Source organism: Mus musculus, chromosome 18 (genome assembly GCF_000001635.26).
Source record: "Mus musculus strain C57BL/6J chromosome 18, GRCm38.p6 C57BL/6J".
NCBI lineage: Eukaryota > Metazoa > Chordata > Mammalia > Rodentia > Muridae > Mus > Mus musculus.
In genome coordinates this window covers 80,008,365-80,125,314 of record NC_000084.6, presented here as the reverse complement: position 1 = coordinate 80,125,314, position 116,950 = coordinate 80,008,365, and the positions used below count along the sequence as shown (strand labels likewise).

The 116,950-nt window shown below is 47.8% G+C and overlaps 2 protein-coding genes and 3 pseudogenes across 3 annotated transcripts, besides 1 other annotated feature; all 5 read right to left on the bottom strand.

Annotated features, from left to right (window-relative positions):
- Positions 1-5,674: 5,674 nt before the first annotated feature.
- Positions 5,675-78,485, bottom strand: Pard6g (par-6 family cell polarity regulator gamma). 2 transcript variants are annotated; one of them, XR_386378.4, is made up of 4 exons: positions 78,173-78,485; positions 45,268-45,490; positions 6,788-8,346; positions 5,734-6,338 (listed from the first exon to the last, which is right to left on the bottom strand). XR_386378.4 is itself a non-coding variant. In NM_053117.3 (3 exons), the coding sequence occupies exons 1-3, from the start codon at positions 78,242-78,244 to the stop codon at positions 7,493-7,495; spliced, it is 1,149 nt and encodes a 382-aa protein (NP_444347.3). In that variant the 5' UTR covers positions 78,245-78,420; the 3' UTR covers positions 5,675-7,492. The 2 variants fall into 2 exon arrangements, 1 of the variants encoding a protein (NP_444347.3); NM_053117.3 differs by having other exon boundaries at positions 5,675-8,346; positions 78,173-78,420.
- Positions 22,728-25,383: an enhancer, noted in NCBI's record as "VISTA enhancer mm1711". NCBI's record gives its function as "enhancer in: neural tube[7/8] | hindbrain (rhombencephalon)[6/8] | forebrain[6/8]" and the evidence as "EXISTENCE:transgenic organism evidence [ECO:0001131][PMID:17130149]".
- On the bottom strand, positions 95,093-105,114 carry Gm6172 (predicted gene 6172; annotated as a pseudogene).
- Positions 105,131-106,021, bottom strand: Gm36718 (predicted gene, 36718). The gene has a single exon (NM_001370903.1). The coding sequence runs from the start codon at positions 105,759-105,761 to the stop codon at positions 105,516-105,518; it is 246 nt and encodes an 81-aa protein (NP_001357832.1). The 5' UTR covers positions 105,762-106,021; the 3' UTR covers positions 105,131-105,515.
- A 2,763-nt stretch (positions 106,022-108,784) lies between these two features.
- Positions 108,785-109,030, bottom strand: Gm36627 (annotated as a pseudogene).
- Positions 109,031-112,363: 3,333 nt separating this feature from the next.
- On the bottom strand, positions 112,364-112,752 carry AA684185 (annotated as a pseudogene).
- Positions 112,753-116,950: the final 4,198 nt, after the last annotated feature.

Here is a 116,950-nt window from a genome sequence, read left to right as displayed (position 1 = left end):
TGGGCGTGTGCCATCCGACCTATGTTTGTTTGTCTCTTTTTCTTCCTGAAGGTCTTCCTGAGTAGCCAGGCTATCCTTATTAAACTCAGAGATCCTGGCCCTGAAACCTGACTGCTGGAATTGTGGACTTGTGCCATTACAGAGTTTATTATAAGGTCATTTTTTTAAAAAGCATTTTGCCCTGAAGATAATTTTTTTTAATTAGGTATTTTCCTCGTTTACATTTTCAATGCTATCCCAAAGGTCCCCCATACCCACTCCCCCAATCCCCTACCCACCCACTCCCCCTTTTTGGCCCTGGCGTTCCCCCAAGTTTGTCGACATGTGCTGGAGGAAGTGCACTCATCATATGATGCCATACATGACGGGGGCAGATGGCAGGGCTTTGACACGTATGTAGCGTCAGGTTAGCCACTGCTGATGTCTCTATCCTAGGTACAAGGAAGAAAAGCCAGGGTGGGTAGCAAGGCAGTTGAGGCTTCACAGAAAAGCATTACATTAACGCTAAGGCTGATGTTTTGGCTAGCCTGGTTTACCTGCTAGAGTGTTGACACCGTGTCCTGAACTCTGTGCTGCAGGCCATGACTTTCTCATATGGGACGTCACAGCTGATGCCCTGACTTTCCTTTTAGGGATGCCTCGCTGTGCTGGTCATCTTGGTTTGCAGGCATCACAGCTGGGTGACGCTGTTGAGTGGTTTTTTTTTTTTTTTTTTTTTTTGCTTTTTGTTTTTTTGTTTTTTTTCCTGCTTCCCTTGGCAACTTGCATAAAACTTTCTGGTGCTGTGGAAGCTAGACCACAGGAAAGAGGCTTCTGGTTAGCCTTGAAGCATCTGAGTCGTGTCCTAATTCCTAGTGTCTTCAGCAATAGGGATTTAATCTTCAGTCTCTGAGAGGCAGCTAAGGACAACAGCAGGAACCTGTTTTGGGAGTCACGTGGGACTACCCTGACCAACAAGGTGGACGGAGTTTTATTAGATAGTTTAAGGCTCTAGTGGGGAGCATTGTCATCTCAAGTTGCGGATCTTCATTCAAGGCATGCATATACATTTGTGTATGTGTAAAGTTACTGTATATATGTTGTTTATAATTTTAGGTAAATGTAAAATGACCCCTTGAAGTCTTATCAAACAGCCTTGATGTTGTCCCTTCTCTCTCTTAGATTGACCTCTCTCCCCAGTTAGAGCTCCCTTGCCATCTATTTCCATTCTCTTATTTTTAATCATTGGTATCCTGCGATTTCCCTCTCAGCTGCCCCCTTCCCCCCGAGTCCCCTTATACTTTCCTGGTTTCTGCAGCTTCATCTGAAGATTTGGAACTAGGAATTGCATGAGAGAAGACATGGTGTTTGCCTTTATGGTTCTGGTTACATTAATCAATGTAATCTTTCCTAGATCTATCCATTTGCCTCCCATAGCTGAGTAGTTTTCTGTTGTGTGTATATACCACACTTTCATTTTGCAGTAATCTGTTGCAGGATATTTAGCATGTGTCCACTTCCTGGCTCTTTTCATCAGGGCAGCAGTGAACATAGGGCCGCTGTGCAAGCATCCATAGCGTAGGATGTTGAGTCTTCTGGACTGGGCCATATGGAAGGTTTGGTTTTAGATTCCTAAGGATTCTTCATGCTGATTTCCAGAGAGGATGTACCAGTGTGCTTCCTCACCACTAGTAAATGTGGCTCCTCTCCCTCCACATCCTCTTCAGCATTTGTTAGTTGTTTTAGCCACTGACTAGGGTGAAATGAGATTGTAGAGTTGGTTTAGTTTGCATTTCCCCAGTTGCAAAGAATGGTGAGCACATTTTGAGGCACTTCCTACCCATTTTATTCTATTCTATTGAGAACATGGTTTGAACACGAGCCCATTTTTAAGTTGGGTCATTTGTTCTATGGACTTTGTTTTGAATTCTTTGTATATAATCATCTGGCAGAGACATAGCTGGTAAAGATTCTTTTCTACATTTGGGTTTCTTCAACAGATTATTTCCTTAGCTGTACAGAAACCCACTCATCAACTGCTGGCCTTAATTCCTGGATATAATGGAATAAAAAATCCTTTCTATACACCTGTAACTTACAGGGTGCTACCTATGTTCTCTTCCAGTAGTCTTAGCATTTCAGGTTTAAAATTGAACTCTTTGATCTACTTGGAGTCAATTTTTGTGCAGGATAACTGATATTTTTCCCAGTTACATGTATATATACATATGCATATTTTCCCAGTTACAGATTTCCAGCTACATGTGTATATATAAACCTGGAATGGCAGTCCCTCCAACATTACAGTTTTTTGCTCAGGATTGCTTTGGTCTTCCCTGGTTTTAATGAATTTTAGGATTCTTTTCATACTGCTGAGAAGAATGTTGGCAGGTATTTTGACTGGGATTGCATTAGACCTGTAAATATAAGGTAGGACGCAAAACAAACCATTTCAAATTTAGAAAAAGGATTCCTTCCATTTTACCAGATTGTCAGGTAATAAAACTTAAAATTGACAGCAAAAGTTCTCTGTAGAAATTGCTCGCCTCTTCTCTGTGCACATACCCCCGTTCTCTCTCCCTGCTCTATTTCCCTTTCCCCAGTGTGACTTCCCTGGACTTGGTTCTTGGGGCCAGTAAACTTGCCCACCCAAGAGCAGCATCCTTGAATGTAAGAGCTGGTTCTTTGAGAAGTAAAATAGACTCTTAGCCCAACTTAACAAAACAAAGAGAGACATAGTCCAAATTAACCGACTTAGGAAGAAACAAACATTACAACAGACACCAGAGAAATTCAGAATATTGTAAGATAAGTTTAAAAAAAAACCCACCTACTCCAATCCATTGGAAAGATCTAAAAGAAATGGATGAATTTCTAGGTTCAGACTACCAAAGTCAAGCCAAGAAGAGATCAAAACACTGAAAAGATCCACACAAATGAAACTGAAAGAGTACTAGAAAGTTTTCCAACTAAAAAAGCCCAGGGCTAGATGAAATCACAGCACAATCCTACCAGACTTGCAAAGAAACTCTAGATTTAATTCTTAGTAATTAAAAAGGAAAGGAAGAGAACACTCCCAAGCCCATTCCACAAAGCCAGTATTACTCAAATATCAAGAACAGATAAAGACACAAAATTACAGACTGATATCCCGGATGACTCCAGATGCAAAAATCCTTAGTAAAATACAGTTAAGTGGGAAACTGGCATATATCAAAAAGATGATCCACTGTGTGTTGGCTTTATTCCAGAAATGCATATTTAAGTCAATAAATCATATAAGTAGACTTATTCCCACTGCCTTTCAATATAGTGCTCAAAAAGATAGCTGGGGCAGTAAGGCAATTAAAAGGATACAAATAGGAAGTCATTACTCCTCTGCAGATGCTGTACATAAGAGATCTCAAAATTATTCCAGAAAAATTGTAGGAACAGTTTCAGCAAAGTAGGATACAAAATCAACTTAGAAAAAGTATTTAGGAGTAGCCTTTCCATGCACTAACAAATGTTGAGAAAGATCCTGAACACACTTAAGACACACATGGGCACATCTCACTTTCCAGTACCTTCAAACACACATGGAAACACTTAATTTCCAGTACCTTCAAGCACAGTAAAATATTTTGGAAGAAACCTAACCAAGAAGGTGGAAAGACCTCTACAATGAACATTTAAAAATTTTGAAGAAAGATCAAGAAAGACATCTCATTCACAGAACAGCATAACTAATATTGTGAAAATGAACATTCTATCAAATTTTAAAAAGCAAACACTCTACTAGTGATATTCTTGAATATAGTGGGAAAATTTGTAAGCAAGTTGTCAGGACTGTATACTAATCTTCACAAGAAAATGGGTGGGTATCAGTGATAAACAGTTCCTATCTATTTGATAACTGAAGTTCTAGAAACTGTCAATATCAGTCAGATTTGTATTGTCAGCAGCCCTTCATTTCTTAGTTGTATAGATGACCCAAGGATTGTTTCATGTAAAACCAGAAATGCTAAACAATCCACCTAACTTTGATTGGCCTGAAGGTCAGCACCCCCCAGCCACCCCGCAGCATCTATAATTTGGGTTCGTGACATGATGCTGTGATGGTTTGAATGCGTTTGTTGGCTTATGTGTTTGAATGTGTGGTCCCCAGTTAGTGGAACAGTTTGAGAAGGACCAGAAGGTGTAGACTTGTAGTAGTGTCACTGGGAGTGGGTTTTGACGTTTCAACCCCTCCATGCCAGCCCCAGTCTCTGTATGCTGCCTGTAGATCAGGATTTAATACTCTCAGCTACTGGCAGAGTGTCATGCCTGTCTGCTCCCAGCCATGACCAGGGATTAACCCTCTGAAACAGTCAGCAAGCCCCAATTAAATGCTTTCTTTTGACCGCATCATGGTCTCTCTTCATGGCAATAGACCAGTAAGACAGATGCTTAGATCAGGTAATGTGCCTTTGGTTCCCACCCAAGCGCCCATACCTCATACTACAGGATGTGAATGGCTGTGAAACTCAACTTGAGAAAGTGTGATCAAGTGCTGGCATGTACCTGACAACTCCATTGCAACTGCTAGGCACCAACTGTGCAGAGCTTGAGTATTCCCGGCTCTGAATTCGGAAGGTTGTATGTAGTTCATGGTCACCATAAAGATAAATACTGTGAAAAGAGAAAAAAACAAAACAAACAAACAAACAAAAAAAAGCAACCAGACAAACAAACCTGGTGCTATTCCTTTTCCGGCATGTGTGTGCTTCCTCTAGGATAACCAGTGCTTGGAGGCAGCAGGATACTTGAGATTTGAGTGAACCCCGAGGACAGCGTTATAGTTTTAGTAATGTCAGAATGACAATGCTAGGGAAACCTGCAAACAAGAGTAAATGTAGGGGAAGTTGTGTAAGGACTCAGGAACACTTCCTGCAAAGACTTCAAAGGAATATCCTGAATTATCCATCAATGTGAGTGTAGGCCTATTTTTTCTTATCTGTAAAGTAGTCATAAAAACACATAGGGAGTGTGCAAGGGTTAAGTGAAACAATTATGGCATGTGAGTCCTTTCTGGGTGCTCACGTCATCTTGCCACTGGCACAAGAACTCTCTTCCCTCATTCTAAACACAACTGAAGTGCAAGTGGAGGTTTGAATGGGAATGGACCCTGTAGGCTCATATATTTGAATGCTTGGTCTTGGTTTTGGTTGGTGGAAAGGTTTGGGAAGGACTGGGAGGTGTTTGGCCTATTGGTACTGTGTCACTGGAGATAGGCTTTAAGGTTTCAGAAGTCCACACCATTCCCAGGTAGCTCTCTTCACCCACACAGAAGCCTCACACTTGTGAATCACGTCTTACACTCAGCTATGTCTCCAGCACCATGTCTGCCTGCCTGCTGCCATGCTTCCTGCCACGATGGTCATGGACTATCTCTGAAACTGAAGTTAAATGCTTTCTTTTGCCAGGTGTGGTGGCGCACGCCTTTAATCTCAGCACTCGGGAGGCAGAGGCAGGTGGATTTCTGAGTTCGAGGCCAGCCTGGTCTACAAAGTGAGTTCCAGGACAGCCAGGGCTATACAGAGAAACCCTGTCTTAAGACAAACAAACAAACAAACAAACAAACAAACAAACAGCTTTCTTTTATGAGTTACTTAGCTCTTCACAGCAATAGAACAGTAACAGAGAAGTAGTGCTATATCAATAACACACGGTAACTCAAAAGAAAAAGGTTTTATTCTGATATATAAAACAAAAAATTTAATATATAATGACAGATTTTTTTTTGAAAGAAGAAATAAAATGGTAGGAGTTCTGTTTAGAAAAATACTCTCAGGCATCTGCTAAACACATGTAATTCCTCACAGGCAATAGCTCACAAAGGTCTGACCTCTTCACTTAAATTTTTTTTCTTTTGAATAAACTGATACACCAAGTGACAGTATAGCCGAGAACAAGTCTTATAGGAACTTAGCATCCTTTTTTTTTTTTTTTTGGTTCTGTAATATTTGTCTTAGTAAAGCACATTCCAGATCACTGCAGCAACATGGAAACAAAACAGTTGCTTTTAGCAGTTTAGAAGCCATGAGTCTGGGTGCCTGGATCCTCACCGAGGCCCGGGGAGTATCTTGCTCTCCTTGTGTGGACACTCCGCACATAACGGAGAAACAGGCACAGGGCAAGGAAACGATCCTTAACCAAGGCCACCTCTGCCCAGGAAACAGTTCCCCAAAGGAAGGAACAACACTATTTGACAGTATGAGTTCTGGACAAAGGCCAATGCTGAGATGCATTCTCCATCTGGCATTCATGAAGTCAGGACAGTTCTGCGTCTTACCAGCAGGTGGCACTAGACCATAAGGGCAGCAGCTGGGGCACTCGACCTGGAAGACGAAGATGCTTTAAAACCTTTATTTACATGAAGGAGTCACTTGGTCAGTTTGTCCTCAGTTAATCAATTGGATATTCTCTCCCAACACTGTATCCAAACAGAAGGCGCAATTCATATAAAATTTAACTGGGTCAGACATTGATACACCACCTCTAAGGAGAAAGAAAAGTGATCTGTCAAAACTATTTAAGTTCCACGGTGACTTGTAGTTAAGATGATTCCTGCCACGGATCGCTATTCTAGGAACAGGCACTGACATGCTCGAATCTCCTCTTATAAAAATAACTAGCTAACATGCACATTCACCCACGGCTGCGGGCCTTCAGAGGTACGAGACTCATTTCTACTGAAGATGCCTTAAAACCGCCCTAGTCAGCCAACCCAGAGGAAACACGGATGGAACAGTTGGCTTTTAATCCCACGTGCTACCACTGGCCTCACCTTCTAGCCAGCAGAGTTGCTGGGCTCCTAAATCCACTGGAGCCGCCGACAGCAGTGACCGCCTGACTGTCACGGCTGGGGCAGCTCCGCAGATGCAGGGCGTTGTAATCCCAGCGGGTCTTGAGTATAGTTCAGAGGGCTTTCTGAGCTGGTTGTAAACAGTGTGGAAACAGACTCTCTGTGATGGAGCCCAGCCATTGCTCTGTCACAGCCACACGGGGTCAGTGGAACACTCGGGCATCACAAGATAGTTTTACATGAACTGGTTAAAAACATGAATTTTACTGTTTTTAAAAAGTTATCTATAAAGCTTCATTTTAAAAACAAGTATTTAAAAAAATGTTAAAAATACTCTCTGCACTTTTGTGTTGTGTTTCACTCCACAAAGGTTCTGGACAGGCACTGAGGCCTGGCCCAGATAATTTGCAGTTGTGCATATTTTAAGTTTGTGGAAAAACCCTATAAAAATAGTATTCTTGTTTAAAAGTTTAAATAAAGAATAAGGTTGTAGGAATGATGATGAAAAAGAAAAGATGAAGTACACAATTATTTTTCTTATTTTAAAATTGACATAAAAATGGAAAGCGCTTCTCTTTGGAGTCACTATATATCTAACAGTACTACATGCTATTAATATTTGCCACTCATGGGTCTTGGTAACACACAGTCTGTCTGGGACTCTAGCCTGCCCAAGTGGCTCGAGCCCTAGAGTGTAATGGCTGGCCCATGTTCCTCCACCCCTCCTTGGGGGAGGACCAGGCTGTGTCGGGGGTCTGGCTTCAGAGAGCTGAGAAATCTGTGGATGCTGCCGTTGCTCTCCCTCCCAGAGCTATGCAGGCTCATGTCCCTTCTGTGCAGCCCGTGAGCAAGGCTGGTGCCATTGGCCCTGGAGAGGCTGCCTGGAGGTACAGCCTGCGTCTTGGGAATGTGTTGAGGTTCTAGAGCCCCTTCAATGACAATGTCGGCTTCCTCGTCACTCTCCACGTCCTCAGAATTCTGCAGGACATGGGCACCTGGCAGGCTGTGGTGACTGGTGGTGCTGTCTGTGGAATGCACAGAGCTGCCGGACGTGCGGCTGCTGCGGACCACATTGTTCCTTTGGTTGGCCGGCTTGACAGTGACAATGAGGTTGTGGCTGTTGGCTATCATCATGTCTGTGACTTGATCCAAGGTCTTTCCAGCTACCTCAATCCCATTCACCTCCAGGACTTCATCATTCACAGCCAGTAGCCCAGTGCTCTCCGCAAGGCCCCCGGGTACCATTCGAGAAATGAAGATACCTGGTACCTTTTCTAGCCCATGGGGCGTCACCCGCACGCTGGTGCCATCTCGAATGTAGAAGCCCAGTGGCTTCTCATAACCGTGTCTGTAGAGCCTCACTCGGCGGTGCGTCTCCGGGAGGATGTCCACGTCAATGATGGATGACACTGGGCGGAAGTCATGCGGCATGCTGATGTTGAGGTGGGGACGCCGACGCAGACCGTCATCCCTCAGGGTCACCAGCACCTTTTTCTTCCGTGACAGAGTGCCTGCTCCGAAGCTGTAATGGTCTGCTTCTTCTGAAACAGTCCAGAGAGAGGAAAGTGAGAGGTGTACGCCATACATGGGCAGAAAAGAACACTGGGGTCCCTGTGATGCCAAGAAGCCTGTGCCTGCGGTCCCCAGAAAGGCCGGCTTTCTGTTACCTGCCTTGCATCTGCCACCGCAAGTCTGAATCCTGGAAGAACTACTATATCTGACACTTGACATACAGAGAACACTGGGGTGACTCGGGGTTACCCACTTCCCAGAGGTATCACCAAACTGGCCCACAGGTAAGGAAACAAAAGGACTCAGAGGGTAGGAGGCGGAACGTAGAGCCTGCACTGAAGAGAAACAGAAAGGCACAAAGGGTTAAACATCTGAAGGCCGGCCAAACAGAAACCATGGGTTCAGGCACAGCAGGGCCTGACTGCAGGACACTTCTGCAAGACAGACAGCTGGACTAGGGCTTCTTAAGCACATCCAACCACGTCCCTAGAGGACCGCTGTGACCCTGTCTCATCTTCTGTCTCTGTCTCAGGCTAATTCCTAAGACACTCTCCACTCTTTTCTGTGTAAGCACCACTCAGGCCTGGGTTTCTTAGGGAATCAGGTTTTTGTTTTGTTTTTTTGTTTTTTTTTTTTTTTTGCTAATTTCTGGTTAGTGGCTGATGAGATGTGACTCAGCACCTTGTACCAGTAGGATGACAGGCCACTGCAAGATAAGACAGGTTTAGATGAATTAACTGGATGAGGGCATGCTGAATAGGCTGCTCAAGTCAAAAGTGCAGCTTTAAGAAAGCGAAAGGGAGCAGACTGGTGTTTAGAAATGCCGAAGAGAGCGTCTCAGGTTAGAGAAACATAACTACAGTTTTTTTTAATATGAAGCCTTTTATTTTTGACATGTGAGGCTATATAAAAAAGCACATCTGGACTCTGATCAAAGGCCTCCATCCCCACAGCTCACCTTCCAGGGTTACACAAGTGTCTATGTTCTGCATACTGGTCCTGTGGCATCTGCGCCTCATGGTGGCCTCCTCTGCATGGACTTGAGTGGTATGATGCCCTCCTTTGCCAACAAAAACCCCACTGGAAAACTGTTTGTCTTTCCAACGCCCCTGTGTTCAAAGGCTGACCATTTCTTAGACCCATGCCATTATAAGCAGGACCTTGAGCGGTGGCCCCCAATGGTCTTTCAACAGCCCTGATGTTTATATTGGCCTCCTTCACTTGCCTGACTGTAAAGACAAAAGACTGATGGAATACAAAGAACTAGGCCACGGGCAGGGATGGCTGGACAGGAGAAATGAATGAAGCCAAACTGGAAACAGCCAGAGAGCTGGCAAGACAGTGCTCGCAACACCTAGGGAAACTTCATCTTTCATCTTGGAAGAAGGCTAGTGGGAAAGTCCAAAAGCTTGACCAGAGAAGAAACTCGAAACCAAGAGGGTTAGTGCAAGGGGCAGGGCCAAAGAGGTCGCAAAGCCCAGCAAAGAGAAGTTCCGCTGCGGCTAAGACCTTTCTCAGGCAGGTATCCCCATCAGGTAGTGTCCTGACGGCCTCATGCACGAAGCAGCACTTGCCTAAATTCAGGGCCGGGAAGAAAAGGGTCCTGCTAAGGTCACATACTAGTTGGCAACAAGAATGGTGGCACCTTTATGCTTAAGCCTCAGAAGGACTTCCACCGCTCTCTGCAGATTCATGTCTGAAGCTAGACACACGGCCGGCCCTGCGGTTAGCACATGGATCACTGTGCTCAGCCTCCTCCCGGGAGACCCTGGTACGTGCACTGCGCCAGAACCCGGGGTGGGTTTCTGGAAGCAGCCAAGCAATGGTTTGCAGTGTGTGACTCAACCCTGTGCCTCAGCTTAGTCCCTCTGCAGAGAACACACCAGAAGCCCATCACGAGTCCCACAGACACCAGATCACCCGACACCACACTGAGGCAACATCTGCCAAGCAGCAGCCGCAGCCGTGGAAGCCAAGAGGATGAGACCCGAGGTGTGGGTGCGAGGTGGGAAAATGCAGGGTGAGCGGAAGGCTGGAGACTTAGGTAAAGCTGGTGCTCAGCCCCACAGCTCCACGCGGTCAGGCTTTGCTGTTAACACATGGGAAGTGATCATGAGCCTGTGTTCTAAATTCTTACCAAGAAATCAGATGGATAGGTTTTATCTGTCTTTTGAAAAAATATATGTTAAAGGTGGGATTTTTGGCTCTCCTGAGAAGTGGGGCCTGGGGCACAATGCATTCCTTCTTGTGTTAGAGAGCCTGTAATTGTAAGCAATAAGACTCAACAAGCCAGGTTGCCTAACTTGCCTTTTATGGTGTTGGCCAGCCCCTAGTGCCTAGCCCTTGTTCCTCTGGCCCTGACCCATGTTTATTTAACTATGAATCAGGAGGTGTTGCAGTGGAGCTGAAGGGTCTGGCAAGGCAGCTTTTCCCATCAGTGTCCTTCGTGTTGACTGACAGAACCCTCTCACTTTCTAGCATAAGACACTGGTCCACAGAAACAGAAAGGGGGAACAAGTGGGACCTTGGAAACTTAAGGGGCCATGCTCCACTGCAGGTCCTCTGTTGCAATTCCCAAGATACCATGTGTGTGATGTGTGCCCCAAATACATGCGAGGCCAGGGCACAGCTCTGATCACAGCATCTGATGAGGTCAGGTACCTCCAGGGTGGTATGGCGGCTCTAGATCACACATCTCGAGGCAGAAGCTTAGAGCTGGGGCTGCCCCAGGAGCCCTGGGAAGAGGCTTTTCCAAGGATGGAGCAGGAGCCCCTGTGCCTCCCAGGTTTATCCACACTGACCTCCCTGAGGCCAGCTCTGTGGATGGTGGCCTGTCTCACATGCTCTCATGATGCCGCTTGTGGGGAATGTGACTACACTACGGAGGACATGTGCCCCAGCAGAATGACCAGGGGTTCATGGAGCAGCGCTTGCGCTCTCCCTATGTAGTCCTTTTTACTGGGTGACCAGGTTGACAGACCAGCTAACAAGGTCCAGTGCTCTAGTTCAGGTCTAGGACCAATGAGTGAGGAGGGGCTATGCTCTGGCTTAGAGCTTCATTCTGAGACCTATGGAGTCAGAAATCCAGAGACTATGTCTATCTCTGACAAGTGGCTGTCTTAGGAAAGTGCATGCTGGATTCTAGTCAGGAAATAAGAGTGAAGTGTTGGGGGGTGGAGGAAACAGGCAGATGCAACATGAGATGAAAGCGTACTTTCTGAACTCTCGGGAAATGGGTCCACTGTAGACTGCCTTTCCCCACAGCAAGGTGAACTGCAGCCCATAGACTTGCACGCAGGATTTTCAGACAGTAATGTGTTTTTATGTCTTGTTAAATGTAAGCCATCACACATGGATTTTGTTTATAAAAACCCCCAAACTCTCCTAAAAGCAAAAATTGTTCTAAAAATGCCCCATTCCTAAAATTCCAACCTTGGCTTTTGAAATAAATACCTTTTAAAAGAGCAAAACGGTCACAGCTTCTTCCCCAAGCAATATGCTAAACTCTATTTTCTAAGAGTAAACAATGAAAAGAATTTCATCTTTTGAGCTGAATATATCTCGTCTTGTTTTCCCTCATATTTTCTTCCTTCCTTCCTTCCTTCCTTCCTTCCTTCCTTCCTTCCTTCCTTCCTTCCCTCCCTCCCTCCCTCCCTCCCTCCCTCCCTTCTAACTTTTGTTTCAAAATGTTCAATAAGGCGACGGGGAAGAAAATGGAAGTTTAACCCTGTACACCTCTGGTGAATACACATCTTTTAAAAAGATTTTACAAGAGATACTTTGTTGCAGACAATCTTTTACAGCATGTATGTATTTGGCATGGTGAAACTGTCCCTAACCTTGAGCCAAGCCTAACCCTGAGCCAAGCCTTTTCTTGGTGAGGAGGACTCTGCCTTCTTCAGAGGTCTGTGGGGCTGTGCTCCCAGACCAAGCCTGTTTCCTGAACTTTCGCAAAGGACAAGAACACAGATGTGCCATCCTTGTGTGCTGGTTTCTTCTCGGAATGCAGGTGTTTGCTCTTGAGCCTGGGCAAACCTACAGGTTGTTATGAAGCTGAGTCTGCTGTGCATAAAGGACCCTTTTAATTTCCCACTAGGTATTTTGGATGGAGATCGGAACAGGCATCAAAGTCTACTTTAAATTATTGCTGTGTATCATGGCTACAGACAGAAACCTCAAGAGAAGGTGACTCACCCATGCCATGTCCAACATCAGATGGTAGTGAGGTCTCAGCTGTGGCAATGAGCCACCCACAGCCTGCACTCTGAAACCCGGTTAGCCAGCCCGTGGCAGCGTGGCCGCCCCAGGCAGCCTTCTTCTCCCGGAGCAGCTGCTGAGGATTACACTACCTTTTGGCTCACAAGGAGACTCACCTGACCACCTCAGCCTCCACTGCCCTGGGACTCTTGGCTTCATCAGACAGAAAAATGTCTGGAATCACCAATCATCCCGTCCTAGGCCTGGAGCACCTGCATGTTGGAACAGGATGTTTCTAAGCCATGAGGAGCTTCAGGCCAGGACCCAGGCTCTGGAGCTGCTGTCTTGGCCTCACCATGTTGAGCAGGACCATCTGCTCCATGACCTCTGCCCTCAGCAGAGGTCCATGCTCACAGGGTCACGTACTTCTGGGAGGCTTTCCAACGCTTCTTTGCTGTGGACATTCGCATTGCTGGCATTCCCATTCCCAGAGAGAACAGAAACAGAAGAACACAGTTTCTCATCATCCATCAGGTAGTGTCCAGGCAGGTACACTGTGATCTCTACACATCCTGGGGACCTTCCCTCTGAACAGTGCATGACATCAGTTCTGCCCTTTGTTTATTCTGCTAAAACTCCCAGAGAGCGGCAGCCTGAACATGTGTCTGCATGTCCACGGGACTGGGAATACCAGCAATCCACGCTGAAGAACAAGCAAAGGAAGGGGCTTCGTGTTCTTTTATAGGAGCTCTGAGCACAGATACTCAATCGAGATGACCTTGCAGGTGGGGCAGAGTGACAGCTATGTCAAGGCCTGCACACAATGAGTGTGTGTGAGCATGCTGGTGGACGCCCAGCACAGAACAGACTGATGGGGGCTTTTGCCATATGATGGCACTATAGACAGAACTGTCTGACTGTCACTTTAACCAGAGGCTAAAGAAGCAGGTGTGGGGACATCCTGGGGAAGAGGGTGAGGAAGCCTGTCTCACCTGTCCTGCCTACTGCTCTTGGCTCATAAGAATCTTGCTTCCTGGGCCCATAAGGCATTTGGGATAGCCCTTGCTTGTCCAAGTGGCAGCTGTTTTAGATGGCATAGTGAATTGTAATGAAGTTAAAGACCTTCGAGGCAGGGTCTTGCTCTGTAGCCATGGCTGGCCTTGAATTCACAGAGTTCGCCTATCTCTGCCTCTGAGTGCTAAGATTAAAGGTCTGTGCAACCAATATGCTCACCACTGTATTTTCTAAGTGATGCACACACAGGGCCACATTACAACACTTGCTTCATCACAATATGGGATAAAAGCACTGATCTATGTTGGTGTTTCTGTGTGTGTGTCACATAGTAGGTACTTTTTCATTAAATGCTTAGATTGGGAGTATTTGTTCAGTAAACATTCCATTCTGAATTACTTTCAACGGCCAGATAATAGTCCACTGTATAGGATTCCCTGAAATTTTTTAACCCACCCTGTTGTCAGACATTTAGTTAAATTTCAGTTTGATCTAACAGAGATGATGCAACTCAGTCTGTGCATATCACTGAGTTCGTCCTGAAGGCGAGTCCCTGCCAAAATCCCTTTGTGGATGGTATAAAATAACCTCAACTATTGGAAGGTATGCTGGGTCCTACATGTCCTGATTCAACCACAGAACAAGTTCAAGGAAACACCATCAATGGTAGTGTTGGTCTGTAATTACTGTCAACCTGGTGTGTGCTTGTAGCACAGCAAGTGGCCTCAACACAGCGGTGGCAGCCTTCCATCGCTGCTCATGAGAAGAGGGCTGCTAGCTCAACAGGGAGCGATTTTTGAAAAACGTAAAGAAAGGAAAGCAGAAAGATAGGACATGCCTTTTGTTCTCCCAAGGACACCAGAATGGTGATGGGCTACTTGCAAGACTTGAGTTGCTTGGCCGGCATGCCTACACACGCACACCCCCCAGCCTCAACCTGTCTGTGGGCAGCCTGAGACCAGCCAGCTTCTCTACCCACATAACTCAAAGGCAGACATGGGAAACACCTAGAGAAGCCACACCACTGCACACAGGACAAGCTGGTGCAGGATCTGATTTCTAACAACAGAAAGAGACATCAATATTTTTAATGCCTGTCACAAAAGTTGAAAAGCTAAATGTGCTGTGCATTAAGAAGGAAGCCCTGGACTCCCCAGCAGTTTTATTTCCCTACGATTTTGTCTTGAAGCCTTAAGACTTCCTTCCTTCCTCTACTTTCAACCTCTAACCTCCAGGGCACCCCAAATGATATGAATGCAGACAAGTGCACTATGGAATTCCCTTGTATGGGGAGCCTCGAACACCAGTGATGGGGCAGGGCTTGTGAGCACCAGCGTACAGACTCTGCAATTTCAGGGCTGTATGCAGTATCCCACTCAAGCCAAGGGCTGCGTTCACCTATGCTCTCCAGGATGAGGAAGAATCAGTGACATAGGTTGTGGGTTAGGGTTAGGGTGTCCACTGTCCTTAATGTGGTAGATAGACATCCACCTACGGCTCTGCCGGACTCTGCCATGAAGCTCAGGGCTTCTGGGAAGACACGAGGGCTACATGTCTAACAGTGTATCTTATGAACTATCACTGTGGCTCCTTCCCCAGGGCTGTTTCTAGTCAAACAGGAAGGGTTTCAAGGAGCAGCCTGCTATGTACTGTGGTTCACACCTGTAACCCTAGCCACTGAGGGGCTGAGAGAGAAGATCAAGAATCGGAGGCTGGCTTGAGCTGCACAGAGGAACCCTGTCTTAAAAAAACAAAACAAAACAAAACAAAACAAAAGAAAGCAACACAGACACAAAAGTCACTCAATGCCAGGAGGGAATGCAGACTAGGAGGGAATGGCGGCTTCATGAGCACCTTCCAGTTGAGTGCTGGTGGCTCACAGGCTGCAAACGCTGGGACTGGCTGACCCGGCGGCACCTCGGGTGCCCGCTCATCCTGATAACTGCTCATTCGAAGATCCTCTCTCTACCTGGGTCCATCTGTTCTGCTCTGATTAGGTACCTGGGCTTCTCCTGAAGCTGGGCGGTTTTGCTCAGCCCTCCTCCACAGGATCGTGAGAACAGGAGGCCATACTCAGGGCACCTGTGTCTCAATCCTCCGGTCTCCTTAGAAAGGAGGCTCAACCATGCTGTGCACTGTGTGATGCTAAGTACCAGAAGGGAGGCTGTAGCAAGGAAGGTCTCCCCTGCCTCAGTGTCACAGCAGTATGTGCTGACAGGTTCCTTAGGGTCCGGATGACACCACAGCAGAGGACATTAACCCATTTAGAGTCAGGATTGGAACCTCCTAGTTAACAGGGAATTAACTGGTGCATTCTGACAAGGCAGGCATGATTTCACCAGATTGGAGGCTGTATGCACGGGTGTGTGAAGTCAGGTGCCCCTGTGGGGTCTCTTGTAGTGGCCCTTCTTTGAGTTCTTGGGGCAACCACTGTCTCCCCGTGAGGGAGGTGTGGCCCTCCTAAGCTGTGCTGTCCCAGGGTAGGAAGGCTTTCCCTCCTAGCATTCGGTCAGCCTGTTTCTCAGATGACAAAATCTGTTTATCACAGAGGTAACTTCTGTGTCACTGTTTGTGGTCACCTCTTCCTTTTTTGTTCCCTATAAGCACATGGGCAGGTGGGAAGAGAACACAAGGGTCTAAGACACACCCAGCTGCTCCCGGCTAAGCAGTACATGGAATCCAGAAAGAAAAATGTGCAGAGGGAAGGTCAGCCGAGCAGGAAGAGGCAAGCACACGGCACCAGGATCCATCCTGGGAGAAAGACCCACAAAGTCACCAAGACTCCACTTTTAACTTGACTCAGGTCGTCCCAAAGTAAAAAGGCTTGAGATTTCAGGAGGTTGAGAGCAGGGCACGCATGCAAAAGGCGCAAAAGGCGCTTTCTTTCAGCAACAGCCCTGAAGGACTTAGTTTCCACCTAAGTCGCCTTTTCTAGAGCTGTAAAGGAGTTTCTTTCCTCTGACATTTTCTTTCTATGCAAAGAAAGGAACTCCAGGTTTCTTTAGTGCTCTCTCTTCTGCACAGCAGGTCTGTTTGTGTTCTTGCTTGGAAATGGTCCACCAACTGCTGCCTCCCCAGGATGAAGCAAGAGTGGTCAGTCCTGTCTGGACACAGAAGGAACAATGGGAGAGGGACCTTCTAACAGCACAAGCGTTTCCTATCAAATATTGGACACAAGAGGAACGACAGGAGAGGGACCTTCTAACAGCACAAGCATTTCCTATCAAATATTGGCCTGGCTTTTTGTTATTTCCCTCCATTAGAAATAATTCTCGTCTCAGGAATGGGAATGTGGTGAGGGAGGCACTTGCTGAGGTATACGGGGCTGTGCGCCCCAGCCCATGCAGGCGGCAGATCATCTGTAGTCACTATCAAAAAAAAAAGTGCGTGCAGAAATAATGACCAAAGCTCTCCAGCACCGTCTCTGCACTCCTCGGCCAACCCTGGTGCTTCCTTCCCTTCTGACAACTAGAGAATCCTCCATGAAGAACTCATACCTTCTATCTCTCACACACACACTCTTTGTCTCTAGAGAGGCTGGCATGGTAAACATCTCTGTTCTTTTCTTTCTTTCTTTCTTTTTTTTTTTAAATCTCTGTTCTTTATATAGAAGGTTTTCATGATCAAAGTTGGGAGGAGACAGAAGGGCATCCACATGTGCTGGCAAGGCAATGAGAAGACCCTTTATCTACTGTCTGGTCATTAGCTCCCATTTTCGACCTCTCTCCCTCCCTCCCTCCCTCCCTCCCTCCCTCCCTCCCTCCCTCCCTCCCTCTCCCCCTCCCTCCTTCCCTCCCTCCCTCTCCCCCTCTCTCTCTTTTGAGTTACAACCATTTTTAGAGTATATAATTTAGTGATTTTAGTATGCTGTGGAACCATGACCACTACCTATGACAGGATTTTTTTTTTAATCACCCCACAAGACACCTGTACAACTAATGTCCCCATCTTCTTGCCCCTGACAACCTCATTGGTTCTTTCAGGCATTTGCCTGCTCAGGACACTTCACGTGAACATGATCAGGTCACAGAGCTCTGTGCCCCTGGCTTCTTAGTGCCTCAGAATGTTTTCAGGTCCCAGTGTTTCCTCAAGGTTCGTCCACCCCGTACAAGCTAACTTCCTTACATGGCTGAATTCTGTTCCCTCCTGCAGATTCACAGCATTAATCTATTCACTCGGCCGTGGATATTCACTTGGCTATTTCTACTGCTGCCTATTGTGAACAGTGCTGCAGCAAACATATGCCTACAAGCTTTATGGTCACTGGTAATCTCTCTGTGTGTGCATGTGTGTGTGTGGAATTGATGACGGGGACCAGACCTAGGGTCATCCTTGGCCTTACGCATGTACTCTGCCACTGAGCTGCGTGCAGGTTAATGTTTTAAGGAATTTGGTAGACACAATGGCCGCAACATTTATATGCTGCAAGGGGAGGGAGGGTTTAAGGGTTGCTTCTTTGTCTCCTTGATAGCCCTGGTTTGTGTCTGCCCGCTGATATCACAGTGGGTGTGGAGTGGTTCTCATTTGCATTTCCTTCATGACCACTGAAGCTGATCTTAAGGACCCAAGTGGAAATCTTTGGACAGATGCCAGTTCAGATCTTTTGTTCCCTTTCGTTTGTTCTTTTTTATCATGATAAGGGTATTTACATATCCTGGACACAGGTCCCTTAGAAGGTGGAGGATTTGCAAATATTTTCTTCCCTTTTCTAAGATGTCTTTTTGTTTCCTCACTAGTGTCCTTTGGTATAAACCATAGGTAAAACCATAGTTTTACATTTTGATGTTCAATGTACATTTCTTTTGGCAGTGTGTGTATGTGTGTGTGTTTGTGTGTGTATGTGTGTATGTGTGTGTATGAGTGAAATCATTTGCAGTGAACCAGCATTCACCATCCTGCTTCCTATCTGTGGGTAAAGCATAGCCGAGCAGCTCACATAACCCTGCTGCCGCAGTTAAAGCAGCTGCTACCAGCATGCCGTTCCCAACACAATAAAAGGTCCTTTCAAATCATGAGCCAAAATCAATCCTTCCTCCTTTAAAAATATAAGGGATTTCCCAGATCCAAAGCTATGTCCTCATACATCTCTGAGTACCAAACACAGTGATTGTTGCCCTGGGTTATGGCAACAGAAGAGCAAGCATCACTGTGTGCTTCTCCATCGGCCTTAGAGAACTGGTTCCACTCCACCAAGTGCTAAGAGAAGGGGCATGGGGAGAAAATGAAAGGATCAATGTAAGAGTTCAAGGGCCACCGTGTACAGCCACCAGTGCCTCCAACTTCGCACAAATGTATTGCACATCAGGAATTGGGCTTAAAAACATCTACTCGGCAGGTAGGAAGATGGAAAGATACAGAACTACTAAGGTAGGGACCATGGTTATGACTGGCACTAAAACAACCTGTTTGGAATGAGCCACAGCCATAGGGAAGAGCAGCTGTACCCCAGAGATGCCCATGGAAGAAGGCAGAAACAAGTGATTTCTCTCCCCACTAAATAAATAAGTTTCTTCAAACAACTCGTTCTTGAAAGTCGCAAAGCAAAAAGAATACCAAATGCTGACAATGCTTTCTCTGCAAAAGGAGGTAATCCCTGAGTTTTGGGGTGAGGGCTTTGGTGGGCTCCTGAAGCTCATGCCATGTGCACACGGAAGCCAGCGTGCTGTCTTGGATCTAGCACTCAGAGTTCTCTGTGGATTCTAGAGTCCCAGGTAGCGAACATGCACACTGCTGCATGTTCCCAGTCCCCAGGCCTCAGTGCACAGAGCCTTCCTCCTTGGTCAAGAGCCACTTTCTAGTGCACTGGAGTTTGCTGGCCTGAGGAACTGTTTGCGATGTCTAAGCTGAGTTAACCATGCCTTGAGACTGTTCTGTCTATGCTGCCTATAGGGCTTCTCCTAAACCCTAGGTCTGTACCTGGCACTTTATACATTGTACTTAAGCAAGGTCACAGCCAAGCCCTTTTCCAGCCAAGCTCCTAGAGGCTTGTGAGACTTGCCCATCCAGGTGGCTCACTGTACTTGCAGAATTTGTGGCTGGCATCGTCTGACAGCAGGGAAACTGAGGCTGGAGGCTGCAGTGTGACCTCAGGACCCAGCGTCTCTGCCTCTGACATAGGGTGACACAATGGTGAACAGGCTAGGCAGAATATCAAAACAGGAAAGATCCAGTAATCATATCCGTTATTGATAGTCTGGCGCTAACATTTTCCATTGTGATGGAAACTCTGGATCAGGGCTCTACCCTTGCAACTCCATTGAGCCTTCGTTTTTTTCCTGATGATCCCGTAGTTGGTTGGGGCTTCAGCCTATGGATTTGAGGGGCACAATTCAGTTGAGAGCACCATAACTCTTATAACTGTTCTTACACGGATTGTCTTCATGGCTCTTTGTCAGGACAGTGCCTGCTCTGCGGTGCTACAGGGATGTAGTACTACCAGTTTCTTCAGGCTCTCTGGGTGGGCCCTGGGTGGCTAACAAACATCCCTGCCATCCTGGCCATAGAGAACACGCATGATCACCCAGCCCATGCCTTTGGGTGACTTGTTCACAGAAGCAGGATTGCCGCACGCTAACTGATCTGTGCTGTAGGCCCCCCACTGTATCCAGCGGGAGAGCATACAGGCAGCATCTCTAAAACCAATATTCCCAAACACGCATCAGCCCCAGCGCCGTGGGCACGAATACCTGCTGTCACCTGCTCAGTGGTTAGTGGGTCTAAGAGGCAGCTGGGGGAGGAGCTTTCAAAGGGGAAGAAGCTGCATGCCGAGGGTCTGCGATTAGGAATAACCACAGGGTGGGAGAGGAAAGAACTCCAGCCAGGATGTGGGCGGGGCAGAGGATGAGACGGACAGGTGGGCTGCACAGCCAGGGTGTGGGCGGGGCAGAGGATGAGACGGACAGGTGGGCTGCACAGCCAGGGTGTGGGCGGGGCAGAGGATGAGACAGACAGGTGGGCTGCACAGCCAGGGTGTGGGCGGGGCAGAGGATGGATGGACTTGCCCAGACTCTTGTTCCCACACTGACATGCAAAGAATGAAGGCTGAAGAAGGTGGAGCCTCACCTGGGGCCAGCAGCTGGGCTGAGTGGAGACTCAGGATGAATTAATTGAACCCTGTGGGCCATGAGTGCAGAGCCTGGGTCACAGGCAGAACATCAGTCATTTATATAAGCGCTTCCTCACTAGCCCTAAAGATCAGGGCACACCCATACAAACATGTATGCGCACACACGGGTGAACAGCTGTCGAGAGGGCAAAGTGATTTTCTTTTTTTGTTTGTTCAGTTTGACCAGATAGTTATGATTTGCCCCTTAAAACAAACAAACACTCAAACCAAACCAAAACAACAACAACAACAACAACCAACCAACCAATGGCAAGTGAGTGAGTCCGGTCATTTTTGGAGACATGGACTATATCCGTGTGAATCCTGGTGGTGACACCTTTTGGGAAAGGGAACTATTCCTTATAGCTGTATTGGTTTCAGTAAAATTTTCCCCAGCCAGCAGAGTCAACTCCAAGTCGCTGGGTAGACAGGGCCCATTTGCTCAATGATCCTTTGGTTTGGCTTCGCAAACTTGGTGCCTTTTACGCAAATTTAAGGGGCCTGTGTTCATGGCCATCTGGCCTGATGTGTCACGTGTCACTGCTACTGCGCTCCCAACCCCCAGCTGCTCTCACCAGTGCTTGTTCCTTTTGCTGTGTGAGAATGGCTGAAGGGCAACAACATGGGCTCCTCTGCGAAAGCAAAAGCTCCCCACACTACCCTGTCCCTTGGGGGACTGACATTCCACAAGGAAGTGGGGGGAGGTATATCTGGGAGAGCCCCAGGGAACTGCAGCTGCAGCCCCCCCCCCAAAACACACACAACTGCCCAGCCCAACCTTTACCAAGGCGATTTGTTAAGACACCTTCTGTAGCCCCAGGCTTCCCCAGAGATTGCCAGATGATGAGTCAGCACATGGCCTGTGGATCACACAAGGACGGGGAGGGTGGAACCTCCCAGAGATCGCAGATGCTCAGGGCAGTGCTGGGAAACCTAAGGGTGGCTTCCCTTGTGACACACAGTGGTCAGCATAGCTTCATGGTGGAGACAGATGGAGCCACCTCAGAGGTGAGGAGAGGGTAAAGACAGAGTTAGGACAAGAGAAGGAAGTAGCTTCGGGTCTGCTTCAGTCTCTTCAAGTGTCTCTGCACCTTTCCTTGTCACCTGTCCCCTTCGGGGTTGAGCCAGAGGGCCACTGATCACTCTTCCCAGAAAGGAGTGCAGCAGTCCTAAGAGCTACTCGGGAAGCAGTGTCCTAAGAAGCAAAGATAATGTGCTGGGGCCAGGGACTGAGAATTAGCTGAGAGGAGGAGGGAGAACCGGGCACAAAGCACCACGGGGAACTTGCTCTTCCTTCTGAGTCCTCCAGGAAGGCCAAGTACAGAGTACAGCCAGGCCCAGGTGGCCTGGTCCACAACACCCTTAAAGGAAGGGCGTAAGGCAGCCCTGGCCAGTACGAGCAGTACTGGGACCCACCTGGGAGAGGCCAGGAGTGCAGATTAGCTAACAATGTGCACCAACAAAAACCTTTGCTAGTTACTGCCTGACCGAAAAGAGTTACCTAGCCAAAATACCACTGAGAGGAAGGGAGACCCCTGCTTCACACGCGCACCTCCAGCAAAGAGGGTTCTTCAAATGCCTGGAATCCTTTAGGTTTAGTCTGCGTGACAGGAAATAGCTGAGAGCTGGCTTTTACAGGTAGGAGGGGAAGGCAGACAGCCCAGAGGCTCCACCCTCAGCAGAATTCACACAGGGCCCCATGAGAGCTGATGCTCCCGAACTCGTGTTGTCCAGTGAGCAAACTCCTCTCCCGTCCCCTCCCGCTGGAGGCCTGAAGGCAGTGGGAGGGTCAGCTTGAGCGTCCGTCTTCACAGCCGAGGCAGGTCCAGGGAAACACACCTCCACACGAGGTGCATCTGTGTGTGAACTAGAAGAGCGGCCCCACAGACCCACATCTCTCCTGGCTCTACACACCACGCTGCTCCTACAGCCCCCTCTGCAGATCTGCCACCTTCCCAAAACTAAGGCTGCAATAACCTAGCTCCAAAGCTGAGGAGGCTAAACACGGCTCCCCTGGGTGTCGGCCGTTCCCGAGTTTCTCATTGCCCAGAACCACCTGCCTTTGCCCCGTGTTCTCCTCCACTGTCTCTGAGCTGGTTCTCAGTGCCTCCTCTCGTGTTCACTGACGATACAGTCTCAACCCACAAATACAGGGAGGGGTGGGCACCGAAATCGTGGAATCATTTTTTGGAAGTGGATGGACTCTCATGTGCGAAAGAAAACAAACAAAAGAGTTTATAAAAAAGTTATTGCGCGTTAATGCCTAAGGAGTCAATCTTCCCACGTTCTGACACCACCTGAACTCTGAAATTCCTTCTGATGATAGCTGAAAATGTACAGTGAAATCACTTTGTATGTTAGGGGGGCGGTTGTGGCTAATGTGTTTTGAAAATGAATACAAAATAGCTTTTGTTGGTATAAAGAAAGCTCACTCAACACTTTTGTGTCTGTAGATAATGACCTCGAGGTCATCCAGGGAGTGAGGCGAGCCGCTTAGCTCGGTTCTCATGAGGAACACTGGCAGCATGCATCAGACTTCTGAACGATTGAAAAATCATGACCAATGTTTCCGGAGGCATTTTAGATTGATATTTCCGTTTTACTTTTCAGGTCTGAGCACAGGGCTGTTCATCTGACTGAAGCTGCATCCGCTTTTTAAAAAAGCTGTAAGCTACAGCCCAGCTGGTCAGAAATCATCTGCCTGCCTTCCTCCTGGCCTCCTCAGCTCGCAGGAGGCAGATGGCTTGGGCCTCACGTAGGTCCTGTTGGCAGGCAGTCTGCTCTCCACCGTGAGATACCTATGAGGCCTGGTAGAAGCATAATGAAAAGGGGGGCTGTGAATGGGAAACCTTCGTCCCTTGCATTAGGCTCCTAAGGGGAAACTGAAGATGAAGTGGGGGTGGGGGTAGAGCCTAGCGCAGTGAGAGACAGTGAGGAACAAGAGTCAGGCTCTTTCCAATAAGGAGCAAGTGAGCACAGGTCAGGAAATGGCACACGGGCAAGGCAGGAACATATGTCTATTTTCCCAGCTGCTCTAAAACTGCCCATCCGTCCCTTGGTGCCAGACAGTTCCCAGGGCTGGAGAGATTTCCTGAGGGTTCAGGCCAGTGAGGGAGGGAAGCCTGCGGGATAGAGTGCACACAAACCCAAGCCCAGTGCAACCCACAGCCAGCTGCTTTCTCCCCAGACGCTTGGGTCTCCTGTCATCTTCTGTGCACGGGAGAGCCGCCATGTATGCCTGCAGAACATTCCTCTGGCCGCAGCACTTGCTGCCTTCCAGACCGCAATCAGCTAAATCCAGCAAAGCCAGTCACAATGACCCCTCTGTTCCAAAGCTGCCGGAACAGTTTCTATAAAATTGTAATTAGTAAAGAAGGGAAAATAAAATAAGCGAAACCTGCGAGCGAAGCCTTCTAGCTGGAGAGTTGACATGGACACCCACTCTGGGCCAAGAGCCTTTCTGTTCCCAGACAAAATGAAGTCAGTGTACCTGAGCCTCCGATGGACGAGGCGTGCCAGGCCTCTAGCCTGAGGGGGGCGCTCACGAGGACCCACCAGGTCAGAAGCAGGATGGAAGTGCCTCTCTTTACTCTTCTAGCCTTAGCACCTAAGCAAGGAAAGGAAACATGCTGGCTTCCAGTGAGCAGTAGTTCCCTCTTCAGGAGTGAGGCTGCTGAGTTCTTCTATGGCTGATTATCACCACACTTACCTAAGTGCACCAGGCCACATGAATGCTCATGATTAAGACAGCTGAAGGGTGCACACAGACCCAATGCCTGCCAACCGCAAAGAGCAAACAGAGCAAGCAGTGCTCCGCCCACGGGGATCTTACCCCATCCCAAGGAGCAGTGAGGCAGCGGTACATGCCGTAACACGGACAGACCTTGGGAATGGCGTGCCGAGTGAAGGCAGGCCATGGATAGTAGGGCTTCGGTTATACAAAATGTCCAGAACCGTAAACCGTAAAACTCAGCCTGGAGGTAGCTGAGTGGTTTCCAGGGGCAGGCAAAGTGTTAGGGTGACTGCTGATGGAGGCAGTCCTTTTGGGTGGGTGGAGAAAGTGCTATAGAGTCTACTGTGGTAGTGCTGCGTGGTTCTAAGAAGGCACTGACTGACGACCAGCCAGTGGGACACTCTGGGGAGGCTGGGGACACAGAGCACGAACCGTGCCATCACAAAGCTTTCACATGGTGTATTCTGATGTATTGCAGCGATGTCAGGTGCCCTTGAGAGTCCAACCTCTCACTCTTTCAGTCTATGCTTCTTCCTTTAAACATCAACAAACTGAGACCTAAAAGCACCCTCTGGACTCTTCTACCTGTGAGCGAGCGTGAGTTGCACATAAGACCCTTGTCCTAGGAGAGTCTGTCCTCCATCTTTAAGCAGGTCCAGGTCTGTTAGATAAGGGAGTTATACCAGTGGCTTATGTGCTGGTCTGAGGCCCAAAGGGCACCACTGCTCAGGGTCTGGCAACCCTCATTGTGAATCCTAGTCAAACTGAACGTGGCTGTGCATCCCTGCTGAGGGCTCTTTATTCTGTCGATTCTTGATTGCTTCTATTTTGGTTACAATGGCCTTTTGGCAATTTGAGACTGCTGGGCCCAGCTGTACACAGTGAGACACAGTCATAAGGGTGAACCCAGGGCCCTTGCCTGCCTGTTTAATCAGAGCACATGATTAAGAGAAACAAAAGGAGCGGCTGGCAACTGTGTTTTATATGGTGTGCACATAGGAGCTTGCTTCTCTGCTGCCCTCCGGATTCTGCTAATGCTGGCTCATTGACAGGGCCAATCACACCCTTGTCAGATACCGATAAATAAAACCATATCTTTTTTGTTTGCTTGTTTGTTTGTTTTACAAAGCAAAAATAAGCTACAAGCTACTAAGGCAACGTGGAAGGAGTTGGTATTCAAGATATACACTCAAGATGGAAGATCAGTTTTTCACTCACTCTGGACCCAGCATTTTAGTGAAGTCCTGCCATCTTAGAGATCTCTAGAGTGGGGAGGTGAGCCACTCTAAGAGTGGTGTCCTCTCTTCCTGCGACCTATAAGACTTTGCCCCACCACGGAGTCCTACACATGGCCCCCTCCCTCCCATACATGACATGAGACCATGACGGTGTCTCAAAGACTCTTGGCCCCCAATCAGCACTATGCTTAGATCTAATCAGGTAACACAGCATGGAAGGGCTCAATGGGGGGTGAATAGGGGCAGCTAGAAAGCCAAAGCAGATGGTTGCGAGGTATGTTTTCCGAGCCATTCTCTCAGATTGTCTCTCTGGAATTGGTAGCAAGGGCTCCAAGTCGAAGCTAGATACACACCAAGGAGACAGGTCAGCCCAGCCCTGTGCACAGACATATGTGTACAAAGTTCACATCTTCATTCAGCTTCCTGCTCCGAGAGCGATGTTCACGCACACATTCTTTCTAGCACATTATTAGAAGGTTTTGAGTTTGCAGCTCACACCATGAGTGTGTGGTACTGTGCAGTGTCCAGGGTCATAACCTGGGCATATTGCACTCAAACACGGAATGTCCCACCCTGACTAATGAGAACGGGGTGGGGACTGCGTGGGCACAAAGGTGTGGCTTTGCTCTTTCATAAAGATTCACCCTCGACAGCCAGCTGGATCCTCAGACGGTAACCACATTTAATGTATTGTAAAGTGATTAAAATCCATTTTAATGAAAGCACACTAGCTTCTATTGGCTTTCTTATCCAAACTTGGAGTCAAAAGAACCTGAATGCCATAGCACCCTGAGGTGAAGTTGTTCTAGGTACGTAACCAAACACCCAGGGTACATACAATGAGACAAGTGTGTGCACACACCCTCACACGTACTCACAATCTCTGTGCACACACACACCTTTACATATGTGGATAAATAAGTGCATATACGCTCTTTCAGGATACACGTGTGAACCACATCTGTGCATACTTGATCAGTGTGCATGCATGCAGACTAACTCCTGCCGAGCTCTCAGTCCTATCCGCAGTCACGTGCTGACAGGAGTCTGGCTGTCTGTAGCTTCTACTCCGCCTGCCAGATAAGAAGTAGCATACAAGAACCAGGGGTGGTGGTTCATGGCTATAAGGTCAGCACTTGGAAGATGGAGGCAGGGGGACTGCTTAATTGGAAAGCAGCCTGCACCAAAAGTAACATAAAAACTAACTTTCTTTTTTTTTTCAGGATTCCTCAATTTTGAAAAAATATATATACACATACATATATAATTTTGAAATACATATATATATATATAGTTTCGAGATATATACATATATTTCTTTTTTTCTTTTTTTATTAGATATTTCTCCATTTACATTTGAAATGCTATCCCCAAAGTCCCCTATACCCTCCCCCTGCCCTGCTCTCCAACCCATCCACTCCTGTTTCCTGGCCCTGGCATTCCCCTGTATTGGGGCATATGATCTTCGAAAGACCAAGGGCCTCTCTTCCCAATGATGGCCGACTAGGCCATCCTCTGCAACATATGCAACTAGAGACACAGCTCTGGGGGTGGGGGGAGGTACTGATTAGTTCATATTGTTGTTCCTCCTAAAGGGTTGCAGGCCCCTTCAGCTCCTTGGGTACTTTCTCTAGCTCCTCCATTGGGGGTCCTGTGTTCCATCCAATAGATGACTGTGTGCATCCATTTCTGTATTTGCCAGGCACTGGCATAGCCTCACTTAAGACAGCTATATCAGGGTCCTGTCAGCAAAATCTTGCTGGTATATGCAATAGTGTCTGGGTTTGGTGGTTGTATATGGGATGGATCCCTGGGTAGGGCAGTCTCTGGATGGTCCTTCCTTCCGTCTCAGCTCTGAACTTTGTCTCTGTAACTCCCTCCATGGGTATTTTGTTCCCCATTCTAAGAAGGAACGAAGTATCCACACTGTGGTCTTCCTTCTTGACTTCCTTCTTCTCTTTATCTTTCCTAGCTGTGTTCATTAGGGGTTTATTGTTGTTGTTGTTTGTTTGTTTTTGTTTGTTTGTTTTCCGACTTGACAGGATCTATAGTCATCTGGGAAGACGGACGTTCAACTGGGAAAATGTCTCTACCAGGACTACAGGCAAGTCTCTGGGACCCTTTCTTGATGAATGGCTGGTCTGGGAGGCCCAGCCCACTCTAGGTCTGGCCACCGCTGGGCAATCGGTCCTGGCTTGAATAAATAAGCAAGCTAAGTGAGCCAGTCAGCAGTGTTCCTCTCCAGCCTCAGCTTCGTCCCTGCTGCCTGGCTCATGCTTGAGCTCCTGCCATGACTTGCCTTCATGAAGGGCTGTGCCTGGGATGGCTAAGCCATTAAAAAAAAAACCCTTTTACCACCAAGTTGCTTTCGGTCATGGTCTTTATCACAGCAGTAGAAATAAAGCTTAGGCATTGGTGTTAGGTGCAATTTAAGACATCAAAGTGGCTTCTATGTAGAATTCCTCTACCGTGTTGGAGGTCAGTGGACTTCTCCCTAAACACACCACACGGGCCACTCCAAGATGTGTGGCCCCTCAGGGCCTACGTCCCGTTTCTACTCCAGTAAGGGGAGCAGCACACACCGTCAGGCTCTTTCTCGTGAGGACCAGTCTGGGAGACAAGAGGTTTCAATGGCTTTTAGACTTTTTGTTTGTTTCTTTTTTTAAAAAGATTTATTTATTATTGTACATAGGTACACTGTAACTGACTTCAGATGCACCAGATCTCATTACAGTTGGTTGTGAGCTACCATGTGGTTGCTGGGATTTGAACTCAGGACCTTCAGAAGAGCAGTCAGTGCTCTTACCCGCTGAGCCATCTCTCCAGCCCCTAGACTTTTTGTTTCAAAATGATTAGAACATATGCTTTTCATGACAGAAAGTGTGTGGATGCTACTACATGCTATAGGCTGAAATCCACAGGCAGCAAGTGTGAGCAATACAGATTACCAGAGAGCAGCCTCAAGACAGCCCTCCACTTGAGCATGTTGGTGGGTCTGTTACCTGCCAGTTCTGGTGTTCCAGTCAGAAGTGGAGAGCAGCAGAGGTTATCTCAGCCCCTCGCAGCGCGGTGTATAAAGCCCTGTCCACACCCAGCTTCTCAGTGCCTGGAACATGGCTTCCTGTTCCCATACACCTACTGTGTGAGCACACACCTCTGTGTGAGCACACACCTACTGTGTGAGCACAGCCTTCTCCCTGAATACAGCCAAGCCCAGGGAGACAGTAGCTGACATTCACAAGACCCTAGAGAGACTCCAGTCAATCGAGACCTGTAACTAACAAAGGGGGGAAACTGAGGCACAAGGGTGCTCATATGTCCTGTTCCAGACCTTGAGGCTACCGAGTTATGAGTAGGACTTTCAGTCAGTCGTCAGGCTTTGTGTCTGCTGGGACCTCGGTGGCCCTGAGGGTGTAAGTCTGGAAAACTGGAGTTTGGGTGCTGTTCTCAGATAATGAACTTAACCAAAAGCATGCAGCAAAGAGGTCCCTCCCCGTCCCTCCCCCGTCTCCGGTGCAGTGTAATTAGATACAGGACTCTGTGACACTGTGGAGGGTGAGGGAAACACCCTTGTGTCCCAGCCCTGCTGCGTGCCACCTAAGGGCCCATGCTATTCTGGTTTGCATACTGCACCCCGTGGATGTCTGGGGCACGGGGATCTGGGTTCCAGATTCTGCGCTCCTTCCAACCACGACTCTCCCCATTCCTCTCATAACTGAGAGATTAACTGGAAGCAGATTTCTGAGAGCTGGGTACCTTCCTCATGCCAATCTGCCCCCCCCCCATTCCTGTCCTAGGCTTTGAACTACCTCAGCCCATTCTCCAACATGAACAGGAAGCACCAGAGACCCCAAGCTTCTTCTGACTCTGACTTGGCCAAAGAATGGTTGCCTCCCCCCTTTCCTCAAATGCTCACCATGGAGGAGAAAGAAAGGAAACACGGGTCTCACACTTCTTACAGAGATCCAAGTCAGAGGCAGGCAGGGCTTTGGCTAACAGCCCTCCTAAGTTTGCTAGACGCCACTCTGAAGATAGCAGGTCCAGGAGAGTCAGGATATTATGCATCCCTGCAACCTGGGATGCGAGGCCCACCACACTTCTCCTGCAACTTCAGGTGTGAGCAGGAAGTGCATGAGAAATAACTTCCTGGCCAGTCTACGGCTTCTGGGGACTACCTGGCCCTGGCCTGCTCAGTGCGCTGCTTGACCTGACACTCCCAGGCTGTGGGCAGAAGACAGACTCCAGGAATCCACATGTTGTCTCCACCCCAGGGTTGGCTCGACAGCTCGGCTGTGATTCAGTCTGTATTTATAAGATACTGCAGTGGTTACCAGAGAGCACAACCATAATCGAAAAAAACTGAAAATAACTGTTGGCAGAAAAGCCCATATTTAGGGCAGACCTCTTTCAGTAATTCCCAGGGCTTTGTGAAGTCACCCGTCCAGACAGATTGCAGAAGTCCCACAAAGGGATGAGGAATGCCAAGGGCTTTTGCAGGGAGGTGGGGTGGGGGGAGAGGATAGACTACCAGGCCCCGCCCATCCTCAGCTGTGAGCCAGCATCAACTCTGATAAGGTGAGATCAAGAAAAACAGGACAGCAAACCCTGCTTGAGGTGACACCAGCTGACTGTCCATGTTTCTTTATGGACAGCAGGACATACTGGTGACAAGAATGTCCCTTCTTTTCCTCTCCTTCAGGAAAATTGCTAACTTCTAAGGCCTTCAATTATGCCCCCAGTGCGACACTAGGAACTCACTGCGGGGTCATTTGGGCCACTCTTGGCTGTTCAGCACTGAGGCGGTACTTCTGCAACCACTCCCTGTCATCTCACAAATACCACCCCCACCCCCAATCCCATGAGAGACTCAAGTGTGTCCTCTCGAAGGCCCTTCACTCTCAGGCTCTCCTCTCACCCGTCATCAGACCAGACCAGACCTCTCAAGGAAACCTCAGTGGCCAGAAACTCAGGAATACTGCTGACGGAAGCATGTGGGAATCGCTAGATTGCGATACCATATAGTTAGAGTCCACGACTTGCCTACCAACTTCACTTGTTTAAGTCGTACAGTTCTGTGGCTCTCAGCAAAATTCAGAGTTGCACGGTTACCACCACAGTCTAATTCCAGAGTGTTTTCATCACCCCTAAAAGAAACCCAGAACTAAGGGTACCCCTCCCTATCGTCAACTAACCACCCCAGGCGGGGATTTTTTTCCTGGCTGATGGGCTGTTACAGAGTTTATTTATACAAGTGAGAGCTGGTGTGGATGTAGACCCAGGTCTCTCCTTCTGTTGTTAGGATAGCGTACCTTGTGCTTCCCACTTAATATTGTAAAGACCCTGGGTTTTAATTCCTGAGGGAGCCTTCTTCCTGATGTTCCAGGAGGGCTTCAGTGCAGGATGACACTTCAGACCCAGGGTTAGGAATCCATGAGGATAAGGGTCCTGAGTGGCAGCCTCCAGTGAGGGGCAAGCTGCAGCAGGGCTGGGCATAACCGTATGCCTGTCTCTTGTGTAGACTGTCACCAAAGGACACTGTACAACCCACAGACATTTGGCCCAGTGAAATTCTAGCTAGCAGGCCTCATTTGGACACGTCTATAGTCCATAATTTGTAAGTCCAGCATCGAGGGCATGTGGGGGACAATGAAGACTTTGAAGGCAGGCTCAGGAACAATGCTGGCTCATCAGCGGATGCCGTGTGGCTCTAGGAAGTCTCCTGTCTTGTCTGGAACTCAGCTTTGTCCTTTGTAAAAGGAGCAGTCCCACTTCTTAGAAAGACCGTAAGTGGGGAAGCCTTACACTCAAGGAGAAGGTACGGGGAGGCTGGCATTGCTGGTAGTGTGTGTGAAGCCTGAGGGGCGGGGTCCTGGAACCACAGAGGCAAGCCCTTGGTACTCCCCTAGATCCTGGCTGTACCATGAGCGGCAGAGCTCATTACCATGCCCTTCTCACTCGTGCCTACAACACAGTCAGTAACTGCATGCCCATTGCCATGAGATAGGACTTCTACAGTACCTCCACCTATGGGTCTCCCATGTGTCCTGAGGTTTTTACTCCTCTTGTCTTATACAGCAAAACAGCCACACAGTATGGGGGCGAGAAACAGGTCTGAGGGAGGCATTGTCTGGGTAGGCATGGGACTACTAAGCACCTTACAGTGTGAGCCATGCCTTGAAGCAGGAAACATGGTCTTTTTCTAAGATTCCTTCGGCAAGCCCAGAGGATGGAGAGGAGTGACAAATCTCTGACGTCCCTGCGCTGCACCGGCCTGTGTGGCAGAATGGCTCTCTTGCCCAGTGCTGGTGCTGCACACATCCCTGCAAGTGGGCTGTGGACTAAGACCCCGTCCATGCTGTCTCTTCCCTTGCCTTAGCCATGGTCCAAGAGGCAGCTCTGTTGAGCACGTGAACCTGCTGTCCACGATGGCGCTTCCTGTGTTTTCCCTCCCTTGAACATGGTTCTTTGAGCTTTGCTGACACAAGAAAACCCTGTCCAGCTGGGAAGAGATGAGAACAAACCGTTGCTCAAAAGACCCAGTCCCTTACTATGTATGGCTCATGGACAGCAGCCCCCATGTGAGTTCCCGAGGCGACACAAACACGGAATCCTGCCACAGGATGAGGGTGTGGGGAGCTCTGGCACAAGAGTCCTACGGCTCTGTGCTCGAGTAATAGGCTCTAAAGATATTAAAGCATTTAGACTCTGCTCTGTGAGAAAGCCAAATCTACAAATGCCAGTGTACAGTATGAACACATTTGCATGGGGACAGGCTATTCAAGAAGCCTCTTTCGGTCTCAGCTTATTCCTAGAAACAAGGATGCTGGCTTAGATAACCTTTAACCTGGAAATCTCCCTATGTTATGATTCTGACTAGCAGGAGTCCAGTGCTTATATGCGGTCTTAAGGACGGGTGTGCCAGGTACAGACAGTAGACATCAAGAACTGTTTGCAGTGGCAGCTACCATCAGGGAGACTTGCTTCAAGTTCCGATTTGTTTTCCAGCCTGTACATCCCGGCCGTCTAAGCCTTGAGCCTAGACATTGTCATCTGTGTCTACATCTGTGCCAGGAGTTACCCTGAACACCAAAAGCATGTTGTGCCTTCACATCTTTTTATGCAAAGTCAGTGTGACCACACAATGTTTCCATCTGATCTTTAAGGAATCATTAGCAATCCCGACAGCTGGGGATTTGGCTCAGTGGAGGAGCAACCCCTTGCACGCACAACTTGAGTTCTATCCCTAGTACTGGGGGGGGGGGGGCGGGGGATCCTGGCAGATGTAGAGTTTATGACAGTTGATGCAGTGCGTCTTACAGAGGGACCATGAGACACAGGGGATCCTCTAACTATCCCCACAACTAAGGGTATTTTCCTGGGTGGTCTCTGAGTCTGCCCTCCCCATTGAAGTCATCTGGCAGGGTCCCAGTCCCAGCTACAAGAACCCACAAACCTGTATACAGGACATATCTGATCCCTTGACCTGGGATCTGGCTGAGGGAGGAGAATAATGCAGAGGGATGGATGGAGTCTACAGATCTTTCTGGAGCAGGAATGTTAGAGCTGTGAGTTCTGGACCCTGCTCCCAGCAAGCTTAGTGTGGGACACTGGAACCTCCAGAACTCATTTCCTACCAGAAAGGATGTTTTTCCGGTTCAGAAAGGCCCAGAGAGATGATGATCAGAGCGCCTAGCGCTCTGCATGAGCTGGGAAACACCTTCCTGGCCCCAGTGTGCACACTGTGAACCCTAGTCACATCACAGAGGTGCTTAGAGCCATATTTCTTATGTCTTTGCCAAGGGGTGTCTGTGCATAGGAGGCAGGGATGAGACAGTGGGCAAGTGGCCACAGCCAGCGGGCAAGGGCCTGAGGTCTCGAGGAACGTATTTTAGCATGAGACAGCTAGTTCTCAAGTGATTTGCTTTTTGAAACAAAAAAAAAAAAAAATGTAATTCCTTGCCTTTGATCTGGAATATCCAACAAGGCCACAGACAGATATCAATTAGAAAAAGCTCTTCTTTGCTTTTTTATAGTAATCTGTACCTTGAGGTACCAAAGGCTGGAAAGTTCTGAGGTGGATGGTGGTGATACTCACCTAACAGTGTGGACACGTGGATTGCCACTGAACCACGTATCTACAAATGGCTAAGATGATACATCCACACCACAAGTTTTATAAAAAGCGGATCAGTATGTTAGTGTCACTACTATCCTTCATAATTTCATAAAGTCTACCCAGGGTGAGCCCACCCCCGACATAAAAACAACCCCAAAGTAAGCAGCTCTGAGCTCCATGGGCGTCCTCACCCTAGCCTTCTGCCTGTGTGGAACTGCAGTAGCGCGGCTGGAGGAGGAGCCCTCGCACACAGGTGGTGACCCCTGTGCTGACCCACTTTCCCACAGGGGAGGCAGCAGCTACAGAGATAAAGGCAAAACAGGAAGGGAAAAGTGCTGTGTAAGAGGAAAGCAACTTTCCCCAGAGTTTTTGGAAAAAGAGAGGTCATGGTGGAAATTTCTGTATCTCTGGACTCCGAACGGGGAGAAGCAATGACCTCCTTGCCATAATGCACAGAAATAAGGGCTCTGTGTGCTCTCAGGTGACAGCTCAGACTCCCCTATGTGCTGAGTCATGGAGAAGTTGGGCCACGGACTACATCCCAAGACTCCTGGGGCTGAGAGCTGAGGCAAACCCAGGTTATATAAGGCCACATACAGGGAACGAGGTCTGAGGCATCCTGAGGTTAAAATTCTTATAGAGGGGAATTCTGGGAGGTGGCAGCGTTTTGGGAGAGTGGGTTGGGAATAACATGGATGGGACAGAGAAACCGAGGTGGGGTATCCTGAGGGCCCTAAGGAGGCTCAGAGTGACAGTGTAACTAGGATGTGCTCAGTGAGTCGTGGGAGACCGCTGAGCGGTGCTACTGCTGATACGTATAAGCCGTGGGTACGCAGGAGAAAGAAGAGACATGAGATGGACCAATCGGCTTAGCTGGGGAGCACAGCCAGGCAGGAGTGTGGGAAAGCCGTCCACGATGCTAGAAGACAGGCTGGAGTCTGGGATGGACACAGAGGAATCGGGAAAAGGCAACACCTTAGCACCAGAAGCTGTAAAGGTACCGCTTGGGTGGTTTCAAGCAGGGAACAGGAAACCCTGACCTGAGGCAGTTCCCTGCTCCAGATGGCTTCCTCAGCTCTCTCTCCTTCTCTCCGGTGAGTTCCAAGTCGGCCAGACTGAGGGATGAACTGTATGTACATGGGGCCGGGCAGCGCCTCCACTGACCGACACACTTTACGACTGCTATCTGAACAAGGTATCTTCTGACACTGTAAGCCTTTTGAATAGACTGGGATACAACATAGAACCAGGGTCCATGTCTTCCCCTGGGGACTGACTAGAGCCAGCACCCATGTGTCTCAGCCCAGCAACTTTTGGCTTTGGATTCAGAGTTACCAGCAACTTGGTGTGTAAACCGTTCCTGAGCTCAGTAGCCCAGCAGCTGCACATGGGCGCATAATAAAAGGAGCTCAGGTGGAGAGGGAGAATGGTGTTCCCCAACTTCAGGTAGTCACTGGGAACGTGCCACAGATGTCCCAATTCAAGGCAACTCGAATGCCAAGTCTCCCTGGAGAACTGGTCGGAGCTCCCGCTGACCTGTTGTGGGGGCCTCACATTCTGCCTTCTCTGAAGCCTCCTGGGACAGATGAGCTTCTCTTCAGAGCTCCCTAACCCATGGTCGGCTCCTCAGTGAGCACCTACTGTCTGCAGGTCTCAGTGAGCACCTACTGTCTGCAGGTCTCAGTGAGCACCTACTGTCTGCAGGCCTCAGTGAGCACCTACTGTCTGCAGGCCTCAGTGAGCACCTACTGTCTGCAGGCCTCAGTGAGTACCTACTGTCTGCAGGCCTCAGTGAGCACCTACTAACTGCAGGCCTCAGTGAGCACCTACTGTCTGCAGGCCCTAGTGAGCACCTACTGTCTCCAGGCCTTTATGAGCACCTACTGTCTTCAGGCCTTGATGAGCACCTACTGTCTACAGGTCTCAGTGAGCACCTACTGTCTACAGGTCTCAGTGAGCACCTACTATTTACAGGCCTCAGTGAGCACCTGCTGTCTGCAGGCCCTAGTGAGCACCTACTGTCTGCAGGCCTCTATGAGCACCTACTGTCTACAGGCCTCAGTGAGCACCTACTATTTACAGGCCCTAGTGAGCACCTACTGTCTGCAGGCCCTAGTGAGCACCTACTGTCTGCAGGTCTTGATGAGCACCTACTGTCTACAGGTCTCAGTGAGCACCTACTGTCTACAGGTCTCAGTGAGCACCTACTGTCTACAGGCCCTAGTGAGCACCTACTGTCTGCAGGCCCTAGTGAGCACCTACTGTCTGCAGGCCTCAGGGAGCACCTCTTGTCTGTAGGCCTCACAGAGACTGCAGCTCCTAACACTCCTACCATGTCTTCCCAGTGCAAACTTCTGCTGGCACCTCTAAGTCGACCTTTTCCCCTTTCTCTCGCTGACATCCTACATGACTTTGTGCCTGTCCCAGATGCTCCTGTTCTCACGCCACAGTCCTTTTCCAATGATGTGGGCTCTGGCTCCTCACAAAGCCTCCTGGGCTGGTCTGATGCTGTAGCCCTTTTTGCCCAGCATTCCTTCCCAGCATGCCCTGCCCATTCTGAGCACAGCACCAGTCATCTGGAGAAAGCACAGAGGGCCACTCAAGGTCAGGAGCCCTGACCTAACCTTGCACCCCAAGGAGGCAGTGGGATTCTGAGCACAAAGCAAGGGTCTGATGTCCAGTAACTGAGGAGCTAACTGAACCAACCCTCAGAGTGCTGGGTGTTAATCGGGAGTGCATGACAAGTCTCCCAGAGTGCTGCTGCTGGCGGGAAATAACCCCCTGAGCAGGGAGTGGCAGCCCTATTGTGGTGCTGAGGGTGGACTGCACACCAGAACTTTTTTTTTTGTGGAGGGTTCTAGATTTTATGGCTAAAGTTTGAGCTGGAAACTTAGGAGCCAACATCTGGGTCGAAGGGGACAAAACAAGATCACATTTCCAAAATCTCTGTGCTGAAGCAAATGACCCCAACCAACACCTGCAGTCACTGTCACAGCAAGGACCTAGAAATCTCTGTCACCCTGGCTGAGCAAAGGCCTGCTGAGAGAGGAGGGAGACAGCTGGATTTCCACTTACTCTGGGCGGCCAAAGCTCACCAGCTGGAGTGTATGGTCTTTCAGATCACAGGGAGGCAGGGTCACTTGCCTTTCAGAGTGGGGTCCATGGCAGGTCTACTTGGGGATCCCCTGTACTGTCAGACTACATGGTTAGCTGTGGAGCCCCCGCTGGATACCATTGGATAACAAAGCCTGCATGTCCTTAGGGGAGGTCCACTGTCAGCATGTAGGCCTGCTTCTTCCTACTAACCGCCTCTGCTAGACACCTCTGTGTAAGCAGCCTCTGCTGGCCTCTCAGGAGGCCTCTCTCAACCATCCGTTCTGCAGGCAGCCCCCAGAGATGCGTGACAACATGCTTGATTTTCTCCATGATGCCCACAAGTGACTGGGCTCACACTGCCCATTGTAATTTAGCATGTGGGCCCCATCAGCAGACACCTAGGCTGAGAGAGCGGATGTGCTCACCACAGAACCTAGGAGAGACTAGCAAGCCTTTGGAGAAGGGGTTAAACACTCTGGTTTGCACATGTGAGATAAGTTACCATGAGATAAGATCCCATTGGCAGTATTATAGTCACCAAGCAGCCTCTTAGTGGTGTGGACAGGGTGCAGGTTTACCCAGCAGCCAACTGCAGCTGTCAGAAGAATTCCTTACATCTAAAATAGCTAGTAGGTCCCATGCCAGGACCCTAACTTACTCTGGAAGTAAAAGGGACAGCCCTCTTAGATTATCTATTACATGATTATTTTTGTGCTGAAAATCACATCCCCTTGGCTCCAGGGTATCATCAGCCTAAATTTATATATAAATTTATTAACTGCCACCCAGTAAGCAATTCTGATGCCAAAGAAACGAAACAAGATGACATTTACAGCTTTCCAATACACTAGTCAAGTGACAGCAAACTAATTACGCCATCGTGTGAGCTGCTCACGTGAGCGGCATCCACACTGCCAGATGACATGTGACAGGAGGTCAGACTCTACAGATGGACAAAGGTGAGGCGGCCAAGAGGAGCATCCGTGGAAACCAACACAGGGTGCCAGGGGAGGCAGGATCCCAGGGCGTGTAGCAGCCAGGGACGGCCACCATCTGCGTAGCCCCCGTCATTCTGGCCTTCCTGCCAGAATCATGAGAAGAGAAATTTAATGACCACGTTTCCATAGGGCATAACTATGTTCAAAGATGCTTCAGATATAATGTTGAAATCCTACTGAGGACAGGAACATGGAATTATACACCTTTGCTAATCTAATTGAACCCAGCAAGACTTTGTTTATCCCAAGAGAGAAACTGACAGCTCTATGAAATTGCTCCACATAGCTCAAAATGAAGAGAGACTGGGGAAATCAGCCACAAAGGTGTGGGTGGCATTTATGTTCATCATGGTGGGGTGATGCGCATCTACCCACAGCTGCAAAAAGACAAAAGTACAGAGGCAGGCCAAGGCCATCGCCATGACATGTGTACAATGGTCTGTTTATTGACAGCACATCTGAGGTCTCAACAGTTTTGCCAAATGCTAAATGTTGTCTTGGGTCAGGGTTCTATGTCGTTCTAAATGTTCTATGTTGCCCAAGCTTCTCTACACAAATACGTCAGAAACAGAAAAGTCTTAAAACAACATTTTATAAAGCATTTCACAGTCGGGTGTATTTTTGACATAACTACACTTAGAAAGCCAAATTATAAACACACCAGGGCTGACTGTGAGAGAGAAGCTAAGACCAGGAAGAAAGAAAAGCATTAGTCCCCAGGTGTGAAAACCTCACCATTTGCACTTCAGGCCCCTGCTGGGGCTGCTGTTGAGTACAGAGACAAGCTGGCCTGGATGGACACAAGGATACAAGGCAGACCAGACAGCCACGTTCCTCTGGGTGGTGGGTGCCTCTGGTGTGTGGCTTTTCACAAGCTGCCTCAGCACATTCTCCCCACGCCCACTCTGAGCCAGGGCTGCAGGCCTGTTGTTTTCTCCCTGTTCCCACGGTAGTGTAGTGAGGCCTTCTTGGCCTTTTAAAAAAAAGCAAAACAGAACAAAACAAAACCAAAAAAAAAAAAAAAAAAAAAAAAAAAACCAGAAAAAGGTTCCCAAACAAGCAGGTTTCTGGGAACCACGGCAGTCCGATGTCCAGCAGAGAGTTGAAAGCAAGCCCCACGCCTATCTCTGTACACACCAGGGCAGGGCAGGACGACACATGGGGTCAGAGCAGCAGAGTGTACCTCAGAAGCAGCACTAGGCAGCCTCTGAGGAGAGAGTAAGCCAGGGAGCTCTGGCTGCTCTCCGAGGGTTCCTTGGAAACTCCTACCAAGAATCAACCCTAAGTATCCGGGAGAAACACTGTGAACACTTCGGCTTTATACTTAGAAACAAAATACAACTCAGTTAAATGAAATACAAACAAATGTAACCTCACACAATGTCTGATACTTCTAAGCATCTGCAATTAATTGTGCTTGCTTTGTTCATTCTCAGAACCCAAAATGCCCAGAACAGCTAAGAACCACATGCTTAGGTGCAACATACAAGTTTAGGTTAGGAACCCCTGCCCCACCCCTGCAGAAGCCCACCTTGCCCTGGGCAGGGGCTGGAGATGGATAAGATCATGGGTGTCACTGATGTTTGAAGGACTTGATGAAGGGGTGGTAATAGTGTTAGTGTTTGTACTTCCTGTTTATTCTGCTAAAAATAGGAGGAGACACAGAGATTTTATCCCTCCTGGTCTCCTCTCTGTTCTCTCACTACCAGCGGCTCCCAAGTGTTCCTGCACCCACTAGGGAGGGTAGGAGGGAAAGACAGGGGAAAAGCAAAATCAGCTGGAACTCACGTGGGGTTCCAACCTCGCCATGCAAGCCACACATTCTGACTGCTGGCCTGTTCTGGGCCTGCTGCGTTCTTCGTTCTTCGCTCACACAGACAGAACATTAATGTGAAGAACAGAATGAAAGCTGTTATTTACCAAAGGGAAAGACCCAGGGTTTCTAAGAGTTGCCCTGGAAAGATGGTGGCCGAAGCCAACAAGCTTCAAAGAAAGAAGTCTGAAAGAAATTGGTGAGACTGAAGCCAAAGTCCTGCCTTACGCCCTTCCCAAGCTTCCATGGACAGAAAGTCTTCAAGACAACATCCCCTGACCAGGACCCAGTCAGACAAAAGGCAGGGGGTTTCTGGCTGATTGTCTGAGCCCCAGATGTAGCCTTTTCTATAAGTGGGGACCCTGAATCCGTATGAACCATAAGCTCTACCGTAGGAATACTTGAGAGTACTTTCTCAGAAGAATGTCAAATATTCTTCCAGGTCAGGCTAACACTTAGGACCCACTCCTACCTGGGCCCTGATCACACCAGGATATAGCTGACAGTAGACATGGCTTAAACCTGAAGCATGGCTCACATACAGGCACAGCTCATATCTGGGGCGTGGATCACAGCTGGGCCCAGCACACACCCGAAGAAACACCCAGGAAGTTTCTGACCATCGGGGAAAGAGGTAATTAAAAAAACCAAACTTCCAAACAAATATGTTAATTAAAAAGTCATATTCTGGGCAGGATGACCCACGTTTAAAGATGAGAATTTCTGATATCTCCATGATGCCACCCCTTGGGGAAAAAAAGTCAAAGTACTCACACACAGTCAGGATGATGAATTCTGGAAATAAAGGCTGGGGAAATCCTGGGAGCCTTGCTGAAGGCTGTATCTTCGAGCAGAAGGGCGCTTTGTGACTATTTGTGACTACTGTCAGCAGGTAACCCTGGTGCCCAGCTTTGCTGTGCTCCAGTGCATAAGATTGACTTGTAAAGTGCACACTTTCATATTCATAGAGATATCCAATTCTGTGATGTGCACACATGGCTTGTGAGCTGGTTAGTGTGTGTGTGTGCCGGTGCACACGCACATTTATTACACTCAGGCCAGAGGCTGACACTGTATGTCTGTCCTTGATCACTCTACCTTTATGTTTCAATACCAGGCCTCTCGCGGAACCCAAAGCGCACTGACTGAGCTAGGTTGGCGGCCCTGGCTGCCCTTCAGGAATCCACCTCGTGTTGGCTAGATGTTTGGTTTGTTTGGTTAAACTGGCAAACTGGAGTGGTTTGGGATAGGGAGACCTCAGCGAGGAAATGTCCGCACCGGACTGGCCTGTAGGCAGGCCTGTGGTGCATTTTCCTAAGTAGTGATTGATGTGGAGGGGCCAGCCCACCGTGAAAGGTGTCATTGCTGGCCAGATGTTCGTGGGGTGTATAATAAAGCAAACTGGGCAAGCCATGAGGAGCAAGCCAGGAAGCAGCATTCTCCTGTAATCTCTGCATCAGCTCCTCCCAGGCCCTGCCTCGCTTGGGCTCCTGTCCTGAATTCCCTCAGTGATGGACTGTGCTGTGGAGCCCTGTGCTGAAAGGCCTCCCCACGCTGCTCTTGGTCAGATTGTTTCATCACAGCAGCAGAAACCTAGGGCACACCTGTCTCTGCCCAACCCCAGCCGTGGGGTATCGCTGGCACGTTGCCAGACCTGATCTTTTTCACAGGTGCCAGAAGTCAGAACTCAAGAGCTTCCACTTGCATGGCCAGCACTTCGCTGCCTGCGGCGTCTTTCTAGCCTGACTGGCCGTACTGTCTCTATGGATTTGCCCCTGCTGCACTTTTCACTTACACCCAACTCTCATTCCTCAGGGCTTTCTTTCTAGAAGGTCTCTAAGAGCAATAGGAGTTAGTAAAGCCAGAAGCCAGAGCCATGATCCCTGGAGAAAGCTAGACTGGAGTTACCACAAGGCTCCAGTCATGATGCTTTCAACAGCCAATTGGCAAATCGCCTCGCTTCTGTGACCGACCTGGTGGCCGGTGGGCCTGATCGACACTTCTGTGACACAGCATCTCCACGAGGCATGCCAGCATAGCCTGAGCTGAGAACATTCGATGGCACTCAGGCTCCAGGCCACTGCACAGAGTGAAATCACTGACAGAAATAAAGCAAGACTAAAATGACAATGGTGCACTGGACAGAGGGTGTGAGAGATAGATGCTGGCAGGAACAAGGACGGCGCGAGGGACTCTGCTGTGCGTCCTCAGCCAGGAATGTATACATCAAGTGCGTGTTCTCTGGGGACTAGAAAACTGCTCTAAGCATTGACTTAGGGTCAAAAGTAAATATTAGCAGACAATGTTCTCAACTACAGATCCCTTCAATATCCAGATCATGACATCTGGCCCTGGGTCCCAGCTTAGTTCCCTCAGCACACCGTTTGTGATAGATAGCCACGGCCACCCACGAGGTAGCGCTCAGCAGGGTAGCATTCCCTCGAGTGGCCACGCCCACTTGGTCTTCTGGTCACCGGCAGGTGGATTCTTGAACTTTGTTCATGCTTGGGCTGTTGTGAGCGGCACTGTGTGCAACTGTGGATATCTACTCCCCACTCTCACCCCCGGCTCTGCTGGCAGTTTTAGTCAAAAAGGGACACCCATTTTTCATTTTATCATTCTGTCCTTGTGTATCTTGAGGGGAGAAACTATTGTAAGAGGCAGGCTGAGTGTTTTGAGCACAGCTGGGAGCTTCATACATGTATGAGTGTGGTAATATAGTTTCTTGTGTCAGTCAGGGCTGGAATGGCGGTTCCCATTTTAGAGCGTCTACTGCCCTTGTGGAGGATTTGAGTTTGACTCCCAGAAGCCACACGGTGCTGCTCACAAATGGCTGCAATGCAGCATCAGGGGATCTCACACCCTCTTATAGCCTCCATGGGCACTCCCATGCGTCAACCAGAAGTGCAGAGGAATGTGTGCGCGCACACACATTCACACACACACACACACACACACACACACACACACACACACTATGGGAAGTGACCTGGGCCTCACTGGCCGGGGCTGCGGTGGCACCATGAGGAGGCTACGATAAGAACTGTCATCTCCAGACCAATGGACACTTGATCTTCACGGCTATGGGCCCACAAGTCTGTCCTGTAGACAGAGGTGTCCAGCTGTCTACAGATGTACAGATACCTAGACCACCCCCCACCCCCGCCAGTTACTCCAGTAGGAACTCCATCAGGAGGGAGAAAGGAGAGCTCTGAGTGATCAATGGACACTTGATCTTCACGGCTATGGGCCCACAGGTCTGTCCTGTAGACAGAGGTGTCCAGCTGTCTACAGATGTACAGATACCTAGACCCCTCCCTCCGCCCCCCAGTTACTCCAGTAGGAACTCCATCAGGAGGGTGAAAGGAGAGCTCTGAGTGATCAAGAGTTGTGATGAGGACCCAGGACTGTACACACGGGCCCGGCCAAGAGTTTGTAGATATGGGAATCCGACAGCAATGCGGGAAGCAGATGTCCCTTTCCCACCTCAGAAAGGATGGTGGAGCGCATGAGAAGGACCCGAGGTCTTCTGACAGACGGGCTCACTCTGAAAAGGCCAGCCCTGTGAGTGCCATGCTGTTCCTCACAGCAGAGGAGGAACAATGAGGAGGAAAAAAGACATAATCCTGACTGACAGGCTGCTGGGCCTCCCCACGCTGAAGGAGGAAGCCTCCTGAACTGTGGGCGAGGCCGATGCTGCCCCACCTGGAACACCTAGCCCCGAGTTCCCACCCACTCCAGGTTCAGCAGCTCCATGCTGAGGGGCATACCTCATCCAAGATAGCCTCTACTGGGACCTCAGAGTCCCTACTCCACAGCCAGGAAGGACAAGAACATCATCAGCTTCCTTCATGATGAGTAACAAGGCCCATGTGCTTGTGAGGCCCATGTGAGCCAGCTCTCCAGAGCCTTCACCCTCTGCCTGCTCCCGTGAGTGAGGCTCTGAGCTGGGCTCCCTGTGGCATAGCCAAGAACCAGCCCTGGGGGCCTTGTAGTCTGGGGGAGATGAAGCACAAGCCAGTCAACAGATGGAGTTTCCCAGTGGTGTGATGGGCAGAGTTCCAGGAAGGAGTAGTAGGATGCAAGAGTTTACACCAGGACCAGCTGTGGCTACCACAAAGGACAGAGAAGAGATAAGAGGGGCACTGGAGGCTGCAGGGAGCATGAGAGTCCTGATTCCAGATGTCGCCTCACCACTACGAGGGAGGGCCAGCTCTATTCGTCTCTCAACATCCTCAGTAATATGCGGGTTCTGCTGTAATATAAGCGCCAGAGTGTTCTGGCTTTGTACCAGAGAACTGGACTAAAGCGAGGTCAGGGTCTCCTCCCATCCCCCCAAACCACAAATAGGAATAACACACATCAACAGGCCACAGACTGTCCACTGGCATGCTAGGTGTTATTCACTGTAACTTAAGCAGTGCCATGTCACCCTCACTCTGCAAACAGTGACACTAAGGTGCAGGAAACAGATGGCCTAACCAACAGTTCTGAGCCCCACGGCCGGCCAGCTCCACACCTTGGCTCTCCATTTCCTCACTCAGCACATTACAGCGGCTTGCTCTGGGTCTTTTGATGAAGAGCCAAGAGAAAGATCTGAAGTCACATGACAGATGCGCCCACACTGAGAAGGCCAGACTTCTAAGTGCCATGCTGGTATCCAGGGCAGAGCAAGAAAGAAAACTAGGTAATACTGGAGGATGCTGGGAACACACACCTGTGCCACAGCCCTTGATGGCAGGCATGGTCTTCTGCAGCGTGGCTTTATGGGGGTCTCTACTGGTTCCTCAGTCTGAGCACACTGCACACACACACACACACAGTGGTCCACCACTCAGAAAGGAAAGACTCCCTTCTCCCGTGCTCACAATATTCAAAGTAGCTCCGCCCCAGGCAAAGGGTAATGATTAATAAACTGCCTATAAAAATGTTCCTTTTTCTATTTCTAGGCTTCCCTTGCAGCTAGCTCTTTCCTTTAGCATCCTATTTTAAAATGACAAGCCTAGCTTAGATGTGAGTAGAAAAAAAACCCCAAAAACCTGAAGTGCATTTCTGAGAGGAAGGCAGACTGAGTTCATAGGAGACAAGGCTACCCTTCCTGCCCCATCCCACCCGCCTTCAATCACCAACCCACCCACCTCAGTCATTTGTTTCAAGAGAAAACAGCGTTTGCTTATAATGCTAGGATGTTAGAGGTTAAAGTTAGCCAAAGTTATAATTTAAAGTTAATATTTTCCCTAGCCTTACCAAGTTGTGAAAAGCACATTCTTGCTAGGGCCCTCAAGTTTAGTTCTTAGGATGACAAATGCCTCTTTGTTACTGATTTCACTTGTCTCTAGTTAAAATACCCAAAATATCAGCATTATTTATTCTTCACAAGAGACTGAAAGTATTTGTGTTATTCTTCTTACATCTTTAAAGGGCAGAGGTCAATGCTATTTAAGGTGAAAAAGGCAGTGTAGCTACTTTTAAGACCTTTAAACAAATTAGTATTGTCCTGAAAATTAATTTTAAAGTCTACTACTATGATAGGCCAGAAAACTGAATCTCAGAGCCCCATACCAACAGACAGCTAAAAGCTCTATTTTTTTTTTTTTTCCTTAAGTGATTGATGGCGCAGAGCGCACAGCTTCCCCATACCTCGTTTCTGGATGAAGACTCGAAGCAAGGGGTTTGCACTTGAGACTGCCTTGCAGAAGTTGTCGTCATTGTTGATGGGCAGCAGGTCCCCGTGCACATCAGCATAGCCGATGGTCACCTCGGTGTTAGAGATGTGGTGGGTGTGCACCACCAGCTGGTAGAAATCTTCAAACTTCCCAGGCTTGTGGCGGTCCAAGGAGAACCTTCGGAACTCGGCGCCAAACTACAAGGCAAGAGATGAGGGGAGTGAATTCGGGGAAGAGACGGTGAGAAGAAGGCACAGTGTGCTCACGGAGCAACGTAGTAACCAAGTCCCTATGAGGCCATGGGCAGCCCCGTGCTGCAGTCTTGTGACTGAGCAAGTCGAATCCTATTTAAAATATATAAAGTGTGTTTTTAATTTTTTGTTTTAAAGTTTTAGGTTTTCAGATGGCTTTAAAAAATATCCCCTTCATTTTGATTCAACCCCCCCCCCATGTTTCCTCCTGCTTAGACCTTTGCACTCACAGATCGACTATCAAATTACCCATGTACTACTTACTATCTTGTTTTAAACACCCCCACCATGGCCTCTTATTAGTTTTCTGGCTTCTACAGTAACTCCAAGTAAACAGAAGCGAGGAGTCACACACAAGAGACAAGAGAACGATGCAGTGAAGGTTGCTGGGAACCTTACAAACTGTGACAGCAGCCTGCCACACAAGTGTGCAATCGTGACACTACTGTTAGGGGGTGACCAACTGCTTTTGATTTAATGCTCACACCGTAGGTGGGAATCCACGCTGGGTACTGAAGCCTGGTCCAAAACTCGTGGCAAGGGAAACGAAAGGCCACAGGAGGAATTGAGCATTGCTATTTAGCCAAACTGACAACACAGTGAGCTCCTTTCTAAACATTTATGTTTAGAATCACAAATGCTACTCTAAGCCTCAATCAGAGAAGGCTCCCTTTCCAGTGAATCGTGGTGAATGAAGAAGCTCGTGGCGTTGATCACGGTTGCACACGGTGTTGAGAATAAGTCACTTATGAGCGCTTAGCCCTAAACTAGGCATTTGTACTAAAGACTGGAGAGAGCACTGTGGAAAGAGGACAGAAGGAAAGGAATTGCTGGAAGACAGGGAAAGGACTGTGAAGTGTTACCTATGGCCAATACACGACCATTGCGGTCATGAATTCACAGTGGTGGTGATGTGTGCCCTGGGTCTGCACTGGAGTGGGTCCTTCGGCAGTCAGACAAAGATGAAGGGGGAAGCTTGGGGGCCTCACCCTTCACTGCTGAACTATTTGCTATAGACAGATCCAGGGAGAGGGGGAGTCATTGCCTTCAGCTGTGGACCCAATGGTGACCCCAGCAGGCTTCAGTGGACAGTTCCAATCAAACGCTAACACAGATGGCCCTGATTTGAACTAAATGGGTCACAAAACAAACCCGAAAGTCACCAACCTTGGAAGTGGACTGGCAGGGAGGAGGGAGAAGCCTGACACGGGTGTGGGAGAGGTAAGAGACGTGTTGGGGAGGAGCAGTCAGAATCAGAATGCATTATATACAGGCACGAAACTGTAAAATCAACAAAAATATCTTTGGAAAGTTAGAAAGAAAGGCATAACTGGGGGGGGGGGGGAGGGCGGGAATAACAAAAGAGCCAGTTTCCTTTCAAAGGAGCAGTAAACGTCCACCTCTGCACAGTAACTGGGGGCTCAACACACTCAAAGGCTCCGGACTGACTCATTTTCTGCAGTCCCTGGCCCTGACCTGGCTCCTCATGGAGCTGCTCACAGGGCTTATGTGTGCCTCCAGAGGACCAGCCCACAGCCTCTTGAAGTCTGCAAGGAAATGGCCACAGTCAGACTGACCTGAGAGTCTTAGCTCAGATGAGTCTTTGGTATAATTAAGAGGTAAACAACGGGGCTTGAAAGCACATAGGGTTAAATGTTAGATGTTACACAAGCATTGCCAGTGTAGCACCTGGACATTATACTGGACATGTCATCTCAAGTCACTGGGGTTTGTGTCAGAAACCACCTACAACGCCCTCAAGTTTGGGGCTGTATCCCAGAAATTTGTGTTTTTAAAAAAACTTCCCAGAAGTAACCAATGTTAGTGTCTGGGGCCACATACGGAGGTCCAGTGGCTTAAGGAAAACAACTCCCAGAGATCCGTGTGAAGACTGACTTTCCTGAGAGAGAAACAACTGTTGTTCCCACTTCTTGCAGGTCACACAAAGCAAAGCCAATCTCTTACCTACCTCCCCTGCCCAGGACATACAAAGGAACAATTGAAAATGTTGTTGGCAAAACGTTATATTCAGTGACTAGTCAGAAGTCTACTGTCCCCACCCACACACACAGTAGGAGAAGAAGTATGGCCCAAGAATTAGTGTCCGGCTAGTCACGTTTATGCATGGCTAATGCCCTGGAAAGGCTCTGGTCCGCCTTTGCTGCTGTCAGAGGTAAAGATCTTTCACCCTGGCTCTCATTACCCAGACAAGTATGGCATTTCTTCTCCGTAAGTAAGGAAGACATGATGCCCATCTGCGGGCAGCTGGGCAAAGAGAGCACACCGGTCTTCATTCAGAGGGATTGGAAACCTCTAAGATACAAAAGATGAAGCCTACAGTCCAAGTTCTATATGGTTCCTTCCCACTGTTGTCATCCAATCAAATCATAACGCATTTACTGCATAAGCAGGCAGTTTTGTGGTTCCCATCTGTCGCTGACTTCTGCTGAGTCTATGAGCACACACCCCTTTCTTCTCACGGAGGACATGAAAGACCGTAATGGTGAGTAATGAAACCCCAGGAGACTTTCTCTCCTGTCTTTGCTTGGGTCTCCTCAGCAGGATGTGTCACTGTACACTCACCTGAGGAACTCCCTTCCCTCGGTGCTCACAGCACCCCGCACTGCGGACTCAGCACCCACAGGCTCCCACATTCAACACCCAAGTTCCCCAGTGAGGTTCCCACCTCTGCTTCACCTGGCAACTAGCTGGCACGCAGCTCAACCTAGTTTTCACTATTTGAACAATTCTCCCCAAACATGTGCCTTCCTGTAACAATTTGGGAAGACAAAAGAATTCAGACTTTTCTTTTCTTTTCCCCCAATGTTAATTTCATTTTTATTGATTTTTAAAATTATTATTAGATATTTCCTTTATTTACATTTCAAATGTTGTCCACTTTCCTGGTTTCCCCTCCGAAAACCCCCTATCCCCTCCTCTCTCTCCCTGCTCACCAACCCACCCACTCCTGTTTCCTCGCCCTGGTTCCCTGCCCTACACTGGGCAACCAACAGATTGGGAAAAGATCTTTACCAATCCTACAGCTGATAGAGGGCTAATATCCAATATATACAAAGAACTCAAGAAGTTAGACTCCAGAGAACCAAATAACCCTAAAAATGGGGTACGGAGCTAAACAAAGAATTCTCAACTGAGGAATACCAAATGGCTGAGAAGCACCTAGAGAAATGTTCACCATCCTTAGTCATCAGGGAAATGCAAATCAAAACAACCCCGAGATTCTACCTCACACCAGTCAGAATGGCTAAGATCAAAAACTCAGGTGATAGCAGATGCTGGCGAGGATGTGGAGAAAGAGGAACACTTCTCCATTGATGGTAAAATTGCAAGCTGGTACAACCACTCTGGAAGTCAGTTTGGCAGTTCCTCAGAAAACTGGACATAGTACTACCTGAGAACCCAGCAATACCACTCCCGGGTATATACCCAGAAGATGCTCCAACATGTAATAAGGACACATGTTCCACTATGTTCATGGCAGCCTTATTTATAATAGCCAGAAGCTAGAAAGAATCCAGATGTCCCTCAAAAGAGGAATGGATACAGAAAATGTGGTACATTTACATAATGGAGTACTACTCAACTATTAAAAACAATGAATTTATGAAATTCTTAGGCAAATGGATGGATCTGGAGGATATCATCCTGAGTGAGGTAACCCAATCACAAAAGAACACACAAGATATGCACTCACTGATAAGTGGATATTAGCCCCTAAACTTAGAATACCCAAGATACAACTCATACACCACATGAAATTCAAGAAGAAGGAAGACCAAAGGGTGGATACTTCGATGCTTCTTAGAAGGGGGAGCAAAATACCCAATAGAAGGAATTACAGAACACAAATTGTGGAGCAGGGACTGAAGGAATGACCAATCAGAGACTGCCCTACCTGGGGATCCATCCCATATACAGTCATCAAACCCAGACACTATTGTGAATGCCAACAAAAATTTGCTGACAGAAGCCTGATGTAGCTTTTTCCTGAGAAACTCTGCCAGTGCCTGGCAAATACAGAAGTGGATGCTCACAGCCATCCAACGGACTGAGCACAAGGTCCTCAATGAAGGAGCTAGAGAAAGTATCCAAGGAGCTGAAGGGGTTTGCAACCCATAGGAGGAACAACAATATGAACTAACCAGTATCCCCAGAGCTCCCAGGGACTAAACCGCCAACCAAAGAAAACACATGGTGGGACTCATGGCTCCAGCTGCATATGTCGCAGAGGATGGCCTAGTTGGTCATTAATGGGAGGACAGACTTTGCTTGATATGAGAAAAGTCCGGTTTGTGTTTGACCGTGTGACTGGCCTGCCACTCAGAGATCCGGTTGTGAGTGTTTAATGTTGGATGCTGTTCACATCTCCAACAGAGATGTGAGAAATGCATTTTATCTAGAAATTAATTACTTTCCACTTAACATCAGAGTAAACATGGGGCCCCTGAATGGAGGATTTCATAGGTGCCACTCATTCACCCCATAGGATTTGTGGTAAGGCCACAGATTTTTCTACTTACCAAAAATTTAGAAGCAACGTGGCTCTAATGACCAGATAATTAATACATCTTGCCTGTCAAGTATTTACTTTCAACGGAATCTGAAACTGTTCATATTGAACTTGCAGCAAACAGACTTCCTGAATGGTTCTCAGGGTTACGCTACTCTTGACAGGTGATGCAGGGAGAGGTCAAAGAGCCCTCTCCTCACCTGCTTGCCCAGGAGCCCTTACTACACCTGGCCCTGCTTTCCTCCTCATCTGCTCGCCCAGAGGCCCTCACTACACCTGGCTCGGCTTTCACTGACAGAGCATTTGATTTGTGCGTCAGGAAAGCTCATGCTGGTGTTGAAATCTATTGCAGTAAAGAGCAGAGAAAGAAGACATTTTTCTGGTCACTGAGCAATTAGTACCTTTCATTAAGTGAAGGACGGTAAGATGCTTATTCCAGTCACCTACCAACATCTGCACCTGGATTTCAACTATAATTTGGTAAACGTCATAACTTGATGTAGAATTTTTAGAAGGTCAATTCTATAATCCACATCAGCCATTTTTGGTTTTATTTAAAAATTTTAATTCTTTAATAACTCCATGTGTACATATAATTTTTATTTGTACGTGTATATGATGTATATGGATCACATCAGGTCTAGACCTTCCCTCCCACTCTTCTAGCCTCACTCCTAATCCCCCACTTTGTGTCCCCTCTTTCTGAAGTGGTTGCTGTGTGCACATGTGTGCGTCCAGTGAACACAGACAGCCACTCCCTTGATATTTACCACTTTTTGTTTGGTTTTGATTTGTTTGCTTGCTCTGGGGGCAGGGTCTTGCTATATAGATTAGTTTGAACTCAGTTCTTGATTTTCCTGCCTCAGCCTGGTGAGAGGCAATTACAGAAGTCCGACACCATAGCTGGCTCATTTTAGTCATTCATACAATGCAGGGGTGATCATTACAATACATCTAAAACATGTCTGTGTCCCTCTCTCTCACATTGATGTGTGTGTGTGTGTGTCTGTCTGTCTGTCTGTCTATGTTGCCTTAAGCTGGTCTTGAACTCTCAGACTTAAGAAATTTTCCTACCACAGCCTCCTGAGGGATGGGATTACAAGTGCGTCCCAGTGTTCTAGTTTGTCAAGTTTCACACTTGACAACTGAAAATACCACCAGCAACAATTTAGGAGTGATTAAAAAAAAAAAAAACAAACAGATTTTATAGCTATATGAAAAATATTTCAATTTATTCTTATCTAAACTTTTTATTACATAGAAGAATGGGAGGTAATCAAGCATAAATTAGTAGGATGGAAGAATAGATGAAAAATCTCTTGGGATAATAATAGACAAAAGAAATCAAAGAAAAAAGGAATTATGTAGCTTTTTCTGATCGTAAAGATTGTGTTTATTCTATTTTAAAATGTCTAATGGAAATACCACCCCATTCAGAATTCACCGTCTACATTGAAAAGTTCAGCTGGGTGTGGTGATATGCACACAGGCAGGATCGCCAGTGAGCGTGCGCATGCGCATGTGCGCTCTCTCTCTCTCTCTCTCTCTCTCTCTCTCTCTCTCTCTCTCTCTCTCTCTCACACACACACACACACACACACACACACACACACACCCTCACACACCCTCACAAAGCTGCCTTGCTGGGTCTAGCTAGGACAGCAAGCAAGATACTATATAACCTATTTATATAGGAAAGAGGGAAAGCCCCTCTTTCCCGCCAGCACTCAACTCAGACAGCTGACTCCTTTCTCCGGGAGGATTAATTCTAGGCACGCGGAAAGACCTTAGCCTGGGGAAGGTCACTTTACCGGAAGTGCACTTATCAAAGAAAGGAGCAACCAGCCTGAGTCATCTTCCAGCAGCCACAGATCACTGGAGTCTTGAACCATCAACACATGATATATAGGACCTCTTCTAACATGTGTAAACCCAAGTGCTTATAATGACACAAACTGTTTTTGAAGAGTGCTAGGGAATCTATTATTATAAAACTGTCAAATGAGAGACATAATCAATAATTTTTTTTTAAAGGAAGAATAGTGGGAAATTCACAGGTGTGGAACTCCCTAGTTTCTACAACTTTCAGCAAAATAAGTTGTCATTCCATTATTTTGATAATCCTGCCACACTCCATCCGTGACCTCAGATTTTATGTCTGCCAGAGGAAACATGGAGGGGGGGGCCATCAGCTTCACTTTTTAAAGCTTAAAGAGAAACTCATCGAAATACAAACCTCTTAGACCAGTCAGCAAAAGTACATTATCCTCAGCTGGGGATGGTGGCTCACGCCTGGGATCCTATCACTCAGGAGATTGGGGCAGGAGGATTACCACAAGTTCCAGGATAGCTTGGGCTACACAGTAGGACCCTGTCTCAAAAAAAAAAAAAAAAAAAGAAAGGGTAGCCACCTAAAAGTGAACTTTATTGTGATTCTCTTTAACATATATTCAACAACAATTAGATGATTATATAGGTAGAAAAAAGATATATGTATTTAATAATATAGATCATCAGCTAATCTACTTTCTGTCATCTCTCTCTCCCCTTCTACCTCTCCTCCCCTCTCCTCCCCCATCTCTTGAAATGAAGAGCCTCCAGCTCAATGGGACGTCCTGTCTCAAGGCAATAAGTCAGACAGTGATAAAGAGAGACATTCTCCTGCCTCAGCCTCCAGATGTATGCTCCCCCTCAACCAGGCATACTTACAAACATACCACACATATACAAAAAGAGTAACAAGAAAACATATAAGCACATGGAGATTAATTAAAATATATCCTACCAAAGCGTACAGAATGCAGTGGCAGCACACACGGGGAAACTTAAAGGAGAGGCATTAACCTCAAAAGGCGTCACTAGAAACTTAAAAAAAAAAAAGTGCAAAAGTAACTCAAGCAAGCAGAAAAGAATGGACTGGAGACTAGGGAAAGAGAGGGAAGAGGCGGGTGGGGGGGGAGGAGGAAGAAAACAGAAAGTGGGGTCTTTGAAAAGATCAACAAAATAGGCACATCTTTAAGTAGGGGGAAAAATCCAATTATTCCAATTGTGAAGGAAAGGAGGGGGATGTTTACTGTAGATCTCTAGGAAGGAGGGATTCCGAGTCTCCCAGTAGCAATGGCCACTGTGATAAGGAACCTGGATCCCTTAGAGAGATATCTGCTTCTAGGGCTGGGCTCCGGAAACATGTGAGATGAGCCTGGCCATTGCTCAACAGCAGAAAGCCAGGAAGCCAAACAAGCCCCACAAACATGGAGCATGCTGAAGGGGACAGGAACCAACCGGGAAACGTGCCAGTGGCCAAGCTGGGACAATCTGAGCAAGAAAACAAAATAGCACAAAATAAACATCCACGGGCCCACACTGATGTATACAGATGCCAGAGTAAACACTTGGTAGACTGAGCTTCCATGCAGGAGAACTCTAAAGAAGCTCTCGGACTCCGTCACCCTCCAGGAGGGTAGCAGGATTCTCCACCTTTTACGCATGCGCTACGCATGAGGACTCGGCTCCCAAGAGTACAGTATGGTGAGGGAGGAGAGTGATTTCACGGTGGGGGTCTCGGGACTCACTTCTCTCCTTGGGGGTCAGGATTAGCATCGACAATGGCAAGTCACGGTGGCCAGCGGGGATGCTTGGCATGATGGATAGAAATGGCACACGGCCATTGTGGTTTTTCCATTTTGGAGTGAGATCCCGAATCTAATGATGGAAAACTCAACAAACAGCAAAATCCCCAGCAAGGGACACTCTGTAAAACACTGACCCGTGGTCCTCAAAAGCAAAAGGTCATCCAAACCAAGGACAGTCTGAGGAGCTACCACAACCAGAAGGAGGCATCAGAAACGAGTGGAAGGCCCTCTCCTGCACGAGATCTTGAAACGTTAGGTTAGAAAGAACAGCAGGGAATCTGCAAAACACATGAAAATCAAGAAGGAGGAAGACCAAAGTGTGGATGCTTCATTCCTCCTTAGAATAGGGAACAAAATACCCATGGAAGGAGTTACAGAGACAAAGTTTGGAGCTGAGACAGAAGGATGGACCATCCAGAGACTGCCCCACCCAGGGATCCATCCCATAATCAGCCACCAAATGCAGACACATATGCATGCCAGCAAGATTTTGCTGACAGGACCCTGATATAGCTGTGCCTTGTGAGGCTATGCCAGTGCCTGGCAAATACAGAAGTGGATGTTCACAGTCATCTATTGGATGGAACACAGGGCCCCCAGTGGAGGAGCTAGAGAAAGTACCCAAGGAGCTAAAGGGATCTGCAACCCTATAGGTGGAACAACAATATGAACTAACCAGTACCCCGGAGCTCATATCTCTAGCTGCATATGTAGCAGAAGATGGTCTAGTCGGCCATCATTGGGAAGAGAGGCCCCTTGGTCTTGCAAACTTTATATGCCCCAGTACAGGGGAATGCCAGGGCCAAGAAGCAGGAGTGGGTGGGTTGGGGAGCAGGGCGGGGGTTGGGGAGGGAATAGGGGACTTTGGGGATAGCATTTGAAATGTAAATGAAGAAAATATCTAATAAAAATTGTTAAAAAAGAAAAAGAAAAAAAGATAAAAAGAAAAGTCAGATGCACACTCACACACTCACACAGACACAGACACACACACACACACACACACACACACACACACAAAGGACATCACGGGAAAACTAAATCAGAATAAAGTATGGGCACACTCAATTACGAGGTATCAGCATTGGCTGTATTTTGTATCCATTACAAAAATATCCCATGGTAACATTACATGTCCCAGATAGAGGAGAAGAGTGTGGCTGGTATGAGACTCCCCTGGATCCTCACTGCAATTTTTCTGTACATTTAAAACTGTTCTAACATGACTTAAAACATTTTTATATTAGCCTACCAAGTTAACAGGTCTCCTTATGGCCTTTTCCTCTCTCCTTTGTTTTTGTTGACCCTCTCTTTTTCCCCACAGCCATGTCCATCCCCTTGCTTGTCCCCCTCTGCCCCGAGAGCCCACCTTTTCAGTTCCATGCTACATGTGACGTTACCTTCTCGACACCACACCCCCATCCCATTTCACGATTCCTTTTTCTAAGGGCTCACAGGTGCAACTGAAAATATTATATAAGGTAACCCTGGCTCAGAAGGAAAAATCCTACATGTTTTCTCTCATATGTAGACCTTAGCTTCTAAGTTTTATATGTGTGTAATTATGGGAGCTTGAATGTGGGCATAGTTCATCAACCTCAAATAAATTTTTAAGAAAAGGTGATACACGAATACTATGAGCAGCCATATCCTGAATACTGGATACTTTAGATGGTATAGACAGATTCCAAGGAAGAAACAAACTGTAAGAACTTATTTAAAAGGAAAGAGAAACCCTGAATAACTTATAACAAGGGTATTGAATTAATTTCTAAGATACCCACCAAGATGATTCTAGGCCTAATGCCTTCTTCACTCATGAATTCTAACAAATGTCCATAGAATTTATAGCAATGTTTCATACTCTTCAAAAAAGCATGAGGGAACACATCTCACTGTATTCTAACAGGCCAATTTTGCCCCGACACCAACACCAAAAAAAGGGCATGAGAGTAAATTTACAGCTCAAAATCCATCATGAAGAGGACAAAAATCCATCAAAAATACTAGCGGTCTGTAATCATTAACATACAAAAAGAACTATACAACCAGACCCACCATGGTGAACTCCAGGCATGCAAAGTTGTGGTCACATCTGAAAACAAGCTGTTGTAGTACACAATATTAAAGGCCAAAAGCAACACAATCCTCACCACACACACACACACACACACACACACACACACACACACACACACACTAAAATAAGACTCAGCAAACTAGGACTAGCCTAGCTAACACTGTACTTGACGGCTTAAGGCAGACTAATCTGCCCCCGAATGAAGAAGAAATCAAGAATGTTCACTTTCACATTTGAGCACAGGCAAGAAGGCGAGGAGGATGTTCTAAGATTTCTATTCATAGACAGAAATTATCCAGAATTCCCTAGAGTTGATGAATGAGTTCAGCAGAGTTTAAAGACACAGTATCAGTACCCAAGACAAATTCTATTTTTAAGGCATAGCAGTGAACAATTTTAATCTGAAAATAAAGTAAAAAAAAAAAAACAAAAACAAAAAAAAAAACCCAAAAAACAATTTTACTAAGAACATAGCGAAGGAGTACAATATTTAGGAATAAAGTAAACAAAAGACATGAAAACTCCGAATACTGTTGAAAAAATTAAAGAAGATACAAATGGGTGAAGGCATTCTATGCTCATGGATTTCAGAACTTGTCCTTAGAATGGAAATGCTCCCCGAGTTGCTCTACGGATTCAAAGGAACCCCCATAAAAATCAGCTGCCTTTGGGAGGGTAACTGCCAAGCTGGCCCTAAAAGTACCTGGACATGTGGAGGACACAAAATGTCCAGCAGAATCAGGCCTGAAAAGAAGAACTGTAGGACTCACACTTCCTAATGCCAAACTTCCTAGCCTGGTGGTGATGCACTGTGATGACAACCATGTCGACTGGAGTGGATTGAGAAGTATCTGAGACAGTGGGTTCTCCACCTTCCTAATGCTGTGGCCCTTTAATGAAGTTCCTCATGTTGTGGTAACCCCCACAAACCATAAAATTATTTTCATTGCTATTTCATAACTGTAATGTTGCTACTGTTATGAATCATAATGTAAATATCTATATGCAGGGATATCTGATCTCTGACCCCAGTGAAAGGGTCATTTGACCCCCAAATGGGTTGCCACCTACAGGTTTCACGGTTGCGAACCATTGACCTTGGAAATTGCTAAAGCACATTTCCGGGCGTGTCCAGACACATGTAACCAAGAGGGGAAGGCCTGCCTTGGTGTGAATGGTACCGTCCCAAGAGCTGGGGATCAGACACAAGAGGAATAAAGAGTCCACCAGAACAGGCACGAACTCTCTCTTGCTTTTGGCACTCTAGTGTGAACCGCTCTGCCCTGCCATGGGCTCTGTACCCACGATGGACTGAAGTGCTGCACTAAAGTGAACCTTCCCTCCTTCGGCTCCTCATGCAGGCCTTTTATCACTATGACCCATAGTCTGACTAACACATATATGATCAATGGAATAGAATCAACACAAATACATGGAATAAAACATGATTTGTGACCAGCTGATCTCCGTTAAGAATACCGAGACAATCCTCTGAGAGAAGAAACAAACTTTTCAACAACTAGTGTTGGGAATAACCGAATACCTATATGAGAACAACAGACTCCTAGTTTACACCTCACTGGAAGACTGATTCAGGGCTGCCGGTGATTGCTCATGCCTTTAATTCCAGGACTCAGGAGGCAGGTGGATCTTTGTGAGTTTAAGCTATTTCTAGGAAAGCCAGGGCTACACACACACACACACACACACACACACACACACACACACAAAAGGTTCTGACTGGATCATAGAGTAAACCTGAGAGCTGGTATTTCAAAAACTCTTAATATACACAGGATTAAATTTTTTAATTATTTGAGCTAGGCAATTATTACTTAGATATGATACCCACGGCATAGACATCAAAAGAAAGCATTAAGCAAACTGGATTTCATTAAAATTTAAAAGTTTTGTGCATTGAAAGATACTATCAAGAAAGCAGAAAGGTTATTTACAGAATGGGGAAATACCTGCAAATTAAACACCTGGTGGGGAAATTGCATCAGGATTATATAAGGAACTTTAAAAGCTCAGCAATAGGCTGTCAGATAGTCAGGCTCATGCACTTGGCAGGGTAGTGCGTGGCACATAGAGCCCTAGGAGTTCAAAGCCAGCCTGGTCTACCTAGAAAGCTCCAGGCCAGTGCCACATAGAAAACGCCTGTCTCAAACAAAACAAAACGATGTAACTCAACAACAGAAAGACATTCACCACCACCACCACCACCACCACCATCACCACCACCACCACCACCATCACCACCACCACCACCACCATCACCACCACTACCACCACCATCACCACCACCACCACCATCACCACCACCACCACTACCACCACCATCACCACCACCACCATCACCACCACCACCACCACCACCACCATCACCACCACCACCACCACCATCACCACCACCATCACCACCATCACCACCATCAGCACCACCATCACCACCACCACCACCACCACCACCACCACCACCACCACCACCATCAGCACCACCATCAGCACCACCACCACCACCACCACCACCACCATCACCACCACCACCACCACCACAACAAAGATGAACAAACGAGTAGACATTTCTCCAAAGAAGATGCACAGATGGCCAATTAACACCTAAGCAGACGGCGCTCAGCCTGGCTAGTCCCTGAGATGTGGATCAGAAGCACCAGGCAGCTTTCTCAAGCCCAAGAGCCCTCTGGAATGCACACGACCACCCTTTCCTCAATATCTCTCCTTAACTGCCTGCACTGTCTCTTTATTAACCAACTCCAACCTTAGAAAAGTCTTTACCAAGTCACGCCTATGGCTCTGAAGGGCACCTTCCAAAGGTTCACGTGAGCTTGCAGAGAGGTGGAGTCTGCTGAGAGGTGGCTCTTGAAGTCAGTGGTTTACTCTGCCACGTGCTCCTGCCTTTATCCGCTGCCTCACGACAGGCTCAGAACATGACTCTGGACCAGAACTTCCAGAATCACAAGCTGAAATACACCTTCTTTCTCATTCTAAGTGATGTGCCTCAGATAGTAAGGGAACACCAAATAACAAGTTACCATTTCAAATCCCTTTGGAAGGCCATGATAAAAACGCTAAAGGCACACCAGTGTGACTGTAGAGGAGTATAGAGCCTCATACATTTTTGATAACATTTAATCGGTTGGCAGTTTGGCAGATCCTTAAAGTGTTGAACAGAGTTGCTATACGAAGGACCCTGTCACCACTAAGCATTCAATCAAAGAGATGGATACATACGCCCATGCAAAGAGCAACAAAGCAAATACAATGCTTATAACAACATTGTTTTCAAAATGAAACAATGCAAGTATCCAGTTGTCCGACAGGGCAAAGGAAGTAGGGTATGGGCTTATACCCAGACTTGTTCAGTACTCAATGAATGGAGCATCGATCCATGCTAAAAACAGTGAAGGACCTTGAAAATATTAACCTAAAAGGGAAAGCAAAAGACCTGAAAGGGAGATTATTACACATTCTACTTATACGTTATGTCTAGAATAGGCAAATCAGAACGGATAAAAACTGTAATATAGAAATGATGTTGTGAGCTGAAGGGAAGAAAAAAAATTAAGAGAGTGGTTAGTGGGTATGGTCATAGGGGTTTTGTCTGGCCGAAGAAAATGTTCTAAAATGAGATCATCGTAATGACTGTACAACTCTGAGACTATATTAAAAACCACCGAATTTTACAATTTATAGGTGTGAATTTCATTTCCTATTAATTATAGTGTCTACAGCTGTTATTTAAAAAGAGCGCACCTTCAAGATTATGTTTGTGAAACAGCTAGTCGGAAGGGCTCATTGGAAGCCGTGATTAAAAACAGGGAAGTCTGTAGGGAGGCGCTGGACAGGTGCTGTACATGGAGGCTTGGGCTCTGCTTCAGCAAACAGGAAGGCCCGGGACACTGGGGTCTCGCATTTGCCAGCACACAATCCAGAGAACATGAACAGTTAAAGGATCAGGGGAGGTCAGGCCCTAGGACTTCTGGGCCTTTGGAAGGAGGTATGGGCTGTGAGGCTCGGGCCAGCTGAGCTGGCAGGGCCAGCTTTTCCAGTTTGAATGGGAAGGAGGTCGGAGGACAGGTGCTCTCTCTGAGCAGGGTGGAACCTGCCTTTCCCTCTCACTCCTGTCTCCACCCTGACCCCGAACTGCACAAATTCCTCTGCTCTCTAATTCAGAAACTGAATTTATACAACTGGCGTTTCTGGAGTCAGAGGGCTCTGGGCATCACTTTCATTATTCAACACGTATCACCATGGCTACTGTGAATCCTAACTTTCCAAGTTAAAAGACAGTATCGTGACTTTATTTTTTCTTAATACTTCAAGGGATATGTGAACCTACCATATGTGTTTCCATGCAGATGCACATTTAATTCAGAGCTTGGATGGCTCTAGAGTCTTCTTCATATGGGGGTCTTACAGTCAGCAGAGTTGAACCCAGTGTGCTGTGAGACTGGCAGAACTCAAGTCTGCTCAGCTACCATTATGGCATTGATTAAACTGCAAGCCTCTCACCTCCCAGGAGACCCCCTTACAACCCCAGTACACTGATGGTTCAGAGAGAGTGAGAGACTCGCCCGAGGCCACAGAGTAACTTCCTTCTAGGCTGGCTGGAAGTGGGACCTTTAATTCTTGACTCTTTGTTGTTCTTTCTGAAGCATTTCACTGTGGCCACTGGTAGCCAACAGTCCATGCATTTCTCTTACTACAGAACACAGAGCAGTTTAGAAACCAATCTTAAAATGGCCCCTTAAGGTTCTTAAATTCTAGAGCTGGGTGTCAGTTGATGGGGCTTTTAAAGATGGCTGGCTCACAAGGTCTGATAGAACCAAGCATGGGCCTCCTGGGAGAAACCAATCATTGAGAGCGTTCCTTCGTAGGGTTTATTCTGTCCTACGGGCTTCCTCTTCCTGTTGTCTCTGCTTCCTAGCTGCCGTAAAGTGAGCAACTCTGCCTTGCCCCATCCTTTTGCCATGATGCTCTGCCTGCCACAGGTCCTGAGCTGGCCAAGCAGGGACTGCATCCTCCGAAACTGCGAGCCAAAATAAACTGCTTCTCTTTTGAAGTTGTTTCTCAAGTATTTTAACACTTGATAAAAGGCAATTATTGACACATGGTCCCCAGACTTCATATCAAACTCATGCAGAGCCTTTTTTTTTTTTTTTTTTTTTTTTTTTGGTTTTTCAAGACAGGGTTTTTCTGTATATAGCCCTGGCTGTCCTGGAACTCACCTTTTAGACCAGGCTGGCCTCAAACTCAGAAATCCGCCTGCGTCTGCCTCCTGAGTGCTGGGACTAAAGGTGTGAGCCATCACGCCCAGCCAGATACTTTTTTAACTAAAAAACGTCTTGGTGAAGAGGCTGGAGAGATGGCTCAGAGTCCAAGAGCATCATGTTTGCCCTTCCAGAGGACCTGAGCTTGGCAGCTCATAAGCATCTGTGTAGCTCCAGGAGGACCCAATGCCTCTGGCCTCTGCAGGCATCTGTATTCTCACGCACTTGTTTAAAACCAGTAAGAATAAGCAAAAACACTTCTTGCTGAACAAAGAGCACCTCTGGGTGGATACTGCCCTCCGCTCCCCCACCCCTGGTGAACCGCGTGTCTTTGTTGTGAAGTGTTGTGAAGTCTCTGGTAAGCCTGGCTACCACCCCGAGCTGAGCCCTGACAGCATCTTCCTTCCAGGGTCAGAGAAATGAGAACTGGCATCAGCACCATTCTTACATGCTGTTGACTCCCTACTGAGCCTTGGGCCTGAGCCTACCGGGTCCTCTGACATCACAGAAGGAAGGTCTTCTACCAACTCCACCATTTTGTAGAAGACGCATGCCTTGTCTGTTCTGAAGAGCTCTCTAGGGGTAAGAGATACAAATATGGCACCTCTGCTCTCTGGCTGTCATGGGGAGATCTGCCATTTCCTCTATGGAGGTGGGCAACAGAACTCAAGCAGCGGAAGGACTTACCCTTGATCCGTCACTCTCTGCCGGGGTCTGAGTTATTCGAGAGATCATTTCCCTTTCGATCGGGTTTCACGAAAAGGCAGAATAAAAACTGAAACGCACACGTTTCTGACAGCCTGTCATCCTTTGTCATTCAAAACATTCTGCTTTTGAGAAATATTCTTTCCCCTTCTGCACCCAAGTTAAACCACTGCTTGTCTCAGCACTGGCCAGAGACGTGGACCACACACGTTACAAGCATAGTAGTTTTGGGTAAACCGACAGAAACCAGTTTCATTCAAGATACCTTCAGAGGAAGGAGAGTCTGGTGTGTCTGGTGCTGCCCCCCCAGGCACATCCCAGAGACCACATGATTCCTATGTGCCTGAGCCTAGGGTGTTCCTGCTGGAGCAACCTCAGTCTAGGCTGGCTCTCAAGGGTCCCACAGATGTATAACTGATGAAGACATCACATGCCATAGAGAATGCCCAATGGATATGGCAAGAGTGCCTCTCCCAGCCATGTCTAACAAGCACGCCTCTTTAAAATAAAGATCACATAGCATGTGATTTCAGTAGGGATACAACCACATAATTCGGAACTCAGAAGGGATTCAGGGTTCCCCCGCCACTCATGTCCTCCTCTCCAAGCAATCAGTGATTCCAGCTTTGATGTGGTCTTCAAAAGATTTTATGAGAAGAAGAGTAAACTCATGTGAACAGCATGCCCTCCTTCCCATCGGCGGGGTCTTGCTATGCCGTCCTGGCTGGTCTTGAACTTGCCTCCCTACCTCTGGAATCTTGGGCTTAAGGCAGGTGCCATCTCACCCCGCCTTCTTCTCCAAACAACAATAGCAAGCGACCTACCCACTGGGGTGGGGGTGGGGAACATCCAGTTTTCTCATTAAATTGCTATATTGTGAATATTTACATATTGGCCTGGTGTTATGGAGGAGGTACCCCAACTTACCGATGCCCTTCAACTTGAAAGGGGTTATTTTTACTCAGTTGCTGGCTTCCTAAGGCGGTGACAGAACAGGACACCATCTGTCTCATACTGACTGACTAGTGAAAGCTTGCTGAAGATCTGGGTATCTATACCAGCCAGCACTGGCTCAGGGAACAGTCCATCTCCCAAATCTAAGCAGTCACACACTTGAAAAAGTTACTCTATATTAGGAAGTAGCAGGGATTGCCTAACTCGCCACTGAACTAATGAGTTAAGCCTACTAAAGAGCTTTAAGCCACAGAGTCTGCAGAAGCCTGTACACTGCCACTGGCTTAGGAGGTCACGAGGCAAGATGGGATGAGAAAGTCGTGAAACAGGTCCACGTTCCTCACAGGCAGTGGGTTCCACTAGCCCCGCCGGGGGCATATATATTTCCCAAATCCTCTACCCTGCTGAAGTCACACGCTGGCCAACATGCTGGCCAAACCAAGGAGGCAATGTTCCAAAGAGTAGCTGCAACTTCAAGAAAAAGAGCCACGGCCAAGTGACAGCTGTACCTCCTGGCGGCCTGGAGGCACTGGGTACTAACATGAAAACAGGGAGGGGCTCTGCTTCCAAGAATTACCCAAGAAGGAAAGAGAGTGAACCAATCACTGTGGCTAACTCAAGTGGGAGCCCCGGTTAACCCTGAACTGTGGCCTGTATCATACCCGTGTTGTAGGCAGGAATGCTCTGGAGAACGCTGAGGCCTCCACCACAGTTCCATCCTCCGTAGACCCCAGGAAGAGAGCACCTGAGGATGCCTTATCAAAGGGCAGCGCAGGGACCACTGAGCTATCCGGGCTGAGGAAAGGCCAGGACACTGTCATGGGATGTCCTTTGGAAATGCCCTTTTCTTTATTTGAACATCAAGCTATAAGTAGGCGCTTACTCACTGTATATAAGTAGGAGTTTCCTCTTGCTGTGCTTCAGGGTTCTACAAGAACATGGTCCCCACTTTAACCACTAAAGGGCTTAGTATGCAGTAGCAGCGGACAGGACATTAACTGAGGGTCAAGTAAGGAACAATGATGCATTGAGTAGGCCTACTTTCATTCACCCACTGAAGAGTCTCAGGGCACCTTTGTGCCCAGATGTTATCCTAACACGCTTAGGACATGAGAGGGCCCAGAGAGGAGAGATGCCTGCCTGCCTGTCCTCCTGCCCTCAGGAAATCTGTATCCTACAGAAGGTGGGCAGCAAGAAACAGAAAAGAGCCAACTCTGCAGCAAGTTAAGTGGTGAGAATCATGGGAAACACAGAAGAGGGTGGGCTCTATGGCCTTCGGGGTCACACGGGATGGGTCAGCCCCGTGACGCTGGCTCCACCTGGGATAGCTCTGGCTCCTAGGTCTCCACAGCTGCTTCTCTAGGAAGGAGGCTCTACTTCCCAACCTATGGCCCGCACTTCAGCCCCCATTTCCCAGTAGCCTTAGCTTTGGTCTCAGCAGACTATACCTGTGAACCACAGCCCCAGCTGTTTCTCCCGTCTGGGAAGGGGTGTAGCTCACAATGTCCAGATTGCCTAAGATACCTGAAGTGCTGCTGGCTTGCAGACAGACACCCTTTCTGGCTCCCTGGAGCCTGAAGGGCTGGTTTCATCCCCTCCTTCCCACCCCAGAGGTGGGATCTACCTCAGAGAGTTCTAGATAGCTTTTCTCCAACTGAACTTATTCCCCTTGTATCTCTGTTCCCAGCCATGGTGCAGGAGGGATGCCGATCAGGCTGGCATGGCACTTGCTTACTTGTAGACCCAACAAAGTACCAGAGGACTAAGATGGCAGAGCTGAGGTAGCCAAGGAGGGCTCTACAGTAGGCAGGTGTAGGAAAGCCCACATGCAACCAGGCCTGGAGAAACCAGGAAAGGGCCTCCTCCTTCTCCAGCACTCAGTGCCTAGAAACTAAACTTTACCTAGATTCAACCACCTGGATCTAAGGACTTCAGGCACCACACAGAGGGACTCCCAGCAGGCCAGGATGGCTCAGAAGCACAGGGGAATGCAAGGCAATTGAGAGAGGAGAGAGGGCCTGAATGTGCCAACCATCTGGACCTCGAAGGGGTGTGGACACCTGGCTTTACCAAGACATGTACGTTCAGACTCCTTCCAAACCCAGAGGGTCCTCATTCTGCTCCCAGCCAAGAACAGAACAGAGGCCCGACTCGCTGTCTTGAACTAGAAGGCTTATTGTGAGCGGAAAGCTCTCCCATCTTTCTACACAAGAATAACTCTATAGACTGAACAAAATCTGTCCTGCAACTCTGGCGGCTGCTTCGGCCCCAACCCTACAAGGCCTGCTCCTGCAAGGATCCACCCTGTAGGGCTGAGCTGTGCAAGGCCCTGCTCTACAACCCTCTTCCCCACAGGCCTGTCTTGGCGAGACCCACCCTTGTCGGCTCTGCCTTGTGTAGAGGCTCTGCTATAGGGCCCTGCAAATGAGGACAGACTCAGGCAACCAGAAGCATCTGGGTATCCCCACAAATAACATACACCAAAATACTTACAGCAATGAAAAACGGAACCAGTAAATGAGCAAGCGTACAGTAGACCAGATCGGCCATATCCACAGACAGACATACCAGATGAAGCCAAAAAAGAAGTGATGTTTTAAAAATGGTTCAAGAATCCGGGGACTTCTTTACAATGTGTGAGAAAAATAGAACTCAGTGGTGATTTTGCCCTGTGAGTCCGATGAGGTCAAAAATATTTGGACCAAAAACAACAAAGGAACAAAGCCTGGTAAGGATTGCCGAGGGAGAAGTCCAGCACACCAGGGAAGTTGGCCTGCTGGTCCCACGGTTTTAGAATGCACAGCCATGATCTTGAACACACAGCATCAGCAGGGAGCTATGTGGCTTTGAAGAGTCAAAACAAAGGAACATCTCCTTTTTATTCTTTATTTTTGAGACAGAATGTCACGTACCCCAGGCTGGCCTTGCTTTGTAACCAAGGATAGCCCTCAACAGTCAATCCTCCTGCCTCCACCTGCAGACATGTTGCATGCCTGGTTTCGGTGGTGCTGAGAACAAACCCAGGTTTTAGCACATGCTATGCAACCATTCAGTCTCCTCGGCCGTATCCCCAGCCCTCAGCTGTAGTCTCAAGACTGCCAACTAGGGCTGTCAACAGCCATTCACCGTTAGGGTCTACGTTTCAGTATTTGTTCATTCAAGAAAATTTCACATAAAGCCGGCTAGGACTGGCCCTGGGCTAGGGTGAGGATATGGTGCTGAACGAATAACTTGCCTTCACGTGGCTGAAGTTTGCTGGCCGGCAGGAAATCAGTCAGCAGTCACACACGCAGCACGTAATTACAGACCGAGAAATGCCAGGGAAGGGACTGAGAAGCCAGGCCTTAATTTAAATTGGGTGTGTGAAGCAAGTAAGTCATTAGGTAAGGAGATGGGGGAATATACACTTCATCTATGGTCCAGACTGAAGGGCAGCGTGGGTCAGACACACGGTGCCCTGCCCTGTGTCAGGTACCATAGGGAAAGGACAGGAAGGCCATCAGGGGCACAAGTGGAGGACCTCTACATGTCTGTAATGTCCACACTATTCATGGAGGTGGGCCCTAGCTTCACAACAACCTAACTCCAGAGGAAGGAGTCAGGCAGGGCCAATGATGGCCCCACTCAGGTTATGGCCGAGACTTGCGTTGGAGAGTTAAAGACATGGCCAGAGCAGGATTTGTTAGGGAGAGAGAGAGAGAGAGAACCTGGATCATAGTCAATCATATATTCCAACTTGAATGGGGGTGGGTGGGTGGGTGAGACGGATGGATGGACAGATGACAAATAGAAGATGATAGATGATGAAAAGATGATAGATGGTATATATATATATATGATATATGATATATAAAATATATGTATGTCTATATATGTATAGGTAATATGACATGTATATATCATATATAATATATTATATATTATACATATTAGGGAAATGATAGATGATAGATAGGCAGATAGATAGTAGGGAGATAATAGATATACCACAGGTGATGCTCTGAATGGCACACTGGGCCACAACTTAGAATCAGGATCTAAGTCTGTGAGTCAGACAGGGTGGTGCTTGGTCCTTTCCTGTGCCTTGTCCTCCCACTGCCACCCAGGGTGATGATGGCACAACCGTCACACCTGCTTTACTGCCTGGACCAGAACCACCAGGTGCATGACACTGCCCAGGGTGACTTCTGGGCCAAGAACTCTCACTGGGAAGCCACGCACCTCTGAGGGAAGGCCTGCACCCTGGCTCACAGACTTTGCACTGGGGACCCAATGTAGGCAGGGCAGGGATGAAGACCAGGGACAAACAAGCATGACAGAGATGAAAAAGTCACTGCCAGGCAGCCTATGTATACTCTTCAATCCTGACAGCAAGTCTACACACTGACAGGTATAGAGCAAGGTATCTGGCTACACACAGAGCAAGTCTACATGGCAGAGAGATATCACCACGGCAGAGAGATATCACTGACCCATTTTACAGACCAGGAGAGCAAGACCTAGAGCAGCGGTTCTCAATCTGTAGGTCTTGACCTCTCGGGGATTGCCTATCAGATGGCCTGCATATCAGATGTTTATATTATAATTCCTAACAGTAGCAGAATGACAGTTATGAAGTAGCAGTGAATTGGTCTTATAGCTGAGGGTCACTTCAACATGAGGAACTGAGCATTAGAAAGATTGAGAGCTGTTAAGCTGGAGGGGTTCACTGGCCAAGAACTCTCACTGGGAAGCCACGTACCTCTGAGGGAAGGCTCAGTAGTAAGGCTCGTAATGAAGAAACTGAGGCCGGCTTACAAGAGCGATTGAGACAACTGTAATAGGACATCAGAGACAAGGAGGACTAGAAGGGGAAGGGAGGCCTGAAGCAATGGACTGGCATGGCTAAGAGGGGCTGCCAGGGAGGAGCTAGGCTGCTTGGTAGCTGGGCAGAGACAGACTCTAGGTAGGTGGATTGGCGAATGGAGCTGCTGCTCATCTGTCTCCACCTCCACGGGACTTTCCTGGACTGTAAACCCACAGCGAGAAGCCTAGTTACAGAGGAAACAGTCTGACCCATGCTTATGAAATGTCGAAGAGTCAGGCAGTCTGCAAGCCGGGAGCTGCACAGGGGATGCCAGCTGGTCCTGGTGACTCACGGCACAGGTTCAGACAACAGGGTCAAGTTGGAAGAAAGCACCATGCTCAAGGCTACACCAGCTCCCAGCTCTGCCCCCTGAACCAGCCTCACAACGCCGGGCAGTACGCTGCATGCCTCTGGGTCTGAGCCTCCTTGGTAAGCAGCGGTGAAGAGCTGCTCTTCATAGGGTCTTGTGAGCATCCAAAAGGAAGGCTTGGCGTGCTCAGTGTGGGAGGAGAGCAATGTCCCTGCAGTGGCTCGCAGTCTGCAGGCCCGGGAGGGTGTATGGCACCTCAAGGCTCTCATCGGGTGGTCAGCCCTCCTCATGAACCAAACCTGCAAACTTCTGGACATCCAGGAAAGAGCATCTGCGGATGCTTGTACTCTGGGCTAGACAGGGCTCTGTATCAGCTAATCTTCAACCCCTAACTTCTGAGGAATAGCCTGGCTTATTTATTAGGTTTTGTTCCTCCCATTGCTGTAAAGTGGCAATTCTTCAGGGACATTTTTCAAAGCCGAACCATGTTCTTTAGGTTTGCTTTTTAAATAATACCACGAGAGGGGTGGAGAGATGGCTTAGCGGTTAAGAGCACTGGCTGTTCTTCTAGAGATCCTGAGTTCAATTCCCAGCAACCACATGGTGGCTCACAACCATCTGCACTGGGATCCGATGCCCTCTTCTGGTGTGTCAGTGATAGCATACTTGTGTAGATTTAAAAAAAAAAAAGATGATGATGGTGGTAGTGGTGGTGGTGGTGGTGATGATACCGTGAGAGACTGAAGCTTGACTGTTTGGGTGGGTTCTAGCCTCTCCTCTTAGCTGTGTGATTCAATGGGCCTCTGCTAAGTGACCTGACTGTGCCAAGGTCTGGAGAGCCCAGGAATACTTACAGTAATCCTTTTGCAGAGAGCCTGCTGTAGTACTGCTAAAGGAAATGGGTGATGCGCCAAGCCTGTGCTCCTGGGCTGTGCTCCCTGCATCCGCCAGACACACTGCACACAGGGCTGAAGCACCCATGCTGTGTTAACAGGAGGGATCAAAGGCTCAGGCTGCTGAGGAATGGGAACCTCACAGGATACAGGAGGCCATTTAGGAAGCAGCCCAGCCCTGAGCACATGTCCGGGAGACAGCAGGGAGGGAGGTGGGTGGATACTGACCTCAGCAGGCAGGTGTTGTGTGTTTCCCAGGAAGTGGAGTCGTGGATCATGGAACTGGATGGTTCAGGGTGATGTTGCAACTCAAGTTCTGGACTTGAACGCCCAGGGCTTAATAGTTTTGTCAGGAGTTCTCTTGATGAGCCTCAGGGTCCTCATGGCCACAGAGGTAAAACTGTACTCTGCAAGGCGCTGTGAACATCAACAGAATGTACACCAAGCCTATAACCGCCAAACTCATTCAAGCTGGTGAGTAGGTGCCACTGTACCTAGACTTTGCTTATGATGTGTGTCTGTGTGACAGCTTCTCCCACAGGCTCGATCATGTCCCTGGAGCAGGTCATATCCACTAAACAATAGGTGCTAATTTGGGGCCAGGTTGTGACTACTGCCTGGGTTGGAAAAGACACCTCTAAGTCCTGTCCAGTTCCGTCTCCCCCTCTGCCAATAAGATCAAAACCCTAGGAAAGAGTAGTAGGTCAGGCAACTGCCTGCTCAGACTCAGTAGGGTCACCTCCTAGCAAATATTCCCATCTCCAACAAAAGGAGCACATGTGTAGAGTTTTTAGACCAAACTGAGCATGTGAGGTGACTCCAGACAGGCTCCAACATTCAGCATCAACTTCTCAGGTTCTGCCTCAGGGAGAAACTGTGCTGTCTCTCTCTCCTTTCTCATCTCTGTTAATAATGGCCCTGACAGCCTTGGGGTGGTGTCATGAGCAGGTGCATCTCCTCTGCCCTGCAAAGGCCCACCCTGCAGGCAGAGAGGTTTGTTTGTCCATAGCAACACCCTGCTATTTCAGAACACTGAGGGAGGGAGGCCACACTGGCGATCCGGACGTGGGGCAGCCAGTGACTTAGGCCCCTGAGCCCTGAAGAACAGGATACTAATATCCCTTTCACTGCTAAATTCCTCTACAACAGCTGACCACCTAAAAACAATACTACACACAGCCCTCAAATTTCTCTTCCATGATAGCGCCTCTGAGGGTCTTTCTATGGGATCGCATGTTCCTCTCAAAAAAGCCATCTGGGGAGAGGTTTCCTGGGCCTTGTGCCTTTGCCTCGTCGACTCAGTCTGAGAGGCAGAAAGGGAGGTCTGTCCTCATGGAACTAGGTCAAATTTAGCTTTGACAAGCACACCATGATGATAAGATGAAGAAACAGATGTGTTTACTCAACAGCCAGGACTCTGAAGAGGAGCAGAGAAACCCTATGGTGCTTTGATGTACTGAGAAGACATGGAGCCTCAATACCCTCAAGTGTGTATGAATGAGAAGAGGCCCAGGGAGACCACCCCTGTCCTCCATAGAGAAGGCAGAGTGCAACATTTTGGCTCTGTGGTTTCTCTGGCCTACCAAGCATGAGGCTTTGCTCCACACATACTACATCCTTTCTCAAAGGAAGATGCTCCAATTTTCCTCTCACATGAAGAGCAAATACCATAGAGATGGCTCATGATCTGCTGTATGTGGCACAGGCTGACCCTCACTCATCTCTTGCCACCTTCAGCCACAACACCCAGTCCATCACAAGAGTCTCTGAATGACCTAGTGCCATAACCAATGAAAGGCCAAGAAATTCAAGAGCAGAAGCCATCACTCAGCCACACTGAGGCATTGCAAGAGTCTTTTCACTCCCCAGAACTCTGCAAAAATAGATTTTTCTTGATTTACTTTGGTTTATCCACAAATATCTGATGAGCTGTCATTCAGTTCCTCAGAACTGCAGAACTGTGGCACTTCAGATAAAAACCTGAAAAGAAGCAAAGTCCATGGACACACACCCAGCACTGCCATTTTACACATCTGGAGGACCCTATCTCTAACCCAGACCACACTGCATGGAACTAAGCAATGGCAGTATGCACTGCCTTGGTTTGCTGGAGGGTCACTGAATGGGTCAGGGTAGCAGACAAGTGACAACCTGGAGGTAGGTCCACACATGGATGTAGGTGGTCCACACATAGATACAAGTGGTCCACACATGGATGTTGGTTGTCCACACACGGATGTAGGTGGTCCACACACGAATGTAGGAGGTCCACACACCACGATGAGATGTTGCACAGAGGATGTTTTTCAATTTTGTTGGTATATAAAGCAAGCTTTCCCCTCGCCCAAGTAAAACACTACACTCCATTCTATCTGCTGATGGGGTGTTGAGGTGGGCTGGGGTGGGACCCAACCTAACTTTCAGAGCTAAAGGCCAAAGAAAGGAGAAGTCAGGAAGAAACAGCCACAATGACTGCCAATACACCAGCCGCAGGGAGGAGCAGGGCTCCTCTCATCCCCAAGGGCTGGGCCTGGTGCACTGGGTGACTAGATCTGCTATGGGGACGAGGGTCAGGCTGAATCTCGGAGACCCAGTTCTACCCACATGGAAACCTGGAAACACCAGCAGCAGGAGTAGCAGCGATGTATTTGTAATCTTCCAAGTTTAGTTTAGCTGCTCTTCTCCTCCTGCCCCATTGGATCAGCATCAGTTTTCTTCCCAGGCACAGGAGGGCTACTCTTTGGCAGAGAGATGGTCCTGTATCATGTATTTGCCACCTTTAGAAAGTAGGTATTTTCTAAAGTAGTGCCATAAACCATTGCTAAAGTCATCGGCATAAGGAAAATCCATTTGCTTCCCATCTCAGTCAGCAAGCACTTACTGGGTATGTACCATATGCAAAACCTCACAGGCTGATGCTGAATCACAAGTGAGAAATGCCAGTAACTTTCTGGGCTGGTCTTCTAGAATGTTCAACTTGATGTGCATGAGATGGGAGGATGAAAGAACTCCAAACAAGGAAAAGACTAGAGCCCAACAGACAGCTGTTGCATCTCCTACAAGATACAACCTGGGGACTGGTACAGAGAACCCCCAGAGTTGCAAAGAGGGCATCCTCAGAGGTCAAACATGGCAACTGACCCTGCGGTTGGATAAGACAGTTGGGCTGCTGACCTCTGGCTTCACATACATGTGAGGTTGGGGATTGTGAGCACTTCAAATAATAGGATGAAGGACCTCCCCCATACATACATACTCCATGTTACATCTTCCAAACCTGCTCTCCACTGAAAATAGTGGGCACAGTGTCTGCTTTTTTGTCTTTGTATAAAACATGGGCTCCACATTTGACACACAGTAGTTGCCCAGTAAGAAGAGCAAAACACCACGATCAAATGATTGGATGGATGGCGGGCAGGATCAGCCTTTTATATTTTTGGTTGTGAGTTTAGCCTTTAATGGTTGAGCCATCTCTTCAGCCCAAGGACCAGAATTCTATAGCCAGCTACTGAGTAGAGGGGTTCCCTTGAGGACACGCATCAAGAATCTTCCACAATTCAAGGAAAAGAGAACAACCAAAAGACACAGCCTCGGTTGCTCCCATGAGCTCCAGACCTGGAGAACCAGGGAGAAAAACTGGGATGTGGTGTCTGTGTCCTGGTCTGGATTCCATGACTTAACAGTCACTAAGAGCCATGAGCCATGAGCCTTCCCCACTTGTCTTAGTCAGGCGTTCTTTTCCTGTACAAACATCATGACCAAGAAGCAAGTTGGGAAGGAAAGGGTTTATTCAGCTTACACTTCCACACTGCTGTTCATCACCAAAGGAAGTCAGGACAGGAACTCACACAGGGCAGGAACCTGGAGGCTGGAGTGGATGCAGAGGCCATGGAGGAATGCTGCTTACTGGCTTGCTCAGTTTGCATTCTTATAAAACCCAAGACTAGTAGCCCAGGGATGGCACCACCCACAATGGGCTAGGCCCTCCACCCTTGATCACTAATTGAGAAAATGCCTTACAGCTGGATCTCATGGAGGCATTTCCTCAAGGGAGGCTCCTTTCTCTGAGATAGCTCCAGCTTGTGCCAAGTTGACACACAGAACCAGCCAGTATACCACTAGTGGCCATAGGCTGTTATGGCACTGATTGGGTTTCAGAACCTGTTCAACGCTGGTACGGCAAAGACATTCCCAGGGGTTCAGTGACCCTTACGTATTGTGGAAGTGATAGGGAAGCCCATTTTATAGGCTATGATGGGGATTGATGAATTCTTTCTTGCAACTTCAGTGTCTGGGAACCATGTCTGGCACATATTTCTCACGTGTACTGGGGATGTTAGATGTTAACTGCTTTACACTGAGGGCAGCACCTCATCTGCGCCACGTTTTACATCCCCAGTGTGTCCAGTGTAGCTTTAGAGTATGGTTTAGAAGTGTGCTGGGAGGGACGTGAGGGGCTGCACTTTTGGGGCCCGGATTTATGCCCCCCCAAAGGAAGTGAGGAGCCAGTAAGCTTGTGCATTTGTTACATAAACAGCCAGCTGGACACATCTGCCTGTGTGTTCTGCTGCTGTCACCTCGTGCTCCCTTCATGTTGTCCCTAAAGGACCAGGAGACCATGTTAAACCAAGGCACACCTCTCTATCAATCCACACACACTTCACGGATGCTTGAGCTTCTGAGATCTTTAAAGCCTCCATTTCACAATTTCAGATACCATCCCCTTCTCTAAACTTGGGAGAACTGCAGCCCAGTGTCTGGAACGTCCCAGGTTCCAGGCAATAGTTTCCCTCCTTATCGAGATGTAGTAGCCCCTGGCCACACACCCAGAAAAGGTGGCAAACCTTTTAGGGGCAGTGACATCATCCATGCTCCCCAAACTAACACCCCACCTGGGTCCCTGTCAAGAGACTCTTCTAAACGCAACTTCTCAAATCAAGTCCCAGAACCTGTCGAAACACATACGTGCACAGATACAACAAAGCAGGATCTCCTAGAGGTGTAGCTGACACCCAGGTGAGTCAAACCGTGTCCAGGCAGTTCTCAACTGGCCCACACGAGGCAAGTCCTCAGCCATCCAACAGCGAGGCCAGGCCCAGCTTCCATCCCACCCAATGTCTCACGCCAGATGGAAGGGTGGGTCCCTGTAGGGCCATGGCAGCCAATACACTCAGCCAGAGATAAGATCTTGGGGCTCAGAGGAGACAGGCTGACAGAAGACATTGTATGCCCAGCTGTCTACAGCACAGCTCTGCCAGCCAGCACCTGATCGGCCAGACCATCTAGGGGCTACTCATACACATGCCCTCCCAGGAGGCCCAGGTTAATGTCTGAGCTAGGCTATACGAGGGAAAGGATACCAATTCCACTCAGAGCCTGGAAGATCAGTCCTGCCTGCTCTGGTGGGACACATCGTAAACACGCAGCTCCCAAAAGCCAACACAAAGAGAATGGGAAGAGGATTAAGTATAGCACTGGGGAGCTAAAAAGAGATCGACAGATAGCACGCTAGCACCTTCGAGTTTCCAGCTCACTGACAACTCAAGAAGTATACAAATTAAAGCAGTAGAAAAAGGAACGGGGGAGGGGAATGAATGGGTACAAAACAGCATATAGAAAATAGCAGAAGCAATTTCTCAGAACATTTTTAAAAGTTATTGCATGTGTATGGTATGTGTGTGTATGTGTGTGTATGTGCGTGCGCGTGCTATGGAGTGTGTGTGTGTGTGTGTGTGTGTGGCGATCAGAGAACAATCTTGTGGAGTCAGTTCTCTCTGTCTACCTTTATGTGGATTCCAGGGTTTGAACTCAGGAGGTCAGGCTTGCTCGGCCATTGCCTTTGCCACAGAGCCATCTTACCTGCCTAAACACTTACTAATTACGTATTCAAAGCCTTAAAAATGTGCATGTCTTTTATCCCAAGTACTTTTAAGTACATAGAGTCCTGTTGATTTAATACAACCAGTAACTTTCATTTGCCTTATGTTGTATGTTCTGTATTGGCTTCATATAAATACTTCAATATGGTTCACAGCACAGTTTAGTATGGGGGGGGGGACCAGGCAGAAATTCAAACAAGATATTGGTTATATTATGATTGGACAGAAGATGTAATACTGCGTAGTCATTTTTTTAAAGTCCCCTAAAAATGTTAATGACATGAAGAAACATTTGTCACATATTGACAGATTGAAAGTAGACTACATATTGTCTTTGTGATCCTCGTTCTAGAAACAATAACGTGATGTATGCACACTAGCACACGGCGTCAGAAGGCATGAGGCAGCATTTGAGAGAAGTCTGTCTGCAGACAGAATTACCCTCTTCCAGCCTCAAGTTTCTTTAGGGAGGCACACACATGAAGAAAACCTTCAGCCTCAAACAATACTGAGTGGGCCTCATGACAGACTTGCCTCTCGAGTTGGGACACTGTTGCGGTAGGAGGACCTGAGAACTGTATTCTCTGAGACACCCCCATCCCTGACGGCAGTGGCCTTCTTGCCCTCTTGCTGGCTTTCAAAGCAGCCTAGGCAGTTGCCCTTCGTCCTTCAGCCTGAAATGCTTTCCTACAAATCTCCAGTGTCTCCCTTCCAGCTACAGGTTGGAGAGGCAAAAGTCACGGTGGAGTGAGAAGGGCAGGCAGAAACAGGAAATCGAAAGTGCACATGGCTCTGGAGAGGGAGAGAGGATGAGCCAGAGTTAACGATTTTAGGGAATCATCAGGGGGCATGAAACGGGTGGCAGCCACCAGGCCAAGAACCTGAGTTCTCTGCATACACAGCTGGTGTGCCCAGGAGGTGGCTGGCATGGCAGATAATTAATGATCTCAATTCTGAGAAGACGCGTGGCCATATTCAGCACTCACCGTGAGTGCTGAGACCCTGCGCCGTGGCACTGGATGCTGAGGATGGTGGGTGCCCTGCACTTCCCAACATGTCTTCCCCTCACCTCAGGAGGTGAGCACCTTCTCTGGATATGATGCAGATGCCCACAGATGAAACGACTCAGATAGGGAAACGAAAAGATGTTGCCTCAAATCCCCAACAAAACTTGGGTGCACTGAGCTGTGGCTGCCATTTTCCTAAGCAAACCACAGTTACTATATTTAGTTCTACATTCGAGGTGTGTGAAGTCCTTGCTGATAGGAAGTTCTGCCTCCAGCACAGACAAAAGCCCTTGCCTGGAGAGATGGACTCCACAATAATACACATCAGCTACCGAGTGGGAGGAGAGCGGGAGGGGTGTGGAAGGAAGAGCCACTGGGGACATTCTGGACAGGCAATGAGAGTGGCATGCTGTGGGGTGGAGAGCATGTGACAGCCACCCCAATGCTGTCTATGTCAGCGTGGGCTCTCCTAAGTCTCCACTCCAAACAGCATCTGAGCTTGAAGCCTCAGAGATGCAAAGTGGCATTTCTCCACTAAGCAGAGTTGGAGGAGACAGTTTGGCCAACATGCCAGGAAACAAAGGTAGGTGGCCTATTCTCCCCTAAGCCTGCATGGACCACAGCCCAGAAATGCAGGATAAGGCCCAGTGAGGGCACTTCCTCCAGATCTGTCCCATGGCCTCATTTTGAATTTGTTAATGTACATCGTCACACACAGCTACTGAGCACCAGAACTGAGTGGTTAGCACTTCTCATCGGAGTCCACACTCAGTGAGTGGTCAGGAAGAATCCTGGTGATGGGTGTTGATGGTGTCCGCTGTGTTGGCGCTCACAAGAGTGTTACACACCCGTATACACACACAAGTGAGCACATAGCACCGTATGAAGCTCCCTTCTATTCACACCAGAGGTTAACACTGCAGAAGGCCAAGCAAAGTGACCTCGGGTCTCTGTATTCTTTCTCACGTCTGCTTGTGAATGTACCACGATTTCAAAACAGTTTAGAGACATGAAGGGGCTGCCCTAGTCCAGTGCTGAGGAAGCAGGCAACCCTCCCACCCTCCCATGGCCATGGATGGCCCTAACTTTACAGCTGCGTGAACTTGGGGTTTAGGAGCACTCCTGGACAACAGAGGGGATGGGAGTCATAGAATTACCATCTGGAAACAGGGTAGGCTCTCATTATAAGTAAGCTGCCCCAAATGTGGAGACCCTGCAGTTTACCACAATGGGTCTGCAAAGATACCCTGCTGTTACTGAGGGGACTTGCCCCATCTTCAGGACTCTACAGAGACCCTGAAAATCTTATACTAAAGAACTCTCTGGTGGCTGGTCAGTAGTCTAATGAGAGCATTATCTTACCAGATACCAGGCGAATGAATGGATCTCAGGCCTTAGGCCCACAAGAAGCACTGGGGAGAACTCACCCTTGGTGATCTGGACCATTCCAGCACCTCTCCCTTCTTCACCCAGAACACCACAGAAACAAGGCTACTTATCTCCTAGTCAGTAAAAGGCTCCAGGGACTTCTCCCACCCGACCCTAAGCAACAGCAGCTCCCCATCCCGCAGGGTCCGCGTTGCAGACCCTCCCAGACCAAAGCTTTTGCAGCGAAGGAGCTGCCTCCGCAGAGGGGAGAAGCGCCAGATCCTATCAGCCAATTATCCAGGCACGGCTACTCGCAAGTTCGGGCACGCTCTGCCTAGGCACAAGCAGCGGGAGGGGCCCGGGCGCGCCCAGGGGGTCTGAGTCTGCGCCCTGGTCGCGCCCCCCCGTAGCGGATTGTGGTCTTGTCTAGGGGCGGCTCGCCCAAATGGGAGTTTATCGGTCCCTGAACCCTAAGAGCCCGGGGGATCTAAGCTGGGGGAGCGTCTAGGAAAGATGTCTGGGTAGCAAGGGTGCTCAGGGCTGGGTCGGGAAGACTGGACTTGGGCCAGGGGTATGATCAAGGGGTCTGGGTCTTGGGGTAAAGGGCGCCTGGGGCTCCGGGTCTGGTACCCAGCGCCAAACAGGAGGCTGAGCCAGGGCCCTGATCTGGGAGCCGACCGCCAGTCTGCTCCTTAAGGCCAAATTGCGGCGCAGCCAGGCCCCCCTCCTGATTCTGGCCTCCCAAAGACCCCTCCACGACCTGAATCCCAGCAGTCTCCGGCTCCAAGATCGCCCCGGAAACACAGCCCTCCCCTCCAACGTGTGGCGCGCCCCGGTCTTCTCTAGTTCGTGGAACAAAAGAGCAGCTCTCGTGGAGCTGGTTCAGAGCCTACACTGACTGTCCCATGGCCCTCCGCCGCCGGGCTTTGTGCTCGCATAGGGAGCAGGGAGGATCGCCGGGGTCCCGGAGCACATCCCACGGACCCCGCGCAGAGGCACGCAGCGCCTAAGCTCCAAAGTTGTCGACGCCGGTCGCCTCCCACACCGCTCCAGTTTCCCTCCGCGGGGTGCACCATTCATTTGCCAAGGGACCGAGTGCAGACCGCCCCGGTGGGCCTCGGGCACTTACCTTGCTCTTGACTTCCACAGCGCTGCAGTCGTAGAAGCGTAGGGTCTGAGACTTATGAAAACTCCGGTTCATGATTTCGGCCCCACTCAGCCTCGCCTTCGCCCTCGCCGCTCAGGGGCCTCAGAGAGAGTCTCCGCGGAGACGCCCCCCAACGTCTGCCCGGGCCCGGCGCCGGGCCCGCGCTCGCTAGGGCGCCCGGCTGCACGGCGTGAGGCGGGCCGGAGCGGGGCTGGCGGCGCGCCGCGGGGACTCCAGGGGCCGCGCGCGGGAGGAGCTACGGGACGCCTCCCCCGAGTCCCGCCCCCAGAGCCCCGCCCCCAGAGCCCCGCCTCCAGCCCCCATCAGGACCCGCCCACGCCACGCCCCTACCTGGTGCCTTTCCAAAGGCAGAAGCTCTGGGCCATTTTCTGGGCTCTCCGGTTTGCCTTCTCCACAGCGGTCCGCCTGGGAAAGGGGTTCTCGATAGATTCTTAAGAAGCAATGGTGAGGACAAGGCCTCCAGGTCTGCTCCACTTGCCTGCCTCAGTTGCCAGGTTGTAGGTGGTCTCGCCCATGAAGTAGTGAACTCAGGCAGGACGGAAAGCGACAGGATAGTAAACCGATGCCAAATTGTAAAGAAATAGTTAAAGTTAAAACTAATATGTAGTATTAACAACAAGAACTAAAACTGTTTTTTTTTTAAAGGGAGAGGAACACTTGCAGGAGGGTTTGAGGAGCAGCGAGGGTTTTTCTAAGGCAGTTGATAGAAAATAGGATAGGTTTGGAGAAAGAAATGATTCTTATATCATAGAAGACTAGATAGAGCACTTAAAAAGAGGGGGGAGAAAACCCAAGATGGAACCTGGCTCCTTAGGAGTTTGTAAAGAAGTTAGGACGAAACTTACAGGCTTTAACAACTATCTTAAAATGTCTCATGCATTTTTGTAATCGGCATGTTTACTTTTTGTGTACATTGTAATATACATTACAGAATTGTGATCATTCTGTTTTGTCACTACCCGGGTTATAATGGATGTTTTCATCAGTTGTTTGATTTTAGAAAATGTTCTTTAAATTGCTTATGTGAATAAAGGTATGACTTCTAATGGTTTTATTTTATTGGCTATGTTTGCATTTCATACATACTAATATTATAAGTGCTGAATCCCAGGTTTCACTTATTTCTGAGGCTTTTAAAAGATATTGACTATTAAAATGGAATTATTAGGCTATAAAACACACCTCCTCTAAAGTTTTAACACAGACTGCCAAATTGCATTCCCTAAATTTTAATTTTTATTCAGTTTTGCTGTGTATTTATTCTGTTATGATCAGGGTTTAATGCCAGGGCCTGTGGTCACTGTGGTTTAGAGTCATAATCCTTCCTTTAGAAGAAAGTCCATATTGTTCAGAGGACCCCGGACAGGCATAGGTGATGTAAGCCGGGAAGACACGGGGAAATCCTGGTCAAAAAGCAGCAGGAGCAAGCTCCTCAGTTCTCTCTTCTTTCCCAGCCCCTCCCCCAGAGCCCCTCCTCCAAGAACTCCTCCCCCAAAGCCCTCCCCAAAGAGCCCCTCTCCCAAAGCCCCTCCCCCAAGTGCCCCTCCCCCAGAGCCCCTCCTCCAAGAGCTCCTCCCCCAAAGCCCTTCCAAAAGAGCCCCTCTCCCAAAGCCCCTCCCCCAAAGAGCCCTTCCCCCAAGAGCCCCTCCCTTACCCTTCTCTTTCCCTCCTTTTCTCTCTCACAGGCCTTTACATAACCTAGGCCAGCCTTAAACTTTCTAGGTAACTGAAGCTGCCCTTCAGCTTCCCATCTTCCTGTCCCCACCTCCATAGTGCTGGGACGGCATGTGTGTGTACGTACTTCCATGCCCGTTTTACTCAGTACAGGGCATGGGATCCCAGACCTCATGATGTCTTATTTGGAGGGTCGATTCCTAACTTAGTACAGTCCTTTGGCCTTAGAAAAGTCACAGGTCTGCTGTTTTACTGTTCACTCCAAAGGGACAGTTCTGTGGGTGGGGGAGGCCCAGGAGCGCGGTAAGGGTTGAGCGCCCACATGGTTAATCCTGGTTGTCAGCTTGACTCTATCGGAATAACCAAAACACAAGCCTCTTGGCGCTCCTGTGAGGGGTGTTGTAAATGCCGAACTTAATCCTACATCCACTTATTTCTGAGGCTTTTTGAGAAATACTGTCTCTTGGTCAGATATCTGAGGCAGAAAGACCCGCCCACGTGTGGACAACAGCTTCTGGAGGAAACATAGATGAGATGGTAATGGAAAAAGAAACCGTTGCTTTCTGCCTGCTTGCCCCACTCTACTGGCATGCCCATCTCTGCTGTTGCTGCAGCATACTTGGCTGACACTAGAGCCAAGTTCTTCGGGTTTCTAATGTAGACCGAAGACCAGCAGCTCTCTAGGGATCCTCCAGGCCTTCGGTGCCAGATTGGGGCTGCTGAGACATCCAACCTTGTGGACTGAGCAGCTACTGGATTCTTGGCTTCTCTAGTGTGAGACAGCTGTGCAAGCGTGTGTGTGTGTGTGTGTGTGTGTGTGTGTGTGTGTGTGTGTGTGTGTATGTGTGTGTGTGTGTGTGTGTTCGTTCTTATTTGTTAATTCTATCACTTCTGGTCCTTTAGACAAGCCTTGACTAACACAAGCTGTAAGCCAGACATTTCAAATATGGAATGATGAATATCGTTCTGGGGAGTGGGTAGGGAAGAAGATCCAAGAGCAGGTTCTGACTTGGCAGTGGTGTTGTACACCTTACATCCCAGTACCCAGGAGGCAGAGGCAGGCAGACCTCTGTGACTTCGAGTCCAGCATGGTCTACAGAACAAGTTTCAGGACAGCCAGGGCTACACAGAGAAATCCTGTCTCAGAGTGGAGATGGGAAGATAGCAGGTTCAAGACTCTGGGAAAGGGAAGGTGAGGAGGTGCCAAGCTTCACGTGGTCCTTAGTTGGCAGTGGGTCAGCCAGAGGGGAGTGAGGCAGTTCTGTGAATCCTGTGACTCACAGTGAGGGGCTAAGGCCTGTGTGCTCCCCTGTTCCATCAGTGACAACCTATGGAATCAGCTCTGTAACATAAGGAGATCCCCACGTACCTGGCAAGCCCAGCCGCACTGCAGAGGGGTTGCACTTGGATATCCATCACCTGTTGCCTACATAGACTGTGGCTTAAGGGACAGGCAGCCCCAGGAGGAAGCTGCTGATGCCTGAATTGTTTCCCTGTGCACAGCCAGGCTACCCCAGTGAAAGGCTTTTTAAGCCTTAGAACGTCAAGCCACTCCCTCTAGGTCCTGGCCTGGCAGCCTGTTTTTGTTTTTGTTTTCACATATCTATGGGGCCACAGGAACCTTTGAATGCTTCCTGGTAGACTAGTTTTAGTCAAAGACTGAGAAAGAAAATAGAGATAGACAGGCCTAATCATCCTCAAGTCATGGCTTCAGAGAATCCATCAAAACTGGTAATTCTAACTGAGTTTGGTGGCTCATGCCTTAGTTCCAGTTAATAAGGGGTTAAGCCAGGAGGACTGAGAGTTCAAAGCCAGCTTGAGCAATATGGTGAGATGGTCTCAAACCAACCAACCAACCAACCCCAGGTAAACATATAAATTCCAATAGAGATTCCAAATATAGCCGGTAGACCAGTGTTTCTCCTTTGGTGGTGGTGGGGGGGGAGTTTGAATGATCTTTTCACAGGGGTTACCTAAGATCATCAGAAACCACAAATATTTACACCGTGATTCACAACAGTACAAAATTACAGCGAAGCAGCAATGAAAGTAATTGTATGGTTGGGGGTCACCACAATATGAGGAAGTGTATTAAAGGGTCACAGCATGAGGAAGGTTGGGAACCACTTCTCTAGGTGGCCAGTCCTTGAAAATGAAATAGCTTAGAACTTCAAAATCTTATATTTCAAGGTAAGGAGCGGCTCAAAACATTTTATCATAGAGAAAGGAGATTGGCAGCCTGGATTACTTTGTCAGCTTTTAAAGTAACAAAACACCCCTAAAGGAGCTGTTATCAGCATAATAGGATCTGCTCAGAGAGGAAACTGTTGAGAATTACTAGATTATCCGAGCAGTGGAACTCAGGCTGCAGCCTACACTGAAAAAGCTGGTACCGCCCAGAGAGGCCTGGATAGGAGAGAGGAAAGTCCCGCGTGCTCATGGATGAGCCCACCAGAGATCTCAGGAGTGGCGATGCCTGGGTACACCCATTGGTTCTTAAGGAAACCACCTTGCCCTGTGCTCTCCTCTGCCATGGGACACTCAGCAATGTCTAGAAGCATCCACCGTGAGGAAGGCAGGGTGTGCTACTGACTGCAGGAGCTATCGATGCCAAGAGGGGCAGCCCTTCCTATAAAAAGGGTTTCCACCCAGTCAAAATGTCAGCTGTGCCAAGGGCTGTTGTTTCTGACCCTCACTCAGATCCCTGCTACTTCACCGTTACCTGAGGTCCCCGTAAGGAACCTCAATTTGCAGCAGTCTGCACATTTTAAGTTTGCAGAAGTCTGCACATTTTGAAGTGCGCAGACCCAGGCTGCCCTTGTTTTTGGTCTCTGAGTCTGGCGATAAAGACTGGGGAAAGTTAGCCTGCTGTGAAACCAATAAAAATAAATACCAGGCTCAGCTCTGCTCTGGGCTCCGCAGCGCTTCAAAGAAAAGCAAACGATGCAAGTCCCATCTGCGTATAAGAGATGAAACACTGGAAACCTCATTATGGAACCTTTCCTTTCACAGGGGTGCTTTGGTGTAAAAGTTCCTAAGAAAGTGTGTTGAAATAAAATAAAATTAAAAGCACAAGGCATCGACTTTAGTGGGCCATCTCCTTGTAAGGAGAAGGACCCGGACTATCCCACTCAGACTGCCTCTGCACCCCAGCAGGCATCAGTGTATGTCAGCAGGACCCTGGAGGTCACAATTCAGAAGACATTGCATCTGCGTGCTCTGGGATCTGGTTAAGGCCTGAGATCAGTCAGAACCCTGGGGGTGGAGTCGGGATCCTGGGGGTGGAGTCGGGACCCTGGGGTGGAGTCAGGACCCTGGGGGTGGAGTCGGGACCCTGGGGGTGGAATATGGCACCTGGGTGAATGCCAAGAATGCTTTGCCCATCGTTTTGCCCAGAGCCTATTCCAGTGTTATTACAGGGAGAATGTCAAATGGGAGTGACCTGGGCCAGTGGGTGCTGCCGAGCCTCCCTTGTATCTCATCATCCGGTCCTCTGGCTGTTCTCTGAGCTCATCTCCTGCCTGAAGTGTTTCCTGTCCCCCACCCTAGTCTTTATTGTCTACTTTATCTTCCTCTTCGTCTGTTGTATTTCAGTGTACTTTCATTTTTACTTAGTAGATTAAAGTTCTCAAAGGGGAGATCCCGTACTTCTGCAAAACACTAGGAGCTGCATTTTGCAGACCTGCTCTCCCCGCATTCTCCTTTTGCCTAAGCTCTAGCTCCAGTGTTTTCCTGGCACCTCTCTCATCCCCTGTCCCAAGACTTGTCACACTGTATTCATTCTCTGACGTTTGTGTTTCACACTAGACTGATATCCCCAGGATTGGCCAACAGACTGGCCGGTAACTGAATAGGTTCTGGGTCCTCTTGAATAGCAGGCTCAGGGTGTGCTGCGCAAGTAGGTACGGTCTGATCTTCCCTCCGCTGTGGCATAGGTGTGAGAGTAAGTGATCGATTTCCAGGGAAGATCCATTCGTTCTTTTTAGCTGCAACAGGTTCTAATGACGATTGTATAACGTTCTAAGGCAAATAGAAGATGCAGCGGATCGCCCCCAAAAGAAGCAGTTAAGAACACCCACCCGCACACAGATCGTAGTTTTGAAGCCCATCAACAGAAAGAGGTGGCAGAGAGGCAGTGAGGGCTACCAATCAGGAGCAGACCTCTTTCCAACTCCTGCTGCAGGCCTGTGGCGCAGGAAGAAGGCCTTCCAAAGCCACTGTAGAATACGCTTAGGTGCACACCCCGGATCTTTTTGCTCTTCCCTCCAATGTGAAGTGTTTATGTAGGCTGATTGTATTTTGAGTGATATAATTGTTTAATAGCACCACGTCTACCAATCACTCATAGAATCTGTTGTCATTGATAATTAACGAAGGGGAGGGGGGGACTTTTATGTTTTGGTTGTTGAGATACAATTTCTCAGAAAAACGTTCTCTAAGATATGCTTTTGGGGGTATTATTGTTATTGTTATTGTATGATTGAATGGTGCTGTTGCGTGTGTCAGGCATGGAACACTCGTGTGTTCCTTGGATGAGACAAGGAAATAAAGTGTCATAGTAACACGTCACCATCATTTGATCTTCACATAAAGTGCACATCTTCCCAGGTTGCCCCGTGGTGAGGATGCTTTGGGCCTGTGTGGAAGATCCAGAGCAAAAACCCAGCAGCAGCTCTTTAGGCAGACAGCGCTCTCAGCTCTCAGCCACAAAAGAATAAATTCTCCACATTCCAGAGCCATGTGGAAATTGTTGCATCTGTTCAAGTCCTCCAAAGAGGCTCTGCTGGAAGCCCCTCACTCCCAAATCGGGCCAGCGCTTCACAGCACCCAATCAACGCACTCGCCACAGCCCCCAACCAATCAGCGTGCGCTCCACAGCCACAAACCATCCTGCACACCACAGCCTCCAATCAGTGTGCACTCCACAGCCCCCAACCAGCTTGAACTCCCACCTCAGTTTGGAGATTACTTACGGGTCCATGTGCGGCTGATTGCATGTGTCAGGGTGGGAACAACGTAAAGGGCAGAGGGGCTCACCCTGATCGCTGTGGCTTTGCACCGAAGCTCTGAAGCAAGTATTCAAAAATGTAAACAAAAGTACCTAGTTCCAAGGATCACACTAATCATAGATTAAAATCTCAAGTTTCTGTTGTTGTTGTTGTTGTTGTTGTTTTGTTTTGTTTGTGTGTTCTTGTGGCAGGGGAAGGGGTTGATTCTGCTGAGTTGGCAAATTCAACTGAGTGTGCTATCTTGGCAGAAAGAAGTGGCCCGCTCAAAAGTGGTGGATCTTTTGATTACTAGCATGGTTATCTCCTGGCATTCCTATTAGGTAGCAGGGCTTGTAGGAGAAAAAGAGGGGACACTTGTCCTCGTGTCTACTTCAGCACAGCTCTGAGTGGGTCAGCTTCTGGCACTCTTGGAGACAATGTTTGATTGATCTAATTTTGCTATGATGCTGTCTGCTGTTTACACAAACACCATGGAATCCTTCATGCCCTCTGGCCGTGGGCTCTTGGCTGAATAATAACCTTGTAGCAGAGTTCATTCACTGTAGAACTAACATCTCAGCTCATTGCTTTCAGACTGGGAGAAATCTCCTGGGAGTTACCAAAGCACCTGGCCATCAGTCTAATATTCTGCACCCAGAAGAAATGAGCAAGAAAATCTCTGTATTCATCATGGGGGGGGGGGGCTAACCATTTTTTAAAGTTTGCATTGGTGTGAGGGTGTCAGATCCCTTGAAACTGGATTTACAGACAGCTGTGACTTGCCATGTGGGTGCTGGGAATTGAACCTGGGTCCTCTAGGAAGAACAGCCAGTGCTCTTAACCACTGAGCCATCTCCATAGCCGCAGGAGGTTGTTGTTGTTGTTGTTTTTATTTTTGTTTTTTTTTCAAGACAGGGTTTCTCTGTGTAGCCCTGGCTGTCCAGGAACTCACTCGGTAGACCAGGCTGGCCTCGAACTCAGAAATTCACCTGCCTCTGCCTCCCAAGTGCTGGGATTAAAGGGTGTGCCACCCCTGCCTGGTATGGAGGTTGTTTTTTTAAAGCCATGGTTTCCCTGTGTAGCCCTGGCTGTCCTGGAATGAGCTCTGTAGACCAGGTTGGCTTCAAACTGAGAGATCTGCCTGCTTCTGTCTCCCGGGTGCTGGGGTCTTCAAAGGTGGACACTACCATGCCTGGCATTCTGTAGCCATTCTTAACCCAAGGGGAGAGAAGCAACAATGAGTTTACAATCCAGTCCTCTAGCAAAGAGACCCTTCTGTCCTTAATATTTAGACATCAGAATCTGCACATATGAAACCCATTTGGTTATTTGCCAGCCACAGGGCAGTTCTGGGGCTGTCTGTCTAGCACGAAATAAAACAGTTATAGGAAATGAACATATATGCAACTATTGTGACAGGGGACAAGAAAGGACAAGGGAAACACTCTGGGTCCAACAAAGTCAACTGGATGGTGATGAGGTAAGCATCAGACATTCCACCATGTACCCCCATAGTGTTGTCCGTTCCCAGGACAAATCTTAAAACCCTCCATGCCCTGACTCATTTCCCTCATATGACTTCTGTTGGTCTCCCTCTCCAGTCTCCACATTTTCCATCCTCTTCTGGTGCCTTTGAATTATTGGACTGCGGAGAGTAGCTGCTGAATCCACTGTTAAGAAAGGCTCAGAAGCCTGGGTCTCCTCTCCTTTCTGCCCACACACATGTAACAGATCCTAAGTTATATTCTTAGGCCATCTTTCTGGACACTCATCAGCTGAGGCTGCAAAGAAGGGAAGGTGAGCTCATCACTGCTGTTTTTGCTGCTCCTCCCCAAACGGCTTGTGAATGTCAGCATGTCATTCTGGACGATTTCCATGTGGAAGCCTCTCGCCTGCCCCTATCTGGATATATGATGTTCCCCCAGCATGCATTAGGCCCATCCTCCTCTGTGGTCTGCAGAGCCCAATGTTGTCTGTTCCCCCGGACAGCGCTGCTGGTCCTTTCTTTCCTTGCTACACTGAAAGGTTATGTTGATGCCGGCAGCCTTTGGTGGCACACTGCCCTGCCCTGCCCAGCTTACCCCTCCTCCTTCATGCCCAGACTGCTTTCTTTTACGTTCTTCACCTCCTTTCCACTCTACAGAGAATCAGACTTTCTTCATCCAAGCAATGGGGGGTGGGAGTGGGGGAACCCAGACCACCCTACATAAGTGACTTGCACAGATGCCACCCAAACGTTTAAGTACCTGAGATTAGAAATGACTTTGTAAGAGAATTCACAACAGAGGAATCTTGAATGGCTGAGAAGCACCTAAATAAATGGTCGAACTCCTTAGTCATCAGAGAACTGCAAATCAAAATGACTCTGAAATCCCGCCTTACACTAATCAGAATGGCTAAGATCAAAACCTCAGGTGACAGCACATGTTGGCGAAGATGTGGAGAAAGAGGAACACTCCTCCATTGCTGGTGGGATTGCAAACTGGCACAACCACTCTGGAAATCAACCTGGAGGTTCCTCAGAAAATTGGAAATTGATCTACCTGAAGACCCAGCAATACCACTCTTAGGAATATACCCAAAAGATGCCTCACCATGCCACAGGGGCACGTGTTCCACTATGTACATAGCGGGCTTGTTTGTGATAGCCAGAAGCTAGAAACAACCCAGATGTCCCAGGACAGAAGAATGGATACAGAAAATGTGGTTCATTACACAAAGGAATACTACTCAGCTTTTAAGAACAAGGGCAACCTGAGTTTTGCAGGCAAATGGATGGAACTAGAAAATATCATCCTGAGTGAGGTAACTCAGTCAGACCCAAAAGGACACTCATGGTATGTACTCACTAATAAGTGGATATTAGCCAAAAATAAGTACAGAATACCCAAGATAGAGTCCATAGAACTCAAAAAGGTCAATAAGCTGAAGAACCAAAGTGAGGACAACTCAATCCTACCCAGGAGGGAGAAGAAAGCAACACAAGGGGGCAGAGAGGGAAGGCCCTGGGTGGGAAAGGGGACAGGTTGGAGAAGAGGGGAACCTCTACCTCTATTGGGTAGAGGAAAAGGACTGAAGCCTCGAGGGCCAGCAGAAAGAATAAAAACAGGCAACCTTGGGAGGTAGGACGTGAGGGGACCTTCCACAATGTACCAGAGACATGGGAAGTGAGAGACTCTCGGGACTCAAAGGGAGGGACCTTAGATGAAATGCCCTACAGTGGGGAGAGGGAACTTGTAGAACCCACCTTCAACAGAAAGACAGGGCATTAAGTGAGGGATGTGGTTGCCATCCCACAGTCAAAACTCTTACCCATAATTGTGCCTGTCTGAAAGAACTGTTGGGGTGGAAATGGAGAGGAGCCTGAGGAAAAGGAAGTCCAGCAACAGGCCCAAAGTGTGATCCAGCTCAAGGGGAGGTCCCAAGACCTGATACTATTACTGAGGCTATGGAGCCAAAAAGTGACCTATTATGACTGCCCTCTGAAAGACTCAAGCAGCTGAAAGAGTCAGATACAGATATTTGCACCCCAATCAATGGACAGAAGTGGCTGGCCCTTGTGTTTGAATTAGGGAAAATCTGGAAGAAGCTGAGGAGAAGGGTGATACTGTAGGAGGACCAGCAGTCTCAATTAACCTGGACCACTGAGATCTCTCAAACACTGGACCACCAATCAGACAGCACACACCAGCTGATATGAGGCCCTCAACACATATAGAGCAGAGGACTGACAGGTCTGGGTCAGTCAGAGAAGATGGACCTAACCCTCAAGAGACTGGAGGCCTCAGGGAGTTTAGAGGTCTGGGGGTCGGGGGTGAGAAGATCTTCATGGAGATGGGGGAAGGAAGGAGTTTTGGGATGGGGAACAGTCAGAGGGTTGGGGGGGGAGATAAAATCTGGAGTGTAAAAAAATTAAATAAAAATTTAAAAATGACTGTAAAATGCAAATTCTTGTTTTATTTCATTTTTATTTATTCTTTGAAATTTTCATACATGTATACAGTATGTCTTGATCATGTCTGCCCTAACTTTCCCTCCAACTCAAGATCCAATAGAACATCTCCTCCCAACTTCAGATCTTACTTATTTATTTACTTTTAGTGGCAAGTATGTGAAAGGCTAAATTCTACTTATAACCTTTTTTGTTATAATTAATGTTGCTCACTATTAAAAAAATAGGAAAACACTGCAAAAAGAGACAGTAGAAACCATCAGGCACCTAGATTCAACATAACTATCATTCTGTTCTGATATGTTGCTTAGTTTGGGTTTTTTGGTGTGAACAGACACCATGACCAAGGCAACTCTTATAAGGACATTTAAACATGTATTTATTTTATTTATATGAGTACACTGTCGTTTTCTCCAAACACACCAGAAGAGGGCACCAGATCCTGTTACAGATGGTTGTGAGCCACCATATGTGGTGCTGGGAATTGAACTCAGGACCTCTGGAAGAGCAGTCAGTGCTCTTAACCACTGAGCCATCTCTCCAGCCCCGGGACAATGCTTAATTGGAACTGGCTTACAGGTTCAGAGGTTCAGTCCATTATCATCAAGATGGGAGTATGGCAGCATCCAGGATGGTATGGTACAGGAGGAGCTGAGAGTTTTACGTCTTCATCTGAAAGCTGCTAGCAGATACTGACTTCCAGGCAGCTAGGATGAGTCTTAAAGCCCACACTCACAGTGACACACCTAATCCAACAAGGCCACACCTACTCCAACAGGGCCACACCTTCTAACAGTGCCACTCCCTGAGTCAAGCATAAACAAACCAGCACATTCCACTCCCTGCCTCCCCCCCCCCTCCATAGGCCTGTTCAAGCATATGAGTCTATGGTAGCCACGCCTAAACATACAATAATGCAAAATACATTTAGTCCAACTTCCAGAGTCCCCATGGCCTATAGAGTCTCAACAAGGTTCAACGTTCAGGGTCTCTTCTGAGATTCCTCCAATCACTTCATTGTAATCCCCAAAGCAAGACAGGGAACCCCCCTGGACAAACTCCAAACTCTGCATCTCCATGTCTGATGTCAAAGCAGGCTTCAGATCTCCAACTTCTTTTTCACTTTTGTTGACTGCAACAAACTTTTTTCTCTTGGGCTGGTTCCACTCCCTGTTAGTAGCTTTCCTCAGCAAATAGACCACAGCTCTGGCATCTCGAACATCTTGGGGTCTCCAAGGCAACTTCAATGTTAAAGCTTCTTATTTCAATGTCTGGGATCCACACATGATCTTCTGGGCTCCTCCAAAGGGCTGGCATCACTTCTCCAGCTCTGCCCTCTGCAGCACTCTAAGCTCAGGTTGATCCACTCCACTGCTGCTGCTGTTCTTAGTGATCATCAATGGTACTGGTATCTCCAATACACTGGAGTCTTCCGCTGCAACTAGGCTTCACCAATAGCCTCTCATAGGCACTCTTCATGGTGCCAAACCTCAACTCCTTTGCATGACCCCTTCAGTCCTGGGCCATCAAATGCAACTGAAGCTGCACCTTCACCAATAGTCTTCTGTGGCCTCTAACAATGCCAAGCCTCAGCTGCTCTCCATGACCCCTTCATGCCTTCAAAACCAGTACCACCTGGGTGATTCTTACACATTACCAAGTACAGCTGCAGCACGAAGTACAACTTTGGCTGTCTCTGGAACACAACTTCTTTGTGATCTCAAGAAACACTTCCCAGATTTCACCCCAATGATGGTAGTCTCTTCTTAATCACCACTAATCTCTTAACTCCAGATAAATGGCATCAATTGTCCCAGTAGTAGAAGAGGGGCATCTTCTCCTCTTGACTCAGAAGCACATGGCTGAAGCTGCTGAGTTCTGCTTATTGTAGAAGCTGGAATATGGCCCCCTTGTCCTACTACATTATCACTAGCTTCCTCTTGTCCAACTCCTTCACTGCCTACACTTGGCTGTCCCGGATCTTGCTCTGTAGATTGACCTTGAACTCATAGATCTGCATACCTGTTGCCATGTATTAAAGGTGTGTACCACCAGGCCTGGATCTAACTTTAGTTGGGTAGGATCTTGCCCCAAGGTCACCACTCCCTTAATTCAATTTAATATCCTTGAACACAGAATTCTGTTCCTTTTCACTTCCTGGTACCCTTTTAATACTCGGACCATATATTTGATATCTTTCCTTTCTCAGCTTGCTATGCTTGTTTCAAATGCTCTTCTTGAGACTTAACCAGAGAACAGTCTATAATGGGCATTTTTGGGACTTCCTTTGTCAATGCAATTAATTTGAGTCTCTTCAGCTTGGCCTCAGGCAGCCTCTTTACACAAGGGCAAAAAGTAGCCACATATAGACCTGGTGTCTGGTGAGGGAAATCTCTTCTTGGATGGTACCTTCTAGCTGTGTCTTAGTGGCAGAGTGGGTGAGTGGGCTCTCACCATTCCTTCTAAGGGTTCTTTCCCACTCAAGCCCCTTCCAAGTGACTTTTGTCTACTCTGTTTTCCCACCACTTGCAATGAGTTAAGGTTAGGCAGTAGGTGTTAGAGGTTGGGGTTGGAGTTATGGTCATGAGGTTCAGTGAGTCGGTCAGGGGCCAGAAATCAATGGTTAATTGTTAGGGTTTGGGTTCAAATTTAAGGTTAGGATTAAATTTGGATAGGGTAGGATTAGGGTTAGAATTGCTAGGGTTAGGATTAGGGCTAGGGTCAAGGTTAGAGTTAAGACTTATGGTTAGGATTAGTGACAGCCATTGATGACTTTATAAGTCTTCTATACCATTAGTATAGATAATCATCCTGTGTTTCCCCACAATATCAGAATTTATTGAATAATAATAATAATATGTTCACTAGGCTATTTCCTAGGCAGCAGTTTGCCTGCATAGCCTGCTTTCCTTAGAAATCTGGCCAAGGCAAATAGTGCTTTAAACCTCATCTTGAGTGCTAATATTAACTCTCATGTCTTCAACCACACAGTAAATATATCTCCATAGGCTCCATGGAAATAAAGAGAGGGCTAAAGTGGCTGCAGCAGATTTCAAGAGACTTCAGGAGCGAGATGATAGAAATCTGAATAGCATCTGCATTGCTAAGATGCCCAATGCAAACCAGCTGCAGGGAAGAAACTGGCACTGTATAGTCAGACCCCGGTGGAGTAGTGCACGGGGGAATCCTGTTGCAAGGTGAAAGGGTAGGGAAGGCCAGGTCTAGCGAAGGGTAGGCAGATCGATGCAGGTCCACATGGGTGACTGCCAATTTGGTAGGGCGCATGGGAATGCACTGAGCTAAAGCCTGAAAGACATGATTAGGGATAGGATTAAGGTTGTTTTTATGATTTAGGGTGAAATGAAATTTAATACAAAGTCTCCAAATGCAGAAAATGCTACATAAAAGGAGAGGCCGAAAGCAATAACATTGAATAACCATTAAACTAGAGTGTGCCTTTGATCACAGGTCGTCTCTTAAACAATCATAAATACAGGAAGGATCCTCACTCTTTTATAAGGTCAAACATATATAATTCAACACACACACAGACACACTCATACACACAGAAACACATGGACACATTGATACACACACACACACAGTATTTATTAGAGTAGTTCACAGGCTGTAGTCCTGCTAGTTTAACAATGCCTGTCTACCAATGGAGAGCCCAATAATGTTGTAGCTGTTTGGCCCACAGGGCTGGATGTCTCAGCCGGTCTTCAGTATATACCAGAATCCTGGAAACAGAGTCTCTAATGCCAGTGAAAGAATAAACTTGTCAGCAAGAGTGAAGGCAAGCAGGCCTAGGTAAAGGGACTGAGCTTCCTTCTTCCATGTCCTTGTGTAGGCTGCCAGAAAAACATGGGGCCCAGATTAAAGGCAGATCTTTCCAGCTCAAAAGATCCGGATTAAAGGTGGGTTCTCCCCAACTCAAAAGATTTAATTAAGGAAAAAAAATTCCTCACAGGCGTTCCCAGCCCTTTGGGTTTTAGTTAATTCCATATGAAGTGAAGTGGGCAGCCATGGAGAGCCACTAGGGCAGCCATGGAGAGCCACTACAACTCCTGAAGCTTCAGCTGTTTTCTAAGAAATGCGCCTTCAAAGCTGGAGACAAAGAAATGGAGACGTAGCCTTAGCCTTCTAGGAACCAAAGGGGTCCCTGTACCTAGGACTTACTTCACATTGTGTGTGTTTTATCTTGTCCTAAGTTTTATTATCCAAATATCTTACAAGTTTAACTAAAATATTTAAAAACAAAACCATCAATTTTTTGGATATTATACACACACACACACACACACACACACACACACACACACACACATATATATATACCACACATACATACATATATACAGAAATCACACATGACAGTAAGGTCTTCACAGGTGAGTGAGGCAAGGAGGGCAGTGTTGAGTCAACATGCGTATACTTGTATACTTGAAACTTTTCGAAATGTAAATAAATTTTTAAAAAAGAGAAAAAGGAAGAAACTTCATAGCAAAAACAAAAACAACAACAAAAAATATTCTCGATACATCAACCTGTTCAATCCATGTAGCCAAAGTGAGGTTATTAGGTTCTTTAAATTAAAAATGAAACACAAAGAAGTTTAATAACATGCCCAAGGTTTTCTTTAAGCGTGAATACTGCATACTTGGCTCCAGGCAGTCTAGCTGTGCACACTCACACAGAGTTGAAGCCAAGTCTCTGGATCCCAGTGAGATGAGAAGAACCTCTGGCAATGCTTACGGCCGACAATGTGCTTGACACCCTGTTCCCACCACAGGCCCAAATCTATAGCTCAGTGACGGACCAGAGTTAGCCGCTCATTGATATCCGTGACTCTTTAATGAGTCCCACAGACTGAAATCACTTTGCAAAAGGAAGAAGAATAAAGATTTAAAAACAAAACAAAACGCAGGTGCCTGAATCTCCTGGAATGTCTGATTCACTCAGTATTCGAATCAGTTGCCAGGATTTGAAAGAAAGTACAAAAGGCAATGGCTTCCCCAGGATCTTCCAGGTACTTACACTTTCCTAAGATCTGTTTGCTCTGCACCTCCTGGATAAATTATCAAATTCTGAAGGACTTGTGAAATCAAGCCAGAGTCGACGATCAGCGAGATCAGCTGGGACTTCCAGCGAGAGCTGTGTTGCTGAGACTTCTAGAAGACAGCCACATCCCTCTGGCCAGCAGGCTCTGCTGCGAAAAATATCAGCAAGATGCTCACATGGGAAAGGTTAGAGGCAAGGGGCTCAGCAGAGAGGTTGTCTTGTGTATCCTGTGAAATGCTTGTCGGATAGTGGGCCAACTGATTCTCAAGACAGTATCAGATGTTACAACTCTAGAACTGTTATGATGTTAAGTCATTTCTCATTGATACTGAACCGAAACATTCTCCAATTGTGTATGAAATTAGTTTTTATTTGCCATTTGAGAAATAAAACCCAATTCCCCAAATTTGAACTTTATTGAAAAAGTATTTTAATTATTTAGAGCTTGTATGGATTATTTTTGCTGTTGTCTATTTTTCGTCAGTGACTTTGTCATGATTAACATGATAGAAGAAGCAAAATGTTAATCTAATGGATCCATGCTTCTGGAAAAATGAGCTTTCTGGAAGTCCAGACAACCAGAAGCAAACACATTATTCACAAAAAAAACTAAGCAATTAGCTTAGCGTGTAAAAAAAAGTAAATTCATGAGCTGGAGAGATGGCTCAGTGGTTAAGAGCGCTGTGTGGTCATCCAGAGGTCCTGAGTTCAGTTTCCAGCAACCATGTGTAACAGGATCCGATGGTCTCCTCTGGTGGGAGAACACTGAACTCTCATATATAAAATGAATAAATTTTTTAAAAAAAGAATGAACCTGCCATTAGACTCAGCCAGCCTTGAACTCAGAAGGGATTAAAGGCACGTATGATCACTTCTTACTTAAAATACATAAATAAACAAACAAAAAAGCCAAGTCATTTTTCTTTTCTTTTTCTTTTTATTGACTTATCTTTCATCGTGGTTTTATACAGTTCGGACAAAAACACACTCCAGGTCACCCCGATGTCGGTTCCTCACAGCATTCCTCCACCCCCTTACCCCACTCCCCACCAGCACACGCTACCACAGCAGGCCACCCCACTCCCTTAGGTCTCAAGTCTCTCCGGGGTTAGGTGCATTTTCCCTCACAGAGGCTAGACCAGGCCATCCTCGGCTGTATATGTCAGCTTTAGTTTCCAGAGGCCTCTATACCCCTTCGTTTGGCTTCTTGCATTCGTGCCCCTGTTCCTTGGGGGTAAATGCTCTCCCAGGGTCTTTTAGAACCAACATAATGTTTTGCTTCTGCCAAAAACTTGTCCAAACCCAAAGGATCCTGCTCAAAGTGAACTGGTCCTTCTCGGTTCCTCTGTCTATGGTCTGAACCAGTCCTTCTCATTAACGAATCTCTTGGTCTTTATCCTGGTCCCGAGGTCATCACAGTCCAGGTCCTTGTACAGAGTTTTTCTGGGGAAGGTGCTGGTGTGGTGTCTGAGGAGACTTGTAGTCCCATAGCTGTTCCTTGCCTGGGATGCCAGGAACCGTCACTGGAGAAGACAGGAACCTCAAGCTTGTATGCAAGGTCGTGGCTGAAGACCAGAGCAACTCAAAGCTTTCAGAGGCACTTGAGGTGTTGGGTTCTGTGAGGCCACCATGGGCGGCTTGGTGCAATCACTCGCCTCCATCGCTACAATCACATCTGCAGTTGTGCACACCTCCACATTCACATCCACTCCATCCACACTGAGGAGGGCTGTCCCAGTCCTGGACCTGTACCTTGGAGTCCTGGAACCTTCCGGATTGGTAGCCAGATGGCGGCTGGGGAGGAGCCCGTCCTTGACATCGCTACTAATTGGCTGCCTCACAGGCATCTATCCATTCGCTGTACACATCCACTGGTTCTGACAGGTGTGTGATGAGGGTCTGGAATTCCTCTAGGCACACCATACAGGAGATGATTCCAGTCTTTCGACCACGGTCCATTTTCACTTCACAAGACTTGTCATGGTTGCAGAAAGGGCAGGTGAACTCGGTCTCCAGGGTGCCTGTCATCTTCTTGGGGGGCGGCTTTCGCTTGGACTTCCTTCGTCCCATTACTGCAGGCAGGGGGTGGGGGTGGGAGTGGGGATAAAACAGTCTGTAGTCCAACTGCTGCAAGAAAGGTCAGCTGTGAAGGGAAAGTCCAAGAATCTAGTCGGTAGTTGCTCGGTCCCACGAGGCTGGTTGGTTCCGCTACTCTGCAGTAGAAGTAGGTTCCAACAGATGTGCTTGCAAGCAGGCAAAGAAGAGCCGGAACTCTTTTTATCTGGTCACGCTGGCCTAGACCAGATGTCTGCTTGGCTCTGCTTCCCAACTCGAAGGCAGAAAGGAGAGACTATTGTGTCTGGCTTTGGGCAGAGCTTGAGTAGATATATTTCCTCCAAGCCCCGCCTCCACGGAGACACACCCCCTTCCACCAGGCCCCACCTCCTGATAAACCACACCCTGTTCCAAGCATAATTCAATCACCACGTGTAGTGGCTAATCCTCCTTGTCAACTTGACTATATCTGGAATAAACTTAAATTCTGAATTGGAAGGTTCACCAGTGACCCTAATCTGGAGGCTGAGAGATAGAAGTTTCTGACCTGGATCTTGGTATGGAGATTGAGGCATAGTGGCTACAGATTCCAGAAGATTAAGACAGGGAGATCTCTGAGCTCAAGGCCATTTGGGATTAAAGGTGTGCTGGCACACACCTTTAATCTGGACTACACCCTCTGCTGGAGACCATCTAAGGACATTGGAAGAAGGGAGTCTCACTCTCGCTCTTTTGCCTGCTTGCCCTGTGGGACCCCCTTCCACCAGGCCCCTCTCCTGATAAATCACACCCTGTTCCAAGCATAATTCAATTACCACACAGTGCCACACCCTGTTCCAAGCATAATTAATCACCATACAAATAAAAAACAAAAGGACAATTCTTGATTATTATTATTATTACTTAATCATTCCATTTTTAAATTGCAAATGAAATTTCCTTCCTGGTTACTTCTCCACAATCTTTCATCCTATTTGTCCTCTCCTGTCTCCCCATTGCCTCTAGGAGGGCACTACCACACCCACCCACCTACTCTCTCCTGCTCCACCTCTCCAGCATCCACCCATGCTGGGCCACATCAAGCCTTCCCTGCACCAAGGGTTTCCGCTCCCATTGATGTCAGACAAGGCCATCCCTCTGCTACCTATGTATCTGGAGCCATGGATCCCCCAAGATGATATTTTAAATTTTTTAATGATTATTTTAGTTTTTGAATATTATGTAATTCCATCATTGTCCTTCTACCCATCCAACCTGTCCTATATACCCCCTCCTTCTACTCCCTCCCAACTTCACTGCCTGTTATACTTTTTAATATACTCTCAATGTCTGTCTCTGACTCTGTTTCTCTTTCTCTGTCACACTGACAGACAGGCAGGCAGGCAGGCAGGCAGGCAGGCAGGCAGAGAGACAGACAGACAGGCACGCGTGCGTGTCCCACCCCCCCTTCCAAGCACAGAATACAATGCTCACTTCTAGGAAAGATGAATTCTGGAAGATTTGTGGATTCCAGCCAGAGTGAGATCAGCTGGGACTTCCTGGGAGAGCTGTGTGGCAGAGATGGCTAGAAGACAGCCACATCCCTCTGGCCAAGAGGCTCTGCTGCAAAAACATCACCAAGCTGCACAGGTGGGAAAGGCTAGGGGCAAGGGGCTCAGCTCAGCCCAGAGGCTGTTCTATGTACCCTGTGAAACTTTTTAGGAGAGTGGGCCAACTGTTTCTCAAAAGGGTAACAGGAGTTAGAAACTCTAGAACTGTAATCATGATGTTTAGTCATTATTCCTCATTGATACTGAATCCAAACTTTCTCAAAATTTTCACTGAAGTAGTTTTTATTTGCCATTTTAGAAATAAAACCCAGTTCTTCAAAATTAAGTTTCAATTAATGTTTACCTTAGTTATTCAGAGTTTGCTTGTGTGAATAATGGTTGCAGTTGTCTCTTGATGGTCAGTGACTTTGTCATGACTGATATGACTGATAATGTTAATCTGTTCCATACATGCTTATGGGCTTTCCAGAACTCTACACAGCCAGAGGCAAACACATTATTGACGAAAACCTGAGCATTCACTTAGCATGGAAGAAAGCACGGTCATGCTGTGTGGCTTTGTTTTTTCCTTTTCCTTTTTATTATCTTTAATTATGTTTTTGACAGTCCAGTCTTTATCTCTGTCGTTGTCCCTCCTCTGACAGTTCTTCATCACATTCCTCCTCCCCCATGAACCCAAGAGATGATATCCCCACTCCCCACCAGCACCCCTGATCCCACCAGGCTTCCCCACTCTCCAGGGTCTCAAGTCTCTCCAGGGTTAGGTGCATCTTCCCTCACAGAAGGATGGCTAGACCAGGCCATCCCCGGCTGTATATGTCAGCTTTCATTTCAGGAGGCCTCTCTACCTCTTCGCTTGGCTTGTTGCCTTCGTGCCCCTGTTCCTTGGGAGTACATCCTCTCCCAGGGTCTTTTTGAACCAACATGATGTTTTGCTTCTGCCAAAAACTTGTCCAAAACCAAAAGGATCCTGCTCAAATTGAACTGGTCCTTCTCGGCTCCTCTGTCTATGGTCTGAACCAGTCCTTCTCATTAACGAATCTCTTGGTCTTTACCCTGGTCCCGAGGTCATCACAGTTCAGGTCCTTGTACAGAGTTTTTCTGGGGAAGGTGCTGGTGTGGTGTCTGAGGAGACTTGTAGTCCCATAGCTGTTCCTTGCCTGGGATGCCAGGAACCGTCACTGGAGAAGACAGGAATCTCAAGCTTGTTCGCAAGGTCGTGGCTGAAGACCAGAGCAACTCAAAGCTTTCAGAGGCACTTGAGGTGTTGGGTTCTGTGAGGCCACCATGGGCGGCTTGGTGCAATCGCTCGCCTCCATCGCTACAATCACATCTGCAGTTGTGCACACCTCCTCATTCACACCCGCTCCATCCACACTGAGGGCGGGCTGTCCCAGTCCTGGACCTGTACCTTGGAGTCCTGGAACTTCCGGATTGGTAGCCAGATGGCGGCTGGGGAGGAGCCCGTCCTTGACATCGCTACTAATTGGCTGCCTCACAGGCATCTATCCATTCGCTGTACACATCCACTGGTTCTGACAGGTGTGTGATGAGGGTCTGGAATTCCTCTAGGCACACCGTACAGGAGATGATTCCAGTCTTTCGACCACGGTCCATTTTCACTTCACAAGACTTGTCATGGTTGCAGAAAGGGCAGGTGAACTCGGTCTCCAGGGTGCCTGTCATCTTCTTGGGGGGCAGCTTTCGCTTGGACTTCCTTCGTCCCATTACTGCAGGCAGGGGGTGGGGGTGGGGGTGGGGATAAAAGAGTCTGTAGTCCAACTGCTGCAAGAAAGGTCAGCTGTGAAGGGAAAGTCCAAGAATCTAGTCGGTAGTTTCTCAGTCCCACGAGGCTGGTTGGTTCCGCTGCTTTGCGGTAGAAGTAGGTTCCAACAGATGTGCTTGCAAGCAGGCAAAGAAGAGCCGGAACTCTTTTTATCTGGTCACGCTGGCCTAGACCAGATGTCTGCTTGCCTCTGCTTCCCAACTCGAAGGCAGAAAGGAGAGACTATTGTGTCTGGCTTTGGGCAGAGCTTGAGTATATATATTTCCTCCAAGCCCCGCCTCCACGGGGACACACCCCCTTCCACCAGGCCCCACCTCCTGATAAACCACACCCTGTTCCAAGCATAATTCAATCACCACATGTAGTGGCTAATCCTCGTTGTCAACTTGACTATATCTGGAATAAACTTAAATTCTGAATTGGAAGGTTCACCAGTGACCCTAATCTGGAGGCTGAGAGATAGAAGTTTCTGACCTGGATCTTGGTATGGAGATCTTGAGGCATAGTGGCTATGGATTCCAGAAGATTAAGACAGGGAGATCTGTGAGCTCAAGGCCATTTGGGATTAAAGGTGTGCTGGCACACACCTTTAATCTGGACTACACCCTCTGCTGGAGACCATCTAAGGACATTGGAAGAAGGGAGTCTCACTCTCGCTCTTTTGCCTGCTTGCCCTATGGGACCCCCTTCCACCAGGCCCCATCTCCTGATAAACCACACCCTGTTCCAAGCATAATTTAATTACCACACAGTGCCACACCCTGTTCCAAGCATAATTAATCACCATACAAATAAAAAACAAAAGGACAATTCTTGATTATTATTATTGTTTATTATTATTATTACTTAATCATTCCATTTTTAAATTGCAAATGAAATTTCCTTCCTGGTTACTTCTCCACAATCTTTCATCCTATTTGTCCTCTCCTGTCTCCCCATTGCCTCTAGGAGGGCACTACCACACCCACCCACCTACTCTCTCCTGCTCCACCTCTCCAGCATCCACCCATGCTGGGCCACATCAAGCCTTCCCTGCACCAAGGGTCTCCGCTCCCATTGATGTCAGACAAGGCCATCCCTCTGCTACCTATGTATCTGGAGCCATGGATCCCCCAAGATGATATTTTAAATTTTTTAATGATTATTTTAGTTTTTGAATATTATGTAATTCCATCATTGTCCTTCTACCCATCCAACCTGTCCTATATACCCCCTCCTTCTACTCCCTCCCAACTTCACTGCCTGTTATACTTTTTAATATACTCTCAATGTCTGTCTCTGACTCTGTTTCTCTTTCTCTGTCACACTGACAGACAGGCAGGCAGGCAGGCAGGCAGGCAGGCAGGCAGGCAGAGAGACAGACAGACAGGCACGCGTGCGTGTCCCACCCCCCCTTCCAAGCACAGAATACAATGCTCACTTCTAGGAAAGATGAATTCTGGAAGATTTGTGGATTCCAGCCAGAGTGAGATCAGCTGGGACTTCCTGGGAGAGCTGTGTGGCAGAGATGGCTAGAAGACAGCCACATCCCTCTGGCCAAGAGGCTCTGCTGCAAAAACATCACCAAGCTGCACAGGTGGGAAAGGCTAGGGGCAAGGGGCTCAGCTCAGCCCAGAGGCTGTTCTATGTACCCTGTGAAACTTTTTAGGAGAGTGGGCCAACTGTTTCTCAAAAGGGTAACAGGAGTTAGAAACTCTAGAACTGTAATCATGATGTTTAGTCATTATTCCTCATTGATACTGAATCCAAACTTTCTCAAAATTTTCACTGAAGTAGTTTTTATTTGCCATTTTAGAAATAAAACCCAGTTCTTCAAAATTAAGTTTCAATTAATGTTTACCTTAGTTATTCAGAGTTTGCTTGTGTGAATAATGGTTGCAGTTGTCTCTTGATGGTCAGTGACTTTGTCATGACTGATATGACTGATAATGTTAATCTGTTCCATACATGCTTATGGGCTTTCCAGAACTCTACACAGCCAGAGGCAAACACATTATTGACGAAAACCTGAGCATTCACTTAGCATGGAAGAAAGCACGGTCATGCTGTGTGGCTTTGTTTTTTCCTTTTCCTTTTTATTATCTTTAATTATGTTTTTGACAGTCCAGTCTTTATCTCTGTCGTTGTCCCTCCTCTGACAGTTCTTCATCACATTCCTCCTCCCCCATGAACCCAAGAGATGATATCCCCACTCCCCACCAGCACCCCTGATCCCACCAGGCTTCCCCACTCTCCAGGGTCTCAAGTCTCTCCGGGGTTAGGTGCATCTTCCCTCACAGAAGGATGGCTAGACCAGGCCATCCCCGGCTGTATATGTCAGCTTTCATTTCAGGAGGCCTCTCTACCTCTTCGCTTGGCTTGTTGCCTTCGTGCCCCTGTTCCTTGGGAGTACATCCTCTCCCAGGGTCTTTTTGAACCAACATGATGTTTTGCTTCTGCCAAAAACTTGTCCAAAACCAAAAGGATCCTGCTCAAATTGAACTGGTCCTTCTCGGCTCCTCTGTCTATGGTCTGAACCAGTCCTTCTCATTAACGAATCTCTTGGTCTTTACCCTGGTCCCGAGGTCATCACAGTTCAGGTCCTTGTACAGAGTTTTTCTGGGGAAGGTGCTGGTGTGGTGTCTGAGGAGACTTGTAGTCCCATAGCTGTTCCTTGCCTGGGATGCCAGGAACCGTCACTGGAGAAGACAGGAATCTCAAGCTTGTTCGCAAGGTCGTGGCTGAAGACCAGAGCAACTCAAAGCTTTCAGAGGCACTTGAGGTGTTGGGTTCTGTGAGGCCACCATGGGCGGCTTGGTGCAATCGCTCGCCTCCATCGCTACAATCACATCTGCAGTTGTGCACACCTCCTCATTCACACCCGCTCCATCCACACTGAGGGCGGGCTGTCCCAGTCCTGGACCTGTACCTTGGAGTCCTGGAACTTCCGGATTGGTAGCCAGATGGCGGCTGGGGAGGAGCCCGTCCTTGACATCGCTACTAATTGGCTGCCTCACAGGCATCTATCCATTCGCTGTACACATCCACTGGTTCTGACAGGTGTGTGATGAGGGTCTGGAATTCCTCTAGGCACACCGTACAGGAGATGATTCCAGTCTTTCGACCACGGTCCATTTTCACTTCACAAGACTTGTCATGGTTGCAGAAAGGGCAGGTGAACTCGGTCTCCAGGGTGCCTGTCATCTTCTTGGGGGGCAGCTTTCGCTTGGACTTCCTTCGTCCCATTACTGCAGGCAGGGGGTGGGGGTGGGGGTGGGGATAAAAGAGTCTGTAGTCCAACTGCTGCAAGAAAGGTCAGCTGTGAAGGGAAAGTCCAAGAATCTAGTCGGTAGTTTCTCAGTCCCACGAGGCTGGTTGGTTCCGCTGCTTTGCGGTAGAAGTAGGTTCCAACAGATGTGCTTGCAAGCAGGCAAAGAAGAGCCGGAACTCTTTTTATCTGGTCACGCTGGCCTAGACCAGATGTCTGCTTGCCTCTGCTTCCCAACTCGAAGGCAGAAAGGAGAGACTATTGTGTCTGGCTTTGGGCAGAGCTTGAGTATATATATTTCCTCCAAGCCCCGCCTCCACGGGGACACACCCCCTTCCACCAGGCCCCACCTCCTGATAAACCACACCCTGTTCCAAGCATAATTCAATCACCACATGTAGTGGCTAATCCTCGTTGTCAACTTGACTATATCTGGAATAAACTTAAATTCTGAATTGGAAGGTTCACCAGTGACCCTAATCTGGAGGCTGAGAGATAGAAGTTTCTGACCTGGATCTTGGTATGGAGATCTTGAGGCATAGTGGCTATGGATTCCAGAAGATTAAGACAGGGAGATCTGTGAGCTCAAGGCCATTTGGGATTAAAGGTGTGCTGGCACACACCTTTAATCTGGACTACACCCTCTGCTGGAGACCATCTAAGGACATTGGAAGAAGGGAGTCTCACTCTCGCTCTTTTGCCTGCTTGCCCTATGGGACCCCCTTCCACCAGGCCCCATCTCCTGATAAACCACACCCTGTTCCAAGCATAATTTAATTACCACACAGTGCCACACCCTGTTCCAAGCATAATTAATCACCATACAAATAAAAAACAAAAGGACAATTCTTGATTATTATTATTGTTTATTATTATTATTACTTAATCATTCCATTTTTAAATTGCAAATGAAATTTCCTTCCTGGTTACTTCTCCACAATCTTTCATCCTATTTGTCCTCTCCTGTCTCCCCATTGCCTCTAGGAGGGCACTACCACACCCACCCACCTACTCTCTCCTGCTCTACCTCTCCAGCATCCACCCATGCTGGGCCACATCAAGCCTTCCCTGCACCAAGGGTCTCCGCTCCCATTGATGTCAGACAAGGCCATCCCTCTGCTACCTATGTATCTGGAGCCATGGATCCCCCAAGATGATATTTTTAAATTTTTAATGAATATTTTAGTTTTTGAATATTATGTAATTCCATCATTGTCCTTCTACCCATCCAACCTGTCCAATATACCCCCTCCTTCTACTCCCTCCCAACTACACTGCCTGTTATACTTTTACTATACTCTCGATGTCTGTCTCTGACTCTGTTTCTCTTTCTCTGTCACACTGACAGACAGGCAGGCAGGCAGAGAGACAGACAGACAGGCACGCGTGCGTGTCCCCCCACGCTCCCCTAAGCACAGATTACAATGCTCACTTCTAGGGAAGATGAATTCTGGAATATTTGTGGATTCCAGCCAGAGTGAGATCAGCTGGGACTTCCTGGGAGAGCTGTGTGGCAGAGATGGCTAGAAGACAGCCACATCCCTCTGGCCAAGAGGCTCTGCTGTGATAACATCACCAAGCTGCACAGGTGGGAAAAGCTAGCGGCAAGGGGCTCAGCTCAGCCCAGAGGCTGTTCTATGTACCCTGTGAAACTTTGTAGGAGAGTGGGCCAACTGTTTCTCAAAAGGGTACCAGGAGTTAGAAACTCTAGAACTGTAATCAAGATGTTTAGTCATTATTCCTCATTGATACTGAATCCAAACTTTCTCAAAATTTTCACTGAAGTAGTTTTTATTTGCCATTTTAGAAATAAAACCCAATTCTTCAAAATTAAGTTTCAATTAATGTTTACCTTAGTTATTCAGAGCATGCTTGTGTGAATAATTGTTGCAGTTGTCTCTTGATGGTCAGTGACTTTGTCATGACTGACATGATAGAGGAGCGTAATGTTAATCTGTTCCATACATGCTTATGGGCTTTCCAGAACTCTACACAGCCAGAGGCAAACACATTATTGACGAAAACCTGAGCATTCACTTAGCATGGAAGAAAGCACGGTTATGCTGTGTGGCTTTGTTTTTTCCTTTTCCTTTTTATTATCTTTAATTATGTTTTTGACAGTCCAGTCTTTATCCCTGTCGTCCCTCCTCTGACAGTTCTTCATCACATTCCTCCTCCCCCATGAACCCAAGAGATGATATCCCCACTCCCCACCAGCACCCCCAATCCCGCCAGGCTTCCCCACTCTCCAGGGTCTCAAGTCTCTCCGGGGTTAGGTGCATCTTCCCTCACAGAGGCTAGACCAGGCCATCCTCGGCTGTATATGTCAGCTTTAGTTTCCAGAGGCCTCTCTACCACTTCCTCGGCTTCTTGCCTTCATGTCCCTGTTCCTTGGGGGTAAATGCTCTCCCAGGGTCTTTTTGAACCAACATGATGTTTTGCTTCTGCCAAAAACTTGTCCAAACCAAAAGGATCCTGCTCAAAGTGAACTGGTCCTTCTCGGCTCCTCTGTCTATGGTCTGAACCAGTCCTTCTCATTAACGAATCTCTTGGTCTTTATCCTGGTCCCGAGGTCATCACAGTCCATGTACTTGTACAGATTTTTTTCTGGGGAAGGTGCTGGTGTGGTGTCTGAGGAGACTTGTAGTCCCACAGCTGTTCCTTGCCTGGGATGCCAGGAACCGTCACTGGAGAAGACAGGAACCTCAAGCTTGTATGCAAGGTCGTGGCTGAAGACCAGAGCAACTCAAAGCTTTCAGAGGCACTTGAGGTGTTGGGTTCTGTGAGGCCACCATGGGCGGCTTGGTGCAATCGCTCGCCTCCATCGCTACAATCACATCTGCAGTTGTGCACAACTCCTCATTCACACCCACTCTATCCACACTGAGGGCGGGCTGTCCCAGTCCTGGACCTATACCCTGGAGTCCTGGAACTTCCGGATTGGTAGCCAGATGGCGGCTGGGGAGGAGCCCGTCCTTGACATCGCTACTAATTGGCTGCCTCACAGGCATCTATCCATTCGCTGTACACATCCACTGGTTCTGACAGGTGTGTGATGAGGGTCTGGAATTCCTCTAGGCACACCGTACAGGAGATGATTCCAGTCTTTCGACCACGGTCCATTTTCACTTCACAAGACTTGTCATGGTTGCAGAAAGGGCAGGTGAACTCGGTCTCCAGGGTGCCTGTCATCTTCTTGGGGGGCGGCTTTCGCTTGGACTTCCTTCGTCCCATTACTGCAGGCAGGGGGTGGGGTTGGGAGTTCGGATAAAACAGTCTGTAGTCCAACTGCTGCAAGAAAGGTCAGCTGTGAAGGGAAAGTCCAAGAATCTAGTCGGTAGTTGCTCGGTCCCACGAACCTGGTTGGTTCCGCTGCTCTGCTGTAGAAGTAGGTTCCAACAGATGTGCTTGCAAGCAGGCAAAGAAGAGCCGGAACTCTTTTTATCTGGTCACGCTGGCCTAGACCAGATGTCTGCTTGCCTCTGCTTCCCAACTCGAAGGCAGAAAGGAGAGACTATTGTGTCTGGCTTTGGGCAGAGCTTGAGTATATATATTTCCTCCAAGCCCCACCTCCACGGGGACACACCCGCTTCCACCTGGCCCCACCTCCTGATAAACCACACCCTGTTCCAAGCATAATTCAATCACCACATGTAGTGGCTAATCCTCGTTGTCAACTTGACTATATCTGGAATAAACTTAAATTCTGAATTGGAAGGTTCACCAGTGACCCTAATCTGGAGGCTGAGAGATAGAAGTTTCTGACCTGGATCTTGGTATGGAGATCTTGAGGCATAGTGGCTACAGATTCCAGAAGATTAAGACAGGGAGATCTCTGAGCTCAAGGCCACTTGGGATTAAAGGTGTGCTGGCACACACCTTTAATCTGGACTACACCCTCTGCTGGAGACCATCTAAGGACATTGGAAGAAGGGAGTCTCACTCTCGCTCTTTTGCCTGCTTGCCCTGTGGGACCCCCTTCCACCAGGCCCCATCTCCTGATAAATCACACCCTGTTCCAAGCATAATTCAATTACCACACAGTGCCACACCCTGTTCCAAGCATAATTAATCACCATACAAAAAAAAACTAAAGGACAATTCTTGATTATTATTATTATTACTTAATCATTCCATTTTTAAATTGCAAATGAAATCCCCTTCTTGGTTACTTCTCCACAATCTTTCATCCTATTTGTCCTCTCCTGTCTCCCCATTGCCTCTAGGAGGGTACTACCACACCCACCCACCTACTCTCTCCTGCTCCACCTCTCCAGCATCCACCCATGCTGGGCCACATCAAGCCTTCCCTGCACCAAGGGTCTCCGCTCCCATTGATGTCAGACAAGGCCATCCCTCTGTTACCTATGTATCTGGAGCCATGGATCCCCCAAGATGATATTTTAAATATTTTAATGATTATTTTAGTTTTTGAATATTATGTAATTCCATCATTGTCCTTCTACCCATCCATCCTGTCCTATATTCCCCCTCCTTCTACTCCCTCCCAACTTCACTGCCTGTTATACTTTTTACTATACTCTCGATGTCTGTCTCTGACTCTGTTTCTCTTTCTCTGTCACACTGACAGACAGGCAGGCAGGCAGGCAGGCAGGCAGGCAGAGAGACAGACAGACAGGCACGCGTACGTGTCCCACCCCCCCTTCCAAGCACAGAATACAATGCTCACTTCTAGGGAAGATGAATTCTGGAAGATTTGTGGATTCCAGCCAGAGTGAGATCAGCTGGGACTTCCTGGGAGAGCTGTGTGGCAGAGATGGCTAGAAGACAGCCACATCCCTCTGGCCAAGAGGCTCTGCTGCAAAAACATCACCAAGCTGCACAGGTGGGAAAAGCTAGCGGCAAGGGGCTCAGCTCAGCCCAGAGGCTGTTCTATGTACCCTGTGAAACTTTGTAGGAGAGTGGGCCAACTGTTTCTCAAAAGGGTACCAGGAGTTAGAAACTCTAGAACTGTAATCATGATGTTTAGTCATTATTCCTCATTGATACTGAATCCAAACTTTCTCAAAATTTTCACTGAAGTAGTTTTTATTTGCCATTTTAGAAATAAAACCCAATTCTTCAAAATTAAGTTTCAATTAATGTTTACCTTAGTTATTCAGAGTTTGCTTGTGTGAATAATTGTTGCAGTTGTCTCTTGATGGTCAGTGACTTTGTCATGACTGACATGATAGAGGAACATAATGTTAATCTGTTCCATGCATGCTTATGGGCTTTCCAGAACTCTACACAGCCAGAGGCAAACACATTATTGACGAAAACCTGAGCATTCACTTAGCATGGAAGAAAGCATGGTCATGCTGTGTGGCTTTGTTTTTTTCCTTTTCCTTTTTATTATCTTTAATTATGTTTTTGACAGTCCAGTCTTTATCCCTGTCGTTGTCCCTCCTCTGACAGTTCTTCATCACATTCCTCCTCCCCCATGAACCCAAGAGATGATATCCCCACTCCCCACCAGCACCCCTGATCCCACCAGGCTTCCCCACTCTCCAGGGTCTCAAGTCTCTCCAGGGTTAGGTGCATCTTCCCTCACAGAAGGATGGCTAGACCAGGCCATCCCCGGCTGTATATGTCAGCTTTCATTTCAGGAGGCCTCTCTACCTCTTCACTTGGCTTGTTGCCTTCGTGCCCCTGTTCCTTGGGAGTAAATCCTCTCCCAGGGTCTTTTTGAACCAACATGATGTTTTGCTTCTGCCAAAAACTTGTCCAAAACCCAAAGGATCCTGCTCAAAGTGAACTGGTCCTTCTCGGCTCCTCTGTCTATGGTCTGAACCAGTCCTTCTCATTAACGAATCTCTTGGTCTTTACCCTGGTCCAGAGGTCATCACAGTCCAGGTCCTTGTACAGAGTTTTTCTGGGGAAGGTGCTGGTGTGGTGTCTGAGGAGACTTGTAGTCCCATAGCTGTTCCTTGCCTGGGATGCCAGGAACCGTCACTGGAGAAGACAGGAACCTCAAGCTTGTATGCAAGGTCATGGCTGAAGACCGGAGCAACTCAAAGCTTTCAGAGGCACTTGAGGTGTTGGGTTCTGTGAGGCCACCATGGGCGGCTTGGTGCAATCTCTTGCCTCCATCGCTACAATCACATCTGCAGTTGTGCACACCTCTTCGTTCACATCCGCTCCATCCACACTGAGAGCGGGCTCTCCCAGTCCTGGACCTGTACCCTGGAGTCCTGGAACTTTCTGGATTGGTAGCCAGATGGCGGCTGGGGAGGAGCCCGTCCTTGACATCGCTACTAATTGGCTGCCTCACAGGCATCTATCCATTTGCTGTACACATCCACTGGTTCTGACAGGTGTGTGATGAGGGTCTGGAATTCCTCTAGGCACACCGTACAGGAGATGATTCCAGTCTTTCGACCACGGTCCATTTTCACTTCACAAGACTTGTCATGGTTGCAGAAAGGGCAGGTGAACTCGGTCTCCAGGGTGCCTGTCATCTTCTTGGGGGGCGGCTTTCGCTTGGACTTCCTTCGTCCCATTACTGCAGGCAGGGGGTGGGGGTGGGGGTGGGGATAAAAGAGTCTGTAGTCCAACTGCTGCAAGAAAGGTCAGCTGTGAAGGGAAAGTCCAAGAATCTAGTCGGTAGTTGCTCGGTCCCACAAGGCTGGTTGGTTCCGCTGCTCTGCTGTAGAAGTAGGTTCCAACAGATGTGCTTGCAAGCAGGCAAAGAAGAGCCGGAACTCTTTTTATCTGGTCAGGCTGGCCTAGACCAGATGTCTGCTTGCCTCTGCTTCCCAACTCGAAGGCAGAAAGGAGAGACTATTGTGTCTGGCTTTGGGCAGAGCTTGAGTATATATATTTCCTCCAAGCCCCGCCTCCACGGGGACACACCCCCTTCCACCTGGCCCCACCTCCTGATAAACCACACCCTGTTCCAAGCATAATTCAATCACCACATGTAGTGGTTGTCAACTTGACTATATCTGGAATAAACTTAAATTCTGAATTGGAAGGTTCACCAGTGACCCTAATCTGGAGGCTGAGAGATAGAAGTTTCTGACCTGGATCTTGGTATGGAGATCTTGAGGCATAGGGGCTACGGATTCCAGAAGATTAAGACAGGGAGATCTCTGAGCTCAAGGCCATTTGGGATTAAAGGTGTGCTGGCACACACCTTTAATCTGGACTACACCCTCTGCTGGAGACCATCTAAGGACATTGGAAGAAGGGAGTCTCAGTATCGCTCTTTTGCCTGCTTGCCCTGTGGGAACCCCTTCCACCAGGATCCACCTCCTGATAAACCACACCCTGTTCCAAGCATAATTCAATCACCACGTGTAGTGGCTAATCCTCATCGTCAACTTGACTATATCTGGAATAAACTTAAATTATGAATTGGAAGGTTCACCAGTGACCCTAATCTGGAGGCTGAGAGATAGAAGTTTCTGACCTGGATCTTGGTATGGAGATCTTGAGGCATAGTGGCTACGGATTCCAGAAGATTAAGACAGGGAGATCTCTGAGCTCAAGGCCATTTGGGATTAAAGGTGTGCTGGCACACACCTTTAATCTGGACTACACCCTCTGCTGGAGACCATCTAAGGACATTGGAAGAAGGGAGTCTCACTCTCGCTCTTTTGCCTGCTTGCCCTATGGGACCCCCTTCCACCAGGCCCCATCTCCTGATAAACCACACCCTGTTCCAAGCATAATTCAATTACCACACAGTGCCACACCCTGTTCCAAGCATAATTAATCACCATACAAATAAAAAACAAAAGGACAATTCTTGATTATTATTATTATTACTTAATCATTCCATTTTTAAATTGCAAATGAAATCCCCTTCTTGGTTACTTCTCCACAATCTTTCATCCTATCTGTCCTCTCCTGTCTCCCCATTGCCTCTAGGAGGGCACTACCACACCCACCCACCTACTCTCTCCTGCTCCACCTCTCCAGCATCCACCCATGCTGGGCCACATCAAGCCTTCCCTGCACCAAGCGTCTCTGCTCCCATTGATGTCAGACAAGGCCATCCCTCTGCTACCTATGTATCTGGAGCCATGGATCCCCCAAGATGATATTTTAAAATTTTTAATGATTATTTTAATTTTTTAATATTATGTAATTCCATCATTGTCCTTCTACCCATCCATCCTGTCCAATATACCCCCTCCTTCTACTCCCTCCCAATTTCACTGCCTGTTATACTTTTTACTATACTCTCGATATCTGTCTCTGACTCTGTTTCTCTTTTTCTGTCACACTGACAGACAGGCAGGCAGGCAGGCAGAGAGACAGACAGACGCACGCGTGCGTGTCCCCCCACCCCCAAGCACAGATTACAATGCTCACTGCTAGGGAAGATGGATTCTGGAAGATTTGTGGATTCCAGCCAGAGTGAGGTCAGCTGGGACTTCCTGGGAGAGCTGTGTGGAAGAGATGGCTAGAAGACAGCCACATCTCTCTGGCCAAGAGGCTCTGCTGCAAAAACATCACCAAGGTGCACAGGTGGGAAAGGCTAGGGGCAAGGGGCTCAGCTCAGCCCAGAGGCTGTTCTATGTACCCTGTGAAACTTTGTAGGAGAGTGGGCCAACTGTTTCTCAAAAGGGTAACAGAAGTTAGAAACTCTAGAACTGTAATCATGATGTTTAGTCCTTATTCCTCATTGATACTGAATCCAAACTTTCTCCAAATTTTCACTGAAGTAGTTTTTATTTGCCATTTTAGAAATAAAACCCAATTCTCCAAAATTAAGTTTCAATTAATGTTTACCTTAGTTATTCAGAGCATGCTTGTGTGAATAATTGTTGCAGTTGTCTCCTGATGGTCAGTGACTTTGTCATGACTGACATGATAGAGGAGCGTAATGTTAATCTGTTCCATACATGCTTATGGGCTTTCCAGAACTCTACACAGCCAGAGGCAAACACATTATTGACGAAAACCTGAGCATTCACTTAGCATGGAAGAAAGCATGGTCATGCTGTGTGGCTTTGTTTTTTCCTTTTTCTTTTAATTAACTTTAATTATGTGTTTGACAGTCCAGTCTTTATCCCTGTCGTTGTCCCTCCTCTGACAGTTCTTCATCACATTCCTCCTCCCCCATGAACCCAAGAGATGATATCCCCACTCCCCACCAGCACCCCCGATCCCCCCAGGCTTCCCCACTCTCCAGGGTCTCAAGTCTCTCCGGGGTTAGGTGCATCTTCCCTCACAGAAGGATGGCTAGACCAGGCCATCCTCGGCTGTATATGTCAGCTTTAGTTTCCAGAGGCCTCTATACCCCTTTGTTTGGCTTCTTGCCTTTGAGCCCCTGTTCCTTGGGGGTAAATGCTCTCCCAGGGTCTTTTAGAACCAACATGATGTTTTGCTTCTGCCAAAAACTTGTCCAAACCAAATGGATCCTGCTCAAAGTGAACTGGTCCTGCTCAAAGTGACCTGGTCCTTCTCGGCTCCTCTGTCTATGGTCTATACCAGTCCTTCTCATTAACGAATCTCTTGGTCTTTACCCTGGTCCCGAGGTCATCACAGTTCAGGTCCTTGTACAGAGTTTTTCTGGGGAAGGTGCTGGTGTGGTGTCTGAGGAGACTTGTAGTCCCACAGCTGTTCCTTGCCTGGGATGCCAGGAACCGTCACTGGAGAAGACAGGAATCTCAAGCTTGTACGCAAGGTCATGGCTGAAGACCAGAGCAACTCAAAGCTTTCAGAGGCACTTGAGGTGTTGGGTTCTGTGAGGCCACCACGGGCGGCTTGGTGCAATTGCTCGCCTCCATTGCTACAATCACATCTGCAGTTGTGCACACCTCCTCATTCACATCTGCTCCATCCACACTGAGGGCGGGCTGTCCTAGTCCTGGACCTGTACCTTGGAGTCCTGGAAGCTTCCGGATTGGTAGCCAGATGGTGTCTGGGGAGGAGCCGGTCCTTGACATCGTTACTAATTGGCTGCCTCACAGGCATCTATCCATTCGCTGTACACATCCACTGGTTCTGACAGGTGTGTGATGAGGGTCTGGAATTCCTCTAGGCACACCATACAGGAGATGATTCCAGTCTTTCGACCACGGTCCATTTTCACTTCACAAGACTTGTCATGGTTGCAGAAAGGGCAGGTGAACTCGGTCTCCAGGGTGCCTGTCATCTTCTTGGGGGGCGGCTTTCGCTTGGACTTCCTTCGTCCCATTACTGCAGGCAGGGGGTGGGGGTGGGGGTTCGGATAAAACAGTCTGTAGTCCAACTGCTGCAAGAAAGGTCAGCTGTGAAGGGAAAGTCCAAGAATCTAGTCGGTAGTTGCTCGGTCCCACGAACCTGGTTGGTTCCGCTGCTCTGCTGCAGAAGTAGGTTCCAACAGATGTGCTTGCAAGCAGGCAAAGAAGAGCCGGAACTCTTTTTATCTGGTCACGCTGGCCTAGACCAGATGTCTGCTTGCCTCTGCTTCCCAACTCGAAGGCAGAAAGAAGAGACTATTGTGTCTGGCTTTGGGCAGAGCTTGAGTATATATATTTCCTCCAAGCCCCGCCTCCACGGGGATACACCCCCTTCCACCAGGCCCCACCTCCTGATAAACCACACCCTGTTCCAAGCATAATTCAATCACCACATGTAGTGGCTAATCCTCGTTGTCAACTTGACTATATCTGGAATAAACTTAAATTCTGAATTGGAAGGTTCACCAGTGACCCTAATCTGGAGGCTGAGAGATAGAAGTTTCTGACCTGGATTTTGGTATGTAGATCTTGAGGCATAATGGCTACAGATTCCAGAAGATTAAGACAGGGAGATCTGTGAGCTCAAGGCCATTTGGGATTAAAGGTGTGCTGGCACACACCTTTAATCTGGACTACACCCTCTGCTGGAGACCATCTAAGGACATTCGAAGAAGGGAGTATCACTCTCACTCTTTTGCCTGCTTGCCCTGTGGGACTGAGTAACTGTTAGATCCTTGGACTTCCATTCACAGCTGCTATCGACCATTGTTGGGAATTGGACTGCAGAGTGTAATTCATCAATAAATTTTTTTACTATATAGAGACTACCCATAAGTTCTGAGACTCTAGAGAACCCTGACTAACACCACACAAATAAAAATACAAAAGGACAATTCATTATTATTATTATTATTATTATTATTATTATTATTATTACTTAATCTTTCCATTTGCTTAATTTGCAAATGAAATCCCCTTCCTGGTTACTCCTCCACAATCTTTCATTACATCTGTCCTCTCCTGTCTCCCCTCTGCCTCTATGATGTTGCTTCCCCATCCAACCACCTATTTACCTACTCCTGCCCCTCCAATCTATCATCTCCCTACTATTCTTTACTTAATGTTTTGCATACTAATCTCCCACTCACAGATACTTAACAAGCAGTATATACCATGTACAACATTTATGTAAACCTACAAAAAATGCTACGCATTTTTTTCTGGAATGCACACATAAAACAAAGTTGTAAAATATTCCTTGGAATGGCCAGTTTAAAAAACAAAGTTTATCACCTGGGGTAGTTGTACATGCCTTTAATCCCAGCATTCCAGTGTCAGAGACAGAGGCAGAGGCAGATAGATCCTGAGTTTGAGGCCAGCATGGTTTACAAGTGAGTTCCAGGACTGCCAGGGCTTTGCAGAGAAACCCTGTCTCGAAGAAGAGAATCCATAAATACGTACATACATACATGCATGATATCTCTGAGGAAGAAAAGAAGGGACAAGATGCAGGAAGACTATCACACTCCATATCTGTAATATGATGTTTATTTAAAAATAAGATGAAAAAAGGAAGAAAGGAAGAGGGGGAGTAACGGAGAAAAGAAGGACAGAAATGGAGTACCAGCAACTGGCCTATATGAGTTTTGGCTAACCCTACTTTATGGTTTTTTGCTTTGTTTTGTTTTGCCTTTATGCTAAAAGAATTTCAGTTTTAAATGTTAGGAGATGCCCAATATTTAAAACATGTCAATTGCAGCCCATCTTAAATGTTCAACACAGAAGAAATGTTAGATCATGACCTATTCTTTCTGGCTGCTCAATCTAAGAGCCAGACCCCCACAACCTGGAAAAGTCAGGTAATGTCTTTGCAGCTCTTCCCGGGACAAACAATTAAGAATCTTTTTTGTGCATATACATTACTATAGCACGTAGCTTATGGCCTTCTTTCTTCCTCCTTTTCTTTTAATATAATAGCATTAAGTAGGCTTAGATTTCTCAAAACCTACTTTAATAATGTCTTTAAAATGCTTCCCTGCCCTTGTCTAAAGATAGGGGAGAAATGATAGTAAATAGGACAAGGGGATGTGGACCTGTTTAGAAGTATTTCTTCGGGGGCCATTCACATCTCTGTTGTCATGATACCAGCAGTCCAGTTCAGTAGTGTCAGGATATCAACAGTCCAGTTCAAAAGTGTCACCAAACAGGAATCAGCAGCACTGGCACATCCAGCAGAAACAGCCAGGCCCCCGAAGAATTAGCATGAGTCAGCAGGAGCAACCAGACCAGCCAGAATTTAAGGAGGCGTCCCCTGCCTTCCCTCTTTTAACAAAGTGAAGATCAGCGAAGACTTAAGACCAAGGATGCGTTGCACAGCTGGCTCTGCAAGCGCGCGCTGTCACTGTCTGGTGAGTGCTGCTTATGCCCTCTCCAAACGTCACGGGTCCTCTCATGGGCGTGTCTGCTCCAGCGAAACATCACGTGATGCTGATTCAGCAGGGTATCAAAGACTCAACCAGAAATTTCCGCTTCAATCTCCGTAAGAACCTGGTTCCTCCATGTTCTTTGCCATGTATGCTATACAGAACTAAACTTCCTGCTACCTTCCAAAAACTTAAAAAGGCAAGAGAGTTTTCCTTTGCTTGGATGATTTTCTCCCATAGGCACCCTGCCCACGGTGGCTGTCTCTCACCTGTTCCTCTCGCTCAGGGCCTCTCCAGGTTTTAAAGGGAAGCTTATTCTTCCATTTATGACCTGGCTGTTCCCCTTTTCCCTTCTCCTTCTCCTTCCTCTTCTTCTTCTTCCTTCCTTCCTTCCTTCCTTCCTTCCTTCCTTCCTTCCTTCCTTCCTTCCTTCCTTCCTCCCTCCCTCCCTCGGACCCCAAGGTCTATTCCAAGCCCCACACCTTCCTTACAGCTTCCCCTGGGGTCAAGGCTAGGCCACGTTCCATTCTCCAACCACAGGAACATTCTTGAGCAAAAATTTCTCAGAATGTACTGACTGATAGTCACCTGATCCTCTGGAAAGTCCCAGGTAGAGTTCAAATGCATGTCATGTTTGCTAGCCAATGGATTTAAAGGTCAACGTGCTTAGCCAATAAGTTTGAACTATAACCTTGCTGATGTAACTTGTGCCCCTAAAAGGTGTGAAAAATGTTTGTAATAGCCATTGGGGGTTGCCATCTTGTCACTTGCCTCAAAGGATTGATTGAGGGTTGACACCCCCCTCACACACACATGACAGAAGATAAACCTCTTGCTTTTGCATCATCAGTCTTTGTCTCAGTGTCTCACTCTGGGGCCTCTGTAAGTAAGTACCAGTGACCAGGAGTCCGGTCTTATAGTTCCTTTCTAATGTTCTCTCACATTGAGGCTGGATCATGGTCTCCAGGCCTCCTTTCTCAATGGGTAACATGTATCAGCTCCTTTCTCAGACCAACCACCTCATTCTTATACTTAAGAAGATACACAGATGACCTCCAAGACCTCATGTTAGCGTAACAATATGAAACACATTATAACTTTAGAAGTCTCATGGTCTTTGAAAACTTTAAACACTTTATAAAAATTCAAAGTCTCTTTAAAACATACCAAGATTTAAGAACTAAGTTTCTGTACAACAAAAACTAAGTTATTACTTTTTTACTACAAGATGGAGGAAACAGGGTACAGCTACCATGAAACCAAAGCCAAACCAACAGCAGTGTAAATCTAACGGTAGCTCTGTGTGTGGCATATGGCACACACTCAAGATCTTCAAATGGCATGGGTAACCCATCTCTGCCATCCCCAGTACACACAGCTTATTATTTTGTAGGCTCAGGCTGGTTCCACCACACTTGCTGCTGTCCTGGATAGTCACCCCACATTCCTGGCATCTCCTGTATACTCTGTCTCCACTGTATACTCTGTATACTCTGTCTCTACTGTATACTCTGTATACACTGTATACTCTGTATACTCTGTATACACTGTATACTCTGAATACTCTGTCTCCACTGCATTTGAGGCTGCACTGTCACCAGCGATGTCTTGACCTGTCTTCCGCATCTCTAACCCTGCCACGTGGTGCCAATCCTCCCCTGGTCTTGTTGATCCTCTTCAATACTGCAGCTGTTATGCTGCCAAAGCCCGTCCCGAGAAGAAGCCTCCTTACATCACCACATCTGGTTGACAGCTTGAGATGCAGCCTTGCCTGTTCCTTCCTTCATACTCCAGACCAGAGCTTCTGTGTGCTGACCTCAAG

Coding starts and splice junctions, on each gene's coding strand:
- Gm36718 (NM_001370903.1), bottom strand. CDS start 105,761: ATGGGACGAAGGAAGTCCAAGCGAAAGCCGCCCCCCAAGAAGATGACA.
- Pard6g (NM_053117.3), bottom strand. CDS start 78,244: ATGAACCGGAGTTTTCATAAGTCTCAGACCCTACGCTTCTACGACTGC. Junction 45,491..78,172: donor CTGTGGAAGTCAAGAGCAAG/GTAAGTGCCCGA, acceptor CTTGCCTTGTAG/TTTGGCGCCGAGTTCCGAAG. Junction 8,347..45,267: donor AGTCTTCATCCAGAAACGAG/GTATGGGGAAGC, acceptor GGACTGTTTCAG/AAGAAGCAGACCATTACAGC.